This window comes from Macaca nemestrina, chromosome 15 (assembly GCF_043159975.1).
Source record: "Macaca nemestrina isolate mMacNem1 chromosome 15, mMacNem.hap1, whole genome shotgun sequence".
Lineage (NCBI taxonomy): Eukaryota > Metazoa > Chordata > Mammalia > Primates > Cercopithecidae > Macaca > Macaca nemestrina.
In genome coordinates this window covers 36770794-36875515 of record NC_092139.1, presented here as the reverse complement: position 1 = coordinate 36875515, position 104722 = coordinate 36770794, and the positions used below count along the sequence as shown (strand labels likewise).

Here is a 104722-nt window from a genome sequence, read left to right as displayed (position 1 = left end):
GAGCCGAGAGCTGAAGGCAGGCCTCGGCGCCGGAGGGACCTGGGCAGCCGCCTACAGGCCCAGCGTCGAGCCCAGCGGGTGACCTTGGCAGAAGCAGATGAGAATGAGCAGGAAGCTGTCATCCTAGGTGAGAGGAGCCCAGCCTGGTGGGGAGAGGGTCTGGGTTGGAGGAGGAGATAAAGAGGCCCCCAAAACTAAGTGGGGGAGTAGGGTATGAAGCCTCAGGGTAGGAGGGACATCTGGGAGCCACACGGTAGAGTAGGGGGATTCTTGGGACCTGGCATTTGTTCCACTGGGTCAACCCCCCTCTTCCTTCATCTTGGCTCTCAGTGTCCAAGCAGAGGGCAAGGGTCTTCAGATTGATTCAGAATGTTCCTCAATTCACCCCTTCTATCCTCGCACCCTTCCTGTTATGGGCACACTCATTCCCTGAGGATTTCACCCTAGAGGCAGAGTGCCTGGCCAAGAGTTTCTGCAGTTCTGGAGTGGGGTCACCCACAACCCCAGGAGAACAGTTTAAAGATGGAGACATTCTGTTGACACAGAGGTCTCCATATCCCTGCTTCCGGGAGACCAGGAGAGCCCTCAGGATTGTCTTCTCCAGTACTTGGACAGCTGGCTTGAGCCTGAGAAGGGGGCGTCTGGGTCTTTCTCAGAAACTGGGGGCATTTGAGGCTTTTGCCTTGTACCCTTAGGGATTATCCCTTTAGCTCACAAAGAGGCCCCTTCTTTGCCTACCTTTTGGCTCAGACTTGGGTTCAAAGACCCTTGCTGCACAGGCGTCAGTGGGTCTTTAACTTGCAGCTGGCCCTGAGGTAGTCATGGTGTTGGGACTGTCTTTTCAGCCAGGCTTTGGTGGGCAAAGGGATAATCCTAGCCAGGGACTAAGCCCAGAATCCTCAGCAACTCCTGACTATGGTGAGGAGGATTTCAGATTTGAGGCAGGATAAATTTCCCCATAGGACTTCCCTTCTCTGGGGGTTTGGCATCAGAGACAGAAACCAGAGAACTCTGTAGTTCATTAGCCAGGATATTTAAGGTACATTAGGTGGGACCAGTATTCAAAGGTAAAAAAACCCTTCTTGGGCCAGGCGCAATGGCTCGTCCCTGTAATCCCAGCACTTTGGGAGGCTGAGGCAGGCGGATCACGAGGTCAGGAGATCCAGACCATCCTGGCTAACACGGTGAAACCCCATCTCTACTAAAAATGCAAAAAAAAAAATTAGCCGAGCGTGGTGGTGGGTGCCTGTAGTCCCAGCTACTCAGGAGACTGAGGCAGGAGAATGGTGTGAACCCGGGAGGCGGAGCTTGCAGTGAGCCGAGATCGCGCCACTGCACTCCAGCCTGGGCGACAGAGCGAGACACTGTCTCAAAAAAAAACAAAAAAAACACAAAGAAACAAACAAACAAAAACCCTCTCTGCTAATGCTTCCCCCATGCTGTATTCTGGCTCATCAGCCACAGTACCTTAAATATCCAGGCAGCCCTATCTGTGACCCCGAGACACTTGCATATTTTAACCTGATACCTCTCTTTTTATGACTATGCAATATCTAAAGTTCTCATCTTTTTTTTTTTTTTTTTTTTTTGAGACAGAGTCTCGCTCTGTCACCCAGGCTGGAGTGCAGTAGCGTGATCTCGGCTCACTGCAAGCTCCGCCTCCCGGGTTCTCGCCATTTCTCCTGCCTCAGCCTCCTGAGTACCTGGGACTACAGGCGCCCGCCACCACGCCTGGCTAATTTTTTGTGTTTTTAGTAGAGACGGGGTTTCACCGTGTTAGCAAGGATAGTCTCGATCTCCTGACTTCGTGATCTGCCCGCCTCAGCCTCCCAAAGTGCTGGGATTACAGGCGTGAGCCACTGCGCCCGGCCCTTTTTTTGTATTTTTGATAGAGATGGGGTTTCACCACGATTGCGAGGATGGTCTCCATCTCCTGACCTCGTGATCCGCCCGCCTCGACCTCCCAAAGTGCTGGGATTACAGGCGTGAGCCACCGCAGCTAGCCCAAAGTTCTCATCTTTTCCCTTGCCCTGTGGGCCCCTCACCATTCTTCCATCCCTACATATTCATGCACCCGCACACACACATGCGCTTATGGCAGATGCCTCTGGAGGGCAGAGCTGGGCTAGTGACATTTGCAGGTGGGTGGAAGGGGACCCCCCCATTAGGAGAGGGACGAGGGGTTGGGGATCCATCATCATCAGTCCTCTCTGGTCAGAACCTACTGTCTTTCTTTGATCATACCCAGCCCAGGAGGAAGAAGACGTTGAGAAGTCAGCGGAAACTCACCTGTCAGGGAAAATTGGAGCTAAGAAACTGCGGAAGCTGGAGGAGAAACAAGCGCGAAAGGCCCAGCGTGAGGCAAGCCGGAGGGATGGGATGCAGCTCTGGGAAGTGGGAAAGGGCCCTGCCTGCCTTTTCCCCTAAGGCAGACTCAGGGCTCCTTGCCTGCTGGGCTGGTGCTTGCTGCCTCCCTGACTCTGTCTCCTGCTGCCTGGGTCTGTGCCCTGGCCCAGGCATTGCCTTCCCTAGTCTGTCTGGGAGGTGGGCACACGCTAGCTGGGGGTGAGGGATGTGCCCCTATGAAGACCTGTCTCTAGGCAGAGGAGGCTGAACGTGAGGAGCGGAAACGACTCGAGTCCCAGCGCGAAGCTGAGTGGAAAAAGGAGGAGGAGCGGCTTCGCCTAGAGGAGGAGCAGAAGGTGAGGCCAGCCCCGACCCTGACTTCTGACCCTTGACCAGGCAGCCTTGCTTCTTATGCAGCTCCTTGGCACCTCCAACATAGAAGGTGGGCCATAGATCTGGCACAAGGGCAGGTTCTGGTTTATTTGTTCCCTAGGCTCCAGCACAGCCTGGAAAAGCAGCTGCTGAAAAGCAGAGCCCAGAGTGAGGATTCTTGTGCACGTGACTATTGAACTTTCAGGGAGCATGTGAGGAACACGAGGCAGGCAGGGCAGCTGGGCAAAGAAAGCCAGGAGAGGAGGAAGAGATGGCAGAGAGGTGATGGGGGTCTGGATCCTGAAGGCCTTAAGGCCGTTAAAGATCATTGTAAGAGATGGTGGCTGCATTGAGGGCCTGATATAGAGGAGGTGCTCAGGGAATGGGGACCACTGCAGTAAAGGTGACTAATGAACATTTGTTTGCCAGATGCTTCCTTTGTTCTGAGAACCAGGTTTCCAAAAAAGGGAACAGCGTAAAAACGTTGGGTACGTAGGGTTAGAGCCAGGGCTGCCCTAGCTGGGAAGACCTGTGACCTCTGACTGGCCTGTTGTCCCAGGATCCTGGATGTGGGTGCTGTGGCTGATAAGCCAGAATACAGCATAGGGGAGGAATTAGCAGAGAGGGTTTTTTACCTTTCTGAATATTTGTCCCACTTAATGTACCTTAAATATCCTGACTCTTCTCCCCTGTAACCAGTTTCCCTTATCCTTAACATCTCACCTCACTTTAATACATTCCTCACAACTAATATTGACACATTATTAGTAACTAAACTCTAACATTATTCAGATTTTTGTTTATTGATTGATTAGGACAAGTCTTGCTCTATTGCCCAGGCTGGAGTGCGGTGGCATGATCTTGGCTCACTGCAACCTCTGACTCCCAGGCTCAAGCAATCCTCCCACCTTAGATCCCCCTCCCCACGAGTAGCTGGGACTATAGGTGTGCACCACCATGCCTGGCTAATTTTTTGTGTGTGTGTGTGGAGATTGGGTTTCACCATGTTTCCCAGACTGCTTTTGAACTCCTAGACTCAAGCAATCCTCTTCCCTTGGCCTCCCAAAGTGCTGGGATTACAGGTGTGAGCCACTGTGCCCAGCCTTAACAATTTTGAGGAGTCCTGGGCAAGTAGTTTGTAGAAGGTCCCTTAATTTGAGTTTGGTTGTTTTTCTCATGGTTAGACTGGGGTTATGGATCTGACTGAAGAAGACAATAAGTGAAGTTCCATCTTCAATGCAACATACTAAGCACGCAGGTTATCCCCTTCACTTATCCCTAATGTTGTTAACCTTGATTGCCTGGCTGCGGTTTTGTTTGCCAGCTTTCTCCACTGTAATGTGACTGCTTTTTTCCCCTCTTCCCATATTTCTTTGGAAAGAAGTCACTGTGCACAGCCCACACTTAAGGGTTGGGGGGTTGGAGTTCTTACATAAATTATTTGGAAATCTCTTACAGGAGATATGTCTCTTCCTCCCTATTCATTATATATTAATGCAGTCTTTTTTTTTTTTTTTTTTTTTTTTCTGAGATGGAGTCCCACTCTGTCACCCAGGCTACAGTGCAATAGCTCAATCTGGGCTCACTACAACCTCTGCTTTGCAGGTTCAAGCGATTCTCCTGTCTCAGCCTCCCAAGTAGCTGGGATTACAGGCGCCCGCCACCACACCCAGCTAATTTTTGTATTTTTAGTAGAGACGGGGTTTCACCATGTTGGCCAGGATGGTCTTGAACTCCTGACTTCAGGTGATGCACCCGCCTCAGCCTCCCAAAGTGTTGGGATTACCGGCATAAGCCACCGTGCGTGACCAGCCATTTTTTTATATCTGTATAGACTCATGAGTATTTATTTTGTACTTTGTGTTGTAATCCAGTAACATGTTATTTCTTAATTTATTTTATTTTACTTTATTTTATTTATTTATTTTTTGAGACGGAGTCTTGCTCTGTCACCCAGGCTGGAGTGCAGTGGTGCGATCTCAGCTCACTGCAAGCTCTGCCTCCCAGGTTCACGCCATTCTCCTGCCTCAGCCTCCCAAGTAGCTGGGACTACAGGCGCCCGCCATGCCTGGCTAATTTTTTTGTATTTTTAGTAGAGATGAGGTTTCACCATGTTAGCCAGGATGGTCCGGATCTCCTGACCTTGTGATCTGCCCACCTCGGGCTCCCAAAGTGCTGGGATTACAGATGTGAGCCACTGCGCCCGGCAACATGTTATTTATTGTGTTGTTCAGATTGTTCCAGCTTTGACCACTGGGAGCCGTTTCATTTGGCTCCTGTGTACCTTTAACACACACTCGTTGTTTTGTTTTTTGAGTACTTAGTTTCTGGCACTGCAAGATGCCCCAGACTCATCTTGTATATTACTTGCCCCAGCTTTAGCTTTCTGTTTGAAGAAAATTTTTCTGAGTGCTCTGGAAAATGAGTTGAAGGAGGCTGTTGTACCAGGCAGTAGTGGTGATGGAGCAACATTGACAGACCGGGGAGTTTCCTGGAAGTTCGAGAAAGAAGTAGTCAGTAGGACCTCATTTCTGACCAGTTGGCTGTGTTAATTCACGGAGCCAGGGACCCAGGAGGAGGTCTAAGCATAGAAGAGCAGGTCCTAGGGTCTGTCTGCTGCCTGTGAGATGGCCCAGTAGGTGTGTCACATGGACCGTTGTGTGTTTGGGGGAAGAGATTTGGATGGGGATACAAGTGTGGTAGTCACTGGCAAGGAAGGGGTTGATGCTTTGGGCATGGGCGAGGTGGCCCAGAGAATGTGGAGGAGAGAGAAGAGGCAGGGCTGAATGATGAAGGAGGCGGGAAGAATGGCCCAAGGAGCAGGAGGAAATCCAGGAGAGGGTGGGATCTGGAAGCCAAGGGAGGAAAGAAGGATCACTGAGAGGACAGGCATATGAGACCTGAAGGTTGTGCCTTGAGTTTGGTGAGTGGAGGGCATGGGTGAGACTGTGGCAGGAGTTGTTTCATAGAACTGGGAACACAGAAGCCAGACTGTAGTGGGCTGACTGGGTGAGTGGGTGGTGAGGAAATGCAGGGTTCACATTTGCTCATGAGGTTTGGACATGATGGGGTATGCTTAATGAGTTACACAAGGAAAGGATGGGTCAGGTGATTGGAGGGTATTGTAGAGTGGGGTCATGGTGGGGTTTTCAACAGATTTTTGCTAAGATCCCCTGAGCATGAAGGGCAGGAGCAGGGGCTGAGCAGCATTTGTCCAGGTGATGATGAAACTGATGACAAGAGGGGCCTCGGCCCATTGTTCAGCTTGGGGGATGGAGGAATGGGGGTCTTGAAGGAGCTCTGTCTCTGAGAAAACTCTGGGCTGTATGCTCTGGTGTCCTGCAGGGGTAGCAGCAACCAGAACAGGGATGGGGTGGGAACCTGCCCCCAATTCCTGACTTTTGCCTCCTGTGTCCACAGGAGGAGGAGGAGAGGAAGGCCCGCGAGGAGCAGGCCCAGCGGGAGCATGAGGAGTACCTGAAACTGAAGGAGGCCTTTGTGGTGGAGGAGGAAGGCGTGGGAGAGACCATGACTGAGGAACAGGTGGGCCTGCTGCCCCTGGGAAGCCCCTCTCTGTACCCATCAGTGCAGCCTGTGCCAGACCCAAGGCTAGCCACCCCATCCCAGATGTCCCGGCCAGGCAGTGAGAGGTGGGTGGGTGTCAGTACCAGCAGGGTTTAGCGGCCAGAGGCCTCGTCCTCAGCAGAGACTGGTGCCTCCGAAACCCTTACCCTGGAAGACTCTGCTGCTTGTGTAAGCAAGTGGTACATGCAGGTGGTCGGGCGGGCCCAAGGCAGGCTGCAGGCAGGTGGCCCTCAAGTGAGCAGGTGGTGCTTGGGTGGATGAGTACAGAACCCTGTGGCCTTGATAGGGGGTGCTCATCCTGATTTCTCTGCTTCTCTAGTCCCAGAGCTTCCTGACAGAGTTCATCAACTACATCAAGGTAAGCAGCCACGGAACAGAGCCTGAATGTCAGCTCCCTGCCTGGTGTGTGCAGGTTGGTTGCCTCCAGCAGGGGCTGCAGGCAGTGCATTCAGGCTCATGCAAGAGTGGGCAGGGGGGCCTAGCGGGGCAGAGCTGCAGGGTCCTGGCCAGGAGTGTTTCTCCCCGCTCCGACCCCGAAGGTGGAGAAGGACCTGGGTCTGTGTGGGAGGTGCAAGCCTTTGATCACTTCCTCACACTCAGTTTGACAGTTTCCCTGCTCTTCAGACCCCACGCTCAGTGAGTCAGTGTGTTTTCAAGTCTCTTCACATGTGTTTTCTGTCAGTTCTGTCACACTGAGGCTCCACTGAGTTGAAACAAGCATCCTCTGCCATGTGCTCCTGACTGGGAACTTGGGTCTTTCAGAGGAAACAGGACGGTGTTTCCTTTGGAGTCTAGGGTGGGGCGGCAGTGTGTCCCCTTCTGTCTGCAGCCACTGCGCAGGCCGCCTCAGTGCTGCTCCAGGTTGCATAAGCACATCCTACTTTGCTTTGCTGCTAAGCAACTTCTCTCCCACGAAGGATGCCATGAGGGGAGAGGTTTTCAAGTGCAACTCAGAGGTGCAGAGGCGGCTGAGGGAAGGAGTGCAGAGGGAGCGGGGGCGGTGGTGGGGGTGCTACTAGGGGCTGCCAAGGACCCAGGGCTTGCATAATCCTCCCGCCACCTCTCCTGAAAGAGAGCAGGGTTTAGACGCCTGCCGACAGTGAGGGACTGGGCTCACAGCCTTGAGTCTGGGGTTCCTAAGTGGGGAAAATGCTGGCAGCTTTGACAGGGTCCTGTCTGCTCAGGCTGTGTGCACTCCCCGCTCATGGAGCCCTTTCTCTACCCTGGCACACTTGATTAGGGGCTGCGACCGGGCAGAATATCTCTCACACTTGCCTACTGCTGTTTGGAACTTGTCCCCGCCTACCCAGTAGGCAGTAAGATGGTCCTGAAGCCCCTTCCCTGGAAGCCTTCCCAGGTGGAATTAGAGGAGGGGGTCAGCTTCAGCATCTCCCTTTACTCTGCAGAAACCAGAAGAAAGGTCCCCAGTTCTAGCCCTCACTTTTGGTGGCTCCCTGGAGGTACCATTCTCTGGGAGTTCTCCAAACTCTTTTGGAGCTTAGAAGTTTTTCCAGCTTGTCCGGGCACAGTGGCTCACACCTGCAATCCCAGCACTTTGGGAGGCTGAGGCAGGTGGATCACTTGAGGTTAGGAGTTTGAGACTAGCCTGGGCAACATGTTGAAAACCCATCTCTGCTAAAAATACAAAAATTAGCCAGGCATGGTGGTGCACGCCTGTAGTCCCAGCTACTCAGGAGGCTGAGGCAGGAGAATCACTTGAACCCAGGAGGTGGAGGTTGCAGTGAGGCAAGATGGTGCCACTGCACTCCAGCCTGCGCAACAGAGTGAAACTCCGTCTCAAAAAAAAAAAAAAAAAAAAGTTTTTCCAGCCTGTGCTGGCTAATTCTTCTAGAGCTGCTATCTTGCAAGGAAAAGGAGGACTTCTGAAATCCAGTCTGTCTGCTCTCCTCCTTGCTCCAAAGGGATGGGCCTTTTTGCCTTAAGATTTCAGAACTGGAGGAACATGCCTGCACCCAGCATTGTTTATGAGAGGTGTAGGGTTCACTCGGTCTTATTCCATTCTCCTGTCTGACCATGGCTGGGCTCAGGTGATCTTCCCGCCTCCGCCTCCCGAGTAGCTGAGACTGCAGGTGTGTGCCTCCACACCTAGCTTGTTTTATCAAACGTGTTTTGGCCCCAGCAGCACCTCAGGCCAGGTCATCGGGGAGCACCTGGGGTGACTTCATGTTCTTGCACCACACTGTCACTGAGAGCCCACTGCCTGATCCCTGTTTTGCAGGTAGAGGCCAGCTGACCACGTCACCTTGTCCTTGCCCATCCTGGCCCAGCTGCCTCTCGCTTGCCTTCCTGCTTGCAAATACGGCTTGGCATTTCAAACAAGTCACATGCTATCTGCAGTCAGGGAGGTGTCACCATGTCAGTCCTCCCCCAGCTCATTTGAGGTGGAGGATTCACAGAAATGCAAAAGAACGGCCTTTTCTCAAGTCCTGTGCTGTCTGTTGGGGTAGTGGGGGCAGGTGCCTGTGTGGACACAGCAGCAGACCCTTCGCCGCACCCTTGGGAACTCAGATTTCTACTGAGGGTATGAGGAAGCACTTGGAGCATGGAACACGGCAGTGCTGGAAAGCACTCAGCGGTGTTAGTGACAGTGATTTTAAGGGTGGGCTCAGTGCCTCAGATGGTATGAAGAGGATGGATAAAAAGTGTGGGTGTGTCAGGTTATGGGGGAACAGGCCAGTGGGGCGGCAAGCAAAGGTAAGGCAGGAGTGGGTCCCCACGGCCTCTACTGAGAGACCTTGGCTTGCTCGGGCCTTTATCTGCTCTCCCTCTTGTCCATGTACTCACCTGTCTCACCAGCCAGACTGCGAGCTCCAGGGCGGGGGCTATGGCTTGTTCAGCATGTGTCCCTCATACCTTTTTAGGGCCTTGTTCTAGTAAGTCCTCAGCAAACATAAGTCCTGGTGACAGTTATTTAAAATAGCTTTTGGTGACTCTCACCGCCTCCTTCCTCCCTATGGTGCGTCCCCTTCAACTTGTCCATGATGTTAAAAAGAGATGGCTGGATGCAGAGGATGGTGGCAGCTGTGCTCTGATTTCCACTCATGCGTGTCTCAGAGTCCAGGACAGGGCCCGTGAGGCAGGTGGTTGTTTTGAGTAGATTCATTCCTCGCAAGAAGGGGAATGAGAGGGTTTATGATTGTGCAGGTCTCTGTCAATGGGTGGTTGTGAGAGACAGAGAGAGTGTGTGTGTGTGTGTGTGTGTGTGTCAGGGGAGCAAGGCTGTCCCACAGGAGTGTGTACAGTGTTTATCCAGCCACCCAGATCAGATCAGAATGCGAACCTGGAGGGTGCCCATGCCTAGAGGGATTTGCCCAAGCTCAGCCTCTCTCTCTTTTCCTCCTCCTTTTTGTAGCAGTCCAAGGTTGTGCTCTTGGAAGACCTGGCTTCCCAGGTGGGCCTACGTACTCAGGTAAGCCCTGGAACGTGCCCTGCTGTGTGCAGTGTGGCCAGGGGTCTGTGTGGCTAGCAGAGAGGACCTGCCCTAAAGACAGAGTCTTAATGTACCCTCTACCCTGTCCCCAACCAAGAGTGAGTAGTGCACAGAAGTCTCCTGGCACCCTAGGAATCCTGCATTTTTAATGGATGGAAGAACAGGCAGGAAAGAAAAAAAAAATCCAAACCCCATCACTCTGCCAGCCCCTGTGACCAAAGCAGCCCAAATCAGTTACCTTGACAACTCTCTTGCACAGACTGCACCAGCCTATGTTGCAAGCATCACCACTGCCCTGCTTCTAACAGGAGAGATCCTCTTTTGGGGGCTTGCAGGGCCCAAGACCAGAGCCCCTTCTACCCAGGGCCCTTCCAAAGGCGAAGCACAGAGTCACATTTAGGGGCTGGCATGAGAGGGAAATAAAGAGATTTGGCTGTAGTGGGAGGGAGGTTTCAGTGCTTTTTCTGGGGACATTGGTGCCTGTCTCTACTCTGAGAATTGTTCTCCTCATAGGACACCATAAATCGCATCCAGGACCTGCTGGCTGAGGGGACTATAACAGGTGAGAGGATAAGAGCCAATCACTGCAGTCCTGGCCTTGGAGAGTGTCTAGCCACAGGGGCTGCAGGGATGTGCTGCAGAGGCAGGATGACCACCCAAGATCGGGGGAGGGGTGTGCAACAAGAGGCACTGAGTAGTTGGATGCAGTTACAAGGAGGACGTGCCAGGGCCTGGAGATGGTGGCAGTGGGAGAGGACAGACAGGGCAGCCTGATTCAACTCTCCTAGTAGGACTGGATGCAGCCGGGAAAGGCCAGGCAGGCAGGAGGCCTGAAGGGCCCTGAGCCAGCTGTGAAGGAGTAGGTGGGCATTCTCAGGCCAGATGGGGAACGCCCAGGAGGCCTCAGCCCCACAACCTGCATATCCCCACAGGTGTGATTGACGACCGGGGCAAGTTCATCTACATAACCCCAGAGGAATTGGCCGCCGTGGCCAACTTCATCCGACAGCGGGGCCGGGTGTCCATCGCCGAGCTTGCCCAAGCCAGCAACTCCCTCATCGCCTGGGGCCGGGAGCCCCCTGCCCAAGCCCCAGCCTGACCCCAGTCCTTCCCTCGGACTCAGAGTTGATGTGGCCTACCTGGCTGTACATCTTCATCCCTTCCCACCATCCTGAGGAAGTGACAGAGTGTGGCCAGGCAGTTATAGATTAAAGGCCTGTGAGTACTGCTGAGCTTGGTGTGGCTTGGTGTGGCAGAAGGCTTGGCCTGGGATCCTAGATGAGCATGTGAAATTTAGGCCTCAGAATGTATCTGAGAGGTGGGGAGGGTCCCTTGGAAGCTGGTGAAGTCCTATTCTTATTATGAATCCATTCATTCAAGAAAATAGCATGTTGCACATTTACTCTGTTCCTTTGTGCCCTGGAAGCCCTGCCCCCAAGACCTAGATAAGGTCTTTCTCTTCTTCTGCCCCCACTCAAATTAGAAGTGGGGAACCTCTTGGGCCACATCTCTGTTAACTGGGAAAGGGAGGTCTTATGGGTATTTTTTAACAGATTAGGAGCCCTAAGTAGGGCTGAGAGCCAGTGGGGAGAAGAATTAATGAGAAGCATCAAGGATAGAGTCCTAGGGAGCATCAGCCTTTAAGAGGCAGGGTGGGGGGTCAGTGAAGGAGATTGCCATTTGCAGGGCAGGTAGAAGGAAGGAGAGGACCTGCTTGAGCTGGCTATAATTGTGCAGCAGAGGGACACTGCTCATATGGGAAATCACATGAATTCAACTCTACATCCTTGACAAAAAGTTTAAATGGTGTGGGTGATTCCACCCACTGGTGGATGTGAGAACCATATGCTCAGGAGTGGGTGGGATGGGAGGGAGGTGTGTACCTCCTGGAGGGTCGGTCACTCTGGTTCCTGTGGGCTGTTCATGGCATGAGCATCCTGCTGTGCTGAGGGTGAGGCACATGTTTAAATGTGTATTTATGCAAAGTGATCCCTAACATAAGCCCCCTACTTCCTCTGGTGCCTGGTGGAGGAGGCAGCTTGCTGTTCTGGCCCAGGAGGAAACTCTCCCTGGATGGCAATGGGGAAACAGTACGTCAGGTTCCAGGGAAGAGCCTTCCTTAGGAGTTGCCAAGGGTGTTTTTGACTCATTGGGTGCCATAAGTGTTGACTGTAGAACCTAAATTCCAAGAAAGGTATGACTCTGCTACTTCTATCAGCAACGGGAACTTGTCATCACCTGGAGCGTGAAGGGCCACATGCATTGTTTAGAAGGCCATCTGGAGCCTACATTCTAGTAGGAGAGGGAAGAAACATGTAGCCAACCACAGTATGGGGTGGAAACATAAAATTACAAAGCGAAAAAAAGAAGAGATGACTTACAGTTAGATCACTGGTCCTTAGCCTGGTTGCTCATTGGATTCACCTAGGAAGTTTTTAGTAGTCTCATGCCAGCCCTGTTGCACCCAGGACCAGTTAAATCAGAATCTCCGAGGGCGCAGTCAGGGAGCATCAGTAGGAGATTCCAATGTGCAGCCAAAGTTGAGAGCTAGGGAACAGATGGGGGTGGGGTGGAGAGGCAGGCCAACAAATTGCAAGTAATTCAAATCTCCATTGGAAGGGGCTTCTCACAGAGCAAGGCGGCAGCTCCAGGGCTCTCTAGTCCTTTCCCTCAGCCATCCTCTGCCACTGCCATGCAGATAGCAAGATGGCCAAGGCAGCCCCTGCCCCAGCAACCCGTGCTCAGGACAGCACCCGAAGGCCAGGAGTGGGAAAAGGCACATTCCTTCCTCACATCCTGGAAGCACCCAGATATTCTTCATGTCCCATGGGCTTAGTGTGGAGGAAAAAAACTTACGATCCTTTGAGCATTATTTAGTGCTCAATTAATACATTTATTAAATGAATAGTTTATTAAATAAAAGTAAACATTTTTCTAAATGTATACAAACTACTTTCACAACTAAAAAATGAAAAAGGGAATGAAAAAATGAAATTTAATGCTTTTTTTTTTTTTTTTTTTTGAGGCAGAGTCTTGCTCTGTCGCCCAGGCTGTAGTGATCTTGGCTCACTGCAACCTCCGCCACCCAGATTCAAGCGACTCTCCTGCTTCAGCCTCCTGAGTAGCTGGGATTACAGGAGCATGCCACCACTCCCGGCTAATTTTTGTATTTTTAGTAGAGACAGGGTTTCACTTTGTTGGCCAGGCTGGTCTCGAACTCCTGACCTCAGGCGATCCACGGATCCGCCTGACGCAGCCTCCCAAAGTGCTGGGATTACAGGCGTGAGCTACCGCACCCGGCTGTAGACCAGACAGTATTATAATGATTACATTACTGATCTGTACATGTGACACTAAAACTGATTATAAACACTTCACTAGCTCTACTTTTTTTTTTCTTGAGATGGAAAACTGTCACTTAGGCAGAAGTGCACTGGCACAATCTTGGCTCACTGCAACCTCCACCTCCCACGTTCAAGTGATTCTCCTGCCTCATCCTCCCGAGTAGCTGGGATTAGAGGCATGCACCACCACACCTGGCTAATTTGTGTATTTTTACTAGAGATGGGGCTTCATCATGTTGGGCAGGCTGGTCTCAAACTCGTGACTTCAAGTGATCCCCCCGCCTCAGCCTCCCAAAGTGCTGGATTACAGGCATGAGCCACTGTGCCCGGCCTTGCTAGCTCTAATTAAATTTTATTTATTTATTTATTTATTTATTTATTTATTTATTTATTTATTTATTTGAGAGGGAGTCTCACTCTGTCCCTCAGGCAGGAGTGCGGTGGCACGATCTCAGCTCACTGAAACCTCCACCTCCCAGGTTCAAGTGATTCTCCTGCCTCAGCCTCCTGAGTAGCTGAAATTACTAGCGCCCTCCACCACACCTGGCTAATTTTTTGTATTTTCAGTAGAGACAGGGTTTTGCCATGGTTGCCAGGCTGGTCTCAAACTTCTGACCTCAGGTGATCCGCCCACCTTGGCCTCCCAAAGTGCTGGGATTATAAGCATGAGCCCCTATGCCTGGCTTTTAATTTTTACTTTTGTCTGAGGGTAGTTTTCAATTACTCTGGAGCACCAGGATTACTGTATTAGCTGAGGACATAGATATGACTGATGGATGATGATTCAGAACCAAGGACTCAAGACTTCATTGTAATTCTTTTAAATTTTTATTTATTTTATTTTTATTTTTTTGAGATGGAGTCTCACACTGTCGCCCAGGCTGGAGTGCAATGGCATGATCTCGGCTCACTGAAAGCTCCATCTTCTGGGTTCAAGTGATTCTCCTGCCTCAGCCTCCCAAATAGCTGGGATTACACATGCCCACCACCACGCCCTGCTAATTTTTTGTATTTTTAGTAGAGATGGGGTTTCACTATGTTGGCCAGGCTGGTCTTGAACTCTTGACCTCATGATCCACCCGCCTTGGCCTCCTAAAGTGCTGGGATTACAGCCATGAGCCACCACACCCAGCCAACGTCATTGTAATTCTCACCTGAGTCTTTTACTTGTTGGGTAGTCCCTTTTTCTTTTCTTTTCTTTCTTTTTTTTTTTTTTAATTAGTATTGTTATTTTTTTGAGACAGAGTCTCACTCTGTCACCCAAGCTGGAGTGCAGTGGCGGGATCTCAGCTCACTGCAACCTACGTCCCCAGGGTTCAAGCGATTCTGCCTCAGCCTCCCAAGTAGCTGGGACCACAGGTGCATGCCACCACGCCCAGCTAATTTTTGTATTTTTAGTAGAGACGGGGTTTCACCATGTTGACCTCCCAAAGTGCTGGGACTACAGGCATGAGCCACTGTGCCCAGCCTGGTGGTGCCTTTTTCATAGTTAGATTTTAGAACCCTTGACTCACAGCCCAGCCCAACACAGGTCTATTTTGATACCACTCGTGCCCTATAGAGTCCAGTAACTTCTCTTTCTTTTGGATCTTCAAAGCCTATTATTGACAGGTTCTAGATTGGAGTTATATTACACAGTTTTTCAAAAAATAGTTATTTATAAGATTAACCAGGAGCTGAAAATTATTGAAAAACTGGGAATGGGCCGGGCGCGGTGGCTCAAGCCTGTAATCCCAGCACTTTGGGAGGCCGAGACGGGCGGATCACGAGGTCAGGAGATCGAGACCATCCTGGCAAACACGGTGAAACCCCGTCTCTATTAAATACAAAAAAAAAAAACTAGCCAGGCGAGGTGGCGGGCACCTGTAGTCCCAGCTACTTGGGAGGCTGAGGCCGGAGAATGGCGTGAACCCGAGAGGCGGAGCTTGCAGTGAGCTGAGATCCGGCCACTGCACTCCAGCCTGGGTGACAGAGCGAGACTCCGTCTCAAAAAAAAAAAAAAAAACTGGGAATGGGTACATGGAGGTTGTACTCATTTTCTCTCTTCTTTCTTTTTTGTTTTTAAGATAAGCTCTAGCTCTGTTGCCCAGGCTGGAGTACAGTGGCACGATGTCAGTTCACTGCACCTCAACTCAATGGGCTCAAGCCATCCTTTCAACTCAGCCTCCTGAGTAGCTGAGGACTTACAGGTGTGCACCACCATGCCCGGCTAATTTTTTAATTTTTTGTAGAGATGGGGTTTTGCCATGTTGCCTAGGCTGGTCTCGAACTCATGAGCTCAAGCAATCCACCTGCCTTGGCCACCCAAAGTGCTGGGATTACAAGCGTGAGCCACCGCAGCCAGCCATCTATTTTCATACATGTTTAAACTTTTCTATAACAAAACATAAAGAGCCCTAGATGGCCTTGTGTATCCTTGGCTCATGCTAAACCTTGAGAAAAGGGGCTAAAATAGCTGGGTTATGTGAAGCCACCAGTAATATGGTGGCAGTTCAGTGATTCCCCCAGGCTACCACAGTGATACTGATAACTGGATGCATGTTGGATTTTTGTTTTTTGAGACAGAGTCTCACTCTTTTGCCCAGGCTGGAGTATAGTGGTATGATCATGGCTCACTGCTGCCTCAAACTCCTGGGCTCAAGCGATCCTCCCACCTCAGCCTCCCTAATAGCTAGGACTACAGGAGCACTCCACCATGCCCAGCTAATAAATATATATATATATTTTGGTAGAGACAGGATCTCACTATGATGCTCATGGTGGTCTTGAACTCCTGGGCTCAAGTGATCCTCCTACTTCGGCCTCCCAAAGCACTGGGATTATAGCCATGTACCACTGCACCCAGCCTGTACTGAGAATCTTTATAACAGAACATTATTTAAACACATCTGAAATATGTCATAAAAAATAATGTAATTTATGGGGAGCTTAGTGAGTACAAGGCATGATTTTGAACACCCTAGGGAAGTAGTGAGCAAAACACGGTCCCAGCCACAAGTAGGGGTTAGTGCAGTGGTATTAAATCTGACAGCGAGACCAATCAATCACAAGCCAGCAAGTGCACAGCCAGATGCTGGAGTGTATGAAAGGGACCAGTGGATAATAGCAGAGGCCTTCCAGGCTAGAGGGAGGACAGGTGCAGAGATCTGGAGTGGAGAATAAGGCCTGTGGTTCCCTGAGGGGAGCATGGAGTGTTGGGAGGAGGAAAGGCCAGGGCAAATGAGAGACAAAGCTGGAAAAGGAGGCTGGGACCTGGCTGGGAAAGACTGAGCCCGGAGATCTGAGCTATGTTTGGTAAGCCTGGGTGGGGAAGAGGTGGGAATGTTTATTTACTTAGTGTTTTGAATCTGTTAACTCATATCTTTTTTTTTTTTTTTTTTTGAGACGGAGTCTCGCTTTGTCACCCAGGCTGGAGTGCAGTGGCGCGATCTCGGCTCACTGCAAGCTCCGCCTCCCGGGTTCACGCCATTCTCCGGCCTCAGCCTCCGAGTAGCTGGGACTACAGGCGCCCACCACCTCGCCCGGCTAATTTTTTGTATTTCTTAGTAGAGATGAGGTTTCACCATGTTAGCCAGGATGATCTCGATCTCCTGACCTTGTGATCCACCCGTCTCGGCCTCCCAAAGTGCTGGAATTACAGGCTTGAGCCACCGCGCCCAGCCTAACTCATATCTTAAAACCTTTACATCACTGTATCCCACAAATTGTCATTACACCATCAACTTCTCCCTCCACAAGCCACTGGACTGTTTGAGAATATCCCTCAAGTCTTCATGCGTTCATGGCTCAACCCCAAGATTGGAGACAGCTATTCCCCTAAGGTTGTGTTGTTCAGATTCTTTTAACAGTATCTCTTAGTAAGAAATCCATTTTCCTATGTGTGCATTTACGCATATAGATATATGAAGCAGGCGTTTCACAGTACAATCCTTTTGGTTTGATGCATGTTGATTCTTGCCTCTCTATTCTGTTTTATTGCCAATGGTGACTAAATTGATTTTACAACAGATCTTGACCTACAGTTTGAAAAACAGAGTACTAAAGAGTCTTGTTTCCTTTATTGAGAACAGGGCAAGGATGAGTATCTGGGTAGAGTTGTGCGTTGTACATAACCTTTGATAGTCATATAGTTGTACCAAAAACAATTTCAGTAGTGACACTGAAAAACATTTTGACTTGATTTATCCTGACAGCATACATAATTTTTGACTGGCTAATACATTATTTGATTATTAATTACAGCAAAATGGATAAGGGAACCTTATAAGAAAACATACCAAATACCAATACTGTAACATTACACTTATTTAAATATAACCTTTTGCTTATAGCTTGGTAGATTTACTCTGACTGGTTTTTAGTCATTTTAACTTACTTTCTATTTTACATTTACTATTTAAATTTCTACCATATGACACAAAAACACATCTATAATATAATAAAACTAAAACTCTCTTTTTTTTTTTTTTTTGAGGCGGAGTCTTCACTCTGTCGCCCAGGCTGGAGTGCAGTGGCACCATCTCTGCTCACTGCAAGCTCCGCCTCCCGGGTTCGCGCCATTCTCCTGCCTCAGCCTCCGGAGTAGCTGGGACTACAGGCGCCCGCCACCGCGCCCGGCTAATTTTTTTTTGTATTTTAGTAGAGACGGGGTTTCACCGTGTTAGCCAGGATGGTCTCGATCTACTGACCTCGTGATCCGCCCGCCTCGGCCTCCCAAAGTGGAGGGATTACAGGCGTGAGCCACCGCGCCCGGCCAAAAACTAAAACTCTTAATGTTCTAACTGTTCAGAACTGAGTAACAGACTTAATTCCTCAATTGCTGTAGGAGATTTTCCTTTAGCTGTTTCTCAGCAAGGTAAGTCAAGTCACCTTGTTGAGCTAAACTCCACAGTTCCCTGTGTTGTTCACATAATAGTGTAGTTGTGTGGACATGTGCTTGCTGTCTAGTTGGGCAGTTGTCTTTTTTTTTTTTTTTTTGAGATGGACTCTCGCCCTGTCACCCAGGCTGGACAATGGTTCTGTCTTGGCTCACTACAACCTCCACCTCCCGGGTTCAAGTGATTCTCCTGCCTCAGCCTCCCGAGTAGCTGGGATTATAGGCACCTGCCATCATGCCTGGCTAATTTTTTGGGGCTTTTTTTTTTTTTTTTTGGACAGTCTCACTGTGTTGCCCAGGCTGGAGTGCGATCACAGCTCAGAGTTTAAGATCAGCCTGGGCAACATGGTGAAACCCCATCTCTACCAAAAAAAAAAGACAGAAGTTAGCCAGGTGTGGTGGTGTGCACCTGTAGTCCCAGCTACAGGAAGCTGAGTGAGACCAAAAAAAAAGGACCTACATGCTCTATCTGTTTCACAGGTACATGTATGATGCAGAGGCACTCACTTGAAGTGGTGACTTGTGTTCCTTTTCGCTTTGTATCTAAATATCTTGAAATGAGGCTTACAGGGTATAGGTACAGATGAGTCTGTTAGTATCATATAAACAATGCGTCAATTACATAAAAACAGAATCAGACGTTACAGGGGGACCTTGTGGAACATACAAAAAACATAAACCATTTTCTATCTTGGTAAAATGCAATTAGTAAAGAATAGTGTTAAGAAAGAGAATATAGTTTTTAATTTTTTGTATATTTTTCCTTTAACTTTTATATTTATTTATTTACTTATTTTCACTTTTTGAGACGGAGTCTCGCTCTCTCAGGCTGGAGTGCAATGGTGCGGTCTCGGCTTACTGCAACCTCTGCCTCCTGGGTTCAAGCTATTCTCCTGCCTCAACCTCTCGAGTAGCTGGGATTACAGGCGCCTGCCACCATGCCTGGCTAATTTTTGTATTTTTTTTTTTTTTTTTTTAGTAGAGATGGGTTTTCACCATGTTGGCCAGCCTGGTCTCAAACTCCTGGCCTCAGGTGATCCGCCCACCTCACCCTCCCAAAGTGCTGGGATTATAGGCGTGAGCCACCACGCTCGGCCTTAAATTTTATTTTTCACAGACCCTGTGTGTGTGTGTGTGTGTGTGTGTGTGTGTGTGTGTGTGTGTGTGTAAACATCAACTCGGCTGGGCGCGGTGGCTCACGCCTGTAATCCCAGCACTTTGGGAGGCCAAGGTGGGCGGATCACCTGAGGTCAGGAGTTCGAGACCAGCCTGGCCAACATGGTGAAACCCCATCTCTACAAAAATACAAAAGTTAGCCGAGCATGATGGCGGGTGCCTGTAATCCCAGCTATGTGAGAGGCTGAGGCGAGAGAATTGCTTGAACCCAAGAGGCGGAGGTTGCAGTGAGCCGAGATTGTGCCGCTGCACTTCAGCCTGGGCGACAGGGCGAGACTGTCTCAAACAAACAAACAAACACAAAAAAAACACATCAGCTTATAAAACAGTCATAAGAGACCCCAGCATTCTTGGATTATAATCATTTCAGTTACTTTTATATTGGCTTAGATAACCCCCAAGACCTTTACTGGTCATTCCCAGGAATTTTTGGCCCAATTCCAGAAGTTTTCATTTCCTCAAAAAGTAAGCACAGCTGTAAAAGGCTTTAGTACAAACATTCAAACTTTAGCATGAATTAAAGTGCCTTGTCTGCCCCCTAATTTGCTGTTCAGAGGTAATGGCAAGCAGTCATCTCAGAGAGGTAAACCCAGATCCCCTTCTGGACAAGTTGGTGGGTAGGACCCCAAAGGATTGCAATAGTCTTTCCTAATCTGATAGGTTTTGGTCTGTATCTCTTCAGTATCAATAAGGATATAGATATTTTCAACTGCTTATTGGCTATCTGGATTCATAGTGATATATATCTATATCTATATTTATTTATTTATTTTTTGGGACAGAGTCTTGGCTGTGTCACCCAAGCTGGAGTGGAGTGGCATCTCGGCTCACTACAACCTCTGCCTCCCGGGTTCAAGTGATTCTCCTGCCTCAGCCTCCCAAGTAGCTGGGATTACAGGCACATGCCACCACGCCTGGCTGATTTTTGTAATTTTAGAAGAGACGGGGTTTTGCCATGTTGGCCAGCCTGGTCTCGAACTTCTGACTTCAGGTGATCCACCTGCCTCGGCCTCCCAAAGTGCTGGGATTACAGGCATGAGCCACCGCACCCAGCCCTAAGTGATATATTTCTTTTACCTATTTATCTGTAGACCTAGGGTTTTCGTGATTTCATTCATCATTCAACAAAGGAATGTTGTGTCTATTATGTATTTGTATTCATTTTCTACTGCTGCTGTAACAAATGACCAAATCTTAGTGGCATAAAACTACACAAACTTATTATCTTATGCTTCTGTAGCTTAGAAGTCCAATGTGAGTCTTCTGTGCTAAAATATAAGGAAGGACTGTGTTCCCTTTCTGGAGGTTCTTTTCCAGCTAGAGGCCACCCACATTTCTTGGCTCATGGCCCCCTTCTTCCATCTGCAAAGCCAGTTATATTGCATCTCTCTGATCATTCTTTCCTAGTCACATCTCCATCTCACTCTTTCTGCCGTCCTCTTTCACTTTTAAGAATACTTGTGATGTAGCCGGGCGAGGTGGCGGGCGCCTGTAGTCCCAGCTACTCAGGAGGCTGAGACAGGAGAATGGCCCGAACCCGGGAGGCGAAGCTTGCAGTGAGCTGAGATCCAGCCACTGCACTCCAGCCTGGGCGACAGAGCGAGACTCCGTCTCAAAAAAAAAAAAAAAAAAAAAAAAATACTTGTGATGACACTGGGCCTACCTGGATAATCCAGGCTAATCTTCCTATTGTAAGGTCAGCTGATCAAAACCTTAATTCTATCTACAACCTTAATTTTGGTTGGCCATGTAACAACATATTCACAGGTTCTGGGGATTAGGATTTGGACATTTTGGGTGGGGGGCATTATTCCGCTTACTCTAGAGTATTAAGAGAGAGATGATTTTTTTAAATTTATATTTTAAATATGTTTCTAAAGACAGTCAAAAAGGAAAATGAGTTTATTTGGAAGAATAAACAGGTAAGTAAGCTCTGAAAATGTAGAAATAGCAAAGGATTAAGATATTAAATATTTGCCCAGCTGTGGTGCCTCACATCTGTAATCCTAGCACTTCGGGAGGCAGAGGCAGGAGGATTACTTGAGGTCAGGAATTCATTACCAGCCTGGGCAACTTACCAATACCCCTTCTCTACAAAAAACTTTTTTTTTTTTTTTTTTTTTTTTGAGACGGAGTCTCGCTCTGTCGCCCAGGCTGGAGTGCAGTGGCCAGATCTCAGCTCACTGCAAGCTCCGCCTCCCGGGTTCACACCATTCTCCTGCCTCAGCCTCCCGAGTAGTTGGGACTACAGGCGCCCGCCACCGCGCCCGGCTAGTTTTCTGTATTTTTTAGTAGAGACGGGGTTTCACCGTGTTAGCCAGGATGGTCTCGATCTCCTGACCTCGTGATCCGCCTGTCTCGGCCTCCCAAAGTGCTGGGATTACAGGCTTGAGCCACCGCGCCCGGCCCAAAAAACTTTTTTAAAAGGAAGCTGGGCATATCTGTAGTCCTGCCTCCTCAGGAGACTGAGGCAGGCAGGCAGGAGGATCACTTGAGTCTAGGAATTCGAGGCTGCAGTGAGCTGATTGTGCCAAAGTGCAAAAATTACATTACTGCCTAGACTCCTTTCTTCTGCCATATGACCTGTGATCCCACAATCTCAAGGTAGCCCATGTTTAATCTCATATGTATCTTTCCTGAATTTTCTATGCACGTACATATATATTCTTTGAAAAAGAACACAGGGGCTGGGCACGGTGGCTCACACCTTTAATCCCAGCACTTTGGGAGGCCAAGGCGGGCTGATTACCTGAGGCCAGGAGTTCAAGCCATCCTATCCAACATGGTAAAACCTCATTTCTACTAAAAATATAAAAATTAGCTGGGCATGGCCAGGCATGGTGGCTCACACCTGTAATCCTAACACTTTGGGAGGCCCAGGCGGGTAGATCACCTGAGGTCAGGAGTTCGATACCAGCCTGGCCAACATGGAGAAACCCCGTCTTTACTAAAAACACAAAATTAGCCAGACGTGGTGGCGCATGCCTGTAATCCCAGCTACTCGGGAGGCTGAGGCAGGAGAATCGCTTGAACCCAGGAGGCAGAGGTTGCGGTGAGCCGAGATGGCGCCATTGCACTCCAGCCTGGACAACAAGAGCGAAACTCCGTCTCAAAAAAAAATTAGCCAGGCATGGTGGCGGGCACCTATAATCCCAGCTACTCAGAAGGTTGAGGCAGGAAAATCGCTTGAACCCAGGAGGCGGAGGTTGCAGTGAGCCGAGATCATGCCACTGCATTCCAGTCTGGGTAACAGACTAAGACTCCATCTCAAAAAAAAAAAAAAAAAAAAAAAGGTAGAGGGACTCTCTGTTTTGCGGGCTGCTCAATAAATAAATAATCATAGTAGAAAAATTAGAGCATGATAGGTTGATAGTTATACATATGATTATGCCACAGCTTTTTTCACTTACTGTGGTCATCTTTCTGTGTCAACACATAGGCATTCATGTCCTTCTTTTAAATATCAATAGCTGTCTATTGTTACATTGCATTGGATGCCTTGTAATATTTAATCAATCTTCTATTAATAGATTGATGTATTTACAAGGTTTTTTTTTTTTTACTTTTACAATCAGTACATTAGTTACTGTCTTCAGACATATGACATATTATTAGTGATGTTATCTCTTCCCAAGAAATGAGATTGCTGGGTCCAAGGATGTACACATTTCATATTTTTATATACTATCCAATTGTCCTGCCAAAAGGCTGTACCAATTTATACCCTCAAAAATGCTATGTGAGGCTAGGTGCAGTGGCTCACACCTGTAATCTGAGCACTTTGGGAGGCCAAGGCGGGTGGATCACTTGAGCTCAGTAGTTTGAGACTAGCCTGGAAAACATGGCAAAAACTTGTCTCTACAAAAAATACAAAAATTAGCTGGACATGCTGGTAAATGCCTGTAGTCCCAGCTACTCGGGAGGCTGAGGCAGGAGAATCACTTGAACCCAGGAGGCGAAAGTTGCAGTGGGACAAAATGGTGCCACTGCACTCCAGCCTGGCAACAAGAGCGAGACTCCATCTCAAAAATAAATAAATAAATAAATAAATATTAAAAAAATAAAAAGAATTATTGACTTCACTTCTGGTAAAATCAAGAGGGCCTCAAATGGTCTAGCTGTAAGCTGCCCTCCTGCTGTATTCTGTGGGTAAGGTCCCCTAGCCAATCCTTTCATCAAATGAACCAGGAGCAGTTCCTGCTTATCTCTTAATAGTAGGCTTCAGTTCCCTGCCAGTCTGTAGAATTATTCAAACAAGCCAGTTACCTCCCATACAGGAACCAGGGAGCACCTCACTCTCATCACTACAAAGCCTGCCCTCCACAACCCCTGGTTGTTCACTCCATTCCTGAGTGCACCTCCTGTGTGGCCCTGCATGGCTTGTGGTGCCCTTTCCCATTGAGTATGTAACTAATGAACTGCAGTAAATCTCACCTGTCCAGTGTCGGTGTTGTGTTTGGTCACTGCCATCACATGAAAGTGGGAACCCCTCCCTCAGCTATGGGGCAAAGAGGACGTGATTAAAACAAACATTCAAAAGACTAATGAGGCCGGGCGTGGTGGCTCAAGCCTGTAATCCCAGCACTTTGGGAGGCCGAGACGGGCGGATCACGAGGTCAGGAGATCGAGACCATCCTGGCTAACACCGTGAAACCCCGTCTCTACTAAAAATACAAAAAACTAGCCGGGCGAGGTGGCGGGCGCCTGTAGTCCCAGCTACTCCGGAGGCTGAGGCAGGAGAATGGCGTAAACCTGGGAGGTGGAGCTTGCAGTGAGCTGAGATCTGGCCACTGCACTCCAGCCCGGGCTACAGAGCAAGACTCTGTCTCAAAAAAAAAAAAAAAAAAAAAGACTAATGATATCCCATGCTGGTGAGGCTGTAGGGAAACAGGAACTCATGTAGCTTTTTTTTTTTTTTTTTTTTTTGAGATGGCAACTCACTCTCTAGCCCAGGCTGCAGTGTGCAGTGGCATGATGACTGTTCACTGCAGCCACGACCTCCCGAGTTCAGGTGATCCTCCTGCTTCAGCCTCCTGAGTTGCTGGGATTACAGGCACTTGCCACCTCACCCAGCTAATTTTTGTATTTTTAGTAGAGACGGGGCTTCACCATGTTGGCCAGGCTGGTCTCAAACTCCTGACTTCAGGTGATCTGCCCACCTCAGCCTCCCAAAGTGCTGGGATTAAGGCGTGAGCCATTGTGCCTGGCCGGTAATACATAATTCTTCATTTCAACTGTTCTTGGTTAATTGGGAGGGTTCTTTTTGGGTACTCATTTTTGACTGATTTTTTTTGGCATCTGTTATGATAATTGTTTCTTTTTCTCATTTGACAAACTCATGGCTTATTAATTTCATATAGAATAATCTACAATTTTATTTTCTTGAATTGTATGTAAGATTTTCCCCCCCAGAACTGATGAACTGATGAGTACGGTTTTCAGTTTTCCTTTCTTCCTATGCTATTATTAGGAATTGGTATAAGGGGAATTGTGGCTTCATAAAATGAAATAGACAGCTTTCTATCTTTTCTGGATTCTGATGCAGATTAGTAGGGTGAAAATTATCTATTCAGTGAGTTTGGGAGATTTCTTCCATTAAACTATCTGAGGCCAGAGCCTTTTTTAAATTTTATTTTATTTTTTTGACACAAGGTCTTGCTCTGTTGCCCAGACTAGAGTGCAGCAGCACGATCATGGCCCATTTGTAGCCTCAACGTCCCAGGCCCAAGCCATTATCCAACCTCAGCCTGCTGAGTAGCTGAGACCACAGATGTGCACCACTGTGCCTTGCTAATTTTTTAATTTTTTTTTTTTTTTTTTTGAGACAGGGTCTCACTCTGTCGCCTAGGCTGGAGTGCAACGGCACGATCTCAGCTCACTGCAACCTCCACCTCCTGGGTTCAAGTGATTCTCTTGCCTCAGCTTCCCGAGTAGCCAGCACTACAGGCATTCACCACCACACCTGGCTAATTTTTGTATTTTTTGGTAAAGATGGGGCTTCACTAATGTTGGCCAGGCTGGTCTCAAACTCCTGACTTCAGGTGATCCACCCGCCTTGGCCTCCCAAAGTGCTGGGATTACAGGAGTAAGCCACCGTGCCCAGCCCAATTTTTAAATTTTTTTGTAGAAACAGGGTCTCCCTATGTTGTCCAAGCTGGTCTTGAACTCCTAGGCTCAAGCCATCCTCCTGCCTTGGCCTCCTAAGGTGTTGAGATTATAGGCGTAAGTAACCATGCCAGCCACCAGAACCTTTTTTGGACATATTTCTTGGATGATGTTTTTAACATCTTTTTTATTCTTGTAATTTTATTTCCCAGAAAATGATCCACTTTATCAAGGTTTTCAGGGCCAGACACAGTGGCTCAGGCCTGTAATCCCAGCACTTTGGAAGGTGGAGGTGGGTGGATCACTTGAGGCCAGGAATTTGAGACCAGCCTGGCCAAAATGGCGAAAACCCCGTCTGTACTAAAAATACAAAAAATTAGCTGGGCGTAGTGGTGCACACCTGTAATCCCAGCTACTGAGACTGAGGCACGAGAAGCACTTAAACTGGGAGGCGGAGGTTGCAGGGAGCCAAGATCATGCCACTGCACTCCAGCCTGGGTGACAGAGCAAGACTGTCTCAAAAAACAAACAAACTTGTGTGATCATTAATCAGCAAGTGACAAATCATCTTAAGCAACAAAACAAAACAAAACAAAACAAGTATTGATTGGTTCGCTCAACTGATGAACCGAGATACAAATAGTCTAATCTCAGCACTTTGGGAGGCCGAGGCGGGCGGATCTCAAGGTCAGGCGTTCGAGACCAGCCTGACCAACATGGTGAAACCCTCTACTAAAAATACTCTACTAAACTCTCTACTAAAAATACAAAAATTAGCCGGGTATGGTGGTGGCATATGCCTGTAATCCCAGCTACTCAGGAGGCTGAGGCAGGAGAATCGGTTGAACCCAGGAGGTGAAGGTTGCAGTGGGCCAAAATTGCGCCATTGCATTCCAGAGGGAGACTCCGTTTCAGAAAAAAAAAAAAAGTCTAGTTCATGGTTGCTCTGAAAGAAAGGAAGGTGATTGCGTTAGTTATTCATTGAACAGATACACACTATGCAGAGTTTGTGTAAATTTTAAGTGAGACTCTGTCTCAAAAAAAGAAAAGTTTTCATATGCATTGGACCAGAGTCAGATATAGATAGTATTCTCTTATTTTCCTGGTGTTCTTTTAAAGATGCAAAATCAGGCCGGGCGCGGTGGCTCAAGCCTGTAATCCCAGCACTTTGGGAGGCCGAGACGGGCGGATCACAAGGTCAGGAGTTCGAGACCATCCTGGCTAACACGGTGAAACCCCGTCTCTACTAAAAAATACAAAAAACTAGCCGGGCGAGGTGGTGGGCGCCTGTAGTCCCGGCTACTCGGGAGGCTGAGGCAGGAGAATGGCGTAAAAACCCGGGAGGCAGAGCTTGCAGTGAGCTGAGATCCGGCCACTGCACTCCACCCTGGGCGACATAGCGAGACTCCGTCTCAAAAAAAAAAAAAAAAAAAAAAAAGATGCAAAACCATATTATTCTATGAAATAGGAATGGAGACTATAAAGAGAGATTAAGTTGAGATAAAGACAGAGGTGGAATGGAAGTTGGCTGAAAGAAAATAAAATCAAACAAGCAGAATCAAATGTCTTATTGGAGAAAATAAACAGTACTCTTGACTCTGAAGAAAATCAAATCCGTAATGGTGAAGAAAAACTTGATATAGTCTCCCAGGGTGCAGAGAAAACAGATTTATTTGACATTGGTGATCCAATGTGATAGTTTTAGAGGGCAGGAAAGAAAAAACCCAAATCTTTTCACAGAATGGACAGGAAGAAAACTTTTCTAAGCTGCAAAGAAGACCGCTTTTGTTTCTGGAAAATTAATAGATAAGGCCCATATTGATTTATACTGGCAAAATGTTTGACTTCTGAGGGTAAAGAAAAACCCTTGCAAGCACCAAGCAAACTGCTGACCTTAAACAGACAAACCCAGCTTTGCATTTTCAGTGCCAGAAGACAATGAAATAAAGACAAGAGTTTTGAGGGGGAAAGCTTGAGACTCAAGAATCCTATAAACAGGAAATCACTGTAAAGGCATTCTCACCTAGGGCAAAGGCTTAGGAAATACAACATTCCAGAGTCCCCCCTGAAATCGCCAGTCATGTGAGAGATAGGTCCAAATGAGGAATAGAAAAATTAGAATACAAAAAACCGGCAGTGACATTGAAACCAATTAAATAGAGTTGGCAAAAGCCAAAAACAAGGATTGAAAAAGAATGTGGCTTAAAAAAAAAAGTGTAAACAAAAGCTAGGTCTGTTGTCCTGATTAAGTGGACAAATATAAGTAGTGAGGGCGGCAGGTAGGAGGCAGAAAAGCACATTACATTTCTTATGACATAAAGGGGAATATAAAAACGAATTATTTGTCACTGACTTTACTAATTTGTGAAATGTAAACTATTTTCATTTGATTAAAGGCAGTCGCGAGAAGAATTAAAAACACTTTCTGCCTTGAAAATCACGATAGAAAATAAAAGCAAATGTGGGAAAATTCAGAAAACAGGAATAAATAAAAACTAGAGAATACAAAGTCGTAAGACCAAACACGACACCTATAAACAGCAGAGACGTAATGCGTTAAATCCCAGCCACAGTAGAGACTGCAGTTCTTAGGACAGACCCTGGTGCCTCCAGGCCTTTGCTAGTGCTAAACTCTCGGCCAGGCTTGTTTCCCCACCCTATTCAAGGCTGAGGCCTCAATTCAAGGCCGACTTTCTCCTCCCGGCAGTCCTCCCGGGCCGCCCTAGGCTGAGTGAGCACTCCCCACAGTGAACGCTGCCGGCGCGGGCGAGGCCGGTGCTCTAGGTCCGGGACAAAGTCCCCACCTCACTCCCTCTCACCCCGGATTGCAGCGTGTGGTCTGGGGCCACGCGTTACGCCAGGCGCTGGACAGGGTGAAAGCGTTCAATCCTGCTGGGGTATAATGTGCATTTTTTCCCCGTCGCACCTTCCAGACGGTGATCCAGTGTGAGCAGCAAGTTTCAAATCGTCTCCGTTTGATCACGAACGGAGTTTACTGCCCTTCGACGCCTCCCGCACGACAGCCCGTGGTTCTCGCGCCCGGGCGGGTCGTTTCTCGGCCGGGTGGATCCACCCGCGACGATTCGTCCCGACCCCACCTAGCGGACTTGCAAGGTCCAAAGGCGTCCGCTGGGAGGCCGCGTCCCGAAGAGCTGGCGCGGGAGAGGAATGGGGCTCGGGGCTCGGAGTCGGGAGCCCCTTCACCCAAGCAAGAGGAGCTCCTCCCCCTCTTCCTAGACGTGGGATTCAGCGAGGGCGCGGTTCCATTGGATTTGTTGCAGACGAATGACTGGGCCTAAACCCAAGCCCAAGGGCCTGGGGGGTAACGAGCGATGACCGGAGGGGATTGTGGCTGTCTTGCTGCGCCCTAGAGAGGGTGAGGCGGAGGGGTCCCACGCGCGGGCGGGGCGCAGCGACGAAGGGGTTAAGGCGCCTCGCCCCGCCCCAGCCCGGGCATTGGCTGTCCCGGGGGGCGTGGCCGGAGGGCGGGCTCGCGTTTGCCGCAGCCGCTGGTGGGCGGGGCTCGGGCGGGGAGCAGGAGGGGCGCGGAGCGGAGCCGGGCCCGCGCCGCGCGTCCCGCCGGGCGTGCTTCGGGCTGCGCCAGCGAGCCGGGCCGGTGGCGCCCGTGTCGGAGACCCAGCGCCGGACCCTGAGGCAGCGAGTAAGTGAGGCAGGCCCATCGTGGCATCCCTCCCGGCTCCGACCTGCCGCCGTGCCTGCTGCACTGCGCGGCATGTCAGACCTGACCGGGACTGGGTAGGGGGCGCGTCCCGCTGCTGGGGTCCCAATGGGGAGGGGAGCAGAGAGGAGGCGGATGATGTCATGGATGCTTCGCCCGGCCTGGGAGGAGGTGGCGGCCAGAGGGGGTGCGGCTCGGATTATGTCACCTCTTCCCTCTGCGCCCCGCCCCCCGGGGCCACACGCGTTGGTGGGGAGCCTGGGGAGGTGCGGGCGGGATTTCCCCCATCGCAGGGACTCCTAGGTCCTGTGGCCTGTGGCTGGGGTCTCTATCATTTGGCTCTGCGGGCCATGGGCTGCTGGTGAATGGCGACCCCCCCACCCCCAGCAGAAGCTCGTGTGTGCGCGCGTGTGTGTGCTCGGGGTGGAGGGGGCGCTCTCGGCCCCCTCAGTCCTCAGTCCGGAAACACCGGCTTCATCAGAGCCAGTAGCTAGGTGATGGGCCCATTCCGCCGCCAGTGCTTAGGCCACCGAGGGAAGATGGATCTCCCCTTACTCATCCCAACCAAGAAGTTCTGGATATCTCTGCACCCCAAAAGCCCTGCAGTGCCCCCAGATCCCTTTCCTCCCTCCGTCCTGCTTCCTGGAAACCCCTTCTGCTCCCCCTGCCCAGATTCACTGCCTCTTTGCATTGCCCATAACTAGCATTCCCACAGGCATTTGCCCTGCATTTCTTTGGTGCAGGGCCCAGAGATCCCTAGGACTCTGCCATCTGTGCCCCTGGGAAACCTACAGGCCAGACATGGGGATGCCTCAGAGTGAAATCTCCCTGGAGTGACCTGAGCCAAGGGCTCCAAGACGCCCCCTCGGGTGGGTAGAGATCAGGGATGCTGTCCTGAGGCCAGCCTTCGGACTGGTCTAGAAGCACGTAGGATGGTCACAGAGAGCTGGTAAGAGCTTGTATGTGAAGTAGAGAGGGGCTCAGGTCAGGGGAGATAGAGGAGGGGCATCAGGAGGGGCCTTGGGGACCCTGCTGCAAGCTCTACTCTTGTTCTGGGGACCAAGAGGAATACCAGGCGTTTCACCCATTATACATTTACTTCTTAAAATGCCTGCAAGGTAAGTGTGAGAACTCGAGGTGAAATTACCTGCATGAGGTTGCACTGCTAATCAGTCCAGCTGGGATTTACACTTGGAGCTGATGCTGCCAGAACTCTGTCTACTGCACTTGATCCTGCTCGTAGAAGGATCTGGACAGAGCAGGGGCAAGATCAGCTTTGCCCTTTAGAAGGAGTTCCCTGGCAGCTGCCTGGGGGAGGGAGTGCAGGAGAAGAAAGTCCATTGAGGAGCCCCCAGCAGGGGTGCTGGATGGAGGGGCTGGCTAGAGATTTTTAGGAGATAGAATGGTCTGGGGTTGGGGCCTCTGAGACACCAAGTGTTCCTAGCTTTGGGAGAGACACAGGTTGGGGGGTGGGTTGGAGGTACCTATACATGTAACTCTTAGGTAGAGTCCGTTTGGCACCTTCATGACGCTAATACTGTATATAATGCCCCAGGCACTGAGGGCTGAGGTGACAGAGATCGAGGCAGTTGGACAACAGGCTGTCATCCCAGGGTGGTGCACTGATGCCAGGAGGCTGCCTTTGCAGACCATGCTCAGTTACCTGGGCCAGTTCAGGACCTTTCCTCTTGGTTCAGTTCCTGCTTATCAGGGAAACATCCTCTTCCTTGTCCTGCCAGTGCCCTACTGGGATTTTGTGGAAAGAAGCTGCAGCAGTCAAAGCTTGGGAGAGACAAGGGGCAGGGCATGTTTGCAAGGGGTTAACCATGACAGGTTAAAATTACGACAAGAAGCTCTTTAGAGAGTGAGGCTCCAGAGAGATCTTCTGTGGGTTGATAGTCAAGCATTCCCCAGGTAGAGCACAGAGAAAGGAGGCTCAAGACAATGGTCCTGGAAACTTGTTTCCATCCACGACTCGAGGCATCTGAGACTTGCTGGGGACTACACACACTCTAGAGAAACAGTAGGGCAGAGTGGCATATGACCAGCCCCAACCTATGCTCAGGTTATCCTTTCCCGGATTTCAGGGAAGGTAGTACTACATGTTTGTATTGCCCCTTATAGTTTACAAAGCACCTTCCCAAACATTATACCCTGTCACTCAAGATCAACATGATCACTGTTGAGGTTTATTCCTGCCCAGATCCAGGTCTCTGGTGCAGCCACCTTGCTTTCCCCTTGCCTAGATCTTTCATCCCACTATTGGCACCTTCCCTCAGCATATTAACACTAAGGTTTCTACCATGGTTAATTTTAAAATTAAAAAAGCCCTTGAATCTCAAATCTCCTTAAATGACTGCCTTCTCTTTCAGCAGGAACTCTGCCATGTCTTTCTCTGCACTCTAACCTTGTGGACTGCCTTTGTTTTGTACCACGTTTTTGTTCTGTTTTGTTTGTTTGTTTGAGAGGGAGTCTTGCTCTGTCACCCATGCTGGAGTGCAGTGGCGCAATCTTGGCTCACTGCAACCTCCACCTCCTGGGTTCAAGCAATTCTCCCACCTCTGCCTCCCCAGTAGCTGAGATTACAGGCATGCGCCATCACACCCAGCCAATTTTTTTGTATTTTTAGTAGAGACAGGGTTTTGCCCTGTTGGTCAGGCTGGTCTCGAACTCCTGACCTTAGGGGATTCACCTGTCTTGGGCCTCCCTAAGTGCTAGGATTACAAGCCTGAGCCACTGCCCCAGCCTATTTTTTTTTTTTTTTTTTGACATAGTCTCGCTTTGTCTCCCAGGATGGAGTGCAGTGGCATGATCTCGGCTCACTGCAACTTCTGCCTCCTGGGTTCCAGTGATTCTCCCACCTCAACCTCCTGAGTAGCCAGAATTGCAGGCGTGCACTACCACGCCCAGCTAATTTTTTGTATTTTTAGTAGAGACGGGGTTTCACCACGTTGGCCAGGCTGGTCTCGAACTCCTGACCTCAAGTGATTTGCCTGCCTTGGCCTCCCAAAGTGCTGAGATTACAAGCGTGAGCCACCACATCCGGCACTTGTACCACTTTTCTGAAACCATTCTGACATAGACGTTGGTGATGTCTTCAGACCGGCTCCTAAATCCTCAGCACACTCTCCAATCCCAATGTTACCTGGCCCTGTTATTTTTGACACTGGAAACTGTCCCCATATTCTTGAATCCCCTCAATCTTGGCCTTCAGGGCCCACTTTCTCCTGGCCTTCTTCCTGCTCCCAGAGTGCCTCCCAGACTTCTGGGGCTTTGCTCCCTGGCCCAGTGCGGGACCCCACCCTCAGCACCCTTGAAAACTGATGATGTCAATTTCTCTCCATCTAGTGCTTTTTTTTTTTTTAAGGCAAAGTCTCGCTCTGTCACCCAGGCAGGAGTACAGCGGTGCAATCACAGCTCACTGAAACCTCTGCCTCCTGGGTTCAAGGGATTCTCGTGCCTCAGCCTCCCAAGTACCTAGGATTACAGGAATGCACACCACGCCCAGCTAATTTTTCTATTTTTAGTAGAGATGGGGATCCACCAAGTTGGCCAGGCTGGTCTGAACTTGGCCTCAAGTAATCTGCCCACCTTGGCATCCCAAAGTGCTGGGATTACAGGCATGAGCCACCTTGCCTGGTCTCCATTTACTGCTTGAGAGGTATCTTTCTCTGATATTTCCCAAAGCAACTATTTTCCCCAAGCAGTCTCGCCCTATCATGTTAAGAGTGTCACACCCACCCTGGTGCCCAGTCCAGAGTTCTCCCTTGTCCCCACCGCCTGACCTCATCTGTATGAAATTTTGCCAGTTCTTTCCCAAACCCTGCCCAGGCTTTCCTACTGGTTCCAAGCCTCAGGCCTTTCAGCCTTCATCCTCTCAGTCCGCAGCTGCTCCCCACATGGCAAGGGAAGGGGGCCATGCTTAAGGTAGGAGGGGGTTGCAGGGCTGAGGCATAGCGGGCTGGAGTATGCTGGGGAGTAGAGGCAGAGCAGGGACTAGAGTGAGGCCAGAGAGGGACCCAAGGCACAAAGGGAAGGAGGCTATCACTCTCAGGGTTGTGCACTTGCTGATTGCACCCTTCATTTGGCTCTCTGTCCTCATCCTAGTCCTGGCCCTTGCTTATGGGGACAGACAGGTCCAAGGGAGTAGGGTGGCAAAGTGCTCTTCTCCACACCTGTGGGAACAGATGCTGAGTATGGAATTCTACAAAGACAGTGGACAAGCTTGGTAGTGAACTTTCCAACAACCTAGAGCTCTCATTCCTGGTGTGGGGGCCAGAAGACTCCTGAAGGACAACAGTTTTGTCAGGTTCCCTTGATCTGGGCCAAGGATACAGCATTAGAACCCAGATGCCGTATCCTTGGTCTGGGCCAAGGATAGGGCATCTGGGTAGAAGATGGTCTGTGGGGCCATCGGGTGCCACGTGGACCCCTTAACTTCATAGGGAAGGAGGGCTCCCTGCCTGGTTTTTGCAGGGTGTAGTGGGAAAAGGCCTGAAGGGCACCCCCTTCCATTTCCCACACACTTATTTGAGGGTCTAACCCGAGGCAGACACTGCCTAGTGCTCCTGCCCGGCTGCATTATGCAGATCTCTGGGGCAGGTGTTCCCAGGTGCGAACTTGAGACAAAGGAACGAGGAAGCAGGGCCTCCCTGAGCACAGGTAACCCGAGGCCTGGCTCCCACTGCGCCTGTGGGCCCGCCTTGGGGGAGGGGGACGTGCACCCACAGAAGGGCTCAGAGGGCTTCATGGTAAGCTGAACAGGGTCAAGGTCCACAGGGAGCAGGAGAGGGGAGTAATCCAGGAAGTCTTCCTGGTGGCAGTGAATTCTTAGCGGGGTTCGGCAAGCGCAGGATCCTCGGGGGCGCTGCAGGGTGCGCGGCCCCTCCCCTCCCCCCGCCCACCTGTGGGAAACGCAGGCCCAGAGGGAGGCTCCGTCAGCGCCAGCAGCTGGCGCCACTGCGTCCCCTGCCCCGGCCTCAGCCAGCCCTGGGACCTCTGCAGAGGACTGATCCCGGGAAGGGGGCCCTGTCTTAAAACCTTGGGGCGGGCAGGCCTGCCACCTACTGCAGCCGCGGCCCCCATCCGTCCGCGGGGGACAGGGCGTGCCCTTGGCGGCGCCCACCCGCGACCCAGATGCGCACCGCCTACCCACCCTCCCCAAGACTCCCGTTTCCTCAGGCGCTCGCCGCCTCGGGGCGCCTGGCACGCGGCAGCCCCGCAAGGTAGGTCCTTCATTCCTCCCATTTCGCAGAGGAGAAAACTGCAGTCCGGGATGGCTCAGTCGGCCCCTCCAAAGCCGCGCAGCTGGTTCGGGCCGAGCCCCGACTGCGAGAGTGAGGCACATGGCCCCTGCAGACCGGGCCTCGGAGGGTCCCAGGCTTGAGGACCTGTCAGCCCCTCAACCCTTTGGAAAGGCAAGGAGAGAAGCCTGCGCTGGTAGTGAGCTTCCACTTCTGCCCTGACTGCAACACCTTAGGTTAGGGGGCTGGGAAGGACCCCCACCCTCAATTTTTGGATACGAGTGTATTTCTCTCCCTCCCCTATCTTCTGAGGTTGGTTCCCTGTTGGATTCAGGTACTGCTCTCCCCTTCCAACCCCATTTCCCCAGCCCGTGAGGTTCGGATGTTAGGGTCCCAGACCCAGGATAAAGAACCCCAAAATTCTGGGGTTGCAGCAAAAAGTTGAGAGGGTCACTGAACCTGGGAAGCTCATGGCGGAGGTGGGGCTAACGCAGAATTTTAGGAATGGAATGCTGAGCTGAGCTGAGCAACGGCTGGGGGCTAGGTGCATGGAGCCCTGGGGGTTGGGCTTTATCAGGTGGGCAACAGGCAACCATTCCCAAGTTCTCTCTTTTATCCCAGCCCTATTCCTTCACCTTGGATGCCTGAGGACTTTTTGTACCCATTGTAAGGAAGGGGACACTGAGGGGCAGAGTGGTGCTGGGTTGACTTGGCTGGGGTGGTGGGAGTAGGAGTAGGGTCTTACCTATTTCTGCCTTCCTACCTGTGCCCACAGTGCCCCCCTGGCTTAGTCATGGCGAAGCTGGAGACACTACCTGTGCGCGCTGACCCAGGGCGGGATCCTCTCCTGGCCTTTGCCCCACGGCCCTCCGAGCTTGGACCCCCGGACCCCCGCCTGGCCATGGGTAGCGTGGGCAGTGGGGTGGCCCATGCTCAGGAATTTGCCATGAAGAGCGTGGGTACCCGCACAGGGGGAGGGGGCAGCCAGGGCAGTTTCCCTGGCACTCGAGGCAGTGGCAGTGGGGCCAGCAGGGAGAGGCCAGGCCGCTACCCCTCAGAGGACAAGGGTCTCGCCAACTCCCTCTACCTCAATGGTGATCTGCGGGGCAATGACCACACTGATGTCTGTGGCAACGTGGTTGGCAGTAGCGGTGGCAGCAGCAGCAGTGGTGGCAGTGACAAGGCGCCACCACAATATCGTGAGCCCAGCCACCCACCCAAGCTCCTGGCCACCTCTGGCAAGCTAGACCAGGTCAGCCTTTTTCTGGGGGTGGGAGGCAACCCAGAGAGGAAGGCAAAGTGGGCCTTCTTGGAGGTTGGGTTGTAGGGGCAGGATGGAGGCTGGGCTGGGGAGTCATGGACTGGGGACCTGGGGCCAAGTCTAGCGGGTGGATCAAGGACAGAGATCTGGCATTGGGGAGCCATGGGGTAGAACCCCAGATGGGGGACCTCAGGATGGAGATCCAGTAGGGGTGGGAGGTGGGGCTGGACAAGTCTCGGCCAGAGGGAAGAGCCTGGGCCAAGCCCAAGGCCTCATCCTGATGCCCAGCCCCTTCCTGCCTTTCCTACAGTGCTCAGAACCACTAGTTCGGCCATCGGCCTTCAAGCCTGTCGTACCCAAGAATTTCCACTCCATGCAGAATTTGTGCCCCCCGCAGACCAATGGGACTCCTGAGGGACGACAGGGCCCTGGTGGCCTCAAAGGCGGACTGGACAAGTCCCGGACCATGACTCCAGCGGGCGGGAGTGGGAGTGGCCTCTCAGACTCAGGCCGGAACTCCCTCACGAGCCTGCCCACCTACAGCTCCAGCTACAGCCAGCACCTGGCGCCCCTCAGTGCCTCCACCAGCCACATTAACCGCATTGGCACTGCCAGCTATGGTAGTGGTAGTGGTGGCAGCAGTGGTGGGGGGTCGGGCTACCAGGACCTGGGGACCTCCGATAGTGGACGGGCCTCCAGCAAGAGTGGATCATCGTCATCCATGGGGCGGCCAGGCCACCTGGGCTCTGGGGAGGGTGGAGGTGGAGGCCTACCTTTCGCAGCCTGCTCACCGCCCTCGCCCAGTGCACTCATCCAGGAGCTGGAGGAGCGCCTGTGGGAGAAGGAGCAGGAGGTGGCAGCTCTGCGGCGCAGCCTGGAGCAGAGCGAGGCGGCCGTGGCCCAGGTACTGGAGGAGCGTCAGAAGGCGTGGGAGCGGGAGCTGGCCGAGCTGCGGCAGGGCTGCAGTGGGAAGCTACAGCAGGTGGCCCGCCGTGCCCAGCGTGCCCAGCAGGGCCTACAGCTGCAGGTGCTGCGTCTGCAGCAGGACAAGAAGCAGCTGCAGGAGGAGGCAGCCCGGCTGATGCGGCAGCGGGAAGAGCTGGAGGATAAGGTGGCCGCCTGCCAGAAGGAGCAGGCAGACTTCCTGCCCCGGATGGAGGAAACTAAGTGGGAGGTGCGGGCTGGGGATCTGGGCCTCCCCCCTCTGCCTCCCTTCTGTCCCTCTGGGAAACCCCAGGGCATTTGCCCCTCACTATCATAAGGGGGTGGGGGGTGGTGAAAGGAGCAGGGGGGACAAAATCAACTGGCAGTGCCTGTGAGGACCGGAGGCCATCCCCTGGGTGAGACATGTCCATCTTGAGTCCAGGCAGGTAACCCGGTGCGTCGCTGCGGATGAGGGGCTGAGCCAGCAGCCCCAGGAAGCTTGGTGCCCCTGGCTCCAGATCTGGTAGCTGGGTTGGGGTGAGCAGAGCTCTGCCTTTACCTGGCTTCTCCTCTCACCTGTTCCTGCCCAGGTGTGCCAGAAGGCTGGTGAGATCTCCCTCCTGAAGCAGCAGCTGAAGGACTCGCAGGCGGATGTGTCGCAGAAGTTGAGTGAGATCGTGGGACTGCGCTCACAGCTGCGGGAAGGCCGGGCCTCGCTTCGGGAGAAGGAGGAGCAGCTGCTCAGCCTGCGGGACTCCTTCAGCAGCAAGCAGGCCAGCCTGGAGCTGGGCGAGGGCGAGCTGCCTGCTGCCTGCCTCAAGCCGGCGCTGACCCCCGTGGACCCGGCCGAGCCACAGGATGCTTTGGCCACCTGCGAGAGCGACGAGGCTAAGATGCGCCGTCAGGCCGGGGTGGCCGCTGCTGCCTCCTTGGTTTCCGTGGACGGGGAGGCGGAGGCTGGTGGGGAGAGCGGGACGCGGGCCCTGCGGCGGGAGGTGGGGCGGCTGCAGGCCGAGCTGGCGGCTGAGCGGCGGGCCCGGGAGCGCCAGGGTGCCAGCTTCGCCGAGGAGCGCCGTGTGTGGCTGGAGGAGAAGGAGAAGGTGATCGAGTACCAGAAGCAGCTGCAGCTGAGCTACGTGGAGATGTACCAGCGCAACCAGCAGCTGGAGCGCCGGCTGCGGGAGCGTGGGGCCGCAGGGGGTGCGAGCACGCCCACTCCCCAGCATGGCGAGGAGAAGAAGGCCTGGACCCCCTCCCGCCTCGAGCGCATTGAGTCCACAGAAATCTGATCGACCTGGGCACTCGGCCTATTGACAAATGTCCTGTCAAAAGGCCACAGTCCCTAGTGTCCCCTACCCTCCATCTCCCCCATAGATCCCGTATCCCCAGACCAAAGAGGTTCTCTAAGCAGCTGTGACCAGGTTCCTCCCTCCCCACCTGCCCTTCCAGCTCCAGCACTGCTCCCGTGGCAGCCCACTTGGACCCTCCTAAAAGGAGGGAATAGGGGGAGGGCAGGATGAGCAGGGGCAATCCTAGGTGGTGGGGGAGTCATGCTCCCTTTCTTGGCACCCTCTTGTTGGAGATGGAGGCAGCAGGCCTGCAGTGCCATAAGGTGCCCCAGTCCTTCTGGGGGTCAGGGCTGCTACTGTTGGGCCACCCTGTGTCCAGTGATGCTCTCTGTGCTCACCTCCTAGGCCAAGGAGCCTGAGGGGGCCTGCACTGGGTTTGCTGAGACTGACAGACCCTGGGCTCCAGACCTCTCTCCCTCCTACAGTGCTCTCCCTCCCTGGGCAGATTGGCAGGACAAGTGGGAGCAGATGGCCTGCCTTTGGTTGAGAGGGCTACCTGCCCAGCCCCTCCCCCCAAGATCTCTTGGGCTCAGGCCTCAGAGCCTGGCCTGGTCGTGAGTGTGTGTCCCTGTGTGTGTGTTGCGGGAGGGGAGGACTGGGGCTGGAAGTCTGGCACCCAGGGAAGATCTGTCCTCCTGTTCTTGGAAAGGGTTGCCTGATGGCTTCTCGGCTCTACCCTCGCCCTTCTGGCCAGGATCCCGCAGGGCAACAGCCCCATCTGCTTGGCTGACCCCACACCCAGGGCCACTGTCCGGCTCCAATACAGCTATTAAGTACTACCTGCCTCTCAGGCACTCTCCTCACCCAGTTTCTGAGGTCAGACGAGTGTCTGCGATGTCTTCCCGCACTCTATTCCCCCAGCCTCTTTCTGCTTTCATGCTCAGCACATTGTCTTCCTAGGCAGCCTCTTCCCCAAAGTCTCACCTTTTCTTCCAGTAGAAAATTCTGCTTGACTTTTGGTGCACTGCCCACTTCCCAGCTCCACTGGCCCAAGTCTAAGCCGGAGGCCCTTTTTTTGGGGGTGGGGGGAGAGTTGGATGTGATTGCCCTTGAAGAACAAGGCTGACCTGAGAGGTTCCTGGTGCCCTAAGGTGGCTCAGCATCTACCCAGGGTAGGCCTGGCATGAGGGGTTAGGTCAGCCGACGTCAGCTACTTCTCTTGGGGCCCTCTCAGAGTCCATCTCCCCAAGACAGGAAGGGAAAAGCAAATTTCTAATTCACCAGCAATAAAAATTGGAGGAGGCTTGGCCCTCAGCCCTTGTATTTCTCTCTTTTTCACTCTCTCTTCCTCCCACCCCCAGGACTGAGTTTTGGGGGGCAAGGTGGAGAGAGCTGGCAACTACTGTGAGCAAGTCCCCTAGCCCCTGACCAGCCTCCTCCCATGACTGGTGACTGTTTAATGAGCTGTGCATCCCCCACAAAAACATGAGTGCCCCTCTGTGTGGCCTCTGACCCTTTGCACAGCCCTTCTGGGTGGTCCTCACCAGGTCTCTGAGCTGGGTGGGAGGCCATCCTGGCAACCACTGCCCATTCCATTCACCCCTCACTGCACCTGCCCTAGAACCTGGGCCTAGGCCACAGGGGCAGGGAGAAGAGAAGGCATTAGTAAGAAAAAACTAGAAAAAAATATGAACAGACTTAGCTTTGGGACGTCCAACCACAAAAGAAATTATATATAAATATATATAAATATATATCTCTACCATATGTGATGGAAAGACTTTTTGTTTTCCTTTCCCAAAGAAATAAAATGGAAAAAGCCTCTCGAGTGGTATTCTTTGGCCTGTTTATGTCTTTGCAGGTGTGGGAGGTGAGGCCCGGGTGGGGGATGGAGGCAAAGCTGGAGTAAACAGATTTCCCAGAGGAGGCATGAGACTGGAGGTGCTCACTGGGCCGTGCTAGGAGGTTGGCCCAAAGCCCAAGCTCTGCCACGTTGCCTGGGAAGAGTTGTGGTGCCACGTATCTGCCCAGTGGGGCTTTCTCTTCAGCTCACACCGTTGTCAAAGGGGTTTCAAGCTCGTTCCAGCTCAGAATCTGGACACTAAGCTGCTAGCCAGAAAGCAGATGATGTAGGACAGCTAGATGCAGCCTGCGGTCGTCTAAGCCACCATACAGCAACTGGTAGATGTTTGCGGGTTGAATGGATAGAAGTGAAGAATGGGAATAGGTTTGCAATTAATGGTGAAGCCCCGAAGGCAAAAGAGACCCAAGCATGCTGCACAGCAGAGAGCTTCCCTTTACAACAATTCCTCTGTCATCCTCTCAAAGCACCACAATCAAGAATGCATTCTGTTGTAAGTAACACAAAGGACCTCAAAGAGTGGTTTATTTTTCCCCAACCTGACAAGAAATCTGGAGGTGGGTGTCATGGTTGTTGGATCATCGGGGACCTAGATTTTCATCCTCCCACTGTCCCATCCTTAGCATGTTATTCCCTCCTTACCACAAAGTGGCTGCCACAGCTCCATGAAGGCATTGAGGCTGCCCCACTTTATCATGAAAGTAAAAGCTTTCCCAGAGCCCTCCCAGGACCCTTCCCTTTAAGTCCTGTTGGCCAGAACTGAGTCACATGCTCCTCCCACTTCAAGGGAGAATGGGAAATTGAGCATTACAAAGAGAAAAGGATTGTCATGGCTGCCTGGGAACAAACATGGTTCATTCCTTGGGGGTAGGCACTCTGCTTTCTTCGGGTTCTACTGGCAAGGACAGAGTCATAACAATGAATAGTGTTTGCCCTGGTCTGGCCTGAATGAGAGAACCCTCCCTAAGCAGTGGTGTCTGCGGTCTGGAGCTCCAGATATTCAAACAGCGCTGTCTCCAGAGATCAGGAGTTGGGATGCCAGGCTTGCCTCTCCTTGCAGGGATGTGTTCTCCCTACATTGATTTTGTCTTCCCAACAGGATAGTGCCCTGGAGGGAGCATGATTTCTCAGCTCTCTTTCACCCCGCTTAGGAGGTGTGGACTGGTAGAGCCAAGGCATTGACAGGATATGAAGACCCTGATCAGCATATCTCAAGTGCCCTCAGGAATGGCAGCCTGGGGCCAGGCCTTTCTGATAGGTAGAGGCTTGGTAGAGTCTCTTTCTTGTCTAGGTACCTGTACTGACAGCTGTGTCAGTATATGTACCCAGTAGGACCCAGCCCTCCTTCTTAGGGTGGTGGAGAGTCGCCCTGGCTCATGCTCCATAGCTCTGGCCTCCCTAAGCTCCAACTCCACATCTATTTCTCTCAGCAGGCTCATCTATCCATCATGTCACTAGCTCTTTTCCTGGGAGCACTTTACAGATACATCTCTATTATACATGCATTTTTTTTTTTTTTAAAGATGGAGTCTCACTGTCGCCTGGGCTGGAGTGCAGTGGTGCAATCTCAGCTCACTGCAACCTCTACCTCCTGCGTTCAAGTGATTCTCTTGCCTTAGCCTCCCAAGTAGCTGGGGTTACAGGTGCCTACTCCCACGCCCAGCTAATGTTTTTTGTATTTTTAGTAGAGACAAGGTTTCGCCATGTTGGCCAGGCTGGTCTCAAACACCAGGGATTACAGCTCTGAGCCACCATGCCTGATCAATGCATTGTTAAAATTAGACAGGTATGGTGGTGCATGCCTGTGGTCTTAGCTACTCAGGAGGCTGAGGCAGGAGGATCACTTGAACCCAGGAGGTTGAGGCTACAGTGAGCCGTGGTTGCACCATTGCACTCCAGCCTGGGCAATGGGGTAAGACTGTCTCAAAAATAAGTAAATAAATAAATAAAAATAAAAATAAATACATGTATTGTTTTAATCACTGTACAGGCTTAGAGAATTTATGTGAGCTGGGTGTGATGGCTCATACCTGTAATCCCAGCACTTTGGGAGGCTGAGGTGGGAGCACTGCATGAGCCCAGGAGTTTGAGACTAGCCTGGGCAACATAGGAAGACACTGCCACCCCCGTCTCTATGAAAATAATAATAATAATAATATAATAAGAATGAATTTGTGTGGCTTCCCCAAGGCCATAAAACCCTGAGTGGTGATCCTCAGATTTGAACCTGTGTCTAAGCTACTTACTTTTTTTTTTTTTTTTTTTTTTTTTGAGATGGAGTCTTGCTTTGTGGCCCAGAGTGCCCAGGCTGGAGTACAGTAGCAATATCTCGGCTCACTGCAACCTCCACCTCCAGGGTTCAAGCGACTCTCCTGCTTCCGGAGAAATCTCCAGGCTGGATTATAGGCGTGCGTCACCACACCCGGCTAATTTTTGTATTTTTTTGTATTTTTGTATTTTCATTTTTTATTTTTTAAGATGGAGTCTCACTCTGTCACCCAGGCTTGAGTGCAGTGGTGCGATCTTGGCTCACTGCAAGCTCTGCCTCTCATGTTCATGCCATTCTCCTGCCTCAGCCTCCCGAGTAGCTGGGACTACAGGCGCCCGCCACTACGCCCAGCTAATTTTTTTGTATTTTTAGTAGAGACGGGGTTTCACCATGTTAGCCAGGATGCTCTTGATCTCCTGACCTCGTGATCCGCCCGTCTCGGCCTCCCAAAATGCTGGGATTACAGGCTTGAGCCACCGCACCCGGCCTGTATTTTTAATAGAGACGGAGTTTCACCACCTTGGCCAGGCTGGTCTCAAACTCCTGACCTCAGGTGATCCGTCCGCCTTGGCCTTTCAAAGTATTGGTATTACAGGCGTGAGCCACAGCGCCGGGACTAAGCTGCTTAATGACTTCCAGAGCGATCCATTCAGGAAGGTGTTTTCCCTCTGCAGGTCCTAGACTCCCCCTGTCCCCTCAACAACGTCCTCCAGTGGAAAATGTCCTTGGGAAACGCTGACAAAGTCTTTTGAGCCTCGGCCGCATCCGTTACTCGCGCAGCAGGCGGAAGTAGCGGGCAGTTGGCCGGAAGTGGGGTTGTGAGGCCCGGAGTCGCTAGAGGAGAGTGTCTGTGTCGCCGCCGCTGCCACCGCCCGCTGCGTTCCCGGTTTGGTGTTGCGGCGCCCACCTTCAGGAGGATCAGGTGAGTGGCGGCGGCCGCTTCCCGCGTTCACGACCGTCCTGGATCTTGGCCTGTGCCTCCTGGCCGGCCCAAGGCTGACACGCACCGAGGCCTTATTCAGCTCTTGGCCGGGGTTGCGATTGCCTCTCGCAGGCCTGACTGGTGAGAACTTCAGTGACTCTCGCCGCTCCTGAGTTTGTGATCTTTGGCAAGGGGCTTATCTGACCCTTGTTTTTTTTCCTCTGTGAAATGGAGATCGTAACAGTACTTGTCTCACGGTGCTGTTATGAGAATGTAGTTAGATATTCTGCCGCGCCTCTCATCCCACTTTGATGTGCCTGCGAATCGCTTAGAGATTCTGATTCTGTAGGTCTGGGGTGGGGCCTGAGATACTGTGTTCCTAACTAGCTTCCGGACGAGGCTGAAGCCTCTGGGGCGCAGACCACACACTGAGTAGCAAGGCCCTACAGTATGTTGCTTAGCATTCGTAATGCGGAGTCTTCAGTAAACATCAGTATGATAGAATGTATACTTTCGCCCCATTTTTAGCAGTTTTTGGTTGCACAAGCCTAAGGGTAGTATTGATGGCCTTCTCCCTTTTTCTTTCCATGGGTAAGAATAGTTGCTCTTTCTCTTTCTGTGCAAACCGTGACACAGCTCTTCTGTCTTGGCTCAGGGAACTTTGGGTCCCCTCATATCAACTATGTTCATCAGTCTCGGGTGATGCTTCACTGATTAGACCCTTGGACAGTGCTTCATCCTGTGGAGCTGATAGCCAGCTGCGTTAGCACCAGCTGTGGCTGGCGTTTTGTGCTGCAGTCATTTGTTGCTGCTGGAATCTGAATTCACGTTTTCTACACTGTGAATAGTAAGAATGGCCGCCTTTCCAGAACTAGATTCTGCAGCTCACTGACCTGAATGGTCTTGGGCAAGTCCTCGGATAATTTGCTACCACCTGGTAGACTAAAATGAAATCTGGGCCGGGCGAGGTGGCTCACGCCTGTAATCCCAGCACTTTGGGAGGCCGAGGCAGGCAGATCATGAGGTCAGGAGATCGAGACCATCCTGGCTAATAACGATGAAACCTCGTCTGTACTAAAAATACAAAAAAATTAGCCGGGCGTGGTGGCGGGCGCCTGTAGTCCCAGCTACTCGGGAGGCTGAGGCAGGAGAATGGCGTGAACCCGGGAGGCAGAGCGTGTAGTGAGCCGAGATGACGCCACTGCACCCCGGGCGACAGAGCGAGACTCCGTCTCAAATAAATAAATAAATAAATAAATAAATAAATACAATCTGAAGACTCTGTGCAGCATAACGTAACTTAAAAAGTGAGGCCTTTCGCAGTTATGCAGGTCTAATGTTTATTAGTCAGTATGCTTTTCTTCCCCATCCATTGGTTTTTTTTTTAGTTCCTAATAAGGCCTTGTCACTCATCATGTGAATAAGTCAGCTTTGATGTAAAACAATTCTTTTTTTTTTTTTTTTTTTAGACGGAGTCTCGCTCTGCCACCCAGGCTGGAGTGCAGTGGCCGGATCTCAGCTCACTGCAAGCTCCGCCTCCCGGGTTCACGCCATTCTCCTGCCTCAGCCTCCCAAGTAGCTGGGACTACAGGCGCCCGCCACCTCGCCCGGCTAGTTTTTTGTATTTTTTAGTAGAGACGGGGTTTCACCGTGTCAGCCAGGATGGTCTCGATCTCCTGACCTCGTGATCCGCCCGTCTCGGCCTCCCAAAGTGCTGGGATTACAGGCTTGAGCCACCGCGCCCGGCCTGATGTAAAACAATTCTAAGGTCAGGTGCAGTGGCTCTTGCCTGTAATCCCAGCACTTTGGGAGGCCGAAGTGGAAGGATTACTTGAGCCCAGGAGTTCGAGACCAACCTGGGGGCAACATAGGGAAAACCCGTCTCTACAAAAAAAAAACAAAAAAAAACTACAAAAACAAAAACCCAAAATGTAGTCAGGCGTGGTGGCGCACTTGTAGTCCAAGCTACTTAGGAGGCTGAGGTGAGAGGATTGCTTGAGATCCTTGAGCGATCCTCGTCCGGCGGGGTGGGTGGGTGAGAGGTAGGGGGCGGTGGTGGAGGATGCAGTGAGCCAAGATTGCACCACTGCCCTCCAGACTGAACAACAGAGTGAGACCCTGTCTGAAAAAACAAAAGAATTCTGAAACTCCTGAAATACTGTACTATACAGCTTTGCAAATTGTAAAAGCAGATAAAACCAAGTGTTTATTGAGCTGTACTTGGGCCATTTATTTGGGAATTTTCTCTTATGACGACTGTGTGCATGCAGCTACTTCTCTTTACCTGCCTGGATTTTGTAATTCCTCTAGAAGTCCCATTTAGATGGGCTGAGAGGACATGAGTGCCTACTCCCTGTTGTTATGTGGAGAGGTTTTCTAAAGACAGGGTTTTATGAAACCCTTTAAAAGCAGTAGCTCTAACAGAATCATCTATAGGGCTTAGTCATACTATATCTACCCACATGCTTCTTGCCATTCTGATAGAGGAATAGCAGAGTCTTAGAAGAGAAGGGGGAGGGCTGTGTAGCTGGAAAAGTTTCACAAATGATTGTGATGTGCTGTTTTTTCTCCCATCAGCATGGAGTCTAGAACAAAGAGGAAGGGATGGATTGCTAGACTAAATAATTTTAGTTTGGTTTAGACCTGCGAGTGACACTGAACTTGACCTAAACACCTTTGCACTAGTGCCTCACCTTCACAGTACTGGTAGACTACTCTCTCAGAAGTCCTGCTGCTGTGTGGAAACAGAAACACAGAAGAGTCTAGCCCAGTTAACATCTACATTAACAGCTAAGGTCCTTACTGCCAGTCTCTAAGCCCTCACTAGGGGCTTTGAAGTTTTGTAGAATCTCAGCAGGAGACCCTCAGCACCTAGAGAAAGTTCGGTTTTTTGCCTTTTTTTTTTTTTTTTTTTTTGGTAGAGACAGGGTCTTGCCATGTTGCCCAGACTGGTCTTGAACTCCTGGCCTCATGTGATCTGCCCGCCTTGGCCTCCAAAGTGCTGGGATTATGGTCATGAGCTACCTGCTTAGCCAGTTTTTTTGCCTTTTCAATTCTCAAGGTTGTTCAACAAATTATTTGCTGAGACAAGAATGGGGTTGGAGTGTCCATTTATTTGTGACAATTTTATTGGAACCTAGGAAGGAAAAGTGTTAGAATTGAGGGATCAGATCTGGTAACTGGTAAATTGTATGTGTTTAAGGTGTCATATACTCAGTCTGCAGTTAACATGATTCCTTCCTCTGCCTGGTCCCCATCCTCTAACTTCTAGACTCTAGTTTAAAATGAAGCTATTCGGCCTTGCTCAGACCTGTATGTGGAAGGGAGAAAAGTGAGATTCCTCAGTCCCGTGAAATCACATCATTCAGTGAGGTTTGGGCGTTGCTTTTTGGAACTGACAGGGTCCAGGGGTCTCTGAGGCTCTACTCTGTTTCGTTAGGCCCCCTAAAGGGGAGAAAAGTTTACTTGGGGCACTTAAACTAGGAAAGGAGTTTTGTGAAATCCTATCAGGTATCTGACCTTTATTGAAAGAGTCAGGCTGGGCGTGGTGACTTCCGCCTGTACTCTCAGTACTTTGGGATGCCGAGGCAGGCAGATCACTTGAGGCCAGGAGTTCGAGACCAGCCTGGCCAACATGGCAAAACGCTGTCTCTACCAAAAAATACAAAAAAAAAAAAAAAAAATTAGCCAGGCATGTTGGCGTGACCCTATAGTCTCAGCTACTTGGGAGGCTGAGGCAGGAGAATTACTTAACCTGTGAGGCAGAGGTTGCAGTGAGCTGAGATCACACCACTGCACTCCAGCCTGGGCAACAGAGCAAGACTGTGTCAAAAAAAAAAAAAAAGAGTCAGGAGTTAATTGACTGAGCATATCATAGTGTTCCCTTTCTAGCTTTCTTTTTTTTTTTTTTTTTTTTGAGACGGAGTCTCGCTCTGTCGCCCAGGCTGGAGTGCAGTGGCCAGATCTCAGCTCACTGCAAGCTCCGCCTCCCGGGTTCACGCCATTCTCCTGCCTCAGCCTCCCGAGTAGCTGGGACTACAGGCGCCTGCCACCGCGCCCGGCTAGTTTTCTGTATTTTTTAGTAGAGACGGGGTTTCACCGTGTTAGCCAGGATGGTCTCGATCTCCTGACCTCGTGATCCGCCCATCTCAGCCTCCCAAAGTGCTGGGATTACAGGCTTGAGCCACCGCGCCCGGCCCCTTTCTAGCTTTCTTATGGATTTTCCGAGAGTCCTTGAGTAAGGAGGAACTAATCTTCTCAGGTATGTTTTCCCTATCTGGTCATCCTGACGGCTTCTTCTTTGCAGTGTCTTTTCTCCCTACTGTTCTTCTCTGCTGCTTCCGTATCTTCCTTGTTTTTCTTTCCTTCTGGACAGTACTCAAGACCAACTTCTGAAGCAGCTCTATTTCAGACCTGTATATATAGATATGGTTTCTATAGAGTTACTGTAAATGTTGCATGGTGAAAATAATAAGTAGCCACTATTTACCATTTGCAGGTTGGCCCTTCATGCCTCTAAGATTCCTTATTTTGTTATCATTTCTGTTATTGAACATCTTTAAAGAAGTTCTTAGATAGTAGAAAGTGCTTGCACTAAAAATAACTTTTCAATATTTTCCTTATCCATTAAGTTACTTTCTCCATTCATTATCTTGAACAATACCATAGTATCTTGATAATACCTGCATTTTGTAAATTTAATTTTTGTCAAAATTGTACATGTACATAGTTTAAACAGTCAAATAGTTCAATAGAGCTTGTAGCACTAAATAATAGTTTCCTCCCCCCAACACTTTTTTTTTTTGAGATGGAGTCTCGCTCTGTTGCCCAGACTGGAGTGCAGTGGTGTGACCTTGGCTCACCACAACCTCTGCCTCGCAGGTTCAAGTGATTCCCCTGCCTCAGTCTTCTGAGTAGCTGGGATTACAGGTGCCTGCCACCACACCTGGCTAATTTTTTGTATTTTTAGTAGAGATGGGGTTTCGTCATGTTGGACAGGCTGGTCTCGAACTCCTGACCTCAAGTGATCCTCCTGCCTCAGCCTCCCAAACTGCTGGGATTACAGACTTGAGCCGCTGTGCCCAGCCTAATTTTTGTATTTTTAGTAGAGACAGGGTTTCACCATGTTGCCCAGGCTAGTCTAGAACTCCTGGACTCAAGCAGTCCGCCCACCTCAGCTACCCAAAGTGCTGGGATTACAGGTGTGAGCCACTGCTCCTGGCCATCACTATATTTCTTTTTTCTTTTTCTTTTTCTTTTTTTTGAGACAGTGTTTTGCTCCGTCACCCAGGCTGGAGTGCAGTGGCACCACCTCGGTTCACTGCAACCTCTGCCTCCCAGGTTCAAGCGATTCTCCTGCCTCAGCCTCCTGAGTAGCTGGGATTACAGGTGTGCGCCAGCACGTCTGGCTAATTTTTATATTTTTAGTTGAGACAGGGTTTTACCATGTTGGTCAGGCTGGTCTCGAACTCCTGACCTCGTGATCTGCCCACCTCAGCCTCCCAAAGTGCTGGGATTACAGGCGTGAGCGACTACGCCCAGCCGGCCACCACTGTATTTCTAAGTAACACATTTGTGTTGCTATTTCTTGATTTCTTTCTTTCTTCTTCTTTTTTTTTTTGGAGGCAGAGTCTTGCTGTGTTGCCCAGGCTGGAGTGCAGTGGCATGATCATAGCTCACTGCAACCTTGAATTCCTGGGCTCAAGCTGTCCTCCAACGTCAGCCTCTTGAGTAGCTGGGACTATAGGTGCATCCCACTATGCTTGACTGTTTTCTTTACTTTTCGTAGAGACAGGGTCTTACTGTGTTCCCCAGGCTGCTTTCAAGCTCCTGGCCTCAAGTGATCCTCCTGCCTCAGCCTTCCAAAATATTGGGATTACAGTTGTGAGCCACCACACCTGGCCGATTGTACCTTTTTATTATGGACTTTGAGGCGCTAGGTCTCTTGTATCATCAACCTCCCCCTACTCCTCCTCTTCTCACTTTATCCTCCCAGTACAGTTTGCTCATAATTTTTGGTTAGGCTAATATCAAGATTTATGTTAATAAAACTATGTTAGTATTATTCTCAACTGAATAGGGAGTATGATATACCAATATTTTCTTTATTCTTTTTATTTATTTATTTATTTATTTATTTATTTATTTTATTTTTTTTTTTTTTGAGACGGAGTCTCGCTCTGTCACCCAGGCTGGAGTGCAGTGGCGGGATCTCAGCTCACTGCAAGCTCCGCCTCCCGGGTTCACGCCATTCTCCAGCCTCAGCCTCCCGAGTAGCTGGGACTACAGGCGCCCACCGCCTCGCCCGGCTAGTTTTTTTTTTTTTTTGGTATTTCTTAATAGAGACGGGGTTTCACCGTGTTAGCCAGGATGGTCTCGATCTCCTGACCTCGTGATCCGCCCGTCTCGGCCTCCCAAAGTGCTGGGATTACAGGCTTGAGCCACCGCGCCCGGCCTATTTATTTATTTTTTGAGACAGGGTCTCTCTGTGTCACCCTGCCATAGCAGGATCACAGCTCACTGCAGCCTTTATTTTTTGGGCTCAAGCGATTTTCCCACTTCTACCGCCTGAGTAGCTAGGACTACAGGTGTGTGCCACCAGGCTTGGCTAATTTCTAAATATTTTGTAGAGGTGGGGGTCTCACTACATTGCCCAGGCTGGTCTCAAACTCCTGGCCTCAAGTGATCTTCCCACTTTGGCCTCCCAGAATACTATGATTACAGGAATGGGCCATTGCATCCTGCCTGTGGTAACATATTTTATCTTGTATAACTTTTTTGTCTTCCCTGGCATTAATAATTTTTGTTACTGTTTTTATTAGCATGGCTTTTTGTCTCCTTATCTCTTGTTCGTGCCCAGATGATCCGGTAGAAGTATGATTCTCCTCCCCTGGGTACTGTCTGTGTCGTCCAGCATGAGCTGGTTGCTCTTTATGTCTGTTCACAGCTCTTGTCCTGGGATCTTCCTTCACCTGTTTCCTGGGGTTTCCCTTTGCTTCTCTGTACTGAACCCTAGTTTCTGGATCTCATATCTCTACTGCCAACTTTCAGGTCTTCAATTGTGGTAGCTCTCTTTGCTTTGATCCTGGAGCATCCCGCAAACTCTTTCCTTCATGTGGATTTCAGCCTTTGAGGTCTTCTCTTTGTTCTTTTTTAAAGTACAGGTTGAGCATTCCAAACCTGAAACTCCAAAATCCAAAATGCTCCAAAATCTGAAACTTTCTGAGCACCAACGTGATACTCAAAGGAAAAAAAAATCATTGGACTTTTTCAGATTTTGGATTTTTGAATTTGGAATGCTCACTGGTAAATATAAAGCACATAGTCCAAAAACTGAAAAAATTTAAAATCTGAAACACTTCTGGTCTCGAGCATTTTGGACAAGGGATATTCAACCTGCAGTATAAACCATAGTGATAGAATCCTAGACTGTTAGAGGTGGAAGGGACTTTCAGGCTTACCTAGTTTTAACCCTCTAGCTCCCTGGCACCTGGAAATCCTAGAAGACCATTGATTGTTCAGCCATCCCACCCCATACTGCCCCCCGAACCTGTGTTTCCTGACACCCATTCTTGTCTCTTTAGTCCACCAGTAATGTGGGCTTGGGAGTCAGACAGTCTTTAATATTAGGCTCCACTCAATCCCTTGGCTGTATAACTTTTGGCAGGTTTCTTAATCTTGTGGTCTCTTTCTCATCAATAATATGGGGATTAAAAGAGTCACATGAATTCAGAACACTGGAGCTGCACCAAACATTGATGTTCTAGGAGATGGTTCTTTTATTTCCAGACCACGTATAGTAATTTCATTGAGTACTCTTAGATAGAATTAATTGAAGTAATTTTAATTAATTAATTATTTATTTATTTATTTTTTTTTGAGACGGAGTCTCGCTCTGTCGCCCAGGCTGGAGTGCAGTGGCCGGATCTCAGCTCACTGCAAGCTCCGCCTCCCAGGTTCACGCCATTCTCCTGCCTCAGCCTCCCGAGTAGCTGGGACTACAGGCGCCCGCCACCTTGCCTGGCTAGTTTTTTGTATTTTTTTTAGTAGAGACGGGGTTTCACCGTGTTAGCCAGGATGGTCTCGATCTCCTGACCTCTTGATCCGCCCGTCTCGGCCTCCCAAAGTGCTGGGATTACAGGCTTGAGCCACCATGCCCGGCCAATTTTAATTATTTAATGTTTTAAAATTAACATCATTTATAGAGATATTTGTTAATTCTTGTTTATGTGCTATTTGTTCCACTGAATATTAGTGTGTACATTTTCATGTGTTGATGTCTGCCACACATTTATCTTGTAAACCAGCCTCCTAGACAGACATTTTCTGTTTTTTGCTTTACTATAGCACAGCTATTTTTTTTTAAAATGGGGCCTTTAAAGCTATTTTTTTTGGATCTACTTCTTTTTTTTTTTTTTTTTAAAGACAGTCTCTCTGTTTCACCCAGGCTGCAATGCAGTGGTGTGATCTCAGCTCACTGCAACCTCGTCCTCCCAGATTCAAGTGATTCTCCTGCCTCAGCCTCTCAAGTAGCTGGGATTACAGGCGCACTACCATGCCCAGCTAATTTTTGTATTTTTAGTAGAGATGGGGTTTCGCCATATTGGCTAGGCTGGTCTCGAACTCCTGTCCTCAAGTGGTCCGCCCACCTTGGCCTCCCAAAGTGCTGGGATTATAGGCGTGAGCCATCGTGCCCAGCCAAAAGTAGGTCTTCTTAAAAGCCCTATTCTGTCAACTGGAGAGTTCTGTTACCTGCTTTCTCTGTCTTTTTGTTTCTTTGTTTTTTTGAGACAGAATCTCTGTCACCTAGGCTGGAGTGCAGTGGCACCATCTTGGCTCACTGCAACCTCCACTTCCGGGTTCAAGCGACTCTTGTTCCCCAGCCCCCCGAGTGGCTGGGATTACACGCTCGCGCCATCTTACCTGGCTAATTTTTGTATTTGTAGTAGAGATGGGGTTTCACCATGATGGCCAAGCTGGTCTCGAACTCCTGACCTCAAGTGATCTGCCTGCCTTGGCCTCTCAAAGTGCTGGAATTACAGACATGAGCCACCACGCCTGACCATCCTGCTGTCTCTTTCTTTTTTTTTTTTTTTTTTTTTTTTTTTGAGACGGAGTCTCACGCTGTTGCCCAGGCTGGAGTGCAGTGGCGCGATCTCGGCTCACTGCAAGCTCCGCCTCCTGGGTTCACGCCATTCTCCTGCCTCAGCCTCCTGAGTAGCTGGGACTACAGGCGCCCGCCACCGCGCCCGGCTAATTTTTTGTATTTTTAGTAGAGACGGGGTTTCACTGTGGTCTCGATCTCCTGACCTTGTGATCCGCCCGTCTCGGCCTCCCAAAGTGCTGGGATTACAGGCTTGAGCCACCGCGCCCGGCCCCTGCTGTCTCTTTCGTTCCCACCTTTCCTGTGCTGTAGTATTAATTGAGTTTCCTAATGACTATTTTGAGATTTTGAGGACTATAATCTTCAATTATCATCTAAATATTAAAGAAAAACATTATTTTAGTACTATTTTTCTGTATTTTTTCTAATTTTAATTACATTTATTTATTTATTTATTTATTTTTAATTTTTTTTGTAGACAGCCTTGCTGTGTTGTTCAGGCTGGTCTCAAACTACTGGCCTCAAGCAATCCTTCTGCCTCAGCTTCCCAAAGTGTTGGGATTATAGGCGTGGCCAAGTTTTTCTAATTTTTTAAAAGCTGGCCATCTGCATTTATAGAAATAGTAGCGTATAGTAGAGATCAGCAAACTTTTTATGTAATGGACCAGACATGAAATATGCTTTGCAGGCTATACAATCTGCCACAGTTACACAGTTCTGCTCTTGTAGCAGGAAAGCAGACATAGACAATGTATAATGAATGGCCTAGCTATGTTCTGAACAAATCTTGTTTACAAAAGCATGTGAAGAGCTAGATTTGGTTCTCAGGACATAGTCTGCTGACCCTTGATCTGAACCATACATTGAAATTTGGTGGGCAGAATGGTCCACAGGTGGTCAGGCATAGTGGCTGACACCTGTAATGCTAGCACTTCAGGAGGCCAAGGTAGGAGGATCACTTGAGCCCAGGAGTTTGAAACCAGCCTTGGCATTATTGTGAGACTCCATCTCCACACGCATACACACACACACACACACACACACACACACACACACACACACACACACACACAAACTGGGTTTGGTAGTGTGCATCTGTGGTTTTTGCTACTCAGGAGGCTGAGGCTGAAGTGGGAGGATTGCTTGAGTCTGGGAGGTCAAAGCTGCAGTTATGCCACTATACTCCAACCTGGGTGACAGAGTGAGATTGTCTCAAAAAAGAAAAAAAGAATGGTCCACAAGCCACGGTAAAGAACCAAGTGTATAAAAATTTAGCGTGAGAGAATTCTACTGTGATTCACACAGAAATTCGTACATATGTTCCTGCCATCTAGAGAAACCTGTGTAGCTGGGCTACTGGAACAGAGCCACTGGCCTGCCCTGCTGTTCTTTGATGATGAACCAAATGATGATGTGCTGTGGGCTCTGGAAGAAAGTGGCTGACAGCAGAGTTGGGCAGGCATTTCAGAAAATCGTTCTGGCACCCTTGGAACTTTTATGGAGTTTTCTGCAGCAACAGCTCTGTCTGGTACATCAGTTGACAACTCAGGTCTCCTTGGGTCTTGCTTGTCAGGCTTTGGCATTTAAGTGGAAAGAAAAAGAATAAGCATTAAGGAAAGCGAGAACACAGCAGAATCAATTTCATAGTCTCTCATAGTTTCTGCCATGGGAGAAAAATGGGCATTATACTGCTCACAGGCAGAATAAAGACTCACTGGAAGCATTGCTAAGCTGCCTCCTCCAGAAGATGTCAGCGGGGCAGTTGTGTCAGTTGGTATTCCCTGAACCCTGAGCCCAGCTTTGGGGTACTCTTTGCTTCCCACCCATGAAGTGAAAGTGAGCAGACTCTCAACCTGCTTTCTTCCTCCAAAATGAGTGAGTTTTTGAGTATTCTTTCTAATAACAGAATTACTCTGTAACTATGTAATAGTGACTCAAATTCTGTTATAAGCTTCCTGGAGAGGAGAATAGGCATCTTCTAAAAAGTACAAGAACAGGCCGGGCGCGGTGGCTCAAGCCTGTAATCCCAGCACTTTGGGAGGCCGAGACGGGCGGATCACAAGGTCAGGAGATTGAGACCATCCTGGCTAACACGGTGAAACCCCGTCTCTACTAAAAATTACAAAAAAAAACTAGCCGGGTGAGGTGGCGGGTGCCTGTAGTCCCAGCTACTCGGGACGCTGAGGCAGGAGAATGGCGTGAACCCGGGAGGCGGAGCTTGCAGTGAGCCGAGATCTGGCCACTGCACTCCAGCCTGGGTGACAGAGCAAGACTCCGTCTCAAAAAAAAAAAAAAAAAAAAAAAAAAAAAGTACAAGAACAGCATTAGAATGACAGAATTTTGGAATTAACAGTTTTGTACTATAAGAACAGGGAGGATGATCGTGGGTATAACTAATTAAACCTTTTTTTTTTTTTTTTTTGAGATGGAATCTCACTTTTTCGCCTAGGCTGGAGTGCAGTGGCACGGTCTTGACTCAACGCAACCTCTGCCTCCCGGGTTCAAGCGTCCTGCCTCAGCCTCCTGAGTAACTGGGATTACAGGTGTGTGCCACCACACCTGGGTAATTTTTTGTATCTTTAGTAGAGATGGAATTTCACCTTGTTGGCCAGGCTGGTCTTGAACTCCTGACTTCAAGTGATCTGCCTGTCTTGGCCTCCCAACTTGCTGGCATTACAGGCGTGAGCCACCGCACCCGGCCAACTAATTATCTCTTATACCAGATCCCACTTTTTACTTAGTGCTGTTAGCATAGCAGTTTTTATAAACATTCTTCAGGTAGGACCTATATGCCTTGATATCAAAGAGATAGAATGAATTGCTCATTTTTGTTCCCAGCCTTCTTTCTAGAAATCTGCCTTCCTTCTTCCTGTCAAATGTTAGCAGAGCACCATCTCTTCTTTAGCTGTCACTGCTTGCCTTGTACAGTGAAGGAAGTCTGGTGAGCAGCAGTCCAGGAACTGCCCAGGGGTACCCTGGGTTGGGGGTTTTCCTAGGCCCTTACACAGAGCACACAATTTATCCTTGATATATGCTGTCATGTGGTTTGGGCATTTACTGGCATTGAACTTCCTTGAGTGGACAGTAGTGTAGTTTCAACCTGTTTTTTGTAATGTGTAAATTTGGATGCTTTTATAGGTAGAAGCCACTCATTCTTCATCTACCCTTTTTTCAGTATCTGGCACCAATTCTGACCCAGTCATTTGTGATCCCTGGCTCTTGTGATATGCGGAAGATTTCCAGGCAGTTTTTGTGGAACACCTCCCCGTCCAGCTCTAATCAAGCACCATATAAACAAGAAATTGCCTGGTCAAACCTGTGAGGACTATATTCTGACTGCCAAAAAGATCAATACTGACACCAGAATGGCAGCTACTCTCAAGTCGTTAAAACTTTTAAGATACCGAGCACTTTGCAGTCCTTCTGCCTGTGGTGCAGCCCGAAGTGTATCATACTGGAATGTGAGCAGCAAACAGCATGGGGGACAGGACCCTCCAGAACACATTAGCCTCTGCCATTCTGCCAAAAGAGTTAAGAACATTTGTAGCACCTTCTCTTCTCGGAGGATCCTCACAACCAGCAGTGCCTGCCCAGGTTTGGAATTCAGCAAGACTTCTTCCTCTAAGGCCAGCACTTTGCAGCTGGACTCACCCAGGGCCACAAGAGTTGATGAAGAGGATGTAGAAGTTTTTGATTCCTTTGCAAACATCCGAGTTTTCCTACAGCTAAGACCAGAATACCGTGTTCACAGCTATAACGCATCCGAGACTTCTCAGCTCCTGTCTGTTTCAGAAAGTGAACTAATTTTGCACAAAGTCACAGTTTATCAGAATAAACTGCAGGCCCAAGTCATTGTTGATTATTTGTGTAAGCTGAGCTCTTTGCCTGCAGAGCAGCATCCTGTCTTGCTGCGCAGTACCAGCTTTGCTCTGCTCTGCCAGCTGAGTGTGAAGAAGATACAGCTCTTTGATACCCAAGATCTGATCAATGTTTTGAAAGCTTTTGTCATTTTAGGAATCCCTCACTCCCATTCAATGCTAGATGTGTATGAGACCAAATGTTGCCATCAAGTATGGGAGATGAGTATGGATCAGCTCCTTTTGGTGGCTGATCTCTGGAGGTACTTAGGCCGCAAAATACCTCGGTTTTTAAACATTTTTTCTAGTTATCTTAATTTGCACTGGAAAGATCTATCCTTGTCTCAGCTTGTTCACTTAATTTATGTTATAGGTGAAAATCGTCAGGTATCCCAGGACCTAATGCAAAAATTGGAATCATTGATCCTTAAATATATAGATTTGATCAATTTAGAGGAGGTTGGTACCATCTGTTTGGGGTTCTTTAAATCAAAGACTAGTCTCTCTGAATTTGTCATGCGGAAAATTGGAGACTTGGCTTGTGCTAACATGCAGCATCTGAGTAGTCACGCCTTAGTGAATATTGTTAAAATGTTCCGTTTCACTCATGTGGATCACATCAATTTCATGAAGCAGCTTGGAGAGATTGCTCCTCAGCGAATTCCTTCACTGGGAGTTCAAGGTGTCACGCACCTGACTCTCTACTGCTCGGCCTTACGCTTCCTGGATGAAGGAGTAATGAATGCAGTGGCTGCGTCTTTGCCTCCTAGAGTGGCACACTGTCGAAGTAAAGATGTTGCCAAGATTCTGTGGTCATTTGGAACTCTGAATTATAAGCCACCCAATGCAGAAGAATTTTACTCCAGCCTGATAAATGAGATTCACAGAAAGATGCCTGAATTCAACCAGTACCCAGAACACCTGCCCACCTGCCTGCTGGGCCTGGCATTTTCAGAGTACTTTCCAGTAGAGTTAATTGATTTTGCTCTCAGTCCAGGGTTTGTCAGGTTAGCTCAGGAGAGAACCAAGTTTAACCTCATTAAAGAACTGTATACCCTCGACGGTACAGTTGGCATTGAGTGTCCAGATTACAGAGGCAATCGTCTTAGTACTCACCTTCAGCAAGAAGGGTCTGAATTTCTGTGGAATTTAGCAGAGAAGGATATGAACTCAAAGCCTGAATTCTTAGAAACTCTCTTTTTACTTGAGACCATGTTGGGGGGGCCCCAGTACGTCAAGCACCATATGATTTTGCCTCATACCCGATCTTCTGACTTAGAGGTCCAGCTTGATGTTAACCTGAAGCCATTACCATTTAATAGAGAAGCCACACCAGCTGAAAATGTAGCCACATTAAGGCTTAAGCATGTGGGAGTCAGCCTTACAGATGATTTGATGAATCAGTTACTAAAAGGGAAAGCAAGAGGACATTTCCAGGGCAAAACTGAGTCAGAGCCTGGGCAGCAGCCCATGGAGTTAGAGAATAAGGCAGCTGTACCTTTGGGGGGCTTCCTTTGCAATGTAGCAGATAAATCAGGGGCCATGGAGATGGCTGGCCTGTGCCCCTCAGCCTCCATGCAGACCCCAGGAATGAAGCTGGCTATTCAGTTCACAAACAGGAACCAATATTGCTATGGCTCCAGGAATCTCCTTGGACTGCACAGTATGAAGAGGCGGCAGCTGGCTCGGCTTGGCTACCGTGTGGTAGAGTTATCCTACTGGGAATGGTTCCCACTATTGAAACGAACTCGCTTAGAAAAGTTGGCATTTCTTCATGAGAAAGTATTCACCTCTGCTCTCTGAAGGGCATTTAGGGGCATTTCTATGACAAAGCTGTAGGTGTATACTGTACCAGGTGTTGCAAAATGATTATAAAAGCCAGAATGTAAGTTTGGCAATAAAATAGTCTATTGAGGAGACTTACTTGTGTCCAAGGCAGATTAGAGCTAGTGTATGTTACTGTGAATTATAATGTAGTTGGATTGTACAAATTGCTGCAAATGTATACATATTACTCTTAGTAAATAATAAACATCTTAATATGTCCTACGGTCAAGTAAGTCCTTGTTGGATTTTTCTTTCTGTTTACCAGCCTTATGTCACAGAGTTTTTAGAATAAAAGTATAGTCAGACATTGTGTAAAGCCAATTTTTAAAAATTTTATTCTTTTCTGGAGACCCCCCCCCACCCACTCACAGATATTTTTATTGTTTTTCTTTTTTTTTTTTTTTGAGACGGAGTCTCGCTCTGTCGCCCAGACTGGAGTGCAGTGGCCGGATCTCAGCTCACTGCAAGCTCCGCCTCCCGGGTTTACGCTATTCTCCTGCCTCAGCCTCCCGAGTAGCTGGGACTACAGGCGCCAGCCACCTCGCCCGGCTAGATTTTTGTATTTTTTAGTAGAGACGGGGTTTCACCGTGTTAGCCAGGATGGTCTCGATCTCCTGACCTCGTGATCCGCCCGTCTCGGCCTCCCAAAGTGCTGGGATTACAGGCTTGAGCCACCGCGCCCGGCCTGTTTTTCTTTTTAAGCCAGTTTTTTGTTTGTTTTTTGAGACGGAGTCTTGCTCTGTTGCCCGGGCTGGAATGCAGTGGCATAATCTCAGCTCACTGCAACCTCCGCCTCCTGGGTTCAAGCAATTCTCCTGCCTCAGCCTCATGAGTAGCTGAGACTACAGGCATGTACCACCACTCCTGGATAATTTTTGTATTTTTAGTAGAAACGGATTTTCTCCAGGTTGGCCAGGCTGGTCTCGAACTCCTGACCTCAGGTGATCCGCCTGCCTTGGCCTCCCAAAATGCTGGGATTACAGGTGTGAGTCACCACGTCCGGTCTTTTTTTAATTTTTTTTATTTTTTTAATTTTTTTATTTTTTGAGACGGAGTCTCCCTCTGTTGCCCAGGTTGAAGAGCAATGGCGTCATCTTGGCTCACTGCAAGCTCTGCCTCCCAGGTTCAGGCAGTTCTCCTGCCTCAGCCACCTGAGTAGCTGGGGTTACAGGCGCCTACCACCACGCCCACCTAATTTTTGCAGTTTTAGTTGAGATTTCACCATGTTGTCCAGGCTGGTCTCACACTCCTGACCTCAGGTGATCCACCCACCTCGGCCTCCCAAAGTGTTGGGATTACAAGCATGAGCTGCCACAGCTGGCCTATACCTTGTTTTAAAATAAGAATCTCATGCTGGACGTGGTGACTCATGCCTGTTATCTCAGCACTTTGGGAGGCCAAGGTGGGAAGATTGCTTGAGTCCAGGACTTTGACACCAGCCTGGCCAATATAGTGAGACCTTGCCTCTGCAAAAAATATACCAAATTAGCCAGGCATGGTGGTGTGCTCCCGCAGTCCTAGCTACTCACGAGGCTGGGGTGGGAGGATCTCTTGAGCCTGGGAGGTTGTGGCTGCAGTGAGCTGAGATGGCACCACTGACCTTCAGCCTGCATGACAGAGCAAGACCCTAACTCAAAAAAAAAAAAAAAAAAGGGGGGGGGCCAAGTGTGGTGACTCAGGTCTGTAGTCCCAGCACTTTGGGTAGCTGAGGCAGGCTGATCTCTTGAACCCAGGAGTTCCAGACCAGCAACATGGCAAAACCCCATCTCTGCTAAAAATACATAAAAGTAGCTGGGCATGGTGATGTACACCTGTAGTCCCAGCTACCTGGGAGGCAGAGGTGGGAGGATCACCGTAGCTTAGGAGGTCGAGACTGCAGTGAGCCGTGATTGTGCCGCTGCACTCCCACCTGGCTGACAGAATGAGACCCTGTCAAAAACAAAAAAGCTCTCATAGCTTCACTTACATTTCAGGATTTTTCCTCCAATACATCATTTCACATGCTCTAAAATTAAAATTCTTATTCTTGTTTAGATGTGATTGATTGTCCTTAGTTGCTGATTCTTTTTGCTTTAAAGAGCCATTTCAGAATTAGTGAACTTAAAATTTTTTCCTGGCTCCCTCTTCCACATTTCTACTTGTCTTGCATAAACTCCCCCTACCCTCCTCATATTTTTCTTAAAACTGGACCTAGAAGAATAGAATTACATAAGCACCTGTTGGGCTAGTGGTTCCCAAGTCTGATGCTTAGGCAGAATGGTTTTCATGGCAGTTAGCTCAGATGAGAAGGAAACATGCTACTTGTTATATTAGGAAGTCCAGTGGGATTCAGGTTTGGTTGTGTTAGAGCACAAACTTAAGGAGATTGTGTATATATAAGAAACATAATATAGGTCACAGATACAATATATGTGATTTGCAAATAGTTTCTCCCATTCTGTGAGTTGTGTTCACTTTCTGTTTTTAATGTTGTTGAAGCCCAATTTATTATTTTTTCTTTTGTTGCTTGTGCTTTTGGTATCATATTTAAGAAACCATCACCAAATCCAAGGTCAGGGAGATTTACCCCTATGTCTTTTCTGATAGTTTGAGCTCTTTATATTTAGGTCTTTGATCCACATTGAGTTAATTTTTATATGTAGCATGAGGGAATAGTCCAACTTCATTCTTTTGCATGTGGGTATCTAGTTGTCCCAGTATCATTTGTTGAAGAGAATATTCTTTCCCTGTTGAATGGTTTTGGCATCTGTGTCAAATCAATTGACCGTACATGTGGGGGGTTATTTATGGATTTTTATTTCTATTCCATTCATCTATTCTTATGCCAAGTCCACACAATTGGGAGGTATGAGTCCTCCAACTTGGTTATTTTTCAATATTGTTTTAGCTACTCATGGTCCTTGCACTTCCATGGGAATTTTAGGATCAGTTTGCCCATTTCTGCAAGAAAAGCCATTGGGCTTTTGATAGGGACAGTACTGAATCTCTAGTTTGCTTTGGGGAATGTTGCCATCTTAACATTATTAAGCCTTCTAATCCATAATCATGGTATATCTTTTAATTTATTTAGATTTTTAATTCTTTCAGGAATGTTTTATAGTTTTCAGTGTATAAATCTTACATTTTCTTAGTTTTTTGTTTTGTTTTGTTTTGTTTTGTTTGATATAGGGTCTTGCTCCAGCAGCCAGGCTGGAGTGCAATGATGTGATCGTAGCTCACTGCAGCCTCAAATCCTGGGCTCAAGCAATCCTCCAACCTCAGCCTCCCAAGTAGCTGGTACTACTACAGGTGCACGGCATCATAACCGGCTAATTTTTCTTTGTTGTTGTTGTTTTGAGACGGAGTCTTGCTCTGTCACCCAGGCTGGAGTGCAGTAGCACGATCTCAACTCACTGCAAACTCCGCCTCCCAGGTTCAGGCAGTTCTCTGCCTAGCTTCCCGAGTAGCTGGGATTATAGGCCCCTGCCACCACACCCAGCTAATTTTTTGTATTTTTAATAGAAGCAGGGTTTCATCATCTTGGCCAGGGTGGTCTTGAACTCCTGACCTCGTGATACATGCACCTCGGCCTCCCAAAGTGCTGGGATTACAGGTGTGAACCACTGTACCCGGATGTTAAATTTATTCCTAATTATTCTTTTTTGTGCTATTGTAGATGCAATTGTTTTTAAAACTTCTTTTATGAATTATTAATTGTGAGTGTTTAGAAATACAGATGATACACCGGGCGTGGTGGCTCACACCTGTAATCCCAGCACTCTGGAAGGCTGAGGCGGGCAGACCACTTGAGGCCAGGAGTTTGAGACCAGCCCGGCCAACATGGTGAAACCTGTCTCTACTAAAACAACAAAAATTAGCTGGACATGGTGGCACACACCTTAGCAACTCAGTAGACTGAAGCATGAGAATCACTTGAGCCCAGGAGGCAGAAGTTGCATTGAGTTGAGATCATGCCACTGCACTCTAGCCTGGATAACAGAGCCAGAGACTCTGTCTCCAAAAAAAAAAAAAAAAAAAGACGGATGATTTAACCTGCTATTGTGCTTAATATTCATTTGTTAGCCCTAATAATTTTTTTGTTGTTGTGTGAATTCTTCAGAATTTCTTGTATAGGCTTGTTTCATCTATGAATACAGTTTTATATCTTCTTTTCCATTTTGGATTCCTTTTTTTTCTTTTTTCTTGCTTTATTGCTTTGGTTGGAACTTCTAATAAGATGTTGAATACAAACAATGAAAGTAGGCATCTTTGTCTTGTTCTGGATCTTAGGGGAATGTTTCCAGTCTTTCACCCACCATTGGATATATACATATACTTTTCTTTCTTTCTTTTTTCTTTTTTTTTTTTTGAGACAGTTTCTCCCTGTTGCCCAGGCTGGAATGCAGTAACGCGATCTCTGCTCACTGCAGCTTCTGCCACCAGGGTACAAGCGATTCTGATGCCTCAGCCACCCAAGTAGCTGGGATTACAGGAGTGCGCCATCACGCCCGGCACCTTTTTTTTTTTTTTTGAAACAGAGTCTCACTCTGTCACCCAGGCTGGAGTATAGTGGCACGCTTTCAGCTCACTGCAACCTCTACCTCTCAAATTCAAGAGATTCTCCTGCCTCAGCCTTCGTAGTAGCTAGGATTATAGGCACCCACCACCAGGCCCAGGTAATTTTTTTTGTATTTTTAGTAGAGACAGTGTTCCACCAAGTTGGTCAGGCTGGTCTCGAACTGCTGACCTCAGGTGATCTGCCCACCTTGGAGTCCCAAAGTGCTGGGATTACAGGCGTAAGCCACCATGCCCGGCCAATTTTTTTTGAATTTTTAGTAGAGATGGGGTTTCACCATGTTGGCCAGGCTGGTCTTGAATTCCTGGCCTCAAGTGATCTGCCCACCTCGGCCTCCCTGAGTGCTGGGATTATGGGTGTAAGCCACCAATCCTGACCTCTTTTTTTTTCTCTTTTTTTCTTTTTAAGACTGTCTCACTCTGTTGCCCATACTGAGAGTGCAGTGGCACTGTCATAGCTCACCACAGCCTTGACTTCCTGGACTCAGGTGATCCTTTTGCCTCAGCCGTCCAGGTAGCTGAGGCAAAAAAAAAGAAAAGAAAAAGGGTCTCACTCTGTTGCCCAGGCTCAAGTGATCCTCCTGCCTCGGCCTTCCAAGTAGCTGGAACCACCTGTGGGCACACTACCACATCTAGCTAATTTTTTACATTTTGTAGAGCAGAGTCTTTCTATGTTGCTAAGGCTGGTCTTGAATTCTTGGGCTCAAGCATTACTCCTGCTTCAGTCTCTCAAAGTGTTGGGATTACAGGCATGAGCCACCACTCCCGGCTGAGTATGATGTTAACTATGGGTTTTTTATAAACCTTTTATCATGTTGAGGAAGTTATTTTTTATTTTTATTTATTTATTTTTTTGAGATGGAGTTTCGCTCTTGTTGCCCAGGCTGGGGTGCAATGGCGTAATCTCGGCTCACCACAACCTCTGCCTCCCAGGTTCAAGCGATTCTCCTGCCTCAACCTCCCAAGTAGCTAGGATTACAGGCATGTGCCACCCATGGCTAATTTGTATTTTTAGTAGAGACGGGGTTTCTCCATATTGGTCAGGCTGGTATCAGAAACTCCCGATCTCAGGTGATCCACCCGCCTCGGCCTGCCAAAGTGTTGGGATTACAGGTGTGAGCCACCACACCGGGTGAGGAAGTTATTTTTTATTCCTAGTTTGCTGAGTGTCCAATAAATATAATATGCAGCAAATACTCTTTATTTTAAAAATTTTTTCAGCACACACCACCTTTTGGATTAAGTGAACATTCTTTATTTTTATTTGTTAAATCTGGCAACTGGCCGGGTGTGGTGGTTTACATCTATAATCCCAGCACATTGGGAGGCTGAGGCGGGCGGATCACCTGAGGTCAGGAGTTCAAGACTAGCCTGTCCAACATGTTGAAACCCCGTCTCTACTAAAAATACAAAAATTAGCCGAGCATGACGGCACGTGCCTGTAATCCCAGCTACTCAGGAGGCTGAGGCAGGAGAATCACTTGAACCCAGGAGGCAGAGGTTGCAGTGAGCTGAAATTGTGCCACTGCACTCAAGCCTGGGCAACAGAGTGACACTCGGTCTAAAAAAAAAAATCTGACAACCCTAAAAAAGTAGAGGGGAGATGGGGAGGGGAGTAGGGGCAGCAAGGGCAGCAGAAAAACAAACTGTTAGTACTATGCTCAGTACCTGGGTGACATGATTATTTGTACCCCAAACCTCAAGCATCATGCCAGGTAACAAACCTGCACATGTGTCTCCTGAATCTAAAATAAAAGTTGAAAAAAAAAAAAATCTGGTAACCCTAAGAAAGATGCAGCATTAAACCAGCGTGGTTTTTTGTTGGGTGAATTGGCAGAAGAGACTTAAATGTGTTTACATGTTGAAGATAGGTTTCAGTAGTTAGAGATAAGTTGAAAATTCAGGAGAGAAGCAAGAAAAGATGGAGTGGGCCATGGAGGAGAGGGAAAGGGTTAGGGTCAGGTTGTATGTTGGAGAGACTGGCCACCTCACCTGGGTTCCCATAGAATTTTGCTGACGCTGTTGTTAAGGTGCTGAGTAAATGTTATAAAAACCTTTGTAGATCTTGTTTTGAGACTGAGTCTCTTAGGGGAAAGACTGCTTATCTGTTCCTCGTTTTGAGCCTATATGTTTCTTAAAAGTAAAAACTGGGCCGGGTACAGTGACTCACTCCTGTAGTCCCAGCACTTTGGGAGACCAAGGCAGGCGGATCACCTGAGGTCAGCAGTTCGAGACCAGCCTAGCCAACATGATGAAACCCCATCTCTACTGAAAATACAAAAATCAGCTGGGCATGGTGGTGTGTACCCATAATCCCAGCTACTCAGGAGGCTGAGACAGGAGAATTGCTTGAGTCTTGGAGGTGGAGGTTGCAGTGAGCTGAGATTGAACCATTGCACTCTAGCCTGGGTGACAGAGTGAGGCTCTGTCTCAAAAAAAAAAAAAAAAAAAAAAAAAAAGTAAAAACTGAGGCCAAGTGTGGTGGCTCAGCACTTTGGGAGGCTGAGGTGGGCAGATCACAAGTTCAGGAGTTTGAGACCAGCCTGGCCAACATGGTGAAACCCCATCTCTACTAGAAATTTAAAAAATGGCTGGACATGGTGGTGCGTGCCTATAATCCCGGCTACTCAGGAGACTGAGGCAGGAGAATCGCTTGAACCCAGGAGGTGGAGGTTGCAGTGAGCCAAGATCGTGCCATTGCTCTCCAGCCTGGGTGACACAGTAAGACTCCATCTCAAAAACTAAAAATAGGTTGGGCACAGTGGCTCACGCCTGTAATCCTAGCACTTTGGGAGGCCAAGGTGGGTGAATCACCTGAGGTCAGGAGTTTAAGACCAGCCTGGCAAACATGGTGAAACCTCATCTCTACTAAAAATACAAAAAAATTAGTCAGGTGTGGTGGTGGGTGTCTGTAATTCCAGCTACTCGGGAGGCTGAGGCAGGAGAATCGCTTGAACTCAGGAGGTAGAGGTTGCAGTGAGCCGAGATCGCACCATTGCACTCCAGCCTGGGCAACAAGACTGAAACTCTTGTCTCAAAAATAAATAAATAAATAAAAATTAAAAATAAATAAAGAGTAAAAACTGTGTCTACTTGTGCCTAGCACAGTGCCTTGCACGTTAAGCCCTTAGACGGTGATTTGGCTCCATGTGATATAAAACTGCATGCTTCTTTGGGGCTCTCACCTGTGTTCTGGTCTTTTTGCACACCTCTCACTGGTGGGTAACTGGGATGGACTGGGACAACTGTCTTTCATTTTAACCAGTTCTAAGAAAAAGGCACATGAGTCAAACTTTTTTCATGGATGGACAGGTAACTCAATTTAGAAATTATAAGAAGTATTGCACTTCTTTAAAAGCTGAAGTGCCCAATTTATGAAATTGCTCAGTGCATTGGTTTTCCACCCACTCTTTGAGGTGAAATGCTTTTCTCTTACTTGACAGGTAATCTTTTCTTCTTTTTTTCCCTCTGTAACCTGTTTGAGCCTAGTCTTTAAAATATGTGTGTCTGCCAGGATTACTTTTCATTACATCTCTGTGAGACTCAAAGTCAGATTGTATAATGCTGCTGTGGTAACTTTGTAGGCTGAAGGAAGCTGGATGTGAGGTGTTCAGAAAGTGTCATGGTCACCTTATTCTCTTCTAAATTATCCTTCCTCGCTTCCCTATCACCAGGTTCTGAACCTCGACAGCAAAAACAAAAGGTTTGTTTGGTTGCTTCAAGCTCCAAGGAAGCACAGACAACAACCTTCCAGACAGGGCAACCAACTCTTCCACGTTTGCCCAGGACTTTCCTGGATTTAGCACCAAAAGTACCATGTTCTGGAAAACTCCTTAGCTGTGGGTATACCAAAGACAGTTGGCCACTCAACTCCTGGATCCCTTCTTGGCCCTTCCCTTACACTTCCGTTTCTGAGCCCTAGTACTGGCAGCTGCAAAAAGTACTCTGAACATAAATCTCAGTCTTCTCTGCTGTCATCCTGAGACCTCAGGCATACATCAACTTTCAATACATAAAAGGAAAAAAAGAACAAGTTATCCCACCAGTCTGGTACGTCGGATATTTAAATTTCTGCATGCCCCCCATTACCTCTCCAACTATTTATGTATACATCTTCCTAGATGTAGATTTTTTTTTTTTTTGAGACGGAGTCTCGCTCTGTCGCCCAGGCTGGAGTGCAGTGGCCAGATCTCAGCTCACTGCAAGCTCCGCCTCCCGGGTTTACACCATTCTCCTGCCTCAGCCTCCTGAGTAGCTGGGACTACAGGCGCCCACCACCACGCCCGGCTAGTTTTTTGTATTTTTTAGTAGAGACGGGGTTTCACCATGTTAGCCAGGATGGTGTCGATCTCCTGACCTCATGATCTGCTCGTCTCGGCCTCCCAAAGTGCCGGGATTACAGGCTTGAGCCACCGCGCCCGGCCCCCTAGATGTCGATTTTAAACAAATGTTTGATCATAATACTTTCATAATACTTTTTTTTTTTTTTTTTTTTGAGACAGAGTCTCCCTTGGTCGCCCAGGCTGGATGGAGTGCAGTGGTGTGATCCTGGCTCACTGCAGCCTCCGCCTCCCAGGTTCAAGCCATTCTCTCACCTCAGCCTCCTCAGTAGCTGGGACTACAGGTGTGTGCCACCACGGCTGGCTAATTTTTGTATTTTTAGTTGCAACAGTGTTTCACCATGTTGGCCAGGCTTGTCTCAAACTCTTGACCTCAAGTGATCTGCCCGCTTTGACCTCCCAAAGTGCTGAGATTATAGGCGCGAGCCACCATGCCCAGCCTATATATGCTTTTGCATTTTCCTACATGTATTTATCATTTAAGTGACATGAATGTCAAGACTAAACGTGTCTCTCAAGTTTGTTTCTTACAATGTGGGCAGTGAGCTTTACTGGAGTCTTCGGTGAAGGCTTAGATCTGGGTGAAAAATTTCAAGACTTCTGTGGAAGTAGAGTATTTGGATTTATAAGATAAAATACTTTTTATTTTATTTTATTTTATTTTATTTTATTTTATTTTTTGAGACGGAGTCTTGCTCTGTCACACAGGCTGGAGTGCAGTGGCACAATCTCCACTCACTGCAAGCTCCGCCGCCTCCCAGGTTCATGCCGTACTCCTGCCTCAGCCTCCCTAGAAGCTGGGACTACAGGCGCCCGCCATCACACCTGGCTAATTTTTTTGTATTTTTAGTAGAGACAGGGTTTCACCGTGTTCGCCAGGATGGTCTCGATCTCCTGACCTCGTGATCCGCCGGCCTCAGCCTCCCAAAGTGCTGGGATTACAGGCGTGAGCCACCGCGCCTGGCCAAGATAAAAGACTTTTTAAAGGATAACATGAAATTCTTGTGATAAAAGTGTTCTATATCAACTACAGTTGTGATTACCCAACTTTGCACATAGAGTAAAATTGCATTGAACTAATTAGATAGGCACACACAAATGAACGCATGCAGACCTGGTGAAATCTGAAAATTGGTGGATCATTATCAGTATCAGTAGGCTGGTTATGAAGTTCTAGTATAGCTATGCAAGATGTTACAGCCAGGCATGGTGGCTCACGCCTGTAATCCCAACACTTTGGGAGTCTGAGGTGGGTAGATCACCTGAGGTCAGGAGTTCAAGACCAGCCTGGCTAACATGTTGAAACCCCGTCTCTACTAAAAATACAAAAAATAGCTGGGCGTGGTAGCGGGCACCTGTAATCTCAGCTACTCAGAAGACTGAGACAGGAGACTCACTTGAACCCAGGAGGCGGAGGTTGCAGTGAGCCGAGATCATGCCACTGCACTCCAGCCTGGGCAGCAAGAGCGAAACTCCGTCTCAAAATAAAAAAAGATGTTACTGTTGGGGGAAACTGAGTAAAGGGTATGAAAGGGTATGTGGGATCTCTCTGTATTGTTTCTTAAGAACTACACATGAGTCTACAATTATCTTTAAAAGTTTAATTAGATCTTTTAAAAATAAACAATTTATGGTTGGGTGTGGTGGCTCACGTCTGTAATCCCAGCACTTTGGGAGGCCGAGGCAGGTGGATCACTTGAGGTCAGAAGTTCGAGACCATCCTGGCTAACATGGTGAAACCCTGTTTCTACTGAAAATGCAAAAATTAGCCAGGCATGGTGGCTCACACCTGTAGCCCTACCTACTTGGGAGACTGAGGCACAAAAATTGCTTGAACTTGGGAGGTGAAGGCTGCAGTGAGCCGAGATCGCCCCACCGCACTCAAGCCTGGGCATCAGAGTGAGACACTGTCTCAAAAAATAAAAATAGGGGCTGGGTGCAGTAGCTCAAGCCTGTAATCCCAGCGCTTTGGGAGGCCAAGGTGGGCAGATCACGAGGTCAGGGGATCGAGACCATCCTGGCTAACACGGTGAAACCCCATCTCTACAAAAAAAAATACAGAAAATTAGCTGGGCGTGGTGGTGGGTGCCTGTAGTCCCAGCTACTCAGGAGGTTGAGGCAGGAAAATGGCGTGAACCCGGCAGGTGGAGCTTGCGGTGAGCCAAGATCACACCACTGCACTCCAGCCTGGGTGACAGCGAGACTCTATCTCAAGAAGTAATAATAATAATAATAATAATAAGGCCGGGCACTGCGGCTCACGCCTGTAATCCCAGCCCTTTGGGAGGCCCGAGACTGGTGGATCACTTGAGGTCAGGAGTTCGAGACCACCCTGGCCAGCGTGGGGAAATCCTGTCTCTACTAAAAATGTAAAAATTTAGCTGAGTGTGATGGCGCGTGCCTGTAATCCTAGCTACTTGGGAGGCTGAGCTGGGAGAATTGCTTGAACCTGGGAGGCGGAGGTTTCATTGAGCCGAGATTGTGCCACTGCACTGCAGCCTGGGTGACAGAGAGAGACTCTGTCTCAAAAAAAATAAAATAAATAAATAAACAATTTCTTAGTAACTTTGAAATCCTTGTGAGATGCTCAGTAATGCATTATACATAGTTCATTTTCCTCCTTTTAAAGAATGCCCCTCCCTCAAAAGGAAAGAAAAGAAAAGAATAAAAAGAGAAAAACTAAAGGAAGAAAATGCCAAAGGAAAAACTGAGATTACCAGTTTATTCCTAAGTGGTTAGTACCTTGGTACTCATCTTTGATGTCTTCAGGAAGCCGTTTGCAAGGAACCCCTCATGTAGTACAGAAAAGACAGTGGGGAACACATCAGCCAGAGAAAAGTGAAACCTCTTAAAGGGTGAATTGCCTTTAAGTGGTTCAGAATTGCTGTTGTCATCTAGGAGGTTAATAGCAGACTTTTCATTAGTGTCATTTCTCTCTCTGATTATTAGCCTTCGATGACTTACTTCTGACCAGTAGCTTTCAAACTTTTTTTTTTTAACTACAACCTTTAGTAAGAAATAACTTTTACATCAAAACCCCAAATGAATAAATGCGTGTGTTTGTGTGTTCACATATATATGTAACTGAAACAAAACTTTCACAAAACAGTATTCACCCTTATATGTGGTACATGCTGATATTTTCTATTCTACTTAATTTTTAAAAATACTAGTATGGCTCAGTAATTTAAGTTCTTAATTCTCAACCTGCAATTTGGAGAAACACTACCTCAGCCCGCTAAGTGAAGTAGTCTAAACTTTTTAGCATGACATTCAAGGCCTTCCTCATCTAGCTCCATTTGCCTACCCATCGCTGGCTCCCACTCCACCTCTATAGCTAAGTGGCATTTTCAGCATTTCTTGAACCAGCCTCACACTTCCCTCCTCTGTGCCTTGACACTTACTGATCCCTTTCCCCAGGTCTCCTTCCCTTTTGTTCATGTTCTCACCTCTTGGCTCCTGTAGTCTACAGTCTGTGGTAGCATTAGTATGGAGTGTCTGTCGCTCTTCAGAGTTGTCCATGAGATCAGGCATGTGTCCTAGTCATCCTAAGTTCACATGTTACTCTGTGAATTCTCCCCTGAGTTGACCAATGTTTTGGCCAAAACTTTTGACCAATGTTTAAAAAAATTTTTTTTTTATGAAGTCACAATAATAAATACATTTTATATTAGATGAAGTGCATGCATTCATTAAATATATTTGTACAAAACTGACTGAAACAATTTCATGACATATCCATACTATTTGCACCTTCGTATTTTGTATTCTTTTCTAGTTATTTCTTTTCTTTAGCCCATTATTTGATTCCAAAAACCACAGATTGAAAAACATTGATCTAGGTCATCTTTCCTCACTCTGTCATCTGCAGAAAGCTCTGTTACCTTTATATTGTATTACGTGTATATATATATATATATATTTTTTTTTTTTTTCTTTTTTCTTTTTTTGAGACGGTGTTTCACTCGTGTTGCCCAGGCTGGAGTACAGTGGCACAGTGTTGGCCAAGTGCAACCTCCACCTTCTGGGTTCAAGTGATTCTCCTGCCTCAGCCTCCCAAGGATCTGGGATTACAGGCACCCGCCACCACACCTGGCTAATTTTTGTATTTTTAGTAGAGATGGGATTTCACCATATTAGCCAGGCTGGTCGTGAACTCTTGACCTCAGGTGATCCGCCTGCCTGGCCTCCCAGAGTGCTGGAATTATAGGCATGAGCCACCGCACCCAGCTTTTTTTTTTTTTTTTTTTTTTTTTTTTTTTTTGAGACAGGGTCTTGCTCTGTTACCCAGGCTGGAGTGCAATGTTGGGACCTTAGCTCACTGCAACCTCCACCTCCTGGGTTCAAGAATATGTTCTATTATATAATCACTGTTAGAAAGAAGTCTTTATTGTTTCAAGACTCACAAAGAAGACCGTTCATTTCATTTCTTTTTGTTCCCACCAAGAAGATTTGTAGAGAATGTTTATTGCAGCATTTTTTTCATAGTAAAAAAATTTTAAACAATGTAAGTAATAGGGCAATGGAGAAACTGTTTTAGTTGTACAATTAAATATGAGGAAATTAAAATGAATACACCAGATACAAACATTTCAGTATGGAAAACCTTAATATAATGCTTAATGGAAAAGCAAGTTGCAAGATGATACACATATTATCGTTAAGGTATATTAAAATACATGACTACTATATGTTGTTTGTATATATATGCATACCTATACTGATTTGAATGACAGACAACATTAGATAAAGCTTACCTCAGCCGGGCACAGTAGTTCACACCTGTAATCCCAACACTTTGGGAGGCCAAGGTGGGTGGATTGCCTGAGCCCGGGAGTTGGAGAACAGCCTGGGCAACATGGCGAAACCCCATCTCTACCAAAAAAAAAAAAAGCCAAAAATTAGCCTGATGTGGTGGTGCATGCCTGTAGTCGCAGATACTCAGGAGGCAGAGGTAGGAGGATACCCATCACTGGAGCCCTGGAAGTCGAGGTTGCGGTGAGCCGAGATTGCACCACTGCACTCCAGCCTGGGCATGGGCGTGACAGCCTGCTTCCCCCACCAAAAAAAAAAAAAAGAAGAAGAAAGGAAAAATAAAAGAGCTTACCCCTTGGCAAAAAGGGAGAGGAAATAGGATAGGTGCTGGGTTTTGTTATCTTTCAAATATTGCTTTTAACACTGAAATCAGAAGCAAACATAGCAAAATGTTAACATTTGCTAAGTCTAGATGGTAGGTACAAGAGTGTCTACTATTTTATATTCTTTTTTTTTCTTATAAACCTGTATTGCCATCTTAGAATGCCATTATTACCTGTCTCCAAGCTACTTCTCTGAAAGCAGGGCACATTAGCCATGATCTGAGGTTTTAGATTAAGTTATACTCAAGCCTTGTCTTTCTTGTACTTAGATGCCACATCTGGCTATGCTTTGTAAGTATTTACTAGACAGTGTTTGCAGTGAGTTCAAGTTACATGGCCATTTCCTCAGCAGGACAGGGGAGGCAGTCTTTCTGGGCTAGGCTGTTTGCATTTTCATGGGTTGAGCCATTATTTTTTTTCTGGATTAAGTGTTAAGGCAGGAGGCATCTGACCTTAAAAGTTCAGGGTATTAGAACAAGATAGATGATAAGATTATACCTGTTAAAGACTTTGATAGCAACCAGGGTCTTACGGAATCCTACTGTTTGGACATCACTATTTCCCACAGAAACAGATATCATTTGTAAGATTTTTTTTTTTTTAATCTGTCATTCTCCTGTGACAACACACTCATTTGTTTCAATTTGCATATTTCAATTTGATCTCCAGTCCTGAGTTGTTTTCTATCACTTTTCCCCCAATCATTCTTTATTATCATTAATTCTTTTAATTTTTTTTTTTTTTTTTTTGTACAGACCGGGTCTCACTATGTTGCCTAGGCTAGCCTTGAACTTCTGACCTCAAGCAATCCTCCTGCCTTGACCTCCCAAAGTGCTGGGAATTTATAGGTGTACACTACCCCACCCAGCCATTTCTTTTTTTTTTTTTTTTTTTTTGCGACAGTCCCGCTCTGTCACCCAGGCTGGAGTGCAGTGGCGCCATCTTGGCTAACTGCAACCTCCACCTCCAGGGTTCCAGCAGTTCTCCTGCCTCAGTCTCCCAAGTAGCTGGAATTACAGGCACCTGCCACCACACCCGGATAATTTTTTGTATTTTTATTAGAGACGGGGTTTCACCATGTGAGCCAGGCTGGTCTGGAACTCCTGACCTCAACTGATCTGCCCACCTCAGCCACCCAAAATGCTGGAATTACAGGCATGAGCAGTCACGCCCGGCTTCACCCAGCCATTTCTTTGTTATTATTATTATTAATACACCTTATAATTTAGAGCAATTTAGACTTACATAAAAATTGAGCATTATTAATGCTGTTAACATCTTAGTGTGGTGTATTTCTTATAATTAATGAGCCAATATTGATAAATTATTATTAAGTTTATACTTTAAGTTTCATTCTTTGTGCTGTATAATTCTTTGTGTTTTGTTTTTGTTTTTGTTTTTGTTTTGTTTTGAGACAGGGTCTCGCTCTGCCGCCTAGGCTGGAGTGCAGTGGCACGATCTCGGCTCACTGCAGCCTCTGCCTCCTGGGCTCAAGTGATTCTCCTGCCTCAGCCTTCAGAGTAGCTGGGATTACAGGCATGCGCAACCATGCCCGGCTAATTTTTGTATTTTTAGTAGCATCGGGGTTTCGCCATGTTGGCAAGGCTGGTCTCAAACTCCTGGCCTCAAGTGATCCTCATGCCTTGGCCTCCCAAAGTGCTGGGATTACAGATGTGAGCCACCACGCCCAACCTTTTTTTTTTTTTTGAGACAGTGTCTCACTGTATTGCCCAGGCTGGAGTGCAGTGGCTCGATCTTGGCTCAGTCAACCTCTGCCTCCCATGTTCAAGCGATTCTTCTGCCTCAGCCTCCCCAGCAGCTGGGATTACAGCCACCCACCACCTTGCCCGGCTAATTTTGTATCTTTAGTAGAGATGGGGTTTCATCATGTTGACAGGCTGATCTCGAACTCCTGACCTCAAGTTCTTTGCCCACCTTTGCCTCCCAAAGTGCTGGGATTATAGGTTTGAGCCACCATGCCCAGCCTGTGTTGTATAATTCTATAGGTTTTGAATTATAGATTTTGAATATATAGGTTTTGAAATGTATAATGTCATGTATCTACCATTACAGTGTAATACAGAATAGTTTCACTGCCACTTCATTTTTATCTCTATACTCCAGTGCCTAGTACAGGGCTTGCAAATGTTCCATGAATGTGTAATAATATCCCATCTAAAATTAAATATGAGCAAAATAAATTCAGTAGTATAGTACATTTAAAGAATAATTTGCCACAACCAAATAGAATCTCTCCTGGGAATAAAAAGGATGGTTTAAAATTAGAAAAATGTGTTAATATATCCCATTAGTCTGTCAGATAAGATAAATAATAAAAGACAATATATAGAGAAAAATCAGAATTCAGAGCATACTACTGACTTTCAAAAAATATGAAAATTAGAATGCTTTATTAACATAAAGATGATATTTCAATTAACAATCAACATTTAGGCCGGGCACAGTGGCTCAAGCCTGTAATCCCAGCACTTTGGGAGGCCGAGACAGTGGATCACGAGGTCAGGAGATCGAGACCATCCTGGCTAACATGGTGAAACCCCGTCTCTACTAAAAAAATACAAAAAAACTAGCCGGGTGAGGTGGCGGGCGCCTATAGTCCCAGCTACTCGGGAGGCTGAGGCAGGAGAATGGCGTAAACCCGGGAGGCAGAGCTTGCAGTGAGTTGAGATCCGGCCACTGCACTCCAGCCTGGGCGACAGAGCAAAACTCCGTCTCAAAAAAAAAAAAACAAAAAAAAAGGTCAACATTATGTTCAAAGAGAGACATTTTCTTTTTCTTTTTTTTTTTTAGATGGAATCTTACTCTGTTGCCCAGGTTGGAATGCAGTGGCATGATCTCGGCTCACTGCAACCTCTGTTTCCTGGGTTCGAGCGATTCTTCTGCCTCAGCCTCCAGAGTAACTGGGGCTACAGGCTCGCACCACCATGCCTGGATAATTTTTGTATTTTTCATAGAGACTGAGTTTATCATATTGGCCAGGCTGGTCTTGAACTCCTGACCTTGTGATCTGCCCGCCTCGGCCTCCCAAAGTGCTGGGATTACAGGTGTAAGCCACCGCACCAAGCCCAAAGAGGCATTTTCTAATGGGCACAAACGAGGATGGCAACTGTCTTACTTTTTGTGTAATTCCGGAAGATCTAGCTAATGCAGTAAAATGAGAGACAGAAATAAGAGTTACCATTTTGTGAAAGGAATTCTCATTATTATCAAGATAATAGGATTGGGAAAAAAAAAACCAAACTGAAAATGTGTTAAAATCAATAAGAGTTCAATAAGACAGCTGAACATATAATAAAGATACCAAAGTGAAAAGCTTTCCTATATAGCAATGACCAGTTAGAAAAATTAATGGGTTAAGAAGAACCTTTCATAAATAGCAACCTTAACTAGAAATATGTAGGACCCCTTAAGTTAAAAAGTCAAAATTGTACTAAGACCAAAGGGGAAAAAAATGACAAAAATCTACTTAAGATTTTTATCTTAATGTAGTAGTAAAAAGTTGCAAACAAGTTGGGTTTGGTGACCCATACCTGTAGTTCCAGGTACTTGGGGCACTCAAGCAGGAGGATTGCTTGAGCTCAGGAATTTGAGACTGTGGTGCACTGTGATGGCGCCTGTGAGTAGCCACCGCACTCCAGCCTGGGCGACAGAGCAAGACTCCATCTAAAAAAAAAAAAAAAAAAAAAAAAATGTAAACAACCTAAATGTCTCCCAAAAGGAGAATTATTTATGCCCTCTGCTCCACCCTCTTTTTTTTTTTTTTTTGGAGACAGGATCTCACTCTGTCACCCAGGCTGGAGTACAGTGGTATGATCATAGCTCACTGTAGCCTCAAACTCCTGGGGTCAAGCCATACTCCTGAGTAGCTGGGACTATGGACATATTGCACCGTGCCCAGCTAATATTTTTAAAATTAAAATTTTACGCCTGTAATCCCAGCACTTTGGGAGGCCAAGACAGGCGGATCACGAGGTCAGGAGATCGAGACCATCCTGGCTAATGCGGTGAAACCCCGTCTCTACTAAAAATAGAAAAAGTTAGCTGGGTGTGGTGGTGGGCGCCTGTAGTCCCAGCTACTCAGGAGGCTGAGGCAGGAGAATGGCGTGAACCTGGGAGGTGGAGCTTGCAGTGAGCCGAGATCTCGCTACTGCCCTCCAGCCTGGGCTATGTGCGAGACTCCGTCTCAAAAAAAAAAATTTTTTTTTTTGTAGAAGTGGCATCTCACTTTGTTGCCCGGGCTGGTCTCAAATTTCTGGCCTTAAGCAATCCTCCTGCCTTGGTCTCCCAGAGTACTTGGATCATAGGTATGAGCCCCTGTGCCCAGCCTATTTATACCCCACGTTGTTCCAAAATTATTTTAAGCTACCTTTCATATTGTACTCTATTACATAAAAATAAATAATTCAGGCAGGAAGAAATGTGAGGGATGGGCCACAGATTTTATTCGGAGCTTTCTAGCAGCCAGAGTCAAGAAGGAATGTGATCCATCTTCATACCATAAAATATTGAATTGCTTGCGATAAAACAACTCTTCTAGTACTGAGACCAAAGAGAAAATTTTCTTATGGGTCTCCAAGAGAGGATACCATATAGAACAGACAATGATCATTTGGTCCACTAAACAAAACAGTAACTGACTTTATAGAGCTGTTTCTTATTGAAGTTCCTTGTCACACAGTGCCAGTGAGCAGCTTTGTGAAGAGTATTTGCAGGGGGTGGTGAGGTTGGTGATGGTTGTGGCTGGGATGAACATGAGGATAGGCTGGTGCACTGGTCTGAGGGTCAGCTCAATGGAGTGGTATATTTTAGAGATTATGGTTCTCACCTGATATGTTCTGCTACCGTGGTGTCCTATGAATCTTCACAAGTTGGCCACTGAATTTTTATCAATGTGTTACATTTATTTTTGCAGCTGGTGAGGATCAAAACTGCTAAGAAATCTGTCAGATAGTGGTGTGTGGGATAAGATCTGCAGCAGCCACGAGGAGTGCCAGGCAAGAGGCAAGAAAAGCCACTTAGACCAGCACCAAGGAGTGTGTAACAGGGGCTGGAATGAACTCTGTTCTGTAAATGTTCCCTCAACTTACATTTTGATGAGTGCTGTGGAGAGCAGGTAGTCTGTGTTTGGTCAGGGTTAGGTCCATATGCTTTTGTAGTTGACTGGGGTAGTTGACAGTCCCTGAGGCAGGTGGAGAAGCCTCATGAGCTGAGATGCTTGAACAGAAGGCTGACTCACTTCCACACAGAGGTGGGAAGAAGTAGCTAAGGGCATACCAAGATTTTCCTTAACTTCAGGTCTGATCTAACACATGTTGGAAAGGGCAGTCAAGGTTTCCACATCTCTGTATCTTAGAGCATAATAGCCACATTTTAGTCTAGAAGAACTCTTATTTTATTTTAATTTATTTTATTTTTTGAGACAGGGTCTCACTGGCACTCAGGCTGGAGTACAGTAGTAGCACAGTCATAACTCAGTGTAACCTTGCACTCCTGGCCTCAAGTGATCCTCTTGCCTCCGCCTCCCAAGTAGCTAGGACTAGAAGTGTGCACCACCACACCTAACTAATCTTTTTATTTTTTTGTAGAGACGGGGTCTTGCTGTGTTGCCCAGGCTGATCTCAAACTCCTGGGCTCATGTGATCCTCTCACCTTAGCCTCCCAAAGTGTTCGGTTTATAGATGTGAGCCACTCCGCCTGGCTTTGTTTTTTCTTGACTGTCTGTCAGGGCCAAGAGGGGAAGAGGGAACTGCCTGGGACAGTGAAAATAAAACCCTGTCAAGTCCTAGAGCCCCCTAACCTCAGCCATCTGCTGGCGGCCAGCGCCATTCTGCTTTTGCCTGTCTCTAGTGTCATCATCTATGTCAGTAGCGTATTATCTGCTTTCCTTTGGCATCCTAGGCTTGCTTTTCCAAGGAGGAACATTTTATTTCGTTGGTTTGGCTGTATATTTATTTTAATGGTTCTATATTCAATTAAAGTGAATGGCTTAATTTTACTTTTAAAACAAACTGACAGGAAGCTACTGTGCTAGTTGGGCAGGGAAGCTGGGGGAAATGCTGCTCTAAATGAGTTCTGGTGTCCTGCCTTAAAAGAAATAACTGTAGGGGTTCTGAGGATATTTGCAGACACAATGCATCAGATACGTCATTCATTTTTACTTATTGTGGAGAACACGAAAGGTATCAGAAGCCTGGAGACATTGTTAATATAATCTTTCAGAAAAAGAATTGTAGAAACTTTAGTCCATGTGGATTCCAGGCCATATTCTAAAATTCTCTGGCAAAGCAAAAGTGTGTGTGCCTCAAAGTGGGAAGCACTAGGAGTTTCAACACAGGCTCACAAAGAGCAGGAGACTTTAGGCCAGGGGCTCTCTACCCCATGAGATTCATGTTACTTCTATCACGATGAACTTAAAGCCAAATAGTATAACCTACTTATGTACACACGCTAATGTGTGTAGGTCCACACACACATACACACCCTTCACCCACCACACACAGAATGCCCTAACAGTACTGTAAAGGAAAAAATTTTAGGTATGATAATAAAATTTATTCTCATGTATAAATGTTTGGGTGTGACCATATTAGAAGGCATAAAGAAATATTCAGAAGCTTTTACCATCATGCAGGAGCATGTGGAATGCAGACTGCTACAAATGCAGACTGGCTGAGGTGGAGAGCTTTGCTCTCAGTGATGTGATTTTCAGAAATGGTGGGCATCTCTTGGTAAAGGTCTGAACAAAACCAAGTATGACCTTCCTTTGGCTTACGTGGAAGTTCCCATCCTAGGAAATTTAGTATATATGAAAACCATGTTTAAAAATACTTTGTGTTTATATGTAAAACTGAGTTAGGGGCTAAGCTGAGGTAATATACATTTACAAGGCCCATGACAGATCTTCACTGTGCAGCAACTATCCACTCAAATGTTGCAGGATGCTCAGTATGCCTGGCTCCTGCAAGTGGCTCCTACTGATTATGACAACAAAAGGGGCCCAGAGGGTGACCCTGTCCCTGTTGGGCTAACAGAATTTTTCATGGCCATGACCGTCAGGGAGAAAAGCAGAAATGGCTCGCTGGCCTCACCAAGGAGTTGAGTTCCACTGGAGAGGTCTGCCACTGGGAGGCGTGTTTTCAGTGGCTTCCCTGCTTCTCTGCGGAGTTACCAGAAGCCATTGGAATTGGCCATGAAAATGACTGCTTGCATTAGATCACTAGATGTCCTTTTTTTTTTTTTTTTTTTTTTGAGGCGGCGTTTTGCTCTTGTTGCCCAGGCTGGAGTGCAGTAGCACAATCTCGGCTCACTGCAACCTCTACCTCCCGGGTTCAAGTGATTCTCCTGCCTCAGCCTCCCAAGTAGCTGGGATGACAGGTGCCCGCCACTGTGCCCAGCTGCTTTTTGTATTTTTAGTAGAGATGGAGTTTCCCCATGTTGGCCAGGCTGCTTTTGAACTCCTGACCTCAGGTGATCTGCCTGCCTTGGTCTCCCAAAGTGCTGGGATTACAGGTATGAGCCACCGCGCCCAGCCTAGATGTCCTTTTAAGGTGCTTTTCAACCCTAATAATTTCTTTCTTTTCCTTCCTTTCTTTCCTCCCTCCCTCTCTCTTCCCTCCCTTTCTCTCTTCCCTCCCTCCCTCTCTTCCCTCCCTCCCTCTCTTCCCTCCCTCTCTCTCTTCCCTCCCTCTCTCTCTTCCCTCCTCCTCTCTCTTCCCTCCCTCTCTCTCTCTCTCCCTCTCTCTCTTCCCTCCCTCCCTCTCATCCTTCCTTCTCTCTCTTCCCTCCCTCCCTCCCTTCCTCCCTCCCTCCCTCCCTCTTTCTCTTTTTCTTTCTTTCTGTCCCTCCCAACTTCCTTCCTTCCTTCTGTTCTTCCTTTCTTTTTTTCTTCTTTTCTTTCCTTTTTTTTTTTTTTTTTGTGAGACGGAGCCTCGCTTAGTCGCCCAGGCTGGAGTGCCCTGGCGGGATCTTGGCTCACTGCAAGCTCCGCCTCCCGGGTTCATGCCATTCTCCTGCCTCAGCCTCCCAAGTAGCTGGGACTACAGGTGCCCGTGCCACGCCCAGCTAATTTTTTGCATTTTTAGTAAAGACGGGGTTTCACTGTGTTAGCCAGGATGGTCTCAATCTCCTGACCTTGTGATCCGCCCGCCTCGGCCTCCCAAAGTGCTGGGATTATAGGCGTGAGCCACCACGCCCGGCCTCTTCTTTTGTTTTTTCCTTTGAGACAGGGCCTCACTCTGTCACCTAGGCTGGAATGCAGTGGTGTGATCATAGCTCATTGCAGCTTTGAACTCCTGAGCTCAAGTGATCCTCCCACCTCAGCCTCCCAAATAGTTGTGACTACAGGTGCCTATCAGACATAGCAAGACCCCTACAACTTTTTGTTGTAGAGATGGGGTCTCTACAACAAGACCAGCTATGTTTCCCAGGCTGGTGTTGAACTTCTGGGCTCAAGCAGTCCTACCACCTCAGCCTCCCAAATTGTTGGGATTACAGGCATGAGCCACCACACCCCGCCTCTAATAAATTTTCTATTTCTTTTTTTTTTTTTTTTTTTTTTTTTTGAGACGGAGTCTCGCTCTGTGGCCCAGGCTGGAGTGCAGTGGCCGGATCTCAGCTCACTGCAAGCTCCGCCTCCTGGGTTTGGGCCATTCTCCTGTCTCAGCCTCCTGAGTAGCTGGGACTACAGGCGCCCGCCACCTCGCCCGGCTAGTTTTTTGTATTTTTTAGTAGAGACGGGGTTTCACCGTGTTAGCCAGGATGGTCTCGATCTCCTGACCTAGTGATCCGCCCGTCTCGGCCTCCCAAAGTGCTGGGATTACAGGCTTGAGCCACCGCGCCCGGCCTTAAATTTTCTATTTCTTAATGATGTGTTTGACTCATTATTTTCATTTTAATAAGAAAACATAATTGCATTGACAAGTATTAAATGACAAGGATGCTTACCACCACTGCAATTATTTTTTGTGACCCTTTCCATTCTGAACACTCTGTCCTTTCTCTGAGCTCAGCTACTTTTGCCACTCCCTTCCTGTGGCGACCCCCAGCACAGCTGATGGGCCTTGCCTCCATTGGATCTTTGGAACAGCTGTTGGCCAGAGAACTGGCAGGTCTTTGCTAACCTGTTGAGCCTGCCAGAGAAGTCTTCTCTATAATTTTTCAGTGACTGATTTTTCCCCAACATCATGTATAGGATATAAGGAAAGTGAGTATAGACTGTTGAGAGCGTGTGTGTTCAAGTTTTTGTTGCTATCCTGTTTAATTCTCTTAAGAATCAACGTCTGAAAGTTTAGAATTGAATTTTACATTTTCTAATACTTAGTTTTATTTCTTATTTAAGGCTGCTTCTGATGCTTGGAAGCTATCCTCTCAGCCACAAAGATGGTAATAAATCTTTGCCTCCCACAGTTCAGACCAAGAATTCACTGCAACAAGGTAAACAAAACAAATATATGTACATAAATATATGCTATCTTTGTCATGTGTTTCATCATTTCCTGCCTTATGTGTGTGGATTTGATTCAGGCTTACTGCACTTTTGCCCTTGTTACTTTAGATTCCATCAGATGGTATTTAGGTAAGCATGGGGCAGGCTCACCTCTGGAATCACACAGCGCCACGATGAGGTGAGCTGTGACTCATTTTGTGCAGGGTCCTCTTCACTGTGCTCTTTGTTCTTTGATGATCAATCTCAAGTCTTGTCAAAGTCATAGCAAAGGTAGAAATACTTTCTCTCTCCCGCAGTTCTCTCCCCAGATACTGTTTTGAAGGGAGTTTTGTTTGGATTGGGCAGGATTTTGTTGCTTGCTTTTTTTTGGTGGAGGGGAGGGCAAGGAGGTGAGGGACACGGGGTCTTGCTATGTTGCCCAGGCCTATCTAACTCCTGGGCTAATGGGATCCTCCTGTCTCAGCCTCCCAAGTAGCTGGAACTACAGGTGTGTGCCAGCATACCCAGCTAAGTTGCTCGTATTTGTAAGGTTGGGCAATACTTGGGGACATGGTTGCCCTTGGCCTTTGATCTGATCTTGGGTGCCTGCAGAAAAATCTGGGACAATTCAGTTTAATAGAGGAAATTTTAAAACGAGGAACCTCAGGCTTAAGCGTTTTCTTACAAGCGACAAATTGTCTTCATTTGGATCATTGTATCTTGCTTTTTTTTATTAAATCTAGATATCAGCTGATGGTTATGAAGTAGAAAATCTCATCTCTGAAGATCTCACAAAGAGAAGTCATGGTTTCAGGACAGAGTATTTCATTAAACCACCAGTCTATGTGACAGTTTCATTTCCCTTTAATGTGGAAATCTGTAGGATCAACATAGACCTCACAGCTGGGGGAGGTCAGAACGTCACCGGCCTGGAAATGTACACATCTGCCTCATCTAGCAGAGTGTCTTGGAATACTCCGCAGTGCCGGACCCTGGGCCCAGCTGAGCCATCTGTCCCAGACAAGGAGGCGTTCACCTTGGTAGGCAAAGTCTTACTGAAAAACCAGAGCCAAGTGGTGTTTAGCCACAGGGGCTTCAAGGCCAGGCCCCCTTTTGGCCCGATGGAAGCCACACTCCCCTCCCCTGCTGTTGTGGCCCAGGAGCTCTGGAATAAAGGGGCTCTTTCCCTTAGCCATGTGGCCCACCTAAGGATCTGTATCACCCATGTGACAGGCGGCGGTATCCCTTGTATCAAGCGGTTGGAAGTGTGGGGTCAGCCGGCCAAGACCTGCTCCCAGGAGGTGATAGACAGCATCCTGCTGGTCGCCTCAGAGAACCTGCCTCAGGATGTGGCTCTGCAGGCCCCAACCTTGCCCATGGAAAGTGACTGTGACCCCGGGGACCAGTCTGAGAGCCAGCAGGCCCCCTCCAGCCTGCAGAAGCTGGCCGAGATCATTCAGGATGTGCCTGAGGAGTTCCTGGATCCCATCACCCTGGAGATCATGCCTTGTCCCGTGCTGCTGCCCTCAGGCAAGGTCATCGACCAGAGCACGCTGGAGAAGTGTAACCGCAGTGAAGCCACATGGGGCCGAGTGCCCAGTGACCCTTTCACGGGGGTAGCTTTTACTCCACACTCTCAGCCCCTGCCTCACCCCTCCCTCAAGGCCCGGATTGACCATTTCCTGCTCCAGCACTCTATCCCTGGCTGCCACCTGCTTGGGAGAGCACAGACGGCATTGGCAGTGATCCCTTCTTCCATTGTTCTGCCCTCTCAGAAAAGGAAGATAGAGCAGGCTGAACATGTCCCAGACAGTAACCTTGGTATAAATGCTTCCGGTTTTTCTGCCACAAGCCCTTTGGTCTTACCCACTACCTCAGAGCACACTGCTAAGAAAATGAAAGCCACCAATGAACCCAGCCTGACACACATGGACTGCTCGACAGGTAATTCAGCATCCTGTGTCTGTGGCCGGGCTCATCCATCTCCTTCCCAAGAGCTCTCGCTCTGCTGCCCTTTGCTTTGTGCTTGGCCAGTTTACATTCCCAAGGCTGTGCCTGTGCTGCCTCCTTCCCATTTCCCATCCTGGGGCCCCTCAGCTTTGTCTTCAGATTAGGGACAACCTGGAGCCTTAGAGGGGTTCCATGTGTTCTCGTCTGTTCTCATCTGTTCTCGTCTGTTCCGAAGCTTCAGTCTGCATGTTTCGCTCCTCTGCTGGTGATGGTCCCATGGGCACTATTGCCTTCCTTGGGGTCCCTTTATGTGCCCTGGCCTGGTCAACAGTTTTTCCTAGGTTTGAAGCCTCTGGTCAGAGCTGCTGGGAGGAGAGATGCCAGTCCCTCAAAGCAGAGTATGTCTTCTGGTGCCTTCTTTGTGTTACTCATGCGTCAGTGGGCTCCTCTTGGTGGTGTTTCTGTCACAGAGGTACAAGGATACATTGCATGGAGGTTCTCCGTGCCCCCCGCCGCCCTTGTGGCATGAGGACACAGAAAAGGAAAAAGGACTAGGTTTGTGGGCCTTCCTTTCAGGAGAGGGTTACTGAAGAGAAAAGCCACACTGAAGAAGGTGTACTCAGTAAATGTGTGGACAAATTACAACATTTTCTTTGTGTTTCTTTTCTGTTGTTTTTTCTGTTTTTCTTCTTTATTGCATTTGGCAGGATCCACCAGGTAAAATTGCAACATTCTTTTTTTTTTTTTGAGATGGAGTCTCGCTCTGTTGTCCAGGCTGGAGTGCAGTGGTATGATCTCGGCTCACTGCAAACTCCACCTTCTGGGTTCTTGCCATTCTCCTGCCTCAGCCTCCCGAGAAGCTGGGACTACAGGTGCCCGCCACCATGCCTGGCTAATTTTTTGTATTTTTAGTAGAGACGAGGTTTCACCATGTTAGCCAGGATGGTCTCGGTCTCCTGACCTTGTGATCCACCTTCCTTGGCCTCCTAAAGTGCTGGGATTACAGGCATGAGCCACTGCGCCCGGCTTCTATTTTTTTTTTTTTGAGATGGAGTCTTGCTTTGTCACCAGACTGGAGTGCAGTGGCATGATGTCGGCTTACTGCAACCTCCGCCTCCCAGGTTCAAGAACTTCTCCTGCCTCAGCCTCTGGAGTAGCTGGGATTACAGGCGCATGCCAGCAGGCCCAGCTAATTTTTGTATTTTTAGTAGAGAAGGGGTTTCACCATGGTGCCCAGGATGGTCTCGATCTGTTAACCTCGTGATCTGCCTGCGTCAGCCTCCTAAAGTGCTGGGTTCTGTGAGCCACTGCGCCCAGCCTGCAACATTGTTGAGTATGAGATTTAAGGATCCTGGCTTCCTGCCTCTTCCCTGGGGCGTTGCCAGTGATTTCTGGGGCCAGTGATGCTGCTGTCACCTGAGGTGAGTAGCCCTGGTTCACTGAGTGACCTCTGCAGCTGAATGTGTTCAGTGTGAATGCCTCAGCGTAAGCCAGATGTTGGATCTTAGGCTGAGATAGATGTTTTTTTGTTGTTGTTGAGATGGAGTCTCACTCTGTTACCCAGGCTGGAGTGCAATGGTGCGATCTCGGCTCACTGCAACCTCCGCCTCCCAGCTTCAAGCAATTCTCCTGCCTCAGCCTCCCAAGTAGCTGGGATTACAGGCATGTACCACCACACTGGCTAATTTTTTGTATATTTAGTAGAGACAGGGTTTCACCAGGTTGGTCTTGAACTCGACCTCAGGTGATTCACCCACCTTGGCCTCCGAAAGTGCTGGGATTACAGACATGAGCCACTGCGCCTGGCCTGAGATAGATGTTTTTATCATGTTAAAGAAGTATTGGTTATCTATTGCTAGGTAATAAATTACCCCAAAACTTACTGGCTTACAGCAACAAACATTCATTGTCTCATAACTTCTGTGGGTCACAAATCCCAGCATAACTTGGCTGAATTCTCTACTTCAGGGTCTCCCATGGCTGCCATCAAACTGGTGGCCGAGGCTGTGGTCATCTCAAGGATCAACTGGGGAAGCATTTACTTCTAGTCTCACCCGCATGATTGTTGCAAGATTCAGCTCGTTGATGCATTGTTGGACTGAGGCCTCACTTGCTGGTTGGCTGTTGGCCAAAGGCTGCCTTCAGTTCTTTGCCACATGGGCCTCTCCATAGGGCAGTGCCCTGTGTGGCAGCTGTGCGTTCCAGAGAGAGTGCACAGATGAGGGAAATCCATCTTTTAGAATGTAATATTGAAAGTCACACTCCTCACTTCTATTGTATTCTTATTTTTCCCAAGGTATTTGTTAATTGCTTATTTATAATATCAAGAGAGATGATTTCTTAGCCTCCATCTTCATATTTCTTACTTCGAGAACACAGATCAGTGACAAACTTCTGTGTAATTCAACCCAAAGAATTCCTTCCTTCCTTCCTTCCCTCCTTCCTTCCTTCCTTCCTTCCTTCCCTCCCTCCCTCCCTCCTTCCCTCCTTCTCTCCCTCCTTCCTTCCTTCCCTCCTTCCTTCCTTGCTTCTTTCCTTCCTTCCTTCCTTGCTTCTTTCTTTCCTTCCTTCCTTCCTTCCTTCCTTCCTTCCTTCCTTCCTTCCTTCCTTCCTTCCTTCCTTCCTTCCCTCCCTCCCTCCCTCCCTCCCTCCCTCCGTCCCTCCCTCCCTCCTTCCCTCCTTCCCTCCTTCCCTCCTTCCCTCATTCCTTCATTCCTTCCTTCCTTCCTTCGAGATGGAGTTTCACTGTGTCACACAGGGTAGAGTGCAGTGGTGTGATCTCAGCTCACTTCAATCTCTGCCTCCCGGGTTCAAGCAATTCTCATGCCTCACCCTCTGGAATAGCTGGGACTACAGGTGCGTACCAACACGCCTGGCTGATTTTTGTATTTTTAGGACAGACTTTCACTCTGTCACCCGGCCAAGAAATTCTTTATATTCCAAAATTACTTTGCACTCTGAAAGATACCAGCCTTCCTCATCTTCTCATAATCCTTCATGGAATCATCATTTCTGTAGAAATCTGTGTGTGAGCCGAGTATGGTGGCTCACTCCTGTAATCCCAACACTTTGGGAGGCTGAGGCAGGCGGATCATGAGGTCAAGAGATTGAGACCATCTGGCCAACATGGTAAAACCCCTTCTCTACTAAAAATTAACAAATTAGCTGGGTATGGTGGTGCATGCCTGTAGTCTCAGCTACTCAGGAGGCTGAGGCAGGAGAATCACTTGAACCCGGGAGGTGGAGGTTGCAGTGAGCTGAGATTGTACCACTGCACTCCAGCCTGGGCGACAGAGCGAGACTCCATCTCAAAAAAAAAAAAAAAAGAAAAGAAAAAAAAGAGATCTGCCTGTGCCTTCTTTCTTCTTTCAGCTGCAGCAAACTTAGCTGCAACCCCCAGGAACACAACGAATGCACCAACAATATGAAACCTCAGACACCTGGCCAGAGGGCCGCTCATCTGAGGTTTCGTCAAAGCACCGGAAGCCACGGTAGTGGTTGTCCTTGATAGGTATGTCAGCCTCAACACCAGTGTCCTTCCTGCCTGGTGGAGAAATGGATCACTGTGTTCTGTTTGTTAGAAGCAAGTCTCTAAGTCCAGCCCACTCAAGGGGAGAGGATACCCAAGAACATGAATAGCAGGAGGTAGGGTTTACCTGGAGACATTTCAGAAACCCTCTTCTACCACTGATTCCTATTTTATTGAGTATTTTTATCCAGGATTGGGGAATCAAACTTTGTTTCATGCTTTTCAGTATCAGTGGAAATTATGTTGTTATTATTATTATTATTATTATTTTGAGACAGAGTTTCGCTCTTGTTGCCTAGGCTGCAGTGCAGTGGCGCAATCTCAGCTCACTGCAACCTCTGCCTCTCGGGCTCAGGCTATTCTCCCACCTCAGCCTCCTGAGTAGCTGGGATAACAGGCATGCGTCACCATACCGGCTAATTTTGTATTTTTAGTAGAGATGGGGTTTCACTATGTTGGCCAGGCTGGTCTCGAACGCCTGACCTCAGGTGACCCACCCACCTCAGCCTTCCAAAGTTCTGGGATTACAGGCTTGAGCCTCTGCGCCTGGCCCCTCAGATCTTTTAATGTAATAAAATATGTTAATAGGTTTTCTAATAGTGCACCATTCTTACATTTGTAGAGTAAACTCCATTTGGTCATGAATCTTTTAATGTTAATAGTTTTCTGTTTTGTTTTGTTTTTGTTTTTGTTTTGAGACGGAGTCTCGCTCTTGTCACCCAGGTTGGAGTGCAGTGGTATGCTCTCAGCTCACTGCAACCTCTGCCTCCTAGGTTCAAGCTATCCTCCTGCCTCAGTCTCCCAAGTAGCTGGGATTACAGGTGCCTGTCACTACACCCGGCTAGTTTTTTGGTTTTTTTGTTTTTGTTTTTTTTTGAGACAGAGTCTCGCTCTGTCACCCAGGCTGGAGTGCAGTGGCCCAGTCTCCGCTCACTGCAAGCTCCGCCTCCCAGGTTCACACCATTCTCCTGCCTCAGCCTCCCGAGTAGCTGGGACTACAGGCATCTGCCACCATGCCCAGCTAATTGTTTTTTGTATTTTTAGTAGAGATGGGGGTTTGCCATGTTGGCTAGGCTGGTCTCAAACTCCTGACCTCAGGACACCCACTCACCTCGGCCTCCCAAAGTGCTGGGATTACAGGCATGAGCCACCGCGCCTGGCCCCTCAGATCTTTTACTGTAGTAAAATACGTAATAGGTTTTCTAATACTGCACCATTCTTACATTCGTAAACTCCATTTGGTCATGAATCTTTTCATGTTAATGGTTGTTTTTTTTGTTTTGTTTTTGTTTTTGTTGTGAGACAGAGTCTCGCTCTGTCACCCAGGTTGGAGTGCAGTGGTGTGATCTCGGCTCACTGCAACCTCTGCCTCCCAGGTTCAAGCGATTCTGCCGCCTGACCCTCCCAAGTAACTGGGATTACATGCACCTGTCACCACACCTGGCTAGTGTTTTGTATTTTTAGTAGAGACGGGGTTTCGCCATGTTGGCCATGGAACTCCTGATCTCAAGCGATCCGTCTGCCTCAGCCTCCCAAAGTGCTGGGATTACAGGCATGAGCCATAATGCCTGGCGTGTTAATGGTTTCTTTTTTGTTTTGTTTGTTTTTTTTGGAGACAGTCTCTCTGTCGCCTAGGCTGGAATGCAGCAGTGATGCAATCTCTGCTCACTGTGACCTCTGCTGCTGGGATTTAAGTGATTCTCCTGCCTCAGCCTCCTGAGTAGCTAAGACTACAGGTGCATAGCACCATACCCGACTAATTTTTTTTTTTTTTTGGAGATGGAGTCTCACTCTGTTGCCCAGGCTGGAGTGCAGTGTCACAATCTCGGCTCACTGCAACCTCCGCCTACCGGATTCAAGTGATTCTCCTGCCCCAGCCTCCCGAGTAGCTGGGATTACAAGCGCTTGCCACCATGCCTGGCTAATTTTTGTATTTGTAGTAGATATAGGGTTTCACCATGTTGGCCAGGCTGGTCTCGAACTCCTGACCTCAGGTGATCCGCTCACCTTGGCTTCCCAAAGTGCTGGAATTACAGGCGTGAGCCCCCTAACCTGGCCAATTTTTTTGTATTTTTTAGTAGGGATGGGGTTTTGCCATGTTGGCCAGGCTAGTCTCGAACTCCTGACCTCAGGTGATCTGCCTGCCTCAGCCTCCCAAAGTGCTGGTGGCTCACAGGCGTAAGCCACCATGCCCAGCCCTGTTAATTTTTTTGTTTGTTTGTTTTGGTAGTGACGGAGTCTCACGCTGTCACCCAGGCTGGAGTACACTTGTGCAATCTCAGCTCACTGCAACCTCTGCCTCCTGGATTCTAGCAATTCTCCTGCCTCTGCCTCCCTAGTAGCTGGGACTACAGGCACATGCTGCCACGCCCAGCTAATTTTTTGTATTTTATTAGAGACAGTGTTTCACCATGTTGCCCAGGCTGGTCATGAACTCCTGAGCTCAGGCAATCCACCTGCCTTGGCCTCCCAAAATGCTGGGATTACAGGCATGGGCTACAGTGTCTGGCCCCTGTTAATAGTTTTTAATGGTTCTGTTTGCTAGTGTTAGGATTTTTGTATTCATTAGTGAAGTTGGACTGTAGTTGTGTGTGTGCGTGTGCCATCTTTGGTCAGGTGTTATCAATGTATTTTTTTGTTAAATTTAGAATTTTTTCTTTTCTGTGCTCTGGAACAATTGAATAGTATTGGAGTACCCACTCTGCCTGTCTAGTAGAAGTCCCTGTGATTGTCAGTGCCTGGTGCTTGTGGAGGGTAGCTCTTTGACACCTTTTCTTTCTTTCTCTTTCTTTCTTTCTCTTTCTCTTTCTTTCTTTCTCTTTCTTTCTTTCTTTCTTTTTCTTTCTCTCTCTTTCTTTCTTTTCTTCTTTCTTTTTCTTTCTTTTGTCTCTTTCTCTTTTCCTTTCTTTCTTTCTTTCTCTTTCTTTTCTTTCTTTCTCTCTCTTTCTTTTCTTTCTTTCTCTCTCTTTCTTTCTTCCTTTCCTTTCCCTTCCTTTCCTTCCTTTTTTTTTTTTTTTTGACATGGAGTCTCACTCTGTCACCCAGGCTGGAGTGCAGTGGTGTGATCTTGGCTCACTGCAACCTCTGCCTCCTCAGTTCAAGCGATTCTCCTGCCTCAGCTTCCTGAGTAGCTGGGATTACAGGCATGCACCACTAATTTTTGTATTTTCAGTAGAGACAGGATTTGGCCATGTTGACCAGGCTGGTCTTCAACTCCTGACCTCAGGTGATCTGCCTGTCTCAGCCTCCCAAAGTGCTGGGATTACAGGTGTGAGCCACTGTGCCTGGCCTGGCAGCCTTTTCTTTTTCCTTATGGAAATTATTCTATTTAGAGTTGATCATTCTTTTAGTTTCCTATGTTCTTCTAAAAGACTATGCAAATAGTATGCTTAATGTTTATTTCTGTGTCTTTGGTTTTAAGAGTAAATTCTAGTTAACACAACCTTCAGAAACTCCTGGAAGCATCTGAGATGCGGTGGGGTGGAACAAGGAAAAACGTCCTTAGGCATCAATGTCAGTTTGTGGAGGCCTCAGTCCTGTTGGCCTTGACAGACTTGGTGACTTAGGACCACGCTGACTAGGGCTCCTTCAAGGCCCTAAACTGATGTCCTGTGTCCTGCTAACAGTGGACAGAAGGTTCCATTCCCCTCTTTGGGACAGCATTGCAAATTTTGCTGCCAGGCAGGTCCCTGGGGCTTTTCTTGGGCAGCTGTCCCCCTATCCCTTTGGCCTTCACCCTCATTCCATGGCTTGGCTTTCTATTGATCCTACACTGAAGGTTCCCTAAATTGTGGCGTGGTCAACGTGGGGTCTTAGTTCTATTCGGTAATAACTGCTTTGTTTTACTTAACAGGGAAGAGAGGACATGAACACCTAGAAAATGCAGATGAACCCCCCTGGGGGGTGGTGGGGTCCCCAGAAGGGTGGAGTTAGGGAAAGAGAAGACTAAGGCTGCTGGGGAGGGAATGGGGGCCAGGGAGCAGGAGTCCAAAGCTGGCATTTGCTTGCCCCAGTTATTTTCTTGGCCAGCAAGGAGGCCTTTAGAAAGGAGGCTGGGCACCGTGGCTCACGCCTGTAATCCCAGCACTTTGGGAGGCCAAGGCAGGTGGATCACAAGGTCAGATCTGGCCAACGTGGTGAAACTCCATCTCTACTAAAATACAAAACATTAGCCAGGCATGGTGGCGCACGCCTGTAGTCCAAGCTGCTTGGGAGACTGAGACAGAGGGATCGCTTGAACCCAGAAGGCGAAGGTTGCAGTGAGCTGAGATGGCACCCCTGTACTCCTCAGCCTGGGCGACAGACCAAGACTCCGTCTCAAAAAAAAAAAAAAAAAAAGGAGGGTGCAGTTCTGCAGTTGAGCCACGAGGTGGCTCATGCCTGCCTAGCAGTTTCTCCAGGAGAAGAAAAGCCTGAAGCGGGTGGGATGGGCAGGAACTGCCAGGATTCCTAGGGCTTCACCTCCCGGTGTTCTGTTATAGTCTGCCAGTAGACATTAGAATGGAGTTTCATTACATTGATGTGTGAGATTGGAGGTGCCGTTTTTATAGCCCTCGAAGGACTTGGGGCTGTTCTCTTTTGCGGAGCCTGTCTCTGGATGTTGTGCTGTGCGCATCTCTCGACAGGTCCACTGTCCCACGAGCAGAAGCTGTCACAAAGCTTGGAAATTGCCTTGGCATCCACCCTTGGCTCCATGCCCTCCTTCACGGCACGGCTGACCAGGGGACAGCTCCAGCACCTTGGCACAAGAGGGAGCAGCACTTCCTGGAGGCCTGGCACCGGCTCGGGTAACATGGGCCCCGCCATCTCCTTGGAGCCTTGGAATGGGTGGTCTGTTTTCTGTGTCTGAATGCTGGGCCAAGTCCCTGGGGGCTCTGTGGACCTGCCTGGCCAGCCTCCCCTTTCAGTTCCAACACTCAGCCTGGGAGAGAACCTGTTCTCCTGCCTTTTCCAGGGGTAGTTGAGGGGCTGCCTATGAACTTAAACTCCTCACAAGAAAAGCTTTCTTTAGTCAATCCTTAGTAATTCTGTGGATATAGGGCTTGGCCACCCTCTGCTGTGTTTCCTTGTGAGATCTAATATTATTTTCTCCTGAGGATTGTTTCTCTTTTTTTTGTTGTTATTTATTTATTTATTTATTTATTGAGGCTGCGTCTTGCTCTGTTGCCCAGGATGGAGTGGCACAGTCTCAGCTCACTGCAACCTCCGCCTCCTGGATTCAAGCTATTCTGCTGCCTCAGCCTCCTGAGTAACTGGGATTACAGGCGCCCACCACCCTGGCTAATTTTTTGTATTTTTAGTAGAGACGGGATTTCACCATGTTGTCCAGGCTGGTCTCGAGCTCCTGACCTTGTGATTCGCCCTCCTCAGCCTCGCAAAGCTCTGGGATACAGGAGTGAGCCACCGCGCCTGGCCTTTTTTGTTATTTTTTCTCATCTAGTCTGTCTCCAATCTGACATCCAGGGCACTTTATGTAAATGTAAAGAGAGCTTTGGTTGGGTTTGTTGTCCTCATCCCTTCAGATTAACACTTCCATCAGTGTCTTAGAAAGAGCAGTGGCAGCTTATGGGCCAATTTTGCCTAAAATGAACCTTGGCCCCTACTGTATGCCAGAATCTATTAGGATACAAAGCAAGAGAAACTGATTGCAGCACGAGGCATTTTTTATGAGATGGAGCCCATGCAACGCCTTCTCTCTTGGCTTTTAGGCTGTTTTGCTTCTTTTCTCCTATCTTCGGTGGTCCCTCTTCAGTTTCCATTGCCAATTGCTTTCTCCACCAGCTCTGGCTCTGGACTCTAATCTCAATACTCTCTGTTACCCAAGTGAGAACCCACGTCTCTGGCGACTGCCCATGTTTCCCTGTAGCTTCTGCCTCTCCCTGGAACTAATCCTGCCACCCTGACAGCACTCAGCATCCTCTCTCTTTTTTCTTTTTTTAAGATGGAGTCTTGCTCCTGTTGTCCAGCCTGGAGTGCAATGGCGCAATTTCAGCTGCAGCTTCCGCCTCCTGGGTTCAAGTGATTGTCCTGCCTCAGCCTCCCAAGTAGCTGGAATTACAGGGGCCCACCACCACGCCTAGCTAATTTTTGTATTTTTAGTAGAGATGGGGTTTCACCATGTTGGCCAGGCTGGTTTCGAACTCCTGACCTCAGGTGATCCACCCGCCTCGGCCTCCCAGAGTGCTGGGAATACAGGCGTGAGCCATCGTGCCTGGCCCCAGCATCCTCTCTCAAGGAAACATTCAGACTCTGCACTGCTCACATCTGCCCTCCAGAGCTTTTCCCCCTCACTGTCCCCTTCGTCCCACCTGGGTAAGGGCAGCATCTTCTGTCTTGTAGTGAAGCTTCTAACACAGAAGTCATTCTCCATTTCCTTCAGTGTCCCCATCCTGATATTCTGTTCATTATCAGGTCCTATCCATCCTCCCCCAAGGTAGACCTCAGGTTAGTCCCCTACTCTCCTTCCTTGGCCCCTGCCCTGGCCGCAGCTCCCGCTGCCTCACCCCAGACTCCTGCAGTAGCTCCTGCTGGTATCCCCCATCCTTGCCTCACTGTGGCTCGTCATCCTCACAGCAGTCGGATCTTTTTATCATGTCAGCCCATCACTGTGTTCCACTCCTTCAAATCCTTCCATGGCATCCCCTGAACTTAGGATAAAACCTCAACTCCTGCTCCCTCTGAGGTCCTGCCTGCTGGAGCCCCCATGTCTCCTCCTCTGCAGTCTTATCTGAAGCCCACTCTCACTGTGTCTTTTTTTTTTTTTTTGAGACAGAGTCTTGCTCTGTTTCACTCCGTTGCCCGGGCTAGAGTACAATGGTGCAATCTCGGCTCACTGCAACCTCCACCTCTACCTCCTGGGTTCAAGCAATCCTCCTGTCTCAGCCCCCACTAGTAGCTGGGATTATAGGCATACACCACCAAGCCCAGCTAGTTTTTTTTTTTTTTTTGTATATTTAGTAAAGACAGTGCTTTGCCATATTGGCCAGGCTGGTCTCAAACTCCTGACCTCAGGTGTTCCACTTGCCTCAGCTTCCCAAAGTGCTGGGATTACAGGTATGAGCCACCGCCCCCAGCCTCACTATGTCTTTTTCTTTTCTTTTCTTTCTTTCTTTCTTTCTTTCTTTCTTTCTTTCTTTCTTTCTTTCTTTCTTTCTTTCTTTCTTTCTTTCTTTCTTTTTCTTTCTTTCTTTCTTTCTTTCTTTCTCTCTCTCTCTCTCTCTCTCTCTCTCTCTCTCTCTTTCTTTCTTTCTTTCTTTCTTTCTTTCTTTTTTTTTTTTTTTTTGAGACAGAGTCTTACTCTGTCACCCAGGCTGGAGTACGGTGGCATGATCTCGGCTCACTGCAACCTCTTCCTCCCTGGTTCAAGCAATTCTCCTGTCTCAGCCTCCTAAGTAGCTGGGACTACAGGTGCCCACCAGCATGCCTGGCTAATTTTTGTATTTTTAGTAGAGACGGGGTTTAACCATGTTGGTCAGGCTGGTCTCGAACTCCTGACCTCAGGTGATCCACCCGCCTCGGCCTCCCAAAATGCTGGGATTACAGGCGCGAGCCACTATGCCTGACCACTGTCTTTTTCTTTAATGGATAGTCTGTTCTTTGTGCTTGCTCTCCTTTCATTCTTCGTGGCTGGCTCCTTTTTATTCTCACAGCTCTTCCTACAGGAGGCCATGTTAGCCCACCCTGTTCAAAGCAAGTCCTCTTTTTTATCCTCTCACTTAATCACCTCAGTTTGCAGTTATATACTTAGGTTTCCAGTCTGCCCAGGGCACAATAATTGTCTTTTCATTGATGATTTTTTTTTCCTGTCACTGAAACTGCCCCTGGGGCTCTGGGCCTCTGAGACCTTTTAATGGGACTTCTGGTCGGTGCTGGGGGGAATTGGGGCCCTTGCATGCTTCTGTGGTGTTGGGGCAGGTGTGGTTTTTAAAACTCTGATGAAAAATAAATTCTCATCATGCACTGTGGGTCGGTCTCTGAAGCCTCTAGCAGAGCCTGTATGAAAGGGGCACCACTGAAAAGCAGTCAGCTCTTTCCTCCTACTTCCTCCCCTCCCTTCTTTCCCCACTCTCCCCACCTTCATTCCTCCCTTGCTTCTCTCTCCCTCCTTCCTTTCCCTGTAGAGGTTCAACTTTCCACTCACTGGGGGAATTCTTGGCTTGTGTGTATAGGAGAGGTACCCAATACTTTTGTGTTGCTTAATGTTTGGCCCAAAGAAAACACCCACAGCCAGGCCACTCTTTCCTGGCTACAGTTCTCAGGGATGTGGAGGCAGGAACACTTCAGTTCCTGCTCCCCCGTGTAGGGCACCCCTGCCCTCCCTTCTTTGGTGCCTGGTGCCTGAGTGTCGATGTCAGGTCCATTCATCACATGTGGATGGAGCACTTGCCCTGTGAGGTGCTGTGCCAGGTCCTGAGGCCAGATGAGAAACATGGACATAGTCCTGACCCTCAGGGCCTGCAAAGCCTGGGGAGGAAGCAGGCATCCTACCTTGGAGGCTGAGAAGGGCTAGTGGGCTCTGAAAGCACAGGAAAGGGGCAGTCTGGGGTGGCTTCCTGGAATGAGTGTAGTCTGAGCGAGGTCTCCAGATAAGGACATTCTAGGCAAAGAGAACAGCAAGCACAAAGTGAGGGTGCCAGCAGCGCAGAGTGTGCAGAGAAGTGATTGGAAGCTGCTGGACTCCAAAAGTTGAGACTGGTGTGAAGAGAGGTGAGGAGGCTGGGTGGGCCGTGCAGGGAGTCTTGACTGTCCCAAAAGATGGGAAGCCCCTAAAAGGTAGAAAGCAGAGGCATGGGGTGGTCAAGTTACATAGGTGGGTCATTGGAGGCAGCTTTCAGGACAGATTGAGAGGACAAGCCTGGAGCAGAGTGAATAAGTTAGGAAGAGATGCATTGAGCGGCCTGGATTATGGTGATGAAATGGACAGAGAGAAGGGGGTTTAAGAAACATTTCTGAAGCAAATTGGTTTGAGGTTCCTTTGGGGTCCTCCAGAGAGTAGTGGCTAGGAATGGAGACATGGACCGCAAGGAAGACAGGCAAGCCCATCCCCTGTCACTCTCCAGAGGGACCATGAGGGAAGGAAGAGCCATGGGTGCAGCCTGGTAGGGCATGGCCAGAGCTGCTCACTGTGACCCTCATTCAAGGATACCCTGCAGGAGTTGCGGAAGGAGGGAGAGCCTTCCCAGAGGGCCAGAGCAGCACAGGAGCGGGATTGAGGAGTCAGGAGCAGGGCTGCCAGTAGCAGTGAGGGGTCAGCAGGCTACAGGGCTGAAGGGAGCAGGAGCCAGGTCCCAGTGGCAGGTGCGCTGCAGCCCTCAGCCCTGTCTCTGCTGACCTCCCTTCTCACACTTCCCCATCCTTGGTACACTGGACTACGTGCTGCTTTTCCTTTTGTTTTTTTTGTTTTTTTTTTTTTCCTTTTTTGTAGAGACAGGATCTCACTATGTTGCCCAGGCTGGTCTCGAACTACTGGCTTCAAGTGATCCTCCTGCCTCAACCTTCCAAAATGCTGGGATTACGGGCGTGAGCCACCCCACTGGCCTGCGTTTTCCTTCTCTTGTCGCCTCTCACATTTCTTGCAGTTTATCTTGTCAGAGTGAGCTGTGCCTTGCTCCAGCCTTGGCCACCTATTGCGGTGGAAAGTATACCTTGCTAGGAGACCAGCAGACTGCCTGCTGCCCTCAGAAGCCAACTCTTCTCAAGCATTTGTAGAGGCACTGAGATTTGGTCAAAGATGATAGAGAAGAGGCCTCCCAAGTTCCTGGGCTCCCTCTCCCGCTTCCACTCCCCTCCCTGATCAGCCTGGGGTGGGCTTGGGAGGGATGAAGCCAGATGCTGCAGCTGCACGGTGGGAAGGCTCTGCCTCTCAGAGCAGCGTGGACCACGGAGCAGCTTTCCTAACCCTGGTCTGTTTTCCTTCCTGATTTACCAGAGCAGCCTGGGAGCATCCCAGGCCCCGAGTGTGCCTCCTGCAAAAGAGTGTTTTCTCCCTACTTCAAAAAGGAGCCGGTGTACCAGCTGCCCTGTGGCCACCTCCTGTGCCGACCCTGCCTGGGTGAGAAGCAACGCTCCCTGCCCATGACGTGCACAGCCTGCCAGTGGCTGGTTGCTAGCCAGGACGTGCTGCGGGTCCACTTCTGAGTGACTGGCCTCCACTGGAGGAGACCCATCGCTGGGAGGAGCTGAGGGGGAACAGGAGCAGGGCCACCGCACCCCTGAGGTCTGGCCAGGCCCCAGGCACAGAGCTGCCTGCTCCCTCCCGGGGCTCTTCTTCATCACCTCACAGTGTAGCACACTGCTTCTGCGCTGGTGGCAATAGGGCAACAAAGCCATAGGCCGGAGGGCGGGGGGATGTCCCTGCCTTCCCGCCACTCCCCCTGCCTGAGCCCAGGGCCTGCTGGAGCCAGCCCCACCCTAGGCAGGAAGATGCCTGCTGAGGGCCCCCTATGCAGTTCGCATACCCCCCTATCCAGCAGGGCACTGTGGGTGGCTCACCCTAGATTGTGGCCGAGATCTCAGGAGTCTCTGCCTTCAGGGTCACCAAAAGTGGACCTTGGGGGCAGTGGTGGTGTCTGTGGAACGCATGACTCAGCCCCCCAACTGGCAGCCTTAATAAAGCGATGGTTGACGTCTGCTGTGGGCTTCCTCCTGGTGGACTGCCCATCTGTGTCGTCACACTCCTGTCACCCACCTACACCTACACAAGTGGAGCTCACAGGGTAGCTGTGTGCAGTCACTGCAGCCCGCCAGGCTGTCATTCCTGTCGACGGCCTGAACGGACACAAATTGGAATTTTCAGATCTGTCCCCTGCGTGGGGACTCAGAACCCAGGTTTGCAGGTGGGCATACGTGGTGGGAGGGTGAATGGCTCCCTCTGGCCAGTGCCAGCCATGCTCAGCTGGCTCCTGAAACCGCTCCCTGAGGGGGAGCTCAGCGTTTCCGTGTGCGGCCGGTTTCAGGAAAAATACTTGTTTATAGGCTGCATCCTTTTTTCAGCCCAACATTTAACTTTATGGAGTCCCAAAGGGAAAATATATCCATATCCCTACGACTTGGTACTCTTACCAGATTCCAGCCACTAGAAGAACCTCAGTGAGAAAACATACCCGCCTTTCCCTGTTCCCTTCTAAGCACGTTTGGGAAGGAGCTGCCTAGGGATGCTTTGTCAAGCTGTATTTTACCCTTGAGCTTAGCCGCAGGTCCTGTGAACAGGCTGTGGCTGCACTGCGCTTTCTTTTCCTTTAGGCTGTCCAGGGCTCTAGTCCACACCCAAGACTTTAGAGATCTGGGTTTGGGGTTAGGTTGCTTTTTTTTTTTTTTTTTTTCAATTGAGACAGGTTCAGTCTCTGTTGCCCAAGCTTGAGGGCAGTGGTGCAATCATAACTCATTGCAGCCTTGAACTCCTGGGCTTAAGGAATCCTCCCACCTCAGCCTCAGGTAGCAGGAACTATAGGCATGTACCACCATGCCCAGCTAATTTTCTTATTTTTTGTAGAGACAGGGTCTTGCTATGTTGTCCAGACTGGTCTCAAACTCGTGGGCTCAAGCGATCCTCCCAAAGTGCTGAGATTGCAGGTATGAGCCACTTTACCTAGACAAGCCTGCATTTTTTTTTGAGTTCCTACATCACTTGTCCACAAAGATGGCTTCAGAGAGGTGGTCACATGCTCCCCTCTGCTTCCCATTGGCACTGGCCTTGATGCAGCCCTCACATGAGATTTGAGGGTCTGCATGAATGGCCTGTGCCGCCCTGGCTGGCGAGGCTCCTGTGTGCCCCTGGCTTTCTGGGTTTGTGCCTCTCCAGAATCTTGCCTTACCCTCTGGTGTGCTTGTGTTCTTAGAAAAGCCCCAGCATGGCTGGGCACGGTGGCTCATGCCTATAATCCCAGCACTTTGGGAGGCCAAGGTGGGTGGATCACTTGAGGTCAGGAGTTCGAGACCAGCCTGGCCAACATGGCAAAACCCCATCTCTACTAAAAATACAAAAATTAGCTGGGCATGGTGGTGTGTGCCTGTAATCCCAGCTGCTCGGGGGGCTGAGGCACGAGAATCGCTTGAACCCAGGAGGCAGAGGTTGCAGTGAGCTGAGATGGTGCCACTGCACTCCAACGTGGATGACAGAGTGAGACTCCTTCTCAAAAAAAAGAAAAAAGCCCCAGCATGTAGCAAAAGCATTTCTTGGTGAGTGTGGGGGCTGGTGATTCCCACCTTCCACCTGTCATGGTCTCAGGGAACAGCCTACTTCCCACCAGCATCTTGACACCTACAGTGTACTCTGGCTGCTGGGAACCCATCTCTCTGGGAGAAATCCTGTCCACCCAACCCCAAGAGCCCTAGCGTGCAGTCAGTGTCAGCACAGCGCTCCCAGATGAGGGCCGGACTGCCTCCCCTTAAACAGCTGTGTTGGAGGTACTGCCCAGACCGCCTGCAGGGCCCCGGGGATCTGCATTTCTAACAGGCTCCTGTCCCCAAGACTGGTCTGGTGGAAAACCCAGCCTGGGAGCCCCTGGAATGGCAGGCCCTGTCCTAGATACAGGTGGAGCCATGCCCAGGAGTTGCATTTGTTTTTCTTATTTGAAAGACTTCCCCCAAAAGGAAGTGGTCTTTTCACTACCCTTGCCAGAAACATGCTAAGCAGCTCTGTTTCTGTCCCCTAGAAAATGGGAATAAAATTTCTTTTGCTGTCACCTGGCTCTGTAGGCAGTGTATTTCTCACTAGAGCCTGGACCCAGGCACAGAACAGCTGTAAACATGCAGAGTTTAGGTCCACAGACGGAGAAGACTCAGGATCCCAGAGCCTTGCTGTGGCCCTGCTGCCCTCCAGGGACCTTCCACCCCCTCCATGACCACAGGGTCCGCGGGCACATGTCTCTTCCCCTTCCTGTGACATTGACTTGATGGCCCTCTGAACGCTGGTCAGGGCCATGGTACCCCTGTGGTTTGGTGGGGGCAAAGGGGCCCAGGCAGCACCAGTCTCCAAATCTCCCAAGGTGCAAAGGTCTACCCTGTGACTCTGCCTGTGGCCATTCTCTGTCCTCACTTGCAGTGGCTGGCTCTCCAGTTGCCCTTCCAGCCCCTGAGTAGGTGGAAGAGAGGCTGGCGTCAGAAAAGAAGTAGATGAACCAAATGGCCAGGAAGAAGAACAGCTGCTCACAACGTTCCATCTTCCTGCAGCTGGGCTGCGAGGCCCCGGAGCATCTGGGGCATGGGGCTTAGTAGCTTCTCCCAGCCCCACACCTGCCTGGCTTCCCCGCTAGCCCTCCAGCTTGAGGCCTCCCAGTGGCTGGGCACTTTTCCATTCCCCAGGAGATGGGCCTTCTGACGCTGGGTTGCTGTAAGTAGGTCTGCAGACAAAGAGTTCTGCCCTGGAGGAAACCGCTTTGCCTGCCTGGCCACCTGCCTGTGGTATTGTGACATTGTGAGGCTGGGCTGGCTGCCATTGTGATGGCCACTGGGGTGGGAAGCTGCTTCAGGCTGGTTTCTCCCCCAGGGCTCCTGTGGGCCTTTGTTGAGCAGGTCCTGGCTTCAGAGCTGGCCCCTCCCCGGGGTAGGCCTGCTGTCACCTCACCTGGCTGCTCAGCGTGCTTGCCAGTGCAGGGTCTTTCCTTACAGTTCTGAATTGGAAGGGGCGTGGCTGGGTTGGAAATTAGTGAAAACTGCACTGTCCAGTAGAGTAGCCCCTAGCCACAGTGGCTATTCAATGAAAAGTAAATGAAATTTTAAACTCAGTTCATTACTCACACCGCCCACAGTTAAAGTGCTTGATAGTCACATGAGGTTAGTGGCTACTGGGTTTCAGCCATAATCCCAAAAGACACAGTCCCAAAAGCCATAACCCTGAATGTTGAAATCCCTAAAGATCAAAATCCCTAAAGTATAAAATCCCTGATGTCTAATTGAATCCCAAACCATAAATGACAGATTTGTAATTAGGTACAATCAAGTCTTCTTACATTTGAACTTTTGAGATTGTGATGTTTAGGATTTCAGCCTTCAGGGATTTTGATCTTTTGGGATTTCAACATTCAGGATTATGGTGATTGGGATCCTGTTTTGGGGGTTAGGATCAGCACAGGTGGGTCCTATATTGGACAACACAGATATAGACCATTTCCACCATCACCAAAAGTTCTGGACAGTGCTGGGTCAAAATAAGAGCTTGTTCCCCTTCCCTGTTATGAACTGTCACCTGAGAGAGGAGGAAAGCCCCCCCCCCATGGGGGCAGGAGAACAGAACAATGGGGTACAAAATCAGACAGTTTTTGTTTTCAGTTTTCAGTACATTGAAATGTACCCCATTTCAGGCACCTCTCTGCAAGGGAGGGCGTGCATTACAGCTGCTGGGTGAGAGCTCCACCTGGCTGTAATGCACGCCCTCCCTTGCAGAGAGGTGCCTGAAATGGCTCTGTCTGTGCCAAGAGGTGTGACAAGATCTCCAGCGTGACACGGGACTAAGGGGAGGACATAGGAAGAAGACTTGGAATGGTCAAGTTTATTCCATCAGGGTTTTCACCAATAATAGGATAATGCTACCCTTAACCCAGCTACCAAGTGACAACCACACAAACATCTTGATGTTTTCCCTTCCAATGTTTTTCTGTAAAGAAAAAAATATTTATAGGTATATAGTGTGTGAGGCTGTTGCCTGCTATTTCTAACACTATCTCATGGACATTTGCCTTTGTCATTAGATACTCTTCTATAAAGCTCATTTGTAGGCCGGGCGCGGGGGCTCATGCCTGTAATCCCAGCACTTTGGGTGGCCAAGGCAGGCGGATCACCTGAGGTCAGGAGTTCGAGACCAGCCTGGCTAACATGATGAAACCCAGTCTCTACTAAAAATACAAAAATTAGCCGGCGTGGCGGTGGGTGCCTGTAATCCCAGCTACTCAGGAAGCTGAAGTGGGAGAATCACTTGAACCCAGGAGACAGAGGTTGCAGTAAGCCAAGATGGCACCACTGTACTTCAGCCTGGGTGACAGAGCAAAACTCCGTCTAAAACAAACAAATTCAGATTCAGTAAAGAAAAAGACTGATGGATGTGACTGCCTTAAAAAAAAATCCGCTGTGCATAGTGGCTTACACCTGTACTTCCAGCTCTTTGGGAGGCCAAGGAGGGAGGATCACTTGAGCCTAGGAGTTTGAGACTAGCCTGGGCAACACAGGGAGACCCTGTCTCTACAAAAAATACAAAAATTAGCTGGGCATGGTGGTGCGTGCCTGTAGTCCCAGCCACTCAGGAGGCCGAGGCAGGAGAACCGCTTGAGCTTGGGAAGCAGAGGTTGCAGTGAACCGAGCTCGTGCCACTGCACTCCAGTCTGTGCGACAGAGGGAGACTCTGTCTCAAAACAAACCAAAAACCTCTTACATGGCAAAATTCATTAGCAAGTAAAAATAAAAATTACAAGCTGGGAAAATATATTTGCAACCTATGTTAAATCGTTAATATCCATAACATATAGCTTCTAAAAATAACAGGTTCACAAAGAAATACAAATGACTTTTAAACATGTAAACAATGTCCAGCCTCGCTCATAATATGATGAAATAAAGAGGACCATGAAATGCCACTTCTTGCTTAGCAGATTGGCGAAAATCTCCATGTTTGGTCACAATCTGTAGGTGAGACTTTGGGTTAACGGGAGCTGTCATATACTACTGCTGAAAATACAAAGGATACAGTCTTTGCTGGGGAATGTGGCAGTACCTGGGCAAGTCACGTATGCAAGTACCCTTCCACCCAGCCATCCTACATCTAGGAGTCTAGTCCAAAGATCCCCTGGAAAAATATGAAAAGAATTCTAGCCCCACCAGCAGGCAGCCTGGGCACCCAGAGCTGATCTTTACGGGGCTGAGGAGCCATGCCGCCCTCCGTGGAGGCGCCAGCTGTGTCCAGCCTATGGGCCCAGAAGCAAGTGCTTTACACATGCATGATTTTATAAAGGAGATTATAGAGACCTTGGAGGCCATCCATGCATGTTAAAAACTTTTGCATTCAAAAGTGTTAATAAAAGTTTATATATTGGGCCGGGCGCGGTGGCTCAAGCCTGTAATCCCAGCACTTTGGGAGGCCAAGGCGGGCGGATCACGAGGTCAGGAGATCGAGACCATCCTGGCTAACACGGTGAAACCCCGTCTCTACTAAAAAATACAAAAAACTAGCCGGGCGAGGTGGCGGGCGCCTGTAGTCCCAGCTACTGGGGAGGCTGAGGCAGGAGAATAGCAGGAACACGGGAGGCGGAGCTTGCAGTGAGCCGAGATCTGGCCACTGCACTCCAGCCTGGGTGACAGAGCAAGACTCTGTCTCAAAAAAAAAAAAAAAAAAAAGTTTATATATTGAATAAACAATGTCCTAGGCATTGCACTAAATGCCTATGTATTATCTTATTTAATCCCCACTTGGAGTTAGGATGAAACAGAGGCTCAGACCACAAGGCGCTCCTCTGACTGCCTACACGACCTACAGAAGTGTCTTCACTTGGTTCCAAATCCACTGTGCGATCCAGAACCAGAGGCACAACGGAGTCTAATTATGGAATAACAACCTCATGACCAGGCTCCAGCACAGCCTTTGAAATTCAGTATAACACCTCTAGGCACAAAAATAAAAGATGCTCCCCCCATAAAGGCTCAGCAGAGTTAGTCACATGTAAATATACGAATCTCCTGGTTGAAATGTGAATGGAAAAGTACTCGTCGTGTGCAGTTCCTGGGAGAGGAGGCACAGACGGGCTCAAGAATGGCCCTATCTGCGACTCAGGGCACTGGGTACTAGGATCCTGTTGAGGTGCGCTGCCTCTTTCCAGAGACCCCGGTGTGGGATACATGTGGCCAAAGAAGATCCAATTTGAAAAAGAAACTAAACTGGGTGTTGGGAAACCTTGTGAGAGTTGGTAACCAAAGGAGGCCTGTGTGGTCCTGGTGGAGTGGGAAGGTGTGAGGGGCAGACAGTGGAACAGGCCCAGGAAGAGGTCAGGAAGCAGAGGCAGGAGTCGGGAGCAAAGCTGGGCTGAGGCCTACAATGTCCTCTAAACTGCTGGAGAGAACTGGGCTTGAAAAGGGAGGGGACAGGGAATCAGCATGGGGAGACAGAGGCACAGGCTGGCCTCTCCGCCCGTGATTCTTGATACCCTTCCCTTGGGCCCAGGGCCCAGACACCGGCTCTGACTCAGCGGATGAAATGCAACCCCATGGCTCATTAATTAGGAAGCCTGTAATTAGCCTGTCTCAGAAACCAGGAGCCTCCAGAGAGAGCCCCTCTCACCTGCCTTCCTCCCTCCCGCCCGAAGGATGACATCAAGCTGGGGAGGTCCGGCTCCTGGGACTGAGGAGGGGAAAGCAGAGTGTGAGCAATAGGGGGAATGAAATACTAGGCACGCATGCACGCGTGTCTGCATGCGACAGCCTCTGCGAATTGACCTTCAGTCATGAGATGATGGAAATTATGCTAAGTTGCCTAAACACTAAATGTTTCCTCTACTGAAGAAACCCCAGGGCAGGCTTGGGCGTGGCCCAGGTGGGTCTACAACACCTGCAAAGCTTCGAGCCCCTGCAACTAAGTCTGAGAGTGAAACCGCTTCTGTGACCAGAATGTGGTTGGCACCACGGTGTGACTCGGCAGTACTGCTTAGATGGCTGCTTTTAGCTGCCTCCCTCACGGATTCCCTGCAGCTCCTTTTGCACCTTTCTCTTCAACCTTGGATTTTTCCACCTTGGAAAAATCTGTTCCAAAGCTTAGTCTCCTTTCCTCCTGGCTTCATGCCACTGTGATTATTTGAAATTATTGGCTGCCAATTATTTGGCCCACTTTCCCAGCCAAAAGTGGGCTCTGTTCCTTCTCTTGACCTTGGAGAGGGTTGTGGCTGCTTCCACCTATAAAGCATGGCAACACTGACCTTCTGTGATTTCTGAGGCTATCATAAAATGCCACATCACTCTGCCCTTGTTTTCTGGAGATTGACTCTTCATCGAAGCCCTGAGCAGCCATTCAATGGCTTCAAGAGTGAATCCAGGCTTGGCGCAGTGGCTCATGCCTGTAATCCCAACACTTTGTGAGGTCAAGACGGGTGGATCACCTGAGGTCAGGAGTTCGAGACCAGCCTGTCCAACATGGTGAAACCCCATCTCTACTAAAAATACAAAAATTAGCTGGGTGAGGTGGTGGGTGCCTAATCCCAGCTACTCAGGAGACTGAGGCAGGAGAATTGCTTGAACCCAGGAGGTGGAGGTTACAGTGAGCTGAGATCTCGCCACTGCACTCCAGCAAGACCCTGTCTCAAA

At 48.7% G+C, this 104722-nt stretch overlaps 4 protein-coding genes across 13 annotated transcripts; all 4 read left to right on the top strand.

Annotated features, from left to right (window-relative positions):
* Positions 1–10986, top strand: LOC105481600 (DDRGK domain containing 1; the record flags this gene model as incomplete). The annotated part of the gene is made up of 8 exons (XM_071079589.1): positions 1–127; positions 2249–2361; positions 2601–2702; positions 6139–6261; positions 6623–6661; positions 9677–9733; positions 10268–10316; positions 10687–10986. Coding segments are annotated over 8 exons (777 nt in total), but the record flags the coding sequence as incomplete, so codon positions are not given.
* Positions 10987–26730: 15744 nt separating this feature from the next.
* Positions 26731–39479, top strand: LZTS3 (leucine zipper tumor suppressor family member 3). Of its 6 annotated transcripts, none has more exons than XM_071079587.1 (5): positions 26731–28631; positions 34189–34351; positions 34953–35429; positions 35749–36612; positions 36953–39479. In XM_071079587.1, the coding sequence occupies exons 2-5, from the start codon at positions 34280–34282 to the stop codon at positions 37649–37651; spliced, it is 2112 nt and encodes a 703-aa protein (XP_070935688.1). In that variant the 5' UTR covers positions 26731–28631; positions 34189–34279; the 3' UTR covers positions 37652–39479. The 6 variants fall into 6 exon arrangements, with proteins under 6 accessions (XP_070935688.1, XP_011739602.2, XP_011739607.1 ...); XM_011741300.2 differs by lacking the exon at positions 26731–28631 and adding an exon at positions 28763–28916; XM_011741304.3 differs by lacking the exon at positions 26731–28631 and adding an exon at positions 28821–28916 and having other exon boundaries at positions 34189–34373.
* Positions 39480–42579: 3100 nt separating this feature from the next.
* Positions 42580–97076, top strand: LOC105481603 (U-box domain containing 5). Of its 4 annotated transcripts, none has more exons than XM_011741308.3 (5): positions 42580–42703; positions 80881–80975; positions 81711–82911; positions 91072–91233; positions 96380–97076. In XM_011741308.3, the coding sequence occupies exons 2-5, from the start codon at positions 80922–80924 to the stop codon at positions 96499–96501; spliced, it is 1539 nt and encodes a 512-aa protein (XP_011739610.2). In that variant the 5' UTR covers positions 42580–42703; positions 80881–80921; the 3' UTR covers positions 96502–97076. The 4 variants fall into 4 exon arrangements, with proteins under 4 accessions (XP_011739610.2, XP_011739608.2, XP_011739611.2 ...); XM_011741306.3 differs by having other exon boundaries at positions 96375–97076; XM_011741307.3 differs by lacking the exon at positions 42580–42703 and adding an exon at positions 63671–66094 and having other exon boundaries at positions 96375–97076.
* On the top strand, positions 42600–57646 carry LOC112426612 (FAST kinase domains 5). Of its 2 annotated transcripts, none has more exons than XM_024792763.2 (2): positions 42600–42703; positions 54982–57646. In XM_024792763.2, the coding sequence occupies exon 2, from the start codon at positions 55172–55174 to the stop codon at positions 57464–57466; it is 2295 nt and encodes a 764-aa protein (XP_024648531.2). In that variant the 5' UTR covers positions 42600–42703; positions 54982–55171; the 3' UTR covers positions 57467–57646. The 2 variants fall into 2 exon arrangements, with proteins under 2 accessions (XP_024648531.2, XP_070935687.1); XM_071079586.1 differs by lacking the exon at positions 42600–42703 and adding an exon at positions 54215–54349.
* Positions 97077–104722: the final 7646 nt, after the last annotated feature.

Coding starts and splice junctions, on each gene's coding strand:
- LZTS3 (XM_071079587.1), top strand. CDS start 34,280: ATGGCCCCTGCAGACCGGGCCTCGGAGGGTCCCAGGCTTGAGGACCTG. Junction 34,352..34,952: donor CCCCTCAACCCTTTGGAAAG/GCAAGGAGAGAA, acceptor CTGTGCCCACAG/TGCCCCCCTGGCTTAGTCAT. Junction 36,613..36,952: donor TGGAGGAAACTAAGTGGGAG/GTGCGGGCTGGG, acceptor GTTCCTGCCCAG/GTGTGCCAGAAGGCTGGTGA.
- LOC112426612 (XM_024792763.2), top strand. CDS start 55,172: ATGGCAGCTACTCTCAAGTCGTTAAAACTTTTAAGATACCGAGCACTT.
- LOC105481603 (XM_011741306.3), top strand. CDS start 80,922: ATGGTAATAAATCTTTGCCTCCCACAGTTCAGACCAAGAATTCACTGC. Junction 80,976..81,710: donor CAAGAATTCACTGCAACAAG/GTAAACAAAACA, acceptor TATTAAATCTAG/ATATCAGCTGATGGTTATGA. Junction 82,912..91,071: donor ACACATGGACTGCTCGACAG/GTAATTCAGCAT, acceptor ATCTCTCGACAG/GTCCACTGTCCCACGAGCAG.